The following is a 144179-nucleotide window of genomic DNA, read 5'->3' on the forward strand; positions in this document are numbered from 1 at the left end:
AGCTGCAAGAGCATCTGGAAAACTGTGATAGGTAAAAAATTGTTGTTAAACAAATTGTTAAATACATAAATAAAGATGAAAGTTTGCTTTTCTATGGATCAAACAAACGTCTAGATTAGAGACATTTTGAGATTTTGCTGGTGTGCAGACTTTGAAAAGCATACACACACACACACACACACACACACACAAAAAAGAACAAACAAACAAACAAGAGAGGGCACCTCAGGTCTGCTTCATTATCCGGATGATTCCAGAATAGACGCCACTGATTATTCTGGTTTTAATTTTGATGAAAACACGCCGGGGATTGTTAGTCTGTAATTTGTCTGGGCAGTGGGAGACGTCAGCCTTCACCAAAGATCTCCAGAGTTTCTGCTTCTTGTGTTTGTTGAGTTAATTAAATCAATTGTGGTTTAAGTGGCAAATTGACGTGGACATAATGAAGAGTTACTCCATTCAACTGGCTGCATGAAGAAGTTAAAAGTGTGGTGTTTGTGTGAGTCGTTGTGTGCACGCAGGTGGCAAAACAACAAAACTAAATTGTATATATTAGACTGAGTGAAGCAGCAGAAAACATCATTTGAATAATAGGTGGTTCTGGACATGAATAAGTCATGGAAACAACTGACGTGATGTAACTGACGAGTCCCAAATGGCCGGCTCGGTTTGGGAGCTGCTGTTTTCACAAAAAAAACAAAAAGAAGAAGAAGAGAGGCTTGGACATCTGTCTCCGTTTTATTCCGCTGACTCATTCGCTCGCTCTGAGATATTTCGACTGTCTCATCGCCGCCGTGCTGCACAAAGCACCGCACACATAACAGTGCTCTGGTTCGGGGAGTTACTTCTTTACCGTGCACAAAATGTCTCGGCTGCAAGGAAGCTACAGAGATGAGCTGCAGTGAGAAGTTAATTGTGCAGAATCATCTTAGTGCACAAGCAAAATTTGTGACACATACTACAAAGTGAATCAGGTTTGTATTGTCAGATCAATAAACAGCATTGACTTGTATCCTGACCCTGCACAGAGTCGCCCCCAGAGACTCAACTGTTCTGAGCATCTCCCACACGGCGTGATGTTTCTGTCGACTCACTAGCATTTCATCCAGAGGGAGATGAGCTCTCCTCACACGCAGGGCCAGGGTGTCATCCTGACTGCCCACCGGTGGAGTGTGTGATCTCCTGGGTCACAGCTGAGCAGGCTCCTTCCCACCCAGACACAACTTGAATCACTGCTACGCTGATATGGAATGTCCCAGCCCGCTCCTACCAGCAGGTGATCAGAGAGGTGTCCCCTGTGTGAAGGGGACGAAGACATGCGCTAGTGACGCACGTTGATAACGTTCTGCTGGGAGGTCGGGAGCAGCCGAGGATGTCGACACAAAACAGACCAACAAAGAGGTAACACAACGAGAAACAACACCTTCCTGAGATGGAAAGTACAAATATTTGAACTGCATTTTACCTTTATCTTAGTATTTCCCTTTTACAGTGCATTGTGTTATTTTGTTATCTGTAAATGAATTAAATATATATTTGTGGCTGTGCACACGTCTGCAACACATCAGGTCTGTGTTCATGTGAATATGATGGGGTGGGATGATGAGCACTAAATCATGTGTGTTTGTGTGAGATTGTGTGATAGGATGTTGTAATTAAAAAGCTGCTATAGAAAAAAGATATGATGCATAATGAGTGGTGAGGTTACATGTAACTAGTATCCTCTGTACTGCATCAAAGAAAGTGGAGAATCATTGATCGGATCAGAATCTGAACTAGAATCAGTCTTGGCCTCAGTGCACAGACATCTTGCAGAGTTTCACAGTTCATACTGAGTGAGGTTGACACAATTTCACTCACGGAGCAGCGGGAGAGTGTGAGTTCTGTTACACAACACAGATCAGCCTGTAGCACGACTAAGACCAACAACTCACAGGCAGCACTGCTGATGGTCAGAAAGCATGGACTGTATTTTAAGATGTTTGACATGAGAGCTCCCCAAAAGTGAAGCCACAGCATCTTGATCACCGCCTAGTGGCTAGCTGCAGTATATCCTGCATGTTAGTGGATGGGTCATGGACAAAAAACAAAAAAATCTAAATTTCATGTTAGGTTGTTCTTGTCACACTGTTTGTTCAACTGGTTTTAATGAGTTATCTGATGCTATAAAGACGAGATGACGGATCATGACACTGAATCATATTTGGTCTCAGGCTCCAAAAGACAGCAGCGTTCGTAGGGGGAATATTTTAGCTTCATTACCGAGTATTGGGAAGAGGTGATAATGCATCCACCATATTGTCAGAAGCTCCAGCCAGAGCAAACCCACTGTTCCCAACATCTGTCTGCAACCGTTATCACTCTGCTACAGAGGAAAAAACACCGGCTTGTTTGTATTTATTCCCAAAAAAATCCCCATCATTTTGAAAAGCACTAATCCCAAGATGAAGCAGCAGTGTCCCTGTGAAACAGTGTGAAATAATAACATGTAAAAAGCCTAACGGGAGAAAAAAGCCGCAGGAAATAGGCAGCCAGTGGCAGGTTTATACTCTCAGGCACAGCTGGCAGCTCTTTTTTGATGTGTCACTATATTTAGAGACAAGTGGGCAGCAAACAGCAGCTCATAGTTCTTCAAAGGCCTCAAACTTCCACACTGTGATGCTGCTGAAGATATAGAGCATCACTAAAATAAGCTTCAAAGAAAGAGTTGATTGTAGATGAAGAAATATCTCTTTATGTCAATGAGTCGTTCTGTAAGACACCAGAGGAATAAAAGTTATCTATCAGCTAAAATTTGTATTATAGTATCAATACCCTGAATAAACCACAGATACCTTTTACAAATGAAGTAATGAAATACAATACCAAAAAGATTCTGAAGAATACTGTTTAATTTAGCACTTTAACATTTTGGCTTTCACTTTTTCGCTGTCTCTTGTTTCATTTTGCTGATGGATCTTAAAACATCCATAATATTTTTTACCATCCTTTAACTTGAAATCTTCATCTTTGTCGTCTCTACTCATGTGACCGATTCTAAGATGGGACTAATGCTGCTAATTGGGGGAGACACAGACATGATAACTATAGAGATTTATATATATGTTTACATGTATAAACAATTAATTTGATAATCGTGGACACTGCAACACTGTTTAGCCCTGAAAATCCAAAGTGTGTAGGTTGAATGACAAGATAACTACATGGCCTTTAATTACTTAATTAACTGGTTTTACCTTGAGCTATAGAGGCTAGTGCTAAATAATAATACTAAATATCGACAGGGTCAAAAACATCACAAGGGGTCTTCACCCTTCAATGGATTCTCCTGGATTCCTACTCTTCCTTCTCATGGAGTTTCACGGTCTGCAGCCTCCGGTCCAGACGTGAGTGGTGCACGGATCGATACTCACACTCACTTCTGTAATTCTTTCTTTATAAAACATTGAGGCCGGAGCGGGTCACGTTACCAGAACCATCTGGTTTCCTCCAGAACACAAACAAGTAGGAATATGAGCAGCTGCTCGGTGGGGGGAATCCAGTGAAGCCCCTTCCCTCTCCTCAGTGGACGATGGATGCTGAGTCATTACTACATGTCAGTGACCTTAGATCCCCCCCCACCCACCCACCCACCCAGCCAGCCTCTGCATGTGTGCACTCTGAATCACCTGCTGGTCTCAGGACGACGTGCACATGCATCAACCACTATCAACACAATATAATGAGCACAGACACCGCCTCTGGAGCAGCGAGGCTCCACCTGCACGACGGAGACGTGTGAGCCTCTCGGTGCAGCTCTTCACGGAGGCTCTCCTGCAGCGTCTATTTACATGGATGCCAAAAACTTCAGCTCGCAGCCCCGCGCGGTCACATGTCCTCGGCTCGTTCACATGCATGTCTTTGTTGCATGTCCAGTGACCGTGCACCGACTCAGCATCGATTTTTTCACCACACTCGATGTCTCCAAGACGCGTGCGCACTTCAACATGTAATCAATCACTGATAAACAACGTGTTCGCCGAACCTACCTGCGGTGTCGTTGAGCAGCGCCGCGGAGGAGGAGGAGGAAGCGGAGGAAGAGGAGGCGGAGTGCGAGCAGGAGCTGCTGCGGGGAAGCTGGTCCATGGAACCTGGAGAGGACGCGCCGCGCAGCCGCTGCATCCGCGAAGGATGCTCAGCGTGACCACGTGACTCCGGAGGACAACCTGCCCATGTGAAGTCACTGATGGACAACAACAACAACAACACATCCAACCAGGTGAAGCGTAAGGAGCTGCACAAACACACACACAAGAAATATCAGAAAGGGCTAATTGTACTATGTATATTAATGAGTCACTCAGACAATCAGACTTGATTTAGGACAGTTTTAATGCAAACAATGAAACACAAAGCGATTCACAAAACTGAAATAAACCTGTACACCCCCCCCCCCACACACACACACACACACACACCTATCCACACACAGAGCATAACAATATTAACAGGAACAGAGGAAACGCTACCGTAAATTGCATCAATCTGAAAATGGGAAGATAACAAAGTCACGTAAACAAAGAATGATAAAGGGATGAATATAATATCATAAAATAGTAAAAGAGATGAGAATAAGATATAGATTCAATAATAATAAAAAATATTGTATAAAATATATAATAGTAAAATACTAAGAGAGATTGGAGAAAGTTGATTAAATAAAATATGATCATAATAAATACAATGATGTGAATAACTTGAAATAATCCAAAAATGCCTGTAAAATTACAGATCTTCTTATTTCCCTTTTGTAAATCCACTCCCACATATTCACAACAGAGAACTGTTTAAAGCATTAAACCATAAAACAGTCTCCCTGCTGTTAAATATAACATTGAGATAATCATGGCAAATCAAATATAGTTTAGAGAGACCTCTGTCTCATCTTATGAAGGTGATGAATTGTCTTTAAAGTTCAAAAAAAGGTATGTGACATCTGATACAACTACATTAAACATTGTGTGAGGGTCAGAGAGACACTGGAACATCTTCATCAACAGATCATCAACCATGTTTGAATGTGTGAGGAAAGTGTCTGAACATGAACTTTTCCAGAAGCCGATTCCAACATGTAACAGGAGGAAACAGATGTTGTATCGACTCCACTCACTCTCTCAGTCTCTGCTCAGATCATCAGGCTGTGGTGATGATCTGAACATGCACATGAAGGAGTGCGTCTGTCACAGTGCAATATGGATCCACTCCACTGGAGGGGGCACTAACCTAAAGATTAAGAGTTACTTTTAAACAATGCCCTGAGTCTCATCATTACAAGAAAAGTGGATTAAAAGCTAAAGGGATCTATACTATTTATGTTTTGATCTTTGCCACTATCCTTCCTCCCTGTGGGTCCTGATTAGTTTAACACGTTTCACGACCATAGCAAAAGAGATCATAATTATAAATATATACATATATATATGAATGTATATATACACCTGCATGTGTGTGCCTGTGCATGTCTGTGCATGTGTTTGGGGCTAATAAATGCATCTTAATCTTAACGTTAATCTTAATCTTAAAAAGTACATTTTTTGAGGCCTTGTTTTCAAAGATAAAATGAAACCATTGAAACAGGACGATTTGTGCATTTATGTATTTTCCAATATGCACTATGTATTCTGTCCACTAGAGGGGGCCCTAACTTTAAATATAAAAAAACACATAGGGGAACTTGTGTTTGATTCACAGAATCTTTACATAATTACTAAAAAGTTAATCAAAGGATGCTATAGTATATATGAAAAAACACCATAGGATTTTATAAGATAGTGGTCAAGCTCCCTATTGCATAGAAAACACGTTTTAATGCATACAGGTCTTCAGACAGGAGAAGACTGACTATGTGACAGACTTTATACAGGTGGCAGGAAACCATGTTAATGTTTGAAGATTAAAACTGTTTAAAGCCTGCAACACGTTACAGAGCTGTGTGTAACAGACATTACACACAGCTGGGGGGGGGGGGGGTGGTCATGCAGATGGAACAGTTTCCACTCTCATTGTTTAAATGAAGAAAAGTGAGCTGGGATCTGAATTACTCTGCTCATTTGTGTTCAGGTGACGGAGATAATTTAATTTCCCCTCTCAGTCGGCCCCTGTGCAGGTTAAACCAGGTGAGCAGAACCTGAACATGGTCCCTGAACGCATCACAAGATCAGATCTGTTGCTTAAAAGACAGATCAGCTTTGCAAAAGGATGAATGTGCAAAGAAACAGGTCCGTCTCTTATTGTTACAAACTTCCAGGGGACGCTGCCCTGAGCTCGTCTCCTGATGTGACCTCACAGACACCTCTGCTCTGACAGGATGTTTCTATTGGCTGCGTCACCACCTGACACTTGGGTCTCTCGCGGCCCTCAGGCCCCTTTGTGCCATCTCCCAAACCACATCTTCACGTGCTTCTGCATCTCATCTGCATGAAGCAAAGAGCAGAACCAGGCTAATGTGCTAATGCTAGCATGGTACCTCTTTTAAAAGTAGAAGGAAAACAAATACTTTCCTAGTTATTTAAATGTTACATAACTTAAAATACTCATAATTACATAATAAAGTTTGATGCTTGTGCAGGCTGATTGAATCGAGGCCATTGTATTGTTAATGGCATGGCTCTCTTCTTACTGGTATTAAACCTCATTAAACTGGTCTTTAAATTGGTATTGTTCTTCTCTATTTAGGGTATTAACTCTATCAGGGGGAGAACATGATCAGAACAAAGCACTGAATCTTTCCTTCAGGAGCACATTGCTCAAACATTTAAATAAAGTGCAAGCGGGGATTGGCCGAGTAGAGCGACTCCAGTAGATGTCTGCGCTGGAAAATGGCGTTGAGCGAGGCCAAGGGAGACATTTTGAAAGGAAGTTGGCAGGAGTGTGACGCTGCTGCAGTGCGGATGATGAAAAACATGCCCCTCGGGAGCAGAGCTGAACATCTTAAAGAAACAGTCCGACAGTTGAGATGTGATCTAGAAAGTATGATGATGAAAACAGTGTGAAGAGAGTGTGAGGAACAGACAGAGGATGTTCAGACGTTAGTCAAACAGCAGAGGACTGTGAGAGGTGAAGGGAGGGGAACACTGAGCTCCACACTGAGAGGAGCCCAACAGCAGAGGAGCCATTACACCACTTCTGTGTGGCTGCAGCTCCCACAAAGACACAAAGGGTTTGAAGATTAACAACACAACAACTGGGTCCTGTTGAATACTACGTGCTACCTAAAACACAACCAAACATTTCCCTGAGTCATGAAACAGTTCCACATTTTTTATCCTACGACAATGACGCCCTCGCAAACTAAAGTGACAAAGTGAAACTCTGCTTTAAAATTATGCGTGCAAGGATAACATTGACATTATAACAGCTGAACAGGACTTTTGCATGTAATATTTGCATTGGTCAAAGATTTTAAATATTTTTGTCCCTCTTATCAATGTTATTGCTTGTACAAATATTACTTTCAATTTAAAAGTTGTTTTATATTCCCAGATATGCACAAATATCAAAAGTTAAGAGTTGGGAAAAGGAAAATGTTTTATCAACATATTCTTCAGACGTATTTTGAACATGTGAAGAAAACCTATAAATGTAAAATCACAATATATAAACTTTCCGTTCAATAAAAGAAAGATCCTCCATGGCCTCTGTTTCAACTTTTTTTGGCAAATACATCAAAGCTCGTGAATTTGGATCTTTCAAACTTGTAGGTGCAAGGTCATGAAAACCGCAAAAATAACTTTTCATTCATCAGCCTATCTGACAAAAAAATGTAGTGTGTTCCCGGGGTTGTATTGTGTGTTTTCACAGACGTGACTGAACTCGCCACAACACCTCAACACTCGTTAATTCTTCAGCCGGGATGTGAAACCTGTAAACGTCAAGACCTGATTGGAAGTCATGTACAGTAAAGGCCACTAAATCATGAACATTGCATTAACAGCAAAAGCTTGTTTAAAATAAATGAATAAAACCCTTACTAAGATAAATTACCCTGAAATCACATAAGGAAACACAAAGATTCATCTACAAACACAAAATTAAACTTATTCTTGTATTTTTATTTCACTTATTGATGTAACCAGGCCTTAGCTGCCTTCTCTTAATGTTAGGGTTCAGTTTAAATACTAAATTTGACTTTTTATAATAATTTATATGGTCTTTCAAAGTGCACATTGTATCTTAAAAGTCTCTCTTTAAGGCTGAGACAGAAACATTCTCTTGGACCTTTTGTGTATTTTACGATTGAACTCAAATTGCAGGGCACGTGGATGAGAAATGCCCGATGCCACTTTAAAGTGCCACTCTCTACCCACATGTGAGCCGTGTGTCGAAAGGCGTCTGGTGGATTCTGACAGTTTTTATTGGGATGGCAGCATAAACGCTAACTCCTGCGTAAACACAAACCAAAGGCTTTGTGTTGACAAGAACTGTATAAATAAGGATTTGAATTTCTAGCCTGTCTGCCATCCGCAGAACAGAACAGAAGGGAAGACACATATACTGTTGCTCATGGGCCGCAGTCTGCAGGAAGCAGCGCTGCCAGTGGGATTCATACAACATCCTGCACATGCAGCACACATGCCACTAACCACTGGGGCAGCACATGTCGTGGTTCTGCCTGGGTCCTCTCTGCCTTTTGTTCCATCAACGCCTCCATGAGAATGGGACTCAGCAGTTAAATATCACTTCATAGAGGGCACAGGGATTCAAGCTTCACCGAAGGGGGGGGGGGGGGGGCCTGCACCAGGAAGCAAGCGTCATTAGCTCAGAGCTTCCAGTCGAATGTGGTGAACAGCTCTGAGCACTGAGGTCATTGGATTGGTGTGAAGGCTCCTCCCCCTCGGTCCGTGTCACTTCTTTCATAACTCAAAGTTCACGACTGCATGAGTTTAAAATATGATCTTCATTTTTAAAAACAACATAAAAACCTCGGAATGGTTGGAGCAACAGCATCGAGATATTTTACAGGTTTGATTTATGCAAAGAAATAAAGTTTCTGATGATCACTGAGAAGAAAGAACCAAACACAACAGAGCTCATCAGTTTTAGGGAGAAACCAAAAAAAAAAGGGGGGTATGCCTGTAAAGCGATATTGAAACATGACTCATCTTGAAAAACTAAAGAAATCCCAGTGTTCATTTTGAAGTCATGGGAATATGTAGTACTTTCAGATAATAAGGCAGATGACCCTGGCTTACGCTCTAATTGGATTAGAGGAGCAGTGGACATCTGAAAGGAAAAAGACGGCCTTCAGATATAATGAGACTCACATATCAAACAATTCTGAAGGAGCAAACTGGATTTATGTTTTTTTTTATATGACAAATTATTTGTTAATTAACTAGTTGTGATAATGAACAGTATATTTTGTATCTTGCAGATGATTAAGTATTTTAAATGCAAGATTATTTCATGTGTTTGATTTGACTTTATCACCTTTACTCTGCTACGTTCAGGTTTCAGGTCGAACATGTAACATCCTGTGGCTTTAAGACAACTACCCAACACAACTTTTCTTCATCCTCTGGTTCCAGCTCTTTATTGAAGCAGTGTGGGTTTGATCAATTGTTGGCTGCACATTATGACAGTGGAGGAGGAAACGGCTGATTTACCTTTGCACCAGGGCTCCTCTATACCTCATGTCTTTGTGCTTGTGCATGTATTCATGTAGTGTACATGTGTAGATTACTGCGGGTGTATTGGTACGTGCAGTCTCACGGTGGACGAATCACAACACGTCCAAATCACTGCAGCAGTAGTCGTATCACAATGGAACAGACCGACAATTCATATGTTGGCTTACATAACAACACAAAACACTCTGGATTGTAAATGCAGAAACACAGTTTGCTGTTAGAACCTCAACAGGACCATTGTTCACATGAAGCCAAGCAGGAAGCAAACATTTACATTTAAACACATAAATCTAATTGAGTTGCTCACAAGACAAAACGACCCTGTGAGCTCCACTCAGCACAAGTCGGTACAGGACGCGTGAGGTGCAGTCCGTGAGTTATTGGAGAGGAAACTCAACAAGCTGTCAGAGCCTCGCAGCTGAAGAAGAGACGACAGGAGACACACAGGCCCATCGCTGTGGGCGGAGTCGAGCAGCGCCGCTACCTGTACCGACCGCAACCCGACATGGTTGAATAAATAACTTTTTTGAAGAGCTGCCATTACTCAGCCATCAGCTATTTGTAGCGTTACCTGCCCGGGGGGGTCGGCCTCCCTGCTCCATCACTCAGCTCTGTAGCGAGTCTCTTTCTGCTGTAAGGCCTGTGAACACATTACGGGAGTGTCTGCACAGGCAAACAGAAACTGTTGTCACAGGAGTCCAGGGAGGCTGAGGTGATAACTTTCCTTGCTGCTGCTATTCAGAACAGCTCGTGGTGTTTTTACAACCGGGGTTTTCTTGCAGGCTGTGGCTCAGTGGTGTCAGGTTTCCATTCCATTCTCTCTTATTAGTGACAAATCAGATTTGTTGCCCCTGTTTTTCTCTTGACGGCTCTTTTGTTGTACAATGGAAGCTTCTCTGTGTGAGTTGCCTCACGAGGATTTCCATGGTTCTCTTTCTTTTCCGAGAGGAACTAGACTTCTTCTTCTTTCCTCTTGACTCACAGACCTCAGAGTGATAAATTACCCTGGTACATTCCAGTTTGGGCTGGAGGAGACCCCCACTCACCAGACACACACATGGGTGGTTTACCCATCTGCAGAAGCGACTGGAATATGAGGGCCATGATTTTTCTCCCCCCCCCCTCGGCTGTGGAAAGAAAGGCCTCACACACACACACACACACACACATCATCCTAATAAAGTGTGACATCACCAGAGTACACGCATTTGTTTTATACCCAGTCATTATGCTTGTGTTGTGGACTATAACTTTCTCATAAGAAACTAGGCTCCACTGGAACTTTTCTTTCTTGAAATATGCAATTGCAAATTACAACCATGTATAAAACGCTCACAGACACTTATTCAAAGGTTTTTGGACACAGACGTCGATAGATCGTACGCAGAGACACTTGTCCTTGAACTATGGAGTTCTTTGAAGCTCGTCCTCAGTGAGATGTTAGGAGAGATGGATCCAGTTCATCCCTAAGAAGCCTGGAGGATTTCTGCGTCCGTGTGCAGAATTGTTCCCCAGCTTGTGGTCACACGGGCTCGGATGAAAACTGCTCCTGCTATTTCACCACAGCTTTGAGCAAAACTGTGGTTTAAAATGGACGTGAAAGAATCAAGTAGCTCATACTGCGGAGACGAAATGGAAAGTATGATCACGTAGAAAACCAATACTTGTGGTTTTAGAAGGCTGGTCTCTGGCTATAGCATCTTTTTTTTACATTATAATTCTGCATTGAAGGGCATCAAGCTGCGTCTCCTGGAGATAATCGTGTGATACATGATATTTAGCTGTACTGTGAGTCTGGAACATAATGAAACACAACAGATTAAGATATAAACTCTGCTGTAGGAATGGTTTGAGAACTTTTAATGGATGTGAGTGGAGTCAAATCTAAATTGTGTGACTACCCAGTATGTCCTTTAGCAACTGAAGCTGTAGGTAGTGAGGAATACAACCAGAATGTCTGGAAACACTCATACAACAGGGGGGGGGGGGCTAAGATTATACTAATTCTAGCAGCAAACAGATTCATGAGGTCATAGACGTGGGCAGTGAGTTCATGAGTTGAGCAAAGGTTCAATTATAAACTTTGACGATGTGTGTAGCCTACAACCAATGTCTACAACAAGATGTTCCTCTCCAGTCCATCAGGTGGCAGTAATGCAGAAGACTACACAATAACTACACTAAATGACTACAAAAAAATCCCTGGAAAAGTGCTTGATCAATTAGGGATCTTCAGCACTGCAAGTCCAAAGGTTCCTTTACCTACATGAAGTCATACCCATGTGAACTTTTTGGGGGGTTAAAAGATTTCCCCGGAACTTGTAGAAATGCACAGATAGGGAAAATTGCATAGTGATTTTGATTTGATTTGCTGATATCTGATAGACACTGGTTACTTCAGGGTGAAGAGAACATGCATCTGTTCGATAGCTTTATGAGAACTGCTGAGAAAACGAGGTAACTGCCCGTCTTACGAGTGCCATACTTTCTCTAATCCTCTGGAAGCTTCTCTCATCGTTGAAACTGTTGCTGCATGACTTACTCCATGATGCCTCTGGGACATCTCAATCTGATCATAGAGCATCAGATTGAGCTCAAGTATGTCTTCGTCTCCTCAAGTCCAGTCTGAGCCCCCATCAAACATCAGCGCATGGCCAAGTTCCTGCCAGTTTCCAAACATTTTGACAACAGAGCTCCAAACCCCGGGGCCATGCAAAGAGCTCTAAGACTTTATAAAGCCTCGGCTGGGATCACAAACATTCAAGTCCAGTCCTGCTTCACGGTGAAGGCTTCAAGTGGGATACTTTGGCTGGAAAAGTTAAGGCTTCACATTTTCTGATTTAGCTTTTAAAACATTTATTTTGCTCAAGTAGATGGGTAACGAAAAAACTAAACAAAGTTAACAAATACACAGAGCGATTTTCTGGGGATCATGAAAATCCACATCCAATTTCATGTAACTCGTGCCAGTAGCTCCCAAGACAACTTGTCTTAATGGTCAAGATGCGACGCACTGGTCCTGCTAACTAATGGTCATTTAACATCTATCACCAGCAGGTCAATAGTATGTATTATACTTAAATGGTAAAAGTCTTTATTATGATTAAGCCATAGTAAAGAAAAGTAGGTGAACCAATTTGGATTTACCTGCATTTAGATCTTCATCGAAGTATCAATACGAACCCAATATATGATATATATTGATCATGTTGAATAAATCAGTGGAAATGCAAACTCCTCGGCCGATCACACAAACAAATGATCGAGTTAGTGAACCTGGAGTCCAACCGGAACTAAGAGACTACACCTTTGAGTCCTGTGAGACCAGAATAGAAGTAAGATGGCAGTTGATTCAAGACATTTCCCATTTTCACCCACAGCCACACAATGGATTGATCCTTCAGGGCCTTGGAGCAGATGCTTTTCATGTGATGGTTGCTGTTGATGCTAAAGGTGAAGGGGGGGGGGGGGTCACCAACCAAACAGGCGACAACATGATTCTTCACAAGAATTCCATGGCCTCCATCCAATAGTTGGTTAGGGTGACAGAGGTGGACTGACGCCTGCATGTTTCATTGCAATAAAAGCTTTTAATTGTTTTTGTATTAAAATAAAATCCCACAATTTTTGCACTAACCTTCTCAAAACAAAGGTAGAAAGTTGGATCATTAGTTGCATGTTTAAATCCACATCTGTGTTGAGGAGGAGGCTTGGGAGGAGCTGAGGAGGAGATGTTCTGTGGGCAGCAATGAGTAAAGACCAACTCAGTCTTGTCTGGAGTAAAACTTCAAACTTCACAGTCAGAATTCAAGTGAAGAGTGAATTCAAACTGCTTGGTCCTTGTGAATCTCTGCGGTGGCTGGTCACGTTGAGCAGTCAAAGATTTGGTTGAGCTATTGAGACATTTTCATATTTTCCCCAGTCGCTTGCATCGTCTGAGCAGCCGTGGCCTCATGGGAAATCAGTCAACAGAGGCAAAAAAAACACTAAATGAATGGTTACTTCTCTAACCTCCCACTTGCACCAGAACAATTTCCCTTGAATTTTTGTCTGGTGACGATCAAATGCAGAATTATCTTTTAAAACATTGTGCAAATATAAAAAGAACAATGTCTACAGTGTCACTAACCCTTAGACATTTGAACGTAAGAATGTTTTATCACTTGTTCCAGTGAGATGTGTGAGGTTATATCTCGACCACCAGTTTCCCCTTCTGGTGCCTCTCCACTGCTGCGTCTGGAAAGTAAACAAATGTCTGAGTCCGGCGCTCGGAGGCAGGACTTCCATCCCCCTCAGAGATAGCTGGCCAATGACTCATGCTCAGTGGCCTCAGTCCTCCTCACTTTTTCCACAAGGTGCAAATCATTTCCCCACAACCATGTAAAACCAAATGTACATGTGGTTCGGCATTAGGCCGCTCTGAAAACCTTCACACCACTTATTTGCTCTGGTCGTTCCGGTTCCCTGGTGGTTCCTAGAGGAGACAACCACCGAGTGGCTGAAGGCCTCAAGGAGGAGTGCAAATTCCCAGCTTCCTATTTGCCTTCAGCAGAGTAACAAGTTATATGTGTAGGCAGACATATGTGTTTCTACTGTATTAGGTTTTCTGGAGTGTTCAGGTGACGGACATATCACATGGATTTGTCTACAGAAGAGCTCTCAGCATCCTTATTAGTATCTTCTACGCGAATGGCAATGCTTTTTCATCCTGAGGTATTTATGTTCCTTACAAACGTCACCAACACACTTACTTGCTGGCGGTGAATCCTCCAGGGGCTCATTTAGACGATTAGCTTGGAGGCTGGCTCACAGCCCCCTCTGCAGAATGTCGGGAGAGTATCTGGAGTTCAGCGCATGTCTGGAAGCAACACTAAAGGCTGCAGGTTCGGTTCCTTGCAAACTGTCCTGCCACCTTTCAGAGGAAATCCCTGAGTTTACCTGCTCTCTGCCTGTGAGACTGTGAGACTTTGATTGATGACTGTTGTGTTGTGGCTTTCTCACTTCATTTGTCTCCGACATTCCTCCTGGGTGTTCGGTTTTAGAGGTTTGTGGAGACTTGTTCCAACAGCTCCTGGACCGTCTCCTATTTAAGAGCATTCATTACCAATATAAAGTCAGCACCACTGTTCGAAGGAGAAACGAACAGTGGAAGGTAAATAGACACAAGACACTGGGCTTTTTCAGACAGTTCACAAATCTGCAGGAAGAGGTTAACAATGCTGCCCACTCTCTCAAAAGCTCCTCTTCTCTAAATGTCACTGCTTTCTTTTTAAATGGAAAGAAAAGGCTTTACCTGTTGCTCCATTTGTTCAAAACAACAGTTTAATGAGATGATTTTACAGGGAAAATGTGACAAGACTCATAACAGGTGAGAGCCCAAATACAGACATCACACGGTGAACGTTTCCCGGCTCCGGTTGCACAGGTATCCGGCCAAGTAGGGTATCCCCGATGTCCTCCTCCCTCGCCAGGAGTTTCAGCTCCTCTTAAAGGAATCCTGAGGAGTTCCCAGGCCGGATGGGAAATGTAATCCCTGCAGGGATCTTCTCCAGGTTGAGCCTGCACAGTTAAAACCTCCTACGTCCAACTGCCCCAGGAGGACTCCTGATTTAAAACCCCAAACCACCTCAATTGTCCTCTTCTGATTAATGTCTGAACTCCTCACCCCGTCTTCAAGGCTGAGCCCAGTCACCTGAGGGGGGGAACGGCTGCTGGTATTCACGTGGAAGATGCTGGTGGACTCACAGAAGAACTGAAGAGAGCAAAGGAAAACAAAGTAAACACACAAGTAGCATTAATCAAGGTGCGGTAAGGCAGAGAAAGACAGGAAGTGAAGTGATCTGAAATTATTAACAACAATAATTATCAAAGTAAAGCAGGAAATAAACTCAAATAGTGCAGAAACAGATAAAAGACTAAAGCAAGGAAAACAACAAGGCCAAAGTCTGTTAACACAATATGAGTCCTTCAAAAGATCCACAAAAACAAACCAAAAGTCCAGAACACCAGCATATCACTTTCACTCTTAGAAACTACATTTCCAGACATCAGTAGAAGTAAGTAAAACTTGTTTACTGACTACATGCCAATTGTCTAACACCAGAATACAGACGTACAGTAAGCTGCTAGCTGGTGAGTATTCAGTAGAGTCAGAACATTCCCTCAAATAAAGCTAAAAAGTTATTTATTCGATGGTTCAAAACAGAAATGTTGATGTTGTGCTACATGTCTCTGATGTGAATTCCTTAGGACGATAATTCTGCCGTCCCAAAGTGAGTTGTCTACTGTATAATATCTAGATGATAGTGAATAAATCCTCTCTATGGAACATGTGTCATGGCAGAGGATTCCTTCGGTCTGTGTTCTCGTTCTCTTGAGGATTAAACAGGAAGTGGGAGGAAACAGTTAATTTCTCTTTGGGGTATAGTACGCTGACCCGGGGTCGGCTGCAGCGCACGGTGTTCACATGTTGGCCCTAGAGGAGGGGCCCCCGGTGTAGGTTACTAAGTTTCCTGCATTTACACTCGAAGGAAATGTGCTACATGCTAAGAACAACAAACCCCCCCAGGCCAGAAGACTTGTGGATTAGATGATCAAAGAAGCACTTGAGGGTGAGAAGAGTTTAATCCTCACTTACAGGACCTCGCAGGCATCGGTTAAACCAAACGGGGGGGGGGGGGGGGGGGGGGGGGGTGAATAGTAAAAAAACCTGCAATGCAAACATTCATAGTGTTTTTACATGAGAGCAGTCATGTAACTTTGCTAATACATTATTTATTCAGCCCTGGTGGCTCATTATTCCCAATTAAAAACACTGTCCGAGTCTGTTGATTGATTCAATAAGTATATTTTCTAATTTCTAGTTTCACCCGAACAAATCTACCATTGTACATTTTGTACATTTGATGCAATTCCCTTTAAGGAAAATACATTTTCTTGTTTAAAGTTGTCTCCTGTCATTAACTTTATTGTATTGGCCTCAGAAGTCTTCTGGGTTAGAGGGGGGGTGGGGGTTGGGGCGAGATGACTTTTGCAGATGAGCCAGGATCGTGAAAATACATGTTGGGAGGAAGGGGGGAGTCATCCCAGCCGTGGCAGCGGTGGATCCAGGCGTCAGTATGAGCAGGAGACATCACGGGGGGGGGGGGTCTTCTCTCCTGGAGCTGCTTCAGTTTCACTTGGATTCATGTCAAACTGCCACCGTGTGGATCCCAATGCAAAACAAAAGCCTCAAAGTCAAAATACAAACTCATGGAAAATAAACTGTTTTCACAATTTAACTGTGTCTTTGTTTTGCAAACAGAAAAAAAGTAATTAATGTTTTTATCTGCTCAATTTAAAAACACATCTGTTTACAGCCGCCCCCTAAAACACAGCAGCTCGGCTCAGATGTCCAAGACACACAGGTTTCCAGATAGATTTGATTTGATCAGATTCCTCCAATCACATCCATCGTGGTTCATGGCTCAGCTCCAACCTCCATTTTGAATTGTAATACACAGGAATGTACCATTAAGTCTGCCAATAACTTTCCTCTTGAACTTCTCAAACACACATTATTTATACTTTTGTGGTCAGAGCTTCCAGACTCTGGAAAAGTCTGCATGAAGCAATAACTATAACCAATCCAGATTTTTTTATATTATTATTTATAGAGCATTTTTGCACCTTTACTAGACAGCCGTCAGAGCGAGAGATGACAGGACCTGGGGCAGGAAGATGGGGGGATTACATCGCCACACACAAACTGGGAATATAAGGGGCGGGCTGAGAGGAACTGGTTCTTACAACATGTGACCGAACCACGTCAGTAACCAACAGGGACACTGGAAGGTGTGGGGAGAAGCTTGTCATCCCAGAGAAGGAGGGCTGTGATATTTGAATATGGGTATAACAGCATGGACACACTCTCCTGTAAGACTTTGAGCTCATGTTGCTTGAATTACAAGCGACAGAAATAGTTGTGGATTCACTGGATCCTGTCTCACCTCTGCACAGCTGGCCACTCCTGATGTCCAGTGGGTGGGAACCCTGGACTGGAAGCTGGAGAGTCACCGGACACACTGGTTCTTCTTTCTACACTGTTAATGGTCTTTCTGTTGACCACCAGGACTCTTTCAACATTTCCCCTTTAAATCTCCCTTGAATCCTCCCTTTACAAAATGTATTTTAATGTTTTCACAAATTATTGTTATAAATAAAGTTGGTATAGATAAGATTGTTATTGTGCAGCTGAACGTCATCTAGGTTTCTTTTCATCTCTGACAGGATCATAAACTATATATATATATAAATATACAACACAGAGGTCTGCATTTTACAATGGGCCTCATGTGCGTCCCATCTGCTCCACATTCTTCCTGTCCGGTCCAATAGCAACGTTTACACGACAGCAACAAGAGTAGAAGTCTGTGGATTCAAATGGGATCTTTGAAAAAGTCCAGGTTGAAATGATACCAGTTCCTGGTAATGGGCAGATAGTGAGCTGCTGGTGTGGGAGCTCCGTCTGCAGAGGCTGTGTATCGTGATATTTGTCAAGCGTAGCCTTGGTGACTTAGACAATGTTAATTATTTCCATTCTGTGGTGGAATCCAAAGCCAGAGTTACAGTAGATTGTGTCAGAGAAGCCTCCTTGTCGTCTACGTCTATCACAACACCATCAGATCCATGTGCACCGAGCACGTCAGACCACAAAGTACTGATGACACATATCAAGGTGTTTCAAGTATTAGTGGAGGAGAATGTGTGACGTGTTAAAGCAAATTCATAGAAACGAGGGCTTGGGTTGGCAGTCCTGGGAAACCACCACTCTGCAGACGCTCCTCCTCCTCCTCCTCCTCCTCCTCATTACAAGGAAATAAAAACTCATACCAGGAGGAGTTCATTAGTCAGGGAGGAGACGCTGGAGTGAAATGGAGGATGAAGCCAGTTATTGTCATCTACTTCCTTCTACTGGAGCCTCGTCCAAAATTGTTGGTTTAAGATGTAACCAGTAAACAGTACTGGTATGCAAATCTCTACTTGACTACATTTCATACAAATGTGTGTGAATCAAACCATTATTTTAAGTTCATATACAAAGTTTTGTGCCGTCACTCTGGCTAAAGCATTTAACTTGAATAAAACCAAGGGAACTGGGATCCTTGTTGTGCAGAGTTACATCTGGGTTGAGAGAAACACAAATATCTGCTCTACAACAGGCGTCAGGTTACAGGGCAGCAGGTGGCTCCCGCTTCAAGTCTCAGGGAATAAAGCCTGAGTCAACACAACTCAGACTTCAGAAATATCAAGTCACACTTACCTGCAAGTGACAGAAACACAAAGGAGAAACAAAACATGGAGATTTCAACGGCAGTCGACAAAATGTGTTGAGACATATTTTCACCTATCAGATACATGAAGTATCAGTCCTCCTCTAACTAAGCTTTTAGTTTCAAACCAATGATACAAGAAACTTGAAGAAATTGTTATTAATATGAGTGAAAACAACAAAATGAATGAGCTGAATGAAAATGAATAAATCAGTACACAAGTTTACTGTTTGAGTGTGTGTCTTTTATCTACAGCAACAAAAAGTTGTGCTAAAGGAGTCATGGCACAAAACAAACAACAACTGATGACTGCAGCAGATAATCAGTTTATGCTTGACTGATGTAAACTTTGTAGTCTGCTGTGTCCCCTGCATTATGCACGTTTTATTTTATGTTTTATTTTACCACACACACACAGTATTTAGTTAACCTTGTACTAATCAGAAGTAGAATGGATATAGCAACTCAACTGTAACCTCAAACCCGGTACATTATAGTATTCACTGGGATAAATCAGTTATTTTTCCATGCTCTGTGTGGAAATACACATTATTCATAACCTTGACCTGATATTCTGCAGCCTCTCCAGCCTGCACTGTTTCATTCAGTCCGAACACAAGAGGAGAGAAGTCACGATCTTAAGGCAGGAAGCGGATTATGATCTCCAAAATCTGAAAAAGTAATAATCCTTCTTTTTCATGTTACTGTTCGTGGTGACAGGATAATGACAGCACCTGACATTTGTTCATAACTTCGACCTTTTATGTAAAAAGAAACCGGACTTTGTAGATTGATGCCTGTTGGACGGGAAGCGGATCACACAAGGAGCACGTTGCAACATGCCAGCAAAACTTTCATGGTTTAAAAATATATAACATAAGTACCTGCAGGTTGGGTTTGAGGCAAGTATTATAAATAAACCCAATGTTCATACCCGCTACTATTTATATATGACTTTACAATATACAGCGTAATAATGGCAAGAAAAGGACACAACCTTCAAGTGGAATAGTTAGAATATCATGTTTCTTCTTCACGTGATAATAATCCACTGAGAAATCCAAGAACTTTGCAGCAAAGCGTCAATTCTGATGGTTAATTAGAATATTCACCTTTTTCTGGTTTTGCTTTCAGAGGTGAAATCGATATAAAAGGAGCTTTGTCAGTAGGTTCAATATGGAAGAGTTAGTTTTCCAGTTTCTTATTTACAAACTCTCTGGCGTCTCTGTTTGCTTCAGCACGCTGCCGAGTGTCACTTAGTGGATGTTCATTCCTTCAACTCAAATCACAAATGGCGTCGAGTCGGCCCGGATAGACGATGCCACCGAGCCGACCAATCACAGCTGGATGCAGCTTAATGTTGTTTACTTTAGAAGAAATCACTTGCACAGTAATCTTCTTTTGAGCCCACAGGGGACTGGCCATGATTTACAAGAACCGATTCCCAGAGCACCTACTCTCCCACCGTTTTTGGGCGAACGCTCTGCGACCGGCGGTGACAGCTCGGCCCTGATGTTTCCTCTACCCGTCGGTTCTCAGAGAAAATACAACTGATGCTTCTTGTGAGTCCTGAAGCGGAGGGAGCTTCAATTGGCCGACCTGCGGAGGGGCAGGGCCGGCCAGAAAACAGCTGTCGTTCTCATTAGCCCTCCTCTAGGCTCTTAAACACCTCCCCCATCTCCCCCCCAGCCCCTCTTTCTATACACACACACGCACAAACACACACCCTGTCTGATTGAAAGTCAATCACCTGATGCTTTTAGCGCCTTGTGAACACGACACACAGCTGTTTCCTGTCGTACAGTCCAAAGTGTGACGCGAAGCTTGGGTGAGAAACTTTGGTGTCATTTCAAAAAGTGGAATGTGTTTCATTCAGACTTGTGACTTTGATTCATTGTAATTTACATCTAAAAATAAGATGGAGCCGATACTATGACATGACTTTGTGGCTTCTATAAGTTTTCAAAGTCAAAATCTTTTATTTGTGTAGATGGTAACATCATGTTTGTGTTCAGAGCCCATTCTTCCGAACCAGGATTCATCATATTTGGATGAGACGGTGACAAATTGTCCATCAGATCAGACCCACCATTCAGCTGTTATTTCTCCATGTTTCTAATTTTGCCAAAGATGAATTGGTGTCAATTCCTCATAAAGCAGTTTCTCTATGAGAGAACACAGAGTCAAGATGTGCATTAAATCTGATAAAGGACTTTAAAACCTTGTTGGTGCGTCACAATGAAAGTTTGGGCTATTCTTGGTTTGGTGTCATCAGACGTAGTGGCTCAGTGGCTGGAGTCCATGTTCTCTACATGTCAAGAGGTGCTGACCTCAGATCTGTCTCTAAATTTACATTCTCAGGGATGACCACCTACGACCAGGACCACCCATGGTGACTCGCAGTTCTCAGTTTGCCTCTTATCTCTCTTTCTCTTGTCGTCACTCAGGACAGTTTTAATTTAAAAATGATTTCCTCGGATTCTACAAGCCAACGAGAAATCTCGTGTGCTCCATTTCCCAAACTGCAAATTTCTCATCTCAAAAACAATAGAGTGATAAAACTCTATTCTTGCTTTAATTGCCCGGTCTCGTCTTTCTGCTCTTCTCGCTCGGTGTCCCACAGACGGCAGTAAAACAGCCTTTTTATGATCTCACTTAGCAACCACTTCTGAAGAGAGGCAGAGAAATCAGGGACATCTCGGGACAAGCAAAGTCATGTTGTCTTTCTTCTTCTTCTTCTTCTTCCTCCGTCCTTATCTCTCCACCGGCATCTTTTCACGTCCTGTGGCTCCGAGGGTTTAAGACGGATCACGTTTTGAAAGGAAGCGACACGAGACTCGAAGGAATCACTGGAAACTATGAGAAAACTTGTGAACATGGGTGTAGTTCTCCCACAGCCTCAAAGCCTGTGAGAGGATGGTTATGGGAGAGGGCTGACAAAAGAGGGGAGGGATGGATGGTGGGTGTGTGTGTGTGGGGGGGGGAGGAAAATTAGGCCCGCCAGCATTCTTCTCATTTAAAGCTGTAACTACACAAAAAAAAAAAGAAGGCACTCACTGCAGTCGGGGCTGGGTCTGCTCGCTGCTTACAAGGAGAGGCACTCTGGTCCTCATGGTGGTGCAGTGATAACCTGGGCACCTTTTCTATTTTTTTTTGGGGAGCTTTTTTCTTTGCACACACACGGGACGGCTCATGTCTTTCTTCTAGACACGATGAGCTCTGTGCGTTTAAGGACTTTCCTTTTTCTGGTGGTCTCCGTAGCCCAGGTTTTGATCGTTACATGTCAAGACGCGGACAGTGGTAAGTGGAACCCCCCCCCCCCCCCCCCCCCCCGACCCCGATTCTTCTCTGCTGTTCGGTTCTCAATGTGCGAAGTTGGCTGAAACCTCAATCGTTGTCTTGTTGTGTGAAGAAGTTGTGTTTTTAGTTGGAGCAGCTTCTTTATTGTCTCTGTGGTTTAAAGCGACTCCTCAAAGTGTGGTTTTTAATGCTAAAGGAAAAAGTAACTTCGGATAAGTCTTATTCTGTTAATTTCCTACCCTGTGTATTGGTTTTATTTTGCCAAACTTAATTCTGCTGGTTCATGACGACCTTATTGTCCAATGCCTTGTTCTCTACTGGACGGCAGTGAATTCATGTAGAAACAATGGAGAACATGAGAAGTTGCATCTCTATTGTCGGGGGTTGTAGACGAACCCTACTTGGTCATTGAAGAGCAGTTTACAGTAGAAGAAGAAGAAGATGAGAGAAGCTCGGCTGTGGTTATCCACGATTTGGTGGACATCTGTCAGTGATCACAGGTGATGTCACCGTCTGGCACAGAGAAGGGGGGGAAACGAGCACCTTTGTGGTTTTTACACGAGCTCCAGCCCTTTGGAAACATTCATGAAGTGTTACCCCCCCACCCCACCTCCCCCACCCCTCCTCCGCATTCGCTCTACATTGTACATCTGCTAAAAGAATTTGAGCCGCGGAGCTCGAGCGCCTCTGAGGGAACACAGCCTGGGCGCTAATGCAGGGCAGATGTGAGGAGACATGAGATGCTGTTGGACGCTCTGAGTTCCTGAGAGCGCCCTGAAGTCCTCAGCTGGAAACACGGAGCTCTGGAAACTCACCTCAGTGTTCTTGTTTTACTTGAACTGTGCTTTTCTTTTCCCTCCTCTGGAGTGTTTGATGTCCTGTGTCGTCACAGGGACGGTGTTGTTTCTACATGTATGATGTCATGGCCCACACTGAGCACTGGGGAGTTTAATGGACTGGGGCCCCTGATGGAGTTCGACGTTGAGCAGTGCAGCACAGACAGAGCTGTTTATTATTTTTAAGATATTTCTCCCCTCTGGATAATTTAACTTCTTTCTTTATTTCATTTACTCAAATGAGGTGGCTTTAATCTCTATGTTCAACGTGCAGAGAAGGTTGGGGGATAGAGGGGACCGGATATAGCACCACCTTGTGGCGAATGAAGCACAGAGCCCATAATGTGTCTCAAACTGTGCTGAAGAAATTATTCAACTCTACTATTGTTGCTCCCATTTGAAGAAACACTGATTTAAACCTATTTAACATTTCCTGGAATCAAGCTGCAACTCCACGGACCTCCACATCATTCTGCTGCTCTGACATGAGGCGGGGGGGAATTAACTCATGCTGGTGTTGAGTAGAACAAGAGTTGTTAGAGGCTGAGTTTAAAACTGCTCCTCCGCCCTTGTTGGGAAACCGTCTGAGTCCATGTTTGTTCAGGAGAAGCAGCGCAATGATCCTGCTTCTTTCCATGGAACAGTGGTGGCTGAGGTGATTGCATCTCCCCCGAATACAAACAGTGGAAAGTTGGTGGATTTTGTTGAGTCAGGGAAAATGTGGTTCACCAGAGTTTCTCTAGACAATGTTCTTGTGTGTGTGTGTGAGTGTGTGTGTGTGTGTGTGTGTGTGTGTGTGTGTGACTGGAATGGTGTTTGATGTGCAGACTTCTGGGCATTTGACACCACAACTTTTTAGCCATCGGTGTAGTTGTGTGAATAGAATGGATCCTGAACCCCCCAGAATAACCAGTAAAACTCAGAACACTTACAGTTTGATGAACACTGACCCTGAGCTACAATTACCAGTTGAGCGCCATTTTACTTTTTACAGGCAACTCGAATGGACTATTGCTGAAGAAAAGTCTTAATCCAAAATGTTTCAGTTTGATCCTAAATGGAAAAGGTCTCTGCTGAGGTCACTGGGACCATTGGACAGATTTCTGAGGGCTTTGGAATTCGAAATAAATCAAATCAGAAACATGTTTAAAGCAAATGTTGCAAATGTCTGCTCAATGCAATGATCCGGGTCTGGATGGAAGCCACATGCCTGCACATGTGCACAAAGTTCCCTCGCAGAAGAACTCAAGTTGGCAAATGAGATCAAGCAGCAGACGTTAAAGCTCACAATTGGAAAATGGTGACGCCAGCACAGATTATGGGATAAATACACAGTTCAGCCCCTCGAACAAAACCTGCAGCTCCGGTACACTGGAAGAAGCTGAGGTGTGGAGTGAGGGGTCGGGATATGAACATGGAAAAAGTCAAAAAAAAGTTAGCAATAGGGAACTGACGCCAATAACATGAAAATTCGACTCTATGCCCAGAGTTTAAACACAGATTCAGGCCTGAGTGTGTGTCTGTGTGTCTGTGTGTCTGTGTGTGTGTGTGTGTGTGTGTGTGTGTGTTTAAACATTAATCCTCCATAGCTGTAAAACATCTTCAAAGATGCCTCTTAGTGCCGGACATCAAAGCCACCAGACGCTCAGTCTCTGTGAAACCAGCAGCTCACTGGGATTCGTTGGCAGAGTTACACTGGTCCCAATGGTCACAGGGTTTATTTGATAGCCATCGCAAATCTACTGGTGCAAAGTTCTCTCTCACCGAGAGAAAAAAGAATCCAAATCAACCAAAGCTACGCTAGCTCACTCTGTCTCTCTCCTAAATTGCTTCCAGTTGTTGTTGCCACATCACTGACAGAGAAACAAATGGTCTGTTTTCTACCGAAGCCCAAACGTCCAAACATGTGAATTCAACCAGGTCCACAGACGGCTCTGATGGGAAACACATGCTGCATTTTTCAGCTATGACTTGATTACACGCCTCTTTCCCTGCACGGTTAAAAAAGTAGGTCGTGCTCACGGGATCACACTCGGTCCTGGACTCTGAGTTCGACCCAGATCCTCTCAGTGGTCTGATGTGTAGTGTCTGGACCTGGGACGTCCCGGTGCCACAGGGGACTGGAGCTGATAGATTTGTTTTTAAATGCAGCTGGTGTGAGGACTGCTCCATGGGAACCACTTATAAACCAAATTATTGCAGTCAGCAAATGGAGGTGCGGGGTGAGGGTGGGGGTGTGGGGGGGGGGGGTGGTGGGATGACTTCCAGATGTTAGAACAGTTGCTTTGGCAGTATTTGGAAAATATATTGAGAAAAACATAAAATAAAAGCTTTAGCCTTCAGGATAATTGGGAGGGAAGGAAGGCTGATGTAAGACATAACATGTCCATATTCGTTCCAGGGGACTGGAGCATGGATCCATGTGGTTCTCACTGGCTCTAGGTTCTTCCTCAACAGCCTGAGAGCAGACAGCCCCCCATCCTGAACACCTCCACAGGTTCAAGTTAAAGTAACTATTTGTTCCGAAGCCGTGCAATTAGGGCTCCTCCTGTCAGGTTTCCCAGTGCTTGATTGGCACTTCCCCACCGGTCTTCCCCTGTGATCCTCTCGGCCGTGTCCATGTGGGAGGATGACAGGAGGATGACAGGAGGATGACAGGAGGATGACAGGGCCACGTAAACGCACGAGTGGCCGGGTTTCCCAGCCGCTGTAATTGTCTTAATTTCATTCTGACTGAAAAAGTGCCAGCGCTCCCACTGCGACGTTTTGTAATCGAGTAGATTAAACTAATTCCAGTTGATTTAGAGTTAAATGTGTTGAGTCCCATTTATGCTGAGACGAACAAAGTTAAAAATGTCCCACACACATCCAATTTAGTTGTCAGCAGGAGAAACTGGGCCTGAGAAGGGAGTGGAACATTTTTTACAATCTGAAAAGAACTTTATTGACAGCCGCAGGGACATTGCTTTGTTACAGCTGCACAACACACAGGCAGGAAAAAGGAAGTTAATACTCGTAAAGATGTAAATACTACTACAACAAAATACTTAAAGCTGCACAATAAGAATATAACATACACATGTGCACAGGGTTGCAGGGTCCCCCAGTATCCAGGTGGATGATGTCACATGTATTACAGATGCAGCTCAGCCAATCAGGTTCATGTCTGAGCTGCAGAGACGTCCCATCTTGTCCGTCTGGAAGCAGGGGATGGTCACTTGTAGCCATGTCTCCCTGATGTCCCTCTGTCTCCTCACTCCGGCTCCTGCATCATCCATCTTATTGTCCGGCGATCTCAGGTTTCACATGATGACAGAGAAGTGATGCACGACTGTCCATCCTTCTGTTTTCCTTCTTCTTCGCTTCATTCCTCCTCCTCCTCCTGGACTCTCGGCTCTAGGGTCGCCCAGGGAAAATAAAGCTGATGACATCATCGGGGTTATATTACAGACTCAAGTCAGCGTATATCATAAAAGTGCTGTTGGAGTCTGTCTAGTCATCCCTAAACTCACTGATGGTTTCTTGTCATCGGACGAAGGCTCACATGATTCCTCTTAACTATTAAAAAGTAATATTGTCCATCCCTGAGTGCCAGGAAAGCAAACACGACTGTCATCATGTGCCTGCTTCTGACGAGTCGGCCATCATGAAGCTTCGCCTGAACTCTGAGTGTTTGTGCAGCTGCTTGTAGTTTCTGTCCTGGTTGACTTTTGGCCTCTGGAGCTTTTCTGCAGGTTGGCAGGTCTGAGTCTTATGTGGCACCAGCTCCGCACATGATCCCAGCCCCCCCCCCGGTGACAGTTTCAACGAGCGCTGTGATTGTTTTCAAATCGTCCAATTTCACGAGACGTGGTAACGAGGTTAGGATCAGATAACGATTCAGTAAATTAGATTACACTGGCTGCTGAGTGGATTTTCAAATGAAGCAAAGAAGAGTTCTATCATCAGTAATTAAAAATGACTCCATTACAGATCATAGGTACGAGTGACCTCTACATTTTTAGACACAGCATTGTTCTTGGTGTATCACCTCATAAACCCTGTGACAACACCGTGTGTCCGACCCTCAGACACCTACTTGTCTCCACACCACAGTTTGGTGACCGGCGGCCATAATTGCATGTTGGGCTGCAGCCTAAATTCTACGTTGTGGACTCGGTCGTTGAGTATTACGACTTGTGAGGGTGAACCGGCGGAGCTGCATGGGTGTTGGTGGGTGAGCGGGGGTTAGCAATGTGGTGCCAGATTATGTTTAGGCCCTTAACAACTTGTTGGACAGCTGATTGACTTAACAGGGAAATGCCTTAAGTGCAGCAAAGGACCTTGAGCTACGTCTTGAATGCAGGTGGTCCTCCTGCTCACAGTAATCAGATTACTGCAGTGTGTTGCGTGGCATGTTCTTATATTTGTCTGGGACTTTTGGAAAGGTTTTTGTTTATGTGCTGAATATCCCTGAAGCCAGTAGAATGGAATAAAAGTCTGGAAGCGGTGAATGTACCAAGGTCTCCCATAGAACATGGATGTTCACCAGGAGGCTCATGTTCAGGGGGAAAAATATTAGGCCGAGAGGAGACGCCAGGAGACGCAGAGCTGGCGTCTCCACTCTGCATCACTGCCAACATCTCAGCAGCGAGGATGATGTTTCTAGAAATGTCTTCTCCGATCCCACTCATCGGGTTCGCAAGGCCGATACGTGCATGAGCTCGAGAAGCAGAGAAATCACATGTGATCAATGAGCTGAGGAGATTCTAGATATCAAACAGACTTTTGTTTAATTGGATCATCGTCTGTTAAATGAAAATGGCCGTCATGAGCATTAACATCCCGTTGGAAAGTCAGTTATTCTGTGAATTTCCTTGCAACACAATGTGAGTCTGTGCTGCCCCGTTCACTCACTGTTCCCACAAAACAGACACTTCTCACATTCGACCAATGACATGTGGAAACGTCTGCTTGTAGCCGGTGACTCACGGCTGCCATTCGACCTCCATGATGTCACCCAGTGGATGAACGGCTGCTGCAGCAGAGAAGAGTTTCTGACCGAGCCCGACTTAGGGAGAACGATTTGGAATCAAGCTTTAGTTGGAATTCAAGCGTCTGCACTTCTCCGACCTCTCATTGTTTGTACATTGTGTAAAGTTCTAAAAACATTTCAACCGAGAGAGCAACAAATCCAGATTCCAGCCTTTGAAACTATCCAAACGCAGGATTTCAACTCAAAACACTCATTAAACATACTTCAGAATAAAAGCAGAGCCCCATTCGTTTACATAAGGAAAAAGCTTCCGGCAGAATAACCGTGTATTACTGTTCATATCAGGCTTCATTTCCACGTCAGGTTTACTCAGCTTTACACTGTGGTGTGCAACATGCCAGTCTTTATTTACCTGGGCTAAGTTACAGCTCTAAGTACAGGCTGGGAGTCTTGATTTCTATTTAACCTTCTCCTCTTCTTGTTTGGAGCCACTGATGTGACCTGGTGCTAGCTCTTAACACACAAGACTGGAAAGGAGAAACATATGATCCTGTTTTTTTAACTACTGGTTTGAGGGATGAAGATGAAGGAGAAGCAGATGAAGATCAGAGGAGGAGGAGCACAGGGTGTGAGAGAAAAGAGGAGGAGGAGGAGGAAGAGGAGAAGGAGGAGGAGAGGAGTCACAGCAGGAACGGTGGATAAGAGTTGGAAAAAATAAAAGTGAGAATTTGAAAGGGAGTGGAAGAAGTGAGGGAAGCCCACGGGGCACATTGGTACATTTCTATCAGGGGAAATATCCCCTCACTCTGTGCACGGCAGCACACTGGTCCCACTCCAGCACAGGAAGTCATGTCAAAGTGGAATTTCCTCTGATGGAGTGCATGTTTTGGCTCTGCAGCTCGCTGTTATCCAAAAGATAAGACACACACCAAATCAAAACATAGGACCAAAGCATTATTTGATGTTTTTCTCGCCTTTGGTGCAGCCACAGAATTAAGAAAACTCTCAGGCGTTGGTATTTCAGTGTAGAAACACATTTGCTTCTCTTCAGTGTTGAAAACAAGTGAGACTGCCTCTCTCTCCTTTCGGGTAGAGGACGTCTCTGAGGCTCTCACAGCTGCTGATGACATGTTGAATAAAGAATGCAGCTGTTGCTGATAGAAAGGAGGAGTCAAGGGGAAACAAACTGCGACACATCTGCAAGAAATAACCCCCCCGCTTGGACTTTATAAGAATGCTCTCAGCTACAGTTGTGTTTCACTGATTTCCTGCCATTGAGTCAAGTTGTGGGTTGGACTATATTCTCCTCATTAGAGCCTGAACGGTACTGGATGTTTGGGCAGATGTGAGACAGATATGATCTGATTAGACAACAACAAAGTGTGTGTGTGTGTGTGTGTGTGTGTGTGTGTGTGTTTGTGTGTGTGTGTGTGTGTGTGTGTGTGTGTGTGTGTGTGTGTGTGTGTGTTTGTGTGTGTTTGTGTGTACATATGTTAATATTCTGGTCTGAAGTTACCCTGGGAAAACCAATTCATTTGATCATATATTCGTTTTTATAATATTTCTATTTTTAAACTTCCAACTTCTTTGGCTGCATGTAAAACAATATAAGTCCAATATCGAGCTGCAAACGTCTCATTAGAGAAATCTGGGTCTGTCTGTAAGTGTGTGTCTGCGTGTGTGTGTGTCTATCCGTGTGTGTGTGTGAGAGAGAGAGAGACACTTTGAAGTAGATTTTATTACAATTAACTTTGGACGTTATTTAGTTCATAACATGAAGCTTAATTAAGTAATATGTCGTTTCATGGGCGGATCTGTGGCCCAGACACACTTTAACAGTGTCTTCTGAGGAGACGTTTATTTGAGACACACCTAAATTGAAGGCAGCTGCATCCCGGCCTTTACGATGAAGACTTTGGTGATCCAAACTTGAAGGAATAAAATCTCTGCAGCAAAACTCAGAAAGTGATCAACTGAGGATTAGGCCAGTAAAATGTGCTCTTAATGTGACGGGGTACTGTCTGGGTTAATAATATGGGCTTTATACTGAGACCTTTATCCTTAGGAAAGATAAAGGTACTTTTCTCCTGCAACATGGACTTAATTTGTAGTTTTTACTTTGTTTGTCACAGATGTTGTTACCACAGTTAAGTTGCTGTTTGGATTGTGTGGATTTTACTGATATCAACATTATTTGAGAGATTTAAAATAAAACAAAAGGATGAGAAATGTGTATCTTTGCTAAGTTTTAATATATTATATAAACATATATAAACAACTGTGATATAAAGCACGTTCTGAGCAAATGTAAATTTGTCACTGCTCTCTAGTGGACAGTTTATGTAATGGAGAACCAGTTTCTAAACTACCTGAACTATCTTTGTACATCATGGGCATTAAAATGCAGCAATTTCTTTTAAAGTTAAGACAATATCACTTGATTATCTAATAATTAATCTGCAATCAGTGATTTTCAGAGGGTCAAATCTGGTTCACTTCTTATCCAGGCCCGACTGACCCAACAAGACTGAACAGAGCACGACCTCTGACCTCATCCCCTCGGTCTCTGTCCCCGGCTTTTACAAAATGCAGGTTGCAGAAAACTTCAATGACTTTCATTTCGCATTTAAAGGGAAAGTGATATATTCTTGTGTCCCCTGAGGCGTCAGGCCTGACTGATGTCACCACAGGGGGCCACACAGGCAGTGTCGACTTTCAGGCCCTACCCCCTGCTCACATATCGGCAGTGTTCACCCCAGACAATATTAATAGCCTCTGTTTGGCTTCAGATACGAGTGAGTCATGCAGAGTCCTCAGTGCTTTGTACCTGCAGCGAGAGTCACTGGAAACCACCCGAGCGTCTTTTCCTCATGTTTTTGGTCGAGCTCAGTAATAATGAATAACCCTGGCGAGTGGGAGACGAGCTGATGTGGTTCACCTGGAGTTAAGTCATGGTTTCCATCGTACAGATGATACTGGGCTCGCTCCAAATCAAGCAAACATCTGCCCAGACACGTTTTTCTCTTCACAGATTCGCTCTCTGCTCACAGAAGCGTCTCTACAACGTGAGCTCTGTGTTTCAGCTTCAGGACGGCAACACAGCTGCATTTCACTAAATCACTTTTCAAACATGAAAGTGTGTTGGACGAACCGATGGGTTTGTTTTCTGCTTTGGAAAAGTTCTGCAGGATGTTGTGGCGCCGAGCCCCTGAATCTACTCCCTCACCTGTTTTTATTCCTTCAAACCTCTTTTGATGAAGAGGTTGTGAAATGTCATGTTGAATAAATCTATTATTTTAATTAAAGGTTTTATGAACATGATTGAATGGACCTGTGGAGGAGCTATTACCCTTGACAGAATAGGAGAACTGGCTAAATCTCAGCAACGTAAAGCTCATGGCCTGGTAATGTGCTGTCCAGTTGAAAGTGTAAATATTTATGGGAAACACCCTCTTCCTGATGTGGGTTTCAGAGAACACAGCGTACGTCGGTGTCATGGCCGAGCAGCTGCATCATCTCCCCGAGCCTTTAAAATAACAAAAGAGAGGCAGAGACATAATTGCTGTTGATCGTGTACAAGCACACGAGACGAGGAAAAGCAGAAAGGAGAACAAGGAAGGGAGGAGCGAGAGGAGCGAGAGGAGCGTGAGGGCGAAGTCACGAAGGGTGGCCGCGTGCTTTGATAGGGATCAGGACAAAGGAAGGAGGATGGAAGGAGCTTTGACGAGGATATGAGAAGACACAACGTGAAAGGAAAAAGTGGGATCTAGAAAGAAGTGCCCCGGGCCCCATCTGGTTTGAGGAGCGGGTTGCAGTATCCTTAAACTGCTGTAGCAACGCAGGTCAGACAAAATGTGGAGGCAATAAATCTCCTGCCTCTGGGGCTTTCTCTCCTCGCCACCGATAGGACGCCTCGTAAAACCAGTCCGAGACCTTCCCCACCTCAGGAATGACAGTGGCTGAACATGTGCCGTCCATTCTTTGACTTGTACGGGTCAGCGAGTCAGTGGTTAGGCATATTCCAAAAGCTTTAAACTGGGACCATATGCTGAGTGTGTGGTGTTGTGTTGTGTTGTGTGTAGTTTGGTGCACGAAAGTGTGTTTGTCAGACGAGTGTGATGCTGATTTACAGACAGTAAAAAAAGCCACACAACCCTGCTCTGAGGAAACGATGATGACTTTGTGTTGATGCAACAACCTTCATCATCAAGCGTCTGTGATTATGCTCGTGTTCCCCCACATGATCACAGAGAGACGGTGGGATGAATGGGAGACAGTGGTGGTGTGTGTGTGTGTGGGGGGGGGGCAATCTAAAAGGCAAAAAGATGAGTTCAGCAATAAATGATTACATTTTCTACCTTAGATTGGAAAGTTAGTGGAACTTTATTAGCTGTCTTGTGGGTTTTATTTTAACAGAAAGCGTCCCTGCTCCTCTGGATGATCCACAGAAAACACTTTCTTAGGATTTTCTGATTCTATAGAATTATTTTAATTCCTTTCTGACCTTACACCATGAATGGGAAAGCTTCCCCCTGCCCTCTAAGCTTGATTAAAACCCTTTTAATTACAGATTTGTTGTAAATTAATTCCATTTTTTTAACAATTAACCTTTTTCAATGTATAATGGTATAGATAAATGTGTCTGTTGCAGCAGCAGAGTCAGATTCTAAGTGAAACACACTAATGCTTGTGCGGAATCTCTCCTTCGTTGTTTTCCAATGGAGCAGCTCGAACACATTGTGCTGGGAGACACTTTGCCTCCCAGTTCCTCTGTGAACACAGGATCCACAGTTTATCTTTCACATCTGGCCGTGCGCTCTGTTGATGTCGAACCCCAGGGAGCTCTGACCCCTTGTATACGTTAGCGCTCTGCTCTGGTAAACTGGAACATCTGACGTCACCCATTTTCCTTTACTGCATACCTGCTGTTACATGAACCAGCCATTAAAACAGGTTTACATTTGATTATGTGCAGTGATTCTTTTTGTGGTAACACCACCTTCTCCTGTGATGACAGTCAGGTTCCAGCCCTGTTCACATCTGGTGAAGTGTGTTTCTTTTATTTAGCTTGATCGATGTCATCAATCATTCAGATTTTATTTGAATGGCCCAAATTACAGTTTGTCTCAAAGGGCCTGTGAACGGGATCCATCCTGAGCTGATGTGAAAAGCACATGTTTGACCAGGAACTCATAAACAGAGAGTTCACCTGCTTTGTGTCGGCTGTGTTGGAAAATCAAACTGGTTTTGTGATGATATAAACATCGGTGTTTACAGTCCAAGTGAATTGTGATACAATCTTGAGATGAGCTTTGTGTCTTTGCCGTCAGATTTCCGCTCCGATCCAGAAAACTAAATAAATCCAAGGAGCTTGTGTGTTGTCGCAGAGTAACATGAACATAACTGAGTATAAGACAAGTCAGAAGAATATTCCTCATGAAGACAGATCCTGTTCTGTGTCTCAATGGTTTCATGCCTGTAAGGGTCGAGGCTGCCCTGGTGTTGAACTTTGACCCCCACCTCGGTGACAGCCTGAGGCAGAACCAACCAGGGTCAAGCTTTTGGCATTTATACCAGAGACCTCCTTCTCTGTGCAGTAGGTCACGTTTCCATTGCAACAGCATATGTTTTTCTATTTCACACAATCCTCCCCGGGCTGATCATGTGATGGGAACAGATCATAACTGTGGTTTAATCTGGAGATGTGAAAACGCCTCGACATGCAATCAGAGAGCTGCTTATTCAGTTCAACTTTTCCTGGCCTGAGCCCCCCCCTCCCCCTCCCTGGAGATACTGAGCTGTGTAAGTGGCAGCCGAGGTGAAGAACGTGTTCAAACTGGATCTCTCTGTCTGATTTCAAGCCCTGTCAACATAGAGCAGCGGATCCTGCACGCTGCAGAGCATCGAACAGACAGGGAGTTTTATTCTGACATATTGAGATCCTCACTGCAGACAGGGCCAGCAGGGGGCGGCGGCTAACACAAGGGAGGCGACTCCCCTTTTGAAGGAGGACGCCGTGTTGACGTGTTGAGCCCGGGAGGGGACCGTCCTCACTGTTTCAACTCAGGCTCATAGGCGAAGGGTGATGTTTGTGGCGTGGCCGGTTTATGGAGGACTTCATTATGAGAAGCAGCTGCAGAGTCCCCCCCCACCCCCCCACCCCTCAGCAGCTGTAACTCGTCTGGACAAGGACTCAGGCCGCGCTCCTCACGCCATGAACCGTGTTGTGGTGGCCAGTTGCCCTCAGTGAAATGAAGAGATGGACTCACAGTGATCTCGATGGCCACTATCTTTTCTGAATATGAGTCAGATGGAGGCTGTGGGTTTTGGGCTCGCACAGGAAATGAGAGATCCAGTTTAAAATGACTCATTGTTTCCATAAGGTCATTTTCTAACCCCCCCCCCCCCCCCCGACTTCTGGCTGCAATTGATTCCCCCCAAAACGCTCTGTGAGTATTTCCATATTAGTCAAGGAAAATCCATAAACTACCCACTTTTCTTTTTTACCTCCTCACATCTGCCAACTACATCACATCTGTGGCAACGTCCCCCCCTCCCCCCCCCCCCCCCCCCCCCCCCCCCCAAACCTCGGTTGAGTTCCTGATGACCTCAGAGAGGAGGCTGGCTTCTCCGTTATCTGTCTGATGAAGTGATCGGTGCAGAGCAGACACATGAGTCATGTCGAGGAGCTGCAGACTCTGGTTTAAAACCAGGAGAGGAAACCGTCTGCCCACTAAGCTGACTGGTGGAAACTCAAGCAGACGGGGGGGGGGGGCTTTTCGCCGCTGTCACGATTTGAACTGTGGCTCTTATGGTGTCTGTGGAAAAGTGTGAGGCCTGCGATGAATTAGCCCGAGAGGAGAGGAAAGAGTGAGCGTCCCTCTCCTCCAGCCCCTCGAGGCTTGCGGTGGGGTTTTTAAGGCTGCTCCGGGAAGAAAGAAAAAACACTTACTTCTCTTACAGTAAATTTCAAACACTCGCAACAAATCCCTTAAAAATCCATTAAGGGATAAAATGGCCCTGCAGCCAAAGAGGTGCGAAGTGTTGAGGAGTGTGAAGTTTTGGCAAAATGGCCTCACAAATCACAAATTACCAAGAGTTCAGGTTCTGATCTTAAAAGAAAAGGCCACAACTCAGTCAATCGGTAGTTTGACAGACAGGAAACTTCCCGGCTGGAATATGTCGTTTTTTAAAAAGTCGTAAAACATTTTGTGGCCGACAGAACAAGAGCGACTGAGACACCTCCAGGTTGATCTTCTGAAGTACACACAGCTGAAGGATGATGAAGAGCCTGTGTTGTGGGTCCAGGGCGATTTACAGTCACAGCATCAACTCTGTGTGAATGTTGCTTTGTTTTTTTATCGTTTATAATGAGAGTCCAAACTGAGGCCAGATAAAATCACACCAGGAAGCTTTGAACTTCAATATGTGGAGGTTTTTGTTTTTTATGTTAATTTGATGAAAATTGTCTGTTGATTAGGAAACAGGATATTTAAACGACTTACTTCTCAAGTTGAGAGATTTTAGAATTAACTAATAATGATGTGAAAAAGAAATGTGGTTTGTGGGTTTGACCTCAATAGTCGAACATTTTTGTGGGATCAGATGTAATTAGCGTAAAGTGTCTGATCACATGATGCAAATTTAGAAACCCACACATAGTGCTCTGTATGAGATTAGTATAGTATTTGCTAAATGTTTCAGTTATGTTTCATGAACACTTGTTTGTGTTTCCTAAGTCGCCTTTGTCGAGTTGTGTACGTGTGTATCTTCCACATCTCTCACAGACAAGTTCCCTGAGAGACGATCAATCAAGAGCATCAACATTCATGATCAATATGCATCTTAAAGTTTATGTCACAGGTTAAAGCTACTTTCTGTCCCATCTAAATGAAACATGTCGTCTTTTTGCACGAGGCCTCACTATAAGCAGACTGAGGTGAGTGAGGTTTCCACCACAGGTTGGAGTCTGTGTTCTCCTCAATGCAGCTTCTCTGTGGATGAAACCCACTTCTATGACCCATCAGCTGTGAGGTTCCGCTCTGCAGCTTCTGGTTTGGTGGCTGGACACCAACCTGCCTCACCTGTCTGAAGCTCGGAGCTGCCACCTGCTGTTTGCAATGGGAACAGGTGAAGGCCTCGGAGCCTCCTGTCTGCAGATGTGACAGATGTGAGCTCGGATCCTGTTTAGAGTCAGACAGTTTGTCACATTGAGGGTGCACAGTTGATTTTAAACACAACCTGGTGAATGAGGTGTCTGGGAGAGACAGTCGGTGGTTGCAGGGTTTTGTCTTTTGAACACGTGTCAAGTTCTTTGGAGACGCTGCCTCTGGAGGAGATGATCTCATGTTTAACCACTGGAGACTTACAGTGAATTCCAGATCTGGATCATCTCAGTCTTTGTGCAGAAAATCTCTCTCTGAAAAGCACGGTGCACTCAGAATATAGATGTTGTATACAGCATCATATTTATCTTATAAAACCCTGCAGTGTTAACACAGAGGACAGTGACTCAGTGATGGTTCCCTCGAGGCAGCTGCTGGGAGGAGGATTAAATAGTTTAATTTCCCAGAGGCTGTAGGGACATGTTAGTTCAGGCATCAGCCCCTGAACAGAGAGCAGAGCTGCTTCACTCTTTGTTTATCTTTTTAAAGGATTCAGACACGTATGGTTTATTCTCTGCATGTGGACACTCGGACCAAAGGCACATGTCTCAGTTCATGTCCTGGTTTATTGGTTTAAGCCTTAAAAGGATCATAATTGAAAACAGGTTTTCTCGGTTGCTTTTAATTAACTGACACAAATCTGATAAACTAAAAGAGAGTGTCCCCCCCCCCCCCCCCTGTCTGTTCCAGGAGATGACCTGAGCTGCACGGCCGACGGCCAGGTGTACACCAACAGGGACATCTGGAAGCCCGAGCCATGCCGGATCTGTGTGTGCGACAGCGGCCAGGTCCTGTGCGATGAGATCCAGTGCGATGACGTGACCAACTGTGACAAGGTGGCGATCCCGGACGGCGAGTGCTGCCCGGTGTGTCAGACCGACTCAGCCGGCGGAGGCGGAGGGACCGGGGGAGGCGGCGGAGGCGGCTCTGTCGGTGGGTGAGCAGTCGCCCCCTGTGGTTATTCCTCAACTGAAGGAAACAAGCACTGTCTGTTCAAGGGAAGGGATTCTACTTGTAGAGGGGAGGTCACAAAGTTTAAAACTTTAAAATTAGTAAAGCAATAATAAAAAGTAACAGCATCCTGACCCTGAGGGAAGCGTTTGATTGGTTTTCAAGGACTGGATCAGAACCAGTGAACAACTTTCGGTCCATTATCAGGCCGCTGCCCTCACCCGCTCAGAATGAGTGACATCAGATCGATGGTGTTAATGTACTGGTTAGCCTTTGTTTACCTTGTCTGACCTGCTTACTGATTCTCTCTGTAACTGGGTCACTTCAGTCACGATGTAGATGTGGTTGAATGAATAATGAGATTTATTTTGTTGCTTTTCCCTTAATGCAGGTGGAGACCGGGTCTATAAGGTTGGTCACAGCTTCATCACTTTTTGAACAATTCTAGAGACGTTAGTACATCTGTGTGACGTAAGTTTTAAAAAGGTTTCATCATTTCTGTTCTTCTTCTGCTTATTCAGGGTCAGAAGGGTGAACCCGGAGATGTCCCACTTGTGAGTGTTTGTTAACTCTTAACCTTTTACACAGGCTTTCTCATCAATCTCTTAACCAATCAAAATGCAGCATCTAACTGTTTTCTTTTCTTTTATAATTGCCTGCAGGTCACTGGTATCAGAGGTCGTCCTGGAGCGATGGTGAGACTCCTCAAAGCTTGAGAATGTCTCTCGGGTTTTGCATGTGAAGGCTCAACTACCTGAGTAGACACTAGATGGCATGAGAGGACAGTTACCTCCTGCAGAACTTCACCTTAAAAGGAAAAAAAGTCACTGTTGACATTGTTGTGATATGTGATCATTTTGTCTTCTTCTTGATTCACCACAGGGACCTCCCGGCTCTCCAGGAGACAGAGGACAACGAGGGAACAAAGGACGGCCTGTATGTCCTCTACTGTCCACAGAACATAACGTCACAGATTATATAGCTTTCAAATTGTATTTATGCCTTTCTTTGAAGGGATATATAACAGTACAGAATATAATATAATATATTTTAACATACAATACATTATAATATAATACATGCAATGTTATATTTTAGAGAGTGGGATTGTTAGCAGGTTAAATGAAGAGTCTTGTCCCTAAAGTCCATCTGAGTCTCCCTTCATGAGTCTCAGTCCCTCACACGACATCTGGCCCCCGATCACACTGAGGTCATGAGAAGGACTCGCTTTTAACTCAAAGTGAAAATAAATACACTGCTCTATTAAAAAAAGGGGTTGTTTTCAGCTCAAGGGCAAAAGACCAAGAGTCAGACTGTATTGTAAAGTGGAAAGTTTGATGTATTATGTGCTTACCAAGCAGAAGTGTAGCAGGGTGATGAATGAACGGGCCCCTCCGGACTCCCATTCCGGTTGAGGTCGGCGGTTTAGGTTGATTTATTGTTTCATAACCAACGGTTTCCTTCCTGCACGGCTACAGAAATTAATCTGCATCATTTCTGTCAAACTGGATCCATGCTGCATCACAACCAAAAGCAAAAATCAAATAATATAACTGAACACAATAAAATAGGTTGTTTTTTCATAGCCACACAATAATAATGTGAGACTGAGAGAGGCCGAGCAACAAAACAAGTGACTCAGCAGTGATTGGGTCTTTTCTGCTCCACAGGGCCTTCGGGGTTCTGCGGGTTACGATGGAGAGCCAGGTGTGCCTGGTAATCCTGGTGAAGCTGGACCTCCAGGACCGCCCTCGCACCCGGGAGTGAGTCCAGCAGGCAGCACACACGTGTTCATCCACGGTTCATGCATGTGTCGGCATTCAGACTTATTGTTCCCACCACAGAATGAAATATATGAAGTCTATACACATTATTAAATGCTCATAGGATGTCAGCAGCCACCACTGTGCATGTCGGGATGTTAAAACCTGTTTATGCAGAGAACAGGCACAATACACACCTGATGATTAATTCTGCAAACTTACATTGTTTGGTTTACATCATTTACTCCCACTTGCCTCACTTGTCTCACTTGTAAAAGGCAAATTCATTGTGATTAAATCCAGCAAAGCTAAGATGAAGTGTGTGTGCTCCACCTGCAGGGTCTGGGAGCCCAGATGGCCTCCGGGTTCGATGGGAAGTCGGCTCCCCAGGGCATGATGACCGGCTCCAGGGTAAGAAGACGTCAGCGTCCCATGAGCCAGCCTCGTCTGTCTGTGTTTTATAATCCGCTTATCCAGAAAAAAGGAGACATCTTTTTTAATCTATAGCTGTGTTTCGGAAAAACTGATTTTTCTCTCTGTGTGGAGCTTTGGCAGAGAACGGTTACAGACTGGTAATTAAGAACAGCCCAATGGGACAGTGTCACATGTGTGCACTGGCTGCCAGTACCTTTTTAATCTGCTTTTAACCAGGGAGAGGGGGGGGGGGGGGGGGGGGGGGTTCAATATGTTTTTTTAGATTGTTAAATCATTTTACGATTTCACATTTCTACTTTTACTTGATGTAGTGATTTAGACTTGAGGAATTTCTCAATTACTTGAATGTTTCTGTAAAACAGTCACTGACAAAACTTCAGATAACCTGTCAGTCCATTTGCTAAACTCATTGAATCCTAGATTTCCCATGATGCATTTCTCTGTTCGACCATCCCTGTCCACTAAAGCCATGCTCTCTTTTCTATCATCTATAATAACATCATTAGGAGAGATGTCTCCAGAGCTGCATAAAACTTATAATACAACATTGTACAGCTTTTTGTTGAACTTGCTTTGAACACTTGAACACTTGCATATTGGGTTGATTTCCAACATGTAGCTTGTTGGAGTAAAACCTCTGCTTAATATACAGTATATACCTTATATATAAACTTATACATACACAATCCTCCTCCAGATTTCTGGATCTAGAAGTGATTGATGTCATAGAACATTATCCTTGATAACTTCTAAATGCTTCATGTTGCGGAATGATAAATGTTGTCGTGCGCAATAATTTAAGAGCTTGTATAGATTGAACTTAATTTAATAATTTAAACTGATGTCTGTGGAAGAACATAAACCATATTTGTTTTTGTTTTATAGCTTGTCAGACTTATCAACATATCGAACAATATCTCAGCTCACAAGGCCGAGTGCAGAACTTATTCCCAAAAATGGGATAATGCCCATTTGTCTGTGTTTACATGAATAATATATTAGTGTAAAACAACTAATCATTTACAGTTAAACAATTTTGTCTCAATTAATATTATTCATAAAATGTTTTATCAGCTGCAACAGCATAATAAAATATCTACATTGTAAACTGACCAAACCCATCGAGCGACCGCTAATACACATTCACACAGCTTTTCAATCCATGTCCCTTGTTTAACTGAAACACCATGAAGGCGAGTGGAGTGGAGTAGATGTGTGTGTCTGTATTTACATGTGCACACACGTTTGTTGTGGAAGTTTGAATCCTGTGCATTGTTTGATTTCTCATGGTGTTGGTTTCAGGGAGAAGCCGGAGCACGAGGACCTGCTGGACCCAACGGAACACCTGTAAGTCCATAAGACCTTCTACACATATAGATTGATGCTGCACGATAACCCCTGATCATACTTCAGTGCTGATTCGACCCCTGTTTATATTTGAATGCTTTATTCTTGTAGGGTCATGCTGGACCACAGGGGCCTCCTGGAGAAGTTGGAGATCCAGGACACATGGTACAACATAAGTCTTCTTGTGATTTGCGTGATTTAAATCATTCATGTGAATGTTAGTAACTTTGTTGTTGTTTCTCAGGGTCCAGCTGGTCAAAGGGGACCTGAGGGCCCTCCAGGGAAACCAGGTGAAGATGTAAGTATGACATGGGAAACTAAACCATATTCCTTCCTTCATTAAACAAACCAATTCATATTCCCCACAGTTTGAAAGAGCTGCATTTATAACAGTTTATAAAGCTGCTTGAGTCACAAACAGGAATTGAGCGTTGATGTAACTACGCCTTTAAATCCCAACACTTTCCATGGATCCATTTCATGCTTTGTCTTTCATGGGTTAGTGAATGAGAATAAAAGACTTCACATCTGTGACAGTGTTGTAAAAACTTTGCAATGAAAGGGTTTGGTTTCCACAAGAGGTCAGTAATTGAGCCTGTGTTTCCAAAGCAAACACAAGCAGAGGCAGATTGCATTAAGAACGATGCAGACAAAACCCATTTGCAGTATAAAGCTCCAGTTCCACACATCCTGGATTCCCAGTGCATTATGTAGTAAAAACACTTTTTCACTAACATTAAACCGGAGAGAATAAATATAACGTGTGTTTCACTGACTTTCATTACAATCTGGTTAATTTCCTTACACAGGGAGAAGCTGGCAAATCAGGAAATTCTGGAGAAATGGGATTCCCCGGATCAGCAGTAAGCTTCTCCACCACATGCATCATGCAACGGTTGTAAACTCCTGTTTCTGGTCTATGAAGGATTCTCTGGATAAAACTGATAATGGTTTTCATGTGCACACATTGTAGGGCGCCAGAGGATTTCCTGGTACTCCAGGGCCTCCTGGACTGAAGGGTCACAAAGTGAGTACAAGCTGTCCAGCACATTTCTTATGAAACAAGCATGAAAGGTACATGTAATTGATTTTGTCTCATTAAACACAACAATGACATTTGTCCTCCTTGTCCCCAGGGTCACGGTGGAATTATTGGCCAAAAAGGTGAAACTGGAACTGTTGGATCGAAGGTAACAGTCTGTCTCTTTGATTGATGGGTTGAATGATTGACTGTTTAGTTGTATGATCTAAATTATGTTGTGTAATTGTGCTGCAACCCCAACAATCTGATGTCTCTGGTTTTCTAGGGGGCCACTGGACCCTCTGGTCCAATGGGAGGACCTGGACCCATGGTAAGTTATAGTTTGAGAGTTGAAGTTTTCAGTTGCTCGCAGTTTACCTTCTGCTCTTATCTCGAATGAGACAAGGTTGTATCCAAAAACTAAACACGAAAAAGACTCTGAACCTACTCACCTTAAACATAAGCTATGATTGATCACTGTGCGTTTGTGTGTCTGTGTCACTACAGGGTCCTGCTGGGATGCCGGGAGAGAGAGGGCGCTCTGGACCAGGCGGCATCGCTGTAAGATGATATCACAGTGTTACTTCTTTCTCTTTAACGGCTCTAATATCCATGTTGTTGTCCAGTATTGTCTCTTTGTCGAGCTCGTCCCTCACAGGGTGTCTGTCCAACATCTCAGTGATTCATGCATCCAAGTGAACAGTCTTTGTCTTCTAGGGTAAACGTGGGCCTCCTGGTAACATTGGAAAAATCGGTCCGATGGTAAGACAGTGTTCACACTGTTGCAGATTGAGGTTATACTAAAGCATGACATCATCATCAGACTTTTTGGTTCTTTATTAAACTCTGGTTTTCACTTCTGTTTATTTTCCAGGGTCCCTTGGGTCTCAGTGGCCCCCCTGGATATCCAGGAACCCCAGGAATGAAGGCAAGTACACAGAAAGCTCTCGTCCTTCATCTGCAGTGAACACTCAGTGCTCTCCTTTAATTATTAGACGATTAACATCGAACATTCTTAAATGTTTAACTTATTATTGAAAGCATTATAAAGACTGTAGGCGATATATTCAAAGCCAGACGTGTAATTGTGATACTTGATTTCTTTCCGTAGGGACAACCTGGTCCCACAGGAGTCCGAGGTCCTGAGGGCCCACAGGGACAGAGAGGAGAGACAGGTCATCTGGGTAGAGCTGGACCAGTCGGCATGGGGGTAAATCTCTTGCTCTACTTACACTGACACATCACATACAGTAAGATCGTAAGGATGTTTTTAGATTGCTGATTAGAAACATCACTGTAACTAGTGCTTTGAATTGATGATCTAATCAAAGAACTTCTGTTTCTCCAAGGGACCCGTGGGAACAGACGGTGGCCCCGGTGCCAAAGGACCAGTGGTATGTAAACAGTCACTTAAATCACAGTGTGTATATTTACATGGAGGTCACATGCAACACGACTGAATGACTGATTGCTCTTCACAGGGAAATATTGGTCCACAAGGTAATGGCGGCCATCTTGGACCTGCTGGCCCACCAGGACCTCAGGGAAGCACCGGTCAGCCTGGTATCAAAGGACAACTGGTAATGTGGATTTTAGTTTTGAAAATGTTGAAAGTTCTGGTCACTGTAGTTTTTTTTTTATCCAGACTAAACATTTTGTAATGATTGTATTTCAGGGAGATGTTGGTGTTGGAGGATTCAAAGGAGAAGCTGGACCCAAAGGAGAATCTGTAAGTTTCGAATCTGTCTGCAGAACAGATTTCTATATTTTGCTATTCAAGACATTAAGAATAATTTTAATGAGTTAAATATACTAGTAAAAGTCAGACTAGTTAACTTTTGACAGCGACAATGCAAGATAAGGAAGTCTTGGTTTCATGTGTACTCTGGTCTTGTGTGTCATGTTTCTAGGGTCCGCCAGGCTCCCAGGGTGTGATCGGACCTCAGGGTGAGGAAGGAAAGCGAGGACAACGTGGAGATGCCGGGTCTGTCGGCCCTGCCGGTCCTGTTGGCGAGAGGGTGAGTCAGCGTCTTGACTCCTAATGTTACAGTGACAGAGCTGCACTTCGGGTCAGGGGTCATTGGGAGGTGGGGGGGGACAGTAATCTGGCAAACAGTGGAAGGTGAATTAGTGTGGGACATTGGAAATCATACCACTTATAAGGGGGGGGGTATATTGACTCATGGATAATGGAAAACATGGTGGATAACACACTCACTTTCCTGCAAGGAGGTCCCGGGTTAGAATCCCGGGCAGCTGTGGCCTTGCACTGCGAAGTTTGCGTGTGTATGTCTTTGTGTAGATTCCTCCTGGAGCTCTGGCTTCTTTCCACAGTCCAGAAATTAGCCTGACTGGAGAGTCTGAATCTCCCATAGACGAGCGACTGCCCTCACAATTACCAGAATGAAAAAATACATATGAACGATGGTTTTCCAAGACACATTTGGTCTTATGGGTCTAGATGCAGCTTCTCTACTTAGGGAACAATGTGTTCTTTACTTCAGTGATCCTATTAAACACAGTTGTGACCAGCTTTCTTTGTGACTGTGATGCAGTGTGTAACTGGTTGACTTGTTCCGTAGGGAGGTCCTGGTAACAGAGGATTCCCCGGTGCTGATGGGCTCCCAGGACCTAAGGTACAATCTATTTTACACCTCCTGTTTCCATTGGTTGGTTTACTGCAGTATAACACACATGTAAATACTAACATCAGTGTGGATTAATCATCATTATATTTTTTTCTGAAGGGTGCTGTAGGAGATCGTGGCACATCTGGACCCCCAGGACCCAAGGCCTCCGTAGGAGACCCTGGTCGTACAGGAGAACCTGGTCTGCCAGGAGCAAGGGTAACACTGGAGCTTGAGATTTTGCCTTTGAGCTGGACCATCTGTTCATCCATGATTTCTGTCTCCACAACATTCTTGAGTTACATATTTGATCTTTGTTTCCAAAGGGTCTTACCGGCACTCCTGGAGTCCAGGGGGCAGAGGGCAAGCCAGGACCACTGGTAGGTCGCAGTGCTCAATAACAAACGAGTCATTGGACATTGTGTAAAATGTGTTATAATAATTATAATCTATCCAAGTTAGCTTGAAGGTGACAAATTCAGTGCAGTCACAGTGATGTTTGCTTCTGTCTTAGGGAGCCGCAGGTGAGGATGGTCGTCCCGGCCCTGCAGGGTCCATTGGAAACCGAGGCCCAGCAGGAACTATGGGAGTTCCAGGCCCTAAGGGTTTCAATGTAAGGCTGCTGGGTCACTCAACACTTCACATCAACAGTCTGATCAGTCACGTCATCGTCCTTATTCTGAAATATGTTTTACTTTGAAAGGGTGATCCAGGAAAGACAGGTGAACAGGGATCTGCTGGAGTGTCCGGGCAAAGAGTGAGTATTGTGCCTCACTTTAATATACTCCATAAGGACAATTATAGATCCGTCACTAGTGAGTAGATCAGGAAATCTGTTGATATGTATCTGCTGCTGACATGTCAAGTCAATTGAACTGGTTTTGATAAATGTGCATTTATAACATCTCTGTTACTTTGTTTTCAGGGTCCTCCAGGAAAAGATGGAGAAGTTGGCCCTGCTGGTCCCCCCGGGCCGGCTGTAAGTGTTTGCTCTCTCTTTCAGATCGATTGTATGTTTATATCCCTGCTTTAAAAAACATTAACTGTGACATTAATGTCTTTTCTCACAGGGTGTTGCAGGAGAAAGAGGAGAGCAAGGACCTCCAGGTGTGAATGGATTCCAGGTATGAGATTGAATATTTTTAGGGATGAAATATAAGAAGCCTGCAGACATCAGACTCTGCTGCAGACGTGCTCCTATGGCCCTGGTTAAATGTTCCTTTGTGTTCTTCAGGGTCTGCCTGGAAACCAAGGCCCTCCTGGAGAATCTGGGAAACCAGGCGATGAAGTAAGTGTAACAGAAGCTTTCGATCCTGCTTTAAGCATTATCACACATCATTGCATTAACACATTAATGGTGTTTAGTGTCACAACCCATGTTTAATCATTAAAAGTGACACAATGACTGAGATAATACGAATGTTTGTGATTTTCAGGGTATTCCTGGAGAGCTCGGCTCTGTGGGTCAAACTGGACCAAGGGTGAGTGACTTCCTTCAATCTGAGTTAATCAGAAATTCACAGACTCTGAACTTTCTGAGACTGATGATATTTAATTATCCAGGGGGAGAGAGGAATTCCTGGTGAGAGAGGAGACCTGGGGCCGAATGGTCTGCAGGGACCTAAAGGAATCCCTGGTGCACCCGGTCCAGACGGACCAAAGGTACCGTTGCAGCAGAAAAACCATTGACGGATAAAAAAACATAACAAAACAAAAACTAAACCTCAACCTTTGGTATTTCTCTTTGAAGGGAAGCCCTGGTCCTGCTGGTGCACTCGGTGATGTGGGTCCTCCAGGTCTGCAGGGGATGCCAGGAGAGAGAGGCATCTCTGGCCCTTCAGGACCTAAAGGGGACAGAGTAAGTTTGTCTTTATGTTATGACTCACAACGTTTGTTTCATGGCATTTACTCCAAATAACAGCAAAAATGTACCTTGAAGTTAAAATTCTTATTTTTCTGTCTGTATAGGGAGCAATTGGCGAGAAAGGATCAGAGGGCACACCTGGAAATGACGGAGCAAGAGTAAGGAACACATCTTTCACTCAAACACACACAGTCGCAGCTCAACCAACAAACACACAAGTTCAGTATACATCTGTAAGGCTGAAAGAAATCTGCAACGGATGATGTATCAGTGCAAACCTGAGACTTGTCTCAGCTTGTTCAAAGAGATGTGTCAGCACAGGCTCCTGGTAACAGCGATGAGCCACATGTCCAACCACATTTCTGTTCTGTCAACAGGGGACCCCAGGTCCTGTCGGCCCCGTAGGATCTTCAGGACCAAGTGGTGAGAAGGTACAGTTCTCTTTCGTTTATTCACATCACAATGACTCTTTAGTTTATAGCTGCAGGAAGTGAAATTGTTTTTAGGAAACGGTACAGACTCAAAAAGTGATCTTAGAAACTATTGTTAATAAAACTGTGACATCTTTGCAGGGCGAGCCTGGACCCAAAGGACCAGCTGGACCTCCAGGATCCAGAGGAGTGCCTGTGAGTTGACCGGTCCTCTGTCTTCAACTCGTACTTCATGTCTGGTTTGGTCTTGTTTATTGTTCTGCAGTATATGTAAATAAATATATTTACACATCTCCTACTACAGGGATCCAGAGGTGACCCCGGCCCGATTGGAGCTGTTGGTTTTGCTGGAACTCCTGTAAGTAGCTGAAAACCCTCCTCACATAGTAGACATTAGTTTAGTCACTTTTTTATTGTTACATAACCCTTTACACTTTACAGGGTCCTGATGGTCAACCTGGAGTCAAGGGAGAGTTTGGAGAGCCAGGCCAGAAAGGAGATGCTGGATCATCAGGACCTCAAGGCTTGTCCGGAGCTCACGGACCTCCTGTGAGTTCAAAATATAAAGACAACACATGGAGAATGCTGTCAGCTGATTGATTTAAAAGCAGAGCATGATATGTTAGACCTTGTGATAGTTTTCATGATTTCCATACATAAATAAATAGATAAGTGCTTCTCTAATCACGTGCTGTTGTTTCAGGGTCCACTTGGTGTTGCTGGACTGAAGGGTGGCAGAGGAACACAGGGCGCACCAGTAAGATCAATTCATAATTAGTATTATGCATATACTTATTATTTGAATGATGTCCAACAGAAGCTGTTCCTCTCTGTTATCAAAGTCATGAAGCAGCATCTGAGCAGCTTGTGTCATTTCTCAGGGTCCCACTGGTTTCCCTGGATCTGCAGGAAGAGTCGGACCACCAGGCCCAACTGTAAGTTCTCACTGTCACTGAAAACACAAGCAGGGAACCAGGAGGAATTTATTTATTATATAAACTATAATATGATTGTAGCAGATCCAGTAGCTGATCTCAAATCTGAGTTTGATCAAACTGCTCAAAACAATAATAGATATTTGTCCACTGCACTTAAACTTTAAGTGATGTAAAACCTTGGGTGGAAGTAGATTGTCAGTATAATATGTAGGATATGAAAGAGGAGCTCCTGATGAAATGACTTATAAATACACTGAATACAATAAGGACACACACACAATGATGGGTTGAATTATAAACTTTAATTATAAACTGTACAAAAGTAGACAGATACATTACAGGAGTCAATAGGACTCGTCTCACACTACAGGTGTTCCACAAACAATAGACTCAATTGACCAATAGGAAAAAGCCTTATTGAAGTGTGCACGTTCTGCTGCATGTCATGTTACATGTTGGATCCTGGTCTTTAAGAGAAGTGGGCCTCTTCATAACATCTGTGACGCATTAGCATGATGCTTCTCATTCCTCAGCTCCTCACATTCCAACACACACAGCGACAGACTGTTTAGTCAAAGCTCAGAGTAATCACAAAGAAGAACTCATGATAAGACAAAGAAGATTTCTGAAAACAACAAAAAACAAATAAATAGTTATAAACTGTAGCTACCTTCAAGCACAGAGTTATCAGTTGTTATGTGTCTTTGTGCTGAATGCGATGTGACTGACTCCTGCCAGGGTCCACTTGGAGAACCAGGACCCCTCGGGCCTCCAGGAAAGGAGGGACCTCATGGAATTCGTGGAGACAACGGATCCCCTGGAAGACAAGGAGAGCGAGGTCCAGCGGGACCAACTGGCAGCCTAGGAGACAAAGGGGACTCCGGAGAGGACGGACCCACGGTAAACCCAATGAGACATACAAATAGTTGTAGAGTAAAAGGCCTTTTTATTGATCCCAGCACGCGGGTTTAATTTGAATTGCCTGAAGATTTATCGATTGCTCCTAAACACAAATTCATTTTAGAAAGTAGAATGGCACAAGTAGAGTGGAGTGAACATCTCCGCCTGCCTGGCTCTTATCACAGATAGATGAGTAAATAAATTTCCCAATTTAAAAAGTGATGAATGATGAAGTAAAGTTTTCTCCCACGTCTCATCCCTCCATCATGTTTGGTGTTGGAATGTTTGAATGATGCCCAACAGTCTCCTTGTGAAACCACATGTAAATCCTCTATGTCCACATATTTCTACAACCTGTAGTTTTTGCGTGATACTGCCAGTAGGTGTGTGTTTAATCTAAATTATTCTGTGTGATGATCTTGTCTCCAGGGTCCTGATGGTCCTCCTGGTCCAGCTGGAACCACAGGGCAGAGAGGCATTGTGGGTCTCCCTGGTCAGAGAGGAGAGCGAGGGATGCCCGGCCTTCCAGGACCAGGGGTCTGTATCAGCATCTGTCTTCAAGTCGTTCACAAGAGTTTCCTTTAAGGGCTGCGTCATGACATCCCTGTTTGTTTTCCTCAGGGTCCACCAGGGAAACAAGGATCCACAGGATCATCTGGAGAGAAAGGTCCCTCAGGTCCAGTTGGTTCTCCTGGTGCTAATGGACCACGTGGTGATCCAGGTCCTGATGTAAGTTTCAAATCTGCTTTGGTCATAAGTGAAAAAGTGTTTTCTCTCGTGTTGTCACATGTCTCATGGTGTTTCTGTGTGTTCTTCAGGGCCCTGCAGGATCTGATGGTCCACCAGGCAAGGAAGGCAGTCTCGGACAAAGAGTAAGAGACAAGTAAAATTGTGCACTACGTGCTGTTTTGTGTATTTCAAGTGAATAACGGTTGTTGTTTCTCTAGGGAGGCCGAGGAGATTCTGGTCCAGAGGGTATGGCCGGTGCACAGGGACTCCCTGGCACCCCAGGTCCTGTGGGTTCCCCGGGTGACGCTGGAAGACGAGGAGACGCTGTAAGTGGACGTTTTTTCCACCTGTGTGTTAGTGAGCTTGTGTCTCTGCACATCAACAGGAGAGTAATACAAGATTAACGCACATGAATACGTTCCTGTTTCCAGCCCTGGAGGCTTTTTGGATCCTGACTGGTCTTAATCTGAAGTGTTAGGAATGATGTGTTTTGGTATAATGAGGCGTTGGAGTTCCTCGGTGCTGGCAGAGCTCTGTGCTCCCTGAGGGTCTGATCATGATCTCACTCATTTGCAGGGCTCGAGAGGACCTGTTGGTCCACCTGGCTCCGCTGGAAGGAGAGGATTAGTGGTGAGTGTCCAATATCCGACTTATAACATCTTGACATTCTGTGAAATATGATCACGGCAACAGAGACGATCTACTCTAGATGCTTTGTATATGTAAATGATTAACAGCTGATAGAACCAAAAGGAAAACCTCCCTGTTTCAAATATCACAGATGTCACATCTTTCCTCATTCAGGGACCACAAGGACCAAGAGGAGATAACGGGGACCTGGGCGATCACGGAGAGAGAGGACAGAAGGGACATCGTGGATTCACTGGCCTACAGGGTCTCCCCGGACCTCCGGTGAGTCCGAGTGATGCTCAGTAGTGAGAGCCTGCTGTCAGGGAGCTTGTGGTTGATTTAAAGGCACCTCCTCACTTCTAGTTCCCCCTGGCTCTATTTTTCACACAAAAGCACCAATGGAGGAACAGGAACTGACTGAAACACCAGGAAATGTCAAATCTGCTGTAATGATTCTCTCTCTCAAACTAGAAAGCAGTTGTTTGTCACTTCTTCCCATAACCTGGTCTTTTGTTCTAAAAAATAAATCTGAACAGTGGAAACAAATATGAGCTGACTAAAAAAAAACTATAGAATGACTTACTGTTGTATTTACAGGAGGAAAGAGATTAAAGAGCATTTATTTCTTTAAAGGGAACGACGGGTGAACAAGGAACTTCAGGAATCGTTGGACCAAGCGGCTCCAGGGTAAATTTCATCTTCTGTAATATTATGATTTATAATAATAAAATGTAATCATGTCTTAGTTTCAGGACAACATTCTGAACACGGTTTTATCTGCCATGCGTCTCAGGGGCCTCCTGGACCTATTGGACCTCCAGGAAAGGAAGGATACCTCGGACAGTCGGGGCCCATGGGACCTCCTGGAACTCGTGGACTCGGTGGAGAAATCGGACCAGAGGTATCGTCTCATTATTCAGTACACAGAGGAACGTATTCATATATGTACAGTGTGTTGACTCAGCAAACCTGGTGAAACACAGAAACACTGCGTGAGGTAGAAACAAACAAAAGGCTGAACATGCTTTAAACAGCTGTATTAGTGTTGTTAGACACAGAACTGACTCTCTAAATCCACAGGGCCCTCCAGGAGAGGACGGACCCCCAGGTCCCCCAGGTCCCCCAGGACCTCCCACGGCTGCACTGGACGAACTCTTCGGCCCTCAGGATTATGATTTCGACGCTCCTCCTCCTCCTCCTGAGTTCACCCAGGACGAGGCTCTGCCCAACAACAACTCCACAGGCTCCGTGGTCGTGGACCCCAGCGTCCAGGCCACGCTGAAGGCCCTCAGCAGCCAGATCGACAACATGAAGAGCCCGGACGGCAGCAGGAAGCATCCAGCCAGGACCTGTGATGACCTGAAGAGGTGCTACCCCATGAAGAAGAGTGGTGAGTGGCGGCGACCATCTTGTTTACAGGACTGACGTACTCACACAGGATGTTTCACAGGATGTGGAATATCAAATTTCAACCTATCCCTCTGTCCTTTTCAGTCTATATTTTCTTGTACAGTTATTTTTCATCTCCATCTTCTCTGTGTTTCTTTCTTACATAATAAATCTTGTCCAGGCACAAGCCAGCATGTGATATCACTGCTTTATTTGACCACAGCAGCTGTAGATTGAATCAGTGGAGAGTCTCACCGCCTCCTGATTGTTTTCTCATGTAGGTGAGTTCTGGGTGGATCCAAACCAAGGCAGTGCAGAGGACGCCATCAAAGTGCACTGCAACATGGACACCGGAGAGACCTGCATCTCCGCCAACCCGGAGAGCATTCCTCGTAAATCGTGGTGGAGCACTTCCAGGAACAAGCCTGTGTGGTTCGGAGCCGACATCAACAGAGGAACTCATGTAAGCTCTCGTATCTCTGATGGTGTGAGCCGGGCTGTGAGCAGCACACACACAGGAAGCTGAACTTACTGACTTTACTGTTGTGTTTGTTTCTCCAGTTCACATACGGCAACAAAGAACAGGCGGCAAACTCTGTCAGAGTTCAGATGACCTTCATCCGCCTCCTCTCCAAGGAAGCCTCCCAGACCATCACCTACCACTGCAAGAACTCCGTGGGCTACAAGGACGAGAAGACGGGCAACCTGAAGAAGGCTGTGATCCTCAAGGGCTCCAACGACCTGGAGCTCAAAGCCGAGGGAAACAACCGCTTCAGATACACGGTGGTGCAGGACTCCTGCTCTGTAAGTTCCCACCGCTCAGACAGGGCTTTGCTCCTTTTTCATGTTCCTTCATTATTCAATCTATATCTTTATGTTACTCTTATTTTCAAATAAGCCTATGAAACTACCAGATATTTGTCGATAGAGCATTAGAGATGTGATTTAAGTTTTCAGTCAGCTAAGTGTTTCACAAACCTTGACTAACAGCGTAGAGAGATGGACAACATAACAGCTCGGCAACAGTGAAGCCAAAGACTTCTTGATTGCCTCCTGGTGGCTGACTTGAGTATAGATCATAAATCTCTCCTCCAAATTAAAAGTCAAATTACACTTCAAATAATGTTTTGACTCAAAAATGGCCACTTATCACACCCAATTTTGACAAAACATTAATTTTTACAGCAAATAAAGTTTTATTTAGTTGAAAAATGGGTTGAAATATTATGATTGACAGCTGAGATTGACCTTAATAATGAATTTAATCCGTCATTTGCTACTGAACAAACTCTGCTTCCAAATGATCCTTTCATATCTGGGATATTTTGGCTATATTTCTGGATTCAGTGAAGAAGTAGAGATGCGTCGTTTATCTTTATAAATAGTTTTCCTGCTCTCAGCAGTGAAGGTCACAGATAGAAAAGTCTGTGTGACACAGTTTTCCTTGAGGACCCAGATGTTTTTCTTTGAAGTGAGTGATTCAAGCATAACTGAAACAAGAGGAAATATTAAATACAATAATATGTAATATATCTTAATAATTCTGAAGTAAAACGTATGATAAAACAAATTCCTGTTACAATATGTCTGTGTTGAGCTGACAGCTTGTTGTGCTGCCCCCTAGTGGCCAGGAAGCTAATTCATTCAGACACTTTTAGACACAGTTGTGCTACATTAATGAGATTTTTCAGGCAGGAGGACTTAATATAAATAAATTATATGAGTCTGTCCACGTTAATGAAGGGCCATCAATCACCCAGTGCCTCAGAATGTACTGGTTTTTAGATTTTGCCTGTGGTCAACTGGTCCAGATGAGATTAACCTGTGTAGTTCACCAAAGAAAGACGCTGACCCAGTATCTGTTTGTCTCCTCTCCACAGCAAGCGACCGGCAACTGGGGCAAGACGGTGTTTGAGTACAGGACACAGAAAACAGCAAGACTTCCTATTGTGGATCTCGCCCCTGTGGACATTGGTGGCTCGGATCAGGAGTTCGGCATCGACATCGGGCCCGTGTGCTTCTTGTAAGAACGACAGCTGGGAGGCGTGGAGGACAATCCTGAGACTATTGAACTGACCGCATGACGCGTTCAGCCACGTTGTACATACAAGTACTGAGAACTTCTCCGGCCCTGCGGCAAAGATATTTATTGTGCCTTTTCGACCCGGTTCAAGACATCGACGAGTTGTAAGTTAGAAGAATGTTTTTGGAATTTACATAAAAAACCTTTTTTGGGGTAAAAATCTGAATCATTCCTCTTTCTTCTTGTGTATGTTTGACTTCAAAGCTTTGGTCACTGTGGTCTCGTTTGGTACAAAGATCTTTAACCCCCTAGGATTTTATTTCACAAATCCACTTCGCCAAAGAGGCATGAATATAGAAGCTTTAACATGTTTTATAGAAACTGCTGTTTACAGGCCCAGAAACCCCCCCTAATTCACTCCCCAACAAATTTTCTTAACGGATTTGTTTCTCTCTCTCTCTCTCTTTCTCAATGTTTTCATTGTCTGAATATTGAAACTCGATTGTGGTGCTATTGAGGAAACGAATACAGCTGAGGACGAGTTCAGCAGCTCCGGTATTTTCCTCGAGACAGTTGTGATGGAGCCGTGTCTGTATCCAGTTGTTTTAGACTCTGTACCGATCACGTAGAAAAACACTCAAGACACATCAAGACTGTCCATTTCCTCAGTGTTAGCTACCTCGTCACCGAAACTGAGAAAAAACGATGACACTATGTGTATTATTATTATTTTCTTTTGATTTCCACCGGTGCTGTTGTGTAAGTAGTGTGATCTTTGTGCTCTTCTCCTGGCTACGTGGCGCAGGGCAGGGTTTTTTGGGGGGGAAGCCAATAAAGACCTTTCTGTCGAAGATGGAGAGATGAATGAGGTTGTCGTGTGACTGGTGTGTGGTAATTTGTGACACTTTTTCTTTCCCCTTCAACTTTAATATCGTTCAGTATAAGGTAGCACAGAAAATAACCCTATTTTTATGCATGTCGGTTCCCCCTTTGCAGTATCCTGGACTTATATGCTCTTTTTTTATAATCGGTTTTGTAGAATAAGGCGGCTGTGTGTGCCTGTTTGCTTTGTATTTCTTGCTATGCAACAAATTAAACACAATGCTTGTAAATCCCCCCCAAGCTCTTGTCACGTTACTTCAGGTGCAGTCAGGTCCTTCGACTTTGTTATTTTGCACAAAGACTCGATTTTAGACAGATTTCTGTTCAGCAAATGTATCAAAGTCAAAAACAGTTGTTTCTAATGTAAGAGCTTTGTTTTCAAGTAATTCCATTGTGACGGTTCATGTTTAAGTATATTTATTCTAGATTAGAACACTTAGCGAGGCAGAGCCCACCAGGGGGAGGAAGAGGAGGGAGACTTCCACACCGGAGGCAGATGCATTTCTCCCTTTGAAAAAATAAATATTGAAAATAATTTCTCTCTGCCTATTCTTGTTTGAGGAGAGTTTATCTGGTCCTTTAAATCAAACGTTGTGCCATCGGCCTCGGGAGGGTTTGAAAACAAGCTCTGTGAAGCCAGTGGAACTCTTATTGAGATGATTAGACTGAACCGAAGTGTATTAGGGTTAAATGCTAACGTGTTGATGTTTAATGTTTTATTTCCTTGTTCACCACAGTAGTGTATTAGGTAAGCATGCTAATGGGAAATCCATATCTTATGCTGATCCGTCTTGAGTTCTTTAATGAAAAGCACCATTCACACCCATATATCTTCACCAATTAACCTAAAACCAGTATGGATGTTTTTGGACCATTGGAGAAACAGGAAGAGTGCAGCAGAACCAGGATTCAAACCTTGTTCTGTGAGGCCACAGTGCTAATCACTGCACCACCGTGCCATCTCCGCGAGAGTCCGATGATTAAAATTCTGAATTTCAAACAAACAAACAAACAAAAGCTGAATTAAGTCAAATAATCGTTTGAAAAGACATAATGTTTTCAGTAAGATTTTCTTTAATAAGTGTAACAGCAAAGTCAATGCAACCAAAAGTAAAATCATGGGAATAGAACTGCATGGATGGACAGTCTGTCCAAAAAAGTGCCTTCTGGTGCAAGAGAAGAGAGGAGAGTAAAAAATGACGATGCGTAAATATGGAACTGACGTCTCATACTTACAAAAAACACAACAAACAAACAAAAAAACAGCAACAATGAAAATATCCTGAAATATCAAAACCAAAATGTGGGAATGTCAGTAAGCAACATACATGTACAACTGGATTAATGAGCTACATCATGTGTAAATGAACAGTATGTGATGTTAAGGGCGGGAGGAAGGTTTTAAAGATACAGGTTCCATTTATTTAATTCTTGCCAGCTTGTGTTCGGCGTACAAACAGGAATGTGTCACAAATACACAGTTCAAATGGTGCATACACACAAAATGGTCTCATATGAAAATCCTGCCACGGAGCGTACCATTCAACATGTTCCACTATTTACATCTCTCATTGCCTTGTGCAATCAAAGGTACTCAAAACGACTCCTTCCTCTTTTATTCTTCATACAAAAATAGTTCTTTTCTATAATGGAGCTAAGTTCACCTTGATATATCGAAAAAAAACAATCTAAATGCAAATGCATATAAACCTCCAGATGAAAAGTGTGACATCTCGCCCCGGCCGTGGAGTGGCACTCGGCACTTCTTCATACAAACGAGTTCAAAGCACGTGGCGGCGGCGAGGAGGAGGAGGAGGAGGAGCGTCTTCCAGGCATCAGCAGCGGCTGTCCAGCGGGTCCAGGGAGAACACGGCGCCCTCCAGGGTCAGTCCCATTTTGAACCCCTCCTGGAAGACAAGTCAGTCAACAGCTGTGAGAGACGCGGCGGCCGCCAGCACCGACGTGAGGAGACTGAGACTGAGCCGTGAGAACAAAGTGTCTAAAAGCTCTGAGAGGTTAAGAGAAGGATGAGAAGTTCAATGTGCACTTTATTCACACACATAAACTCGAGCACAAAGCAACAGGACAAGAGTTTCTATGACAGCAAAAACAAAAACATGCTTTTATCAACACAATGAAATGTGTTTTCTCACATTAGTTCATAAAACACAGACTCAAAAGAAGCTCATCCACTGCAGAGCAAGACGGATGATGAAGGACACAACCACACGTGCACTGTGCACATGGGAACATGCATGCAAAGACAGAGTCGCAACACAAAGCAAACACACACACACACACACAGAGCAAAGAGTACAAACCATCTCTGACGCTGCGAGCATAAGAGGACGAGAGATAAGAGATGAAGATGTTAATAACAGTCCAGGAGAGAAGGAAGGAAAAGTTTGCACCGGAAAGGAAACAAAGTGGGAATCGGAGCAGCAGCACCTCCTACTGGCCACACACAGATCGACCTCAGCTGCTCCGAGTGTCTTTACTAAATGTCCTGTCTCCTGTCTCCTGTCTCCTGAGACGTCTTGAAACAGACCAGTCAGGTTTAACCCACTAACGTCAGAGTGGGAGGATTGAACATGATGTTTTTAGGGTTGAACATTTTTTATTTTTGTTCTTGTGCATGAATCAAGATTTATCTGTGAAGCTTTGCTCGTGTAAACCACTCTTTATACTTTGATGAGACTCAAGTCTCTTTCCAGCATCTCTCCACGTCCTCAGTGCAATAACAACTTCCTAAAATGAAACTATCATCCCATCCACTAACATGGAGGACGTGAGGTTTAGGATTTATGCTGCACCTGGCCACCAGGGGATGATCGAGACACTTTGGCTTCAGTTTCAGGGACACAGGGAAATCTGTCAGCTCCACTTCCTACCTCCCGGCAGCAGGGGGGGTGAGGGAGCTGCTGCTGCGTCTGAAGAGCCACATTTGATCTTCTGCTCACGTTGAAGGAAACAGAGTTTAATAAACACTCCACTGCTCTCTGAATAAATCTTAATAAAGTGGAGGCACTTCATTAACCAACTAATGTGCTCTTTTTTAATAATCTGAGCAGGAATATAGGATTTAATAGTTACTCTTTCACTTCTGTTTTAAGCACCACAGTTTGAAAACCATGATCTATTTCAAAATTAGTTATTTCAGTAGAAGGGGAACTGCTTGCTTGCAGTTCACAGGTCACACAGGGAGGTGGCGCTCTCTGCTGTTGGAGAACTCAGAGGCTTCGTTCATAATAAACAAGAGGAAATGTCTGATTCTTCAAAGTGAGGACAGTGATAACAAGAGAGGACAGGAGACACTCACCTGCATCTCATCCAGCTTCGACTGGATGTCCGGGGGGAAGTCGGCCGAGCCGCAGGTGAACGGATCGAAAGGCTCTGAACCAAACAAGTCCTTCCCTGCAAACACACACACACAGCACACACACAGGTGGCTCAGTCTGCACAGGAAACACTCTGACAAGCCAGAGAACTGATTAGAACATGTCAGAGAGGTGTCACTCACTTATATCTGGTGGCAATGTGGTCGGCGGTGGTGGCGGGCAGCCGTTACTGGCCACTATGGGCACCAGCGGTGTCACAGGGGAGAAGGGAACCATGTCGAAGACGTCTGTGGACGTCTGTGGTTTTATGGAGATACTGCCTCCCTGTATTTAAGGAGGAATGATCTTACTTGTACGACAAAATACACAAACACAAACTCCAAAGATATAGGAACAGCAGAAAATGCTAAATAAACTAAAACAAGAAATCAGACAGAGGTGAAAGATAACAAAGCAGCAGAGCACAGAGCACAGAGCAGAGAGGAAGAGAAAGCGTAGGAAGTTTACGCGAGGCCGCGGGATGCTGCATCCCTCAGCAGGCTTAGGAGGAAGAGGAGCAGGTTTGGCAGGCGGAGGAGTTAGTAGCCCGCTGGACAAGTTGGACTCCGGCGAGCTCATAGGGGTGAGAGTGACAGAGGAGATTTCCAGACAGGACAGGGACTTGATGCTGTGACACCAGAAGAGAGACGAGGGCCTCTGCAGCATGTACGCTTCGTTGGAGGCGTTAATGTGCAGCGGCTGGGAGGAAAAGAGAAGAGGTCGCAGAGAGAGACGCAGTTATTCAGTGTGTGTGTGTGTGGCCTCATCAGACCAATCAGGTGTGAGATTACTTCGCCTCAGACTCGGCTCGGACCCCCCCGTGGAGTCCCTGCAGGTGGGTCGTTCCAAACCTGAGCCTGAGGCGCAGCGTCCAATCAGAGGAGCAACATCAGCCCGACCGGCCGTCCTCTAAAACACTTTGGAAACTTGCATAGTCCCGTTTTGTTAACTTTTTATAATTAAAGTTGGTCGTGTGGGTTTAGCTGACGGGGAACATTAAGAATAAATTGACAGATTAGAGGTGAAGCTGTGGTTTACACTGCAGACTGTGGAGCCATGGACACAAGCCACTGTGCTGCCTAATGTCTCTAATGTCAGCTCATATTAACCAGGTCGGTGCTTTTATGAATCTTATGCTACAGTTACCTCACACTTTAGCCTTTACAGTACCACCCTCCCTCTATCTTCACCTGACCTGGGCTCGTGCTAATATTTAAGAACCACATTTTGTCCAGTGTCTGAACTGAAGAGGCTGTTGTGTCCTCACCGGTGGAGAATGAGTGATCATCAGCTGCTCTTCAAGATCCTGAAGCTGCTGCTTGAGCTCAGAGTTTTCTGATTCCAGTTCCTGAATCTACAAATGAGACAGGAGCAGTCAAGCTGGTTTAGTGGAAGGACAAAGTCACGTGACACCTGACATCGAAACATCTGTAATATCTGATCTTTGTGTCGGGATTGGATTAAAAGTGTTTTCATTATATAGACAATATTTAATTTGATAATGTTTCAAATGATCATGATCTTTATCTTTCTGATAAATGTTGCAAATAGCTAAAACGATTTTAGAAAGTATTCTTCAAATGAACCTTTAAGTACAGAGCACTTCACACTGGTGTTTAAATACAACATCACTAATGCAGAGTCATACAGATCTCTTAAAAAGTAGCTCTGTCTTAGGGTAGAGCTAATGGGGATCCTTCTAAATAAACAAATAAATAAACAAATTAATAAACAACCATTTAAATAGAACCCACTGCAGTGTATCAGCAGGATGCACATTACACTCTGACTCTCTATCAACAGAACATTAATGTTCATTACTGGAACTTTCCAGTCGACACAGCGTGACGTCCACAACCGCATGATTAAAAACAATTAATTCAAACAAGCTGTGTAAATTCATAAAGACATCGACGTGTCAGCTTGATGGTTCAGGTCCATTTAAGTCTATGTGAGAACAAAACAAGCTGAGCCACCGGGATGTGACCTGATGGGAGACGTACTCGTTTCTGAAGGGTCCCGATCTGTTTCCTGGTTTCCACGTCTTTGCCTCCAGACTCCAGGAACTTCTTGTAGGCCAAGTCAAAGGCCTGGCCGATGGTTAGGGTGATCTCCTCTGCCTGCAGCGGGACGGGGACAAAGACTGTGAGGACGTCCCTGCAGCTTACTCACACACATCACCAATAGAGAGAGAGAGAAACTCGAGATTTGAAATACAACACATACGCCAGGGATTCTTCAATCTGTGGTTAAAGAGACGAGGAAACACTTACACACTTTTCACTGTCAAACACGAAGCAGAGGTGTTTGTTGGACTCGGAGTCTTTGCAGATGAAAGTGAATATTCTTTTGTCTGTCTTGTCGTCTGCACAGAAGGATATCCGGTGGAGCTGACAGTTGTGCTGCACATCCTGGGAAACAAAAGCAATATGTTTACTATCGACAGGTTTCAAAGAATCAATGCACCAATCGAGCACTAACACTGAATTATTACTTGGACTCACTTTTGTCTTGAGATCTAGTATTTTCACACCATAAATGGAAATCTGCAATTCCACCTTGGGAGTCTTCTGTCCCTCCGACTTCTTGATGTGCCTCTGAAACTGCACACAAGACAAATTCAAAATGTGAACAAGCTGAAACCACAACACATCAAACAGCTGTTATGATCAACAACCAGAAACCAATCACTTATTTAAACATTCGGCAGACACGGAAAATAATCAGCACTGATCCCGAGTCAGCCTTCTGGCCGAGAAATCCAGGATTCACTGACAGTTTAGCTCAGTTTGAGTCACCACCGACTCCCAGAAAGTTTTTGAGGCTTTCTTAATGAGCTGCTTGATTTATTTGCATGTTAGCTGCTGGCTGGGTATCAGACACAGGTTTGTTTTCCACAGACAACATTTGAAAATAATTGCTAACGAGAGTTTTGAGACCATAAAACCAAAAGCAATTAACAAGACGAAGGAAAAAACTGTTCAATAGTTAAACTGTGATGAAACTGTGTTTAGGAAAAAGTTAATCATCAAGGTGAAGTGTTCTGCAGAAGTCGCCAGAAGAAATCCATCTAATGGGTCACTCGCTCTTTTAAGCACATTTTAAGTCTTTCCCAGTTTGGTTGCCAAATGGTTCTAAAGGCCAAATGCAGCTGGCAGCGGGTTCCGCTCAATGGCCAATGACATTGTCTGTTAGAGGGGGAGGGAGCTCTTTTGCATCTGAGCCCACAGCAAGCTGATGACAGCTTACCATTATGTAGGATTTGATCGTATACATTCAGATAAATCTTCATGAAGCCTTCAAATTTAAAAACCATCAAACCTGCAGCTCTACTTTCTCTTTTTCAGTTTGAGAGGAGACACAGTGTGTTCATGGGAGCGTGTGCCAAATAGATGAAGCAGCAGTTTAACCGTCTGCACTCTCTCACTTTCGGCTTGTGGTGAAACGATATGTTCAGCTGCAATCGAGCCCTTGTGCGACCTGGAGTTCAGCCTCAGTGAATTGAAGAAGACCTTTGAATTGAAGAAGACCTTTACTCTTCTCCGGGCCCTGCAGATGTAAACATGCACAGAACTGCAGAGGAAAGACGGGATGACCAGCAGGGACACACGTCTTCTATCTTTCTGAGGCTGTCTCTCAATTCTTATTTTTAAAACAGATTTTTTTCCCCCTCCACATGAAACCGAGCTCGTCCAGATTCTCAGAGTAACCTTGGTCTCCAAACAGGCTCTCAGGATCAGATGTAAAGTAACAATAGAGGAGTGGGTTTGGGAAAACAAGGCTCCCCTACAAGTGGCCTCACAGATTCTACACTTGGCAGGAGGAGGCTGAGGCGGGGGGGGTTCTTGGTCCCAGCAGTTCCCATGCTTACAGACTAACACTGTTAGTTTAACTTTATCTTACTGATGTTGAGTGGTCTGTGTCCTGAAAGGAACTCGGGCAAAGTTAAAAGAAACCGAATCCTAATTACATCGGGGAATTTCCCTCAATGACAAAAAAGAGTTCAGTCATCGGAGTCAAACTGATGGACTGAGCAGATTCTTCGGGTATTTTCCCGGTTTGTGGAAACTCAGATACTCAGTTCAGGAAAGTTCTGTCCTTATTGAAGAAAACTAACATTTTAACACGTTTAACATGTTGTTAAATCCATAAAAAACCAACCTCCATCATAGTTTGGCTTCATTTCTGTACAGCAGGGGGAAGTGGACACTGGTCTGTACTGTCCTTTCTACACGTGTTCAGTTCCTTTCAGCTTGTTGCTTTGGTTTTAGATCCTCCAGCTTTGATTCACTTCAGCAAATTTAAGCTGTAGCATCTGATCAGATGAATTCTGACAGTGAAAATTAAAATACCTGCACTGAAGGGGTTGATTGAGAACCCCAGGGTCATTATATCAAGAATATGCTGAAGGATGATTCATGCTCGGGATCTTTTAACAACAGGTTTCAAAGGCAGTTACAGTTCTGTATCTCTTCCTTCACACCTGAGGGAAGTCTACACGGCGAGGTGCTGTGCTTATCGAGCCGTTAAAAGCATCCGCACTGGGGAGCTGGAAAACTCCAAGGGCACCTTGATGGTGTGAGGGGGAGGTGACAAACGCCCCCCCCCCCCCCCCCTTCTGAAAAACAATGGGTCTGTGCTTTGGGCTGCAGTTTATCCGGAGGACAGAATTTACCTTGAGCTTTCTGACCGCATCCTTCACAACTTCTGTGCCTTTCGGGGCTTCAACCTCTGTGTTTCCAAGGAACTGGAGAGAGAAGAGAGAGAGACTCAACATTAGAGAGATGGCAGGAGAAAAAACGAAATGTGGAAAGAACGAAAAGAAAGGACACAAATATACTGCGGAAAAGTCCTTGACCTGTAGCAACGAAAATATCATCAACAATAAGACGCGCCTTCTTTATATTATCACAACACACACAGACACACACAGACACACAAAGAGAGAAACGCACACTGAGGTGCAGCACTTCCGCTGTTCTCCAACAGATGGAGCTATTAACCTTTGTGCCTGAACATGGTGCGTTCCATCTGGCAGGCACAGCATCAATTGTTGCTGTTACAAACACACACTCACACACACCGACACAGACACACACACACAGACACAGCATGCTCCAGTGCCTCCTGAGCTTAATGTGTGGAGCCGGTTCCAATATCAGACTTCATAAACACTGGCGTCGGCCCCTCAAAGGTTGAGGAAAACAAAATAACGATGTCTCCCAGCGGCTCGGAGCAAACAGGCGCAGACACACAGGGATTGTCTTCACAGCAGAATAAAATGTGTGTGAGGCTTTCCATGACTCGGCTCTGCTAATGTCCATTGGACTGGTGCAGACTGCTATCTTTATGCTGCAGGTGGGTTGATGCTGTGGTTTATTTATTTAGTCTTGTTGCTTCTGTTACCTACAACTAATTGAATCAGTTATTCACATTTTTTTTTGCTGACGCCTGGCGGCAATAATAAAAAAGAAAGGGGGATTAAGCTTCAGAATTATGTAACTAATTAAACCTGCAGTATTTGTTGGTGTATTTGTTCTGGGTCTACAATGTCTAAATCCAGGGAGACAGCAGCACAGTGTCACCTATCAATGCAGCCGGAAAAACAGATTGCAGCTTAATACACAAAAAAGTGTCAGCACTCACACACACACACACACACACACACACACACTCCTGTAGGACAAATGTCCTCCACACAGACGGGACAATGTGAGAGCGACACTGACAGACGCCCAGAATGGAGTGGAGAGAAAGCAGTTCTTCCTGACCAGTGCATTCTGGGGATTCACAAGGCAGGCCGAGCCCGGAGACTCATCCATCAACCGGTGCACGGGGCGGAAAGAAACACGAACCCCCCCCCCCCCCACACACTTATTCCCTACGGTGAGGATTCACACCTCAGCTGTGCAATCTCAAGCAACAATATTACACAAAATGTCCAGGGACAAAACATAGATGTCAAAATGCTCACTGGGACCAGAGATGAGTTGAAAACACAGCTCCACCCGATCTGTGTCGTGTTCAGCCGAAGTGGGTGTGACATGATTGTTGATGTCAGATCTCAAAAAGCTCAGATATTCACCTCCTGCAACAGTGGAACACGTAAAGACGTCTCGGAAAGAGACGGGCTCCAGGAGTAGGTGATAGTCCCTGAAGGCACCACAAGAGACAATATTGATATTGAAGTGGTGGGTGGTGCTGCTGGGTTTATTGACATGTGGCTCCTTCAGTGTCCATAAGGGAGAAAATGATTTTCTTGAGATTTTCAGCTCTTGCTTGATAGATTTTTCATATTGAGTTCATTGAGTTTGCAGTTCAAGAAGATGTTTCTACAAGTCTTAATAAGAAAGAAGCCGTCCCTTCGAGGTAACGTCTCTTCAATTCATCAAGTGCATCTCTACTCCCTCTGTTATCAACACAGAACTACATGTTTCTCTCCTGGAAACGTCTCTGGGAATTACTGAGAAAGGACAGACCTGTAAAAGGATGGGGGGGGGGGGGGGGGGGGTCATGTGCTTCCCCCTTTTCTCCTCCTCCTCTTCCTCACTCGTTTTCTCCCTCTCATGTGAATGTGATGACATAAGGCAGGCTGTGGGAGCAGGAGCTATCTCACTGCTCGGTTGGTCCAGATCTTCTCATAATTATTTTAATCGTTTCATTTCATTCCTTGAGCACACATGTCAATCACTCCGTTCTAGCTGCAGCTTCTTTGGTGCGAGGATTTCTTTAAGTTCTGAGAGTCGATCGAATACTTTCAACTTCCCGGAAAAGTTTAATAAGACATTGTTCATGTCTTTCTTAAACTTTACTAACAACAAAGAATAATTAAGCTATTAATTGACTATTCAGAAATGAAACGAGCTATTAATTGCAGCCCTAAAATTGCAGCCCTAAAACCATTCACATTTTAACTCCTATCATTAAAGTCTAAATGGTGTTAGAAGTAAAGTGCAACTCCAAAAATACATTGTATATAAAATGAAATGCCCACAGAATATTACTTTTAACTGTAGATTGTAACGGCCAAAAAGAGTTCCACCTCAGGTCCATCATAGTATCTGTGAGGTAGGCTGCGGGGGGGGGGAGCAGCCTGACAGACCTTAGCTCAGAAACATGCTGGTCTGTGTTTTGTAAGAGGCCAGTGTTCCCAGTCAGAACGCAGTGTGCCATTTCACTCAAAGTTCAACTTCTTGCATCAGGGGTTCTGGCTTTTCGACAGACGCATGAGTCACTTCACGTAAACAACACACCCAGCCCCCCCCCTCCATCGACTGACACACTCATTAAAAAACTAAAACAAAACAGGAAGGCTGAAACACAGAGCGACTCTTTCAAATTAAAGTTTGACGAGATTCTCTCCCCCCCCCATCGCAGCACCGAGGGAAAACAGCTGCTCTGGAAGAGGAATGAGAGCAAATCCACTTTTTGACAAATCATACTTGCAGTGTGGTGGAAAGAAAATCCAAATGATCATTGCTGAGTGTGTGTGCATGTGCGTGACTGCCTATGTGTGTGTGTGTGTGTGTGTGTTTGTGTGTGTGTTTTACATGGGGTATAAAACGGGTTAAGGATGATGAGCTTCATTCTACGTCGACTGTAACTCTGCAGCTCAAACTTTACGCAGCTTCAACCTGAGACGATAAATCCACGGACAGGCAAACTCATTTAGCCGGACATTATCAACACAATGTGAGCTGCTGTCCTCAGTGACAGGCCTGGTTGTGTCAGGAGAAATGCATCAGGCAACACGTCTCAGTTTGACAGGTCTGAATAAAGACGGCAAACACAACAAATGGTGGAAGCTACACTTCATCATGCCACGTCTACACTCCTGTGAATACAAATCCCCTTCCACACAACCATTGTCTTATAAAATATCTCCTTCCAGACGAGAACACTTCTACAAACACACAAAAAGACAAAACAAGTTCCCAAACAAGTTCACACAGAAACCAGTATTTCTGAAATCTGCACTTTAAAAAAGCGATGGTAAAAATCCAAAACTTGCATTAATGTGGACAGGATGTTTCTCTGTCCTCTTCAATGTAAAAGCCTCTAATCATTGCTTAAAGTATAACACCCCCCCCCCCCCCCCATGCCTTTATTCTAATTGATTATAATACAGTTGAAGTGCCCATCAAGGAGCCAGTCCCACAGTGACACGTACCTTGACATTGTAGGGTATGTAATGCTTGGCCAGTGCGTCCGGGGTGTGCATCCAGGATTTATCTGAAACGACACAACAAGCTCTCTCAGTCTCGTTCATTAAATCACAGTCTGCTGTACAAGAAGGTGGATTCTCACACAAGTGACAGAAGGTGTGAGGACGAATATCACACAACAAACACACAAAGCAGGGGCTGAACCAACATTTTTTAAAGCGGAGAGTTTTCTGTTTCAGTTGGTGCTTCTCTTCTTTCCCCTGGAAGTTGCCCAGTATGGCCACAATCCACCACAGCAGATTTGTTGGTGAGGAATCAGCTCTACTGGAACAGTTTTTGGATTTAAATATGTTGCTAATAGAATATTCTATTTTGCATGCTACAAAACATGGTCTGATTATGATGCCAAGTAGGTAACTGTTGTGTGTCCGTGTTGCAAAATGCTGTGAAAACTCCATAGATCAGCTTATAATGTGACTGAGGTCAAAATACTCCACATGTCTTTGATTATTGTTTATTCCGAGTATTCAGGGTTGAGCTAATCAGAAAATGCTGTTTACAGGAGTGTCTTATTGGAACTGTTGTGTTGATGTGTTTACTGATGGTGCCCAGGAAACAGACACACACTTTGTTTTTCTCTTTCTCTTGAAAGCACATTCAGGATCCCCTTAGTTACCAGAGTGAGTGAAGGTTTGTTCGCTCTGGAGCCGTTTCCAAGCTGCTCCGTCTCATTTTGCACTTTAACTGAATAAAGAACTTCTTGATATTCACATGAGGTCTAAGAATTAAAACAAATTTCGTTCTTTCTATAAACAAACAAAACACATGAGTCTTTTTTTGTGGCTTTCCAAGTCAACTTAAGTTCCAGGGTAGCATGGATTTCCTTCTTTAAATAAGAGTGTTTCACAAACCAGTGTGACCAGTGTGACTTGTGACACATCCTCACACAGAGCTAATGAGCGACTTGCCCTGCAGACGCTCTGTGAGGATTAAACCGAGGCTCAGGGATCATCACAGGTCACTGATGAAACAATTCAAACTGTCCCCTTCTGCCATTCTCAACATTTCCTAATCATCTGCTGATTAGAGATCCTTCTCATTGTTTCATTTCCCCCACCCCCCCCTCCACCACCCCTGCTAATGAATGTTGTGACAGAAGAGGCATGACTGTGACCTTGGGGGCGCTCCATTACCGTGGGGTGATTGTGTTAATCAAGAATTTGCAAGGTGGAAATTGGTGTGAATCAAATGTATGACGTCCGTTACAAAAGTCTGTGATCGCTTTGTTTTCATTATTGTTGTTGACTAAGCGGCTTGATGAATTCTAAGTCTATTGTAATGAGAGTTAAATCAGTGGCCCACATTTGATATTTTGGATTGCTCATGTTTGCTGATCGTATAATTTCCAAGACAAAAGGGACATTTCTAACTTGTAAAGGAGATTGTGTTTTATTTTTCAAAAAATCTTTCTGATGGCAACAAATATAGATGGAAAACAACAACTAACCCACACAGAGTATCACAGTCTGTGAAGTTAGTTTCACTGCTCAGACTCTGCAGTGTGAAGCTCCTCTTCTTAACTCGTCCTCCTCCTAAGCGTCCCTAACAGCTGTGTGCAATGAGATTATCCCCCCCGCTCGTACCTGGCGAAGGCCTCCTTCCAAAGTGCAATCAATTTCCTAGCGGGACTCTTCAGTGACAGATGATAGAGGGATGATGTATCTCCTCCTCCCGTGCTCGGCTGAGGAGGTTAGGAAACTGTAAATTCCAGGAAAGAGTACGGAGGAGAGTGGTGAGGGAACTGCAGGGACTTTTTTTCAAAGGGGGGGGGGGGGGGGGGGGGGTTGTCTTCTTTCCAAGTCACTTGCTGCATAAAATGGCAACCAGGAGAACCCAGCAGCAGTAGGAAGAGTCCTTCTTTTTGGTGTCCAGCTTGCCACAGAGGAAGATGAAGTGCCGGGGCTCACAGGAGAGGTCGTGGTGTCTGAAGGTCGCTCTGTGAGGCTCAGTTGTCAGATGCTGAGAGGAGATCGGAGAAGAACTCACAGAAAAGTGCCGATTCATCACTGTCACACTGTGGTGAACTTTCTCTCTGGAGACGAGAGGCTGCATCACTTCTCTCTCTCTCTCTCGACTCGGATTCGCTCTCCTGCAGAACCCGTTGGGATTTGTGAAAGGATAAAGGGGTCACAAGTCCGTCGTGCATGTTACACTCGAGTAACTAGTTCCATTAGCAACAGATGTCCTCATGTTACTTCATGCTGGGAAATCACACAGTCAGGTTATTATGACCATATTCAAATTACTGTTCGCAGATCGGCTCTGACGACAAACGAATCCCCACTTCCACCTGACGGAATTATTCTCTTTAATTTATTCTGTAATCCACGCATCACTACTATGCTCATCTTGCTTGAACTACTGAACTACGCTGCCCCCTTATGATTCCTCACAGTACTGCTCCCTTTCGTCAGTTTAGTTGGATATCGTGAGCTCAGAGAGGACGTGCATGAATACGGATGAAATTAAGACACAGACTTCTCTTACCACAGAGGAATGAAACAAGCTTTTGTCACATGGGAGGAAGAGATTCCTGCACACTGTGGACTGACTGGTGTTTGATCTATTAGACCTTTATCACAAACGATCTCTTCTTATCTCCGACCTAACAGCAGCAATTGGTTTATCTCACATCTCTTTATCTCATGTTTTACTGTGAATCCAGGCGTTGGTAAGATAGTGTTCACCTCAATGAGATGTGCTTCCAAAGATAACAAAAAACACGTTTCTAAAGTCCTCCACTTGAAAAACCTTTTACTCTAAACTGTACATGTATGAGCTCAAGGAAGAGATTTGACTGAAATGGAACTAATTGGCTTAACGAGCACAGCTCAGATACTCTGCAGGACACCAAGTAACTTTGCTCTCAGAGTTTTGCCGAAGTTCAGGCGGGTGATATCCTTCAGGAGATCATCAAAAGTCTATTATCCATTTAAGAGCTGTCTCCTCACAATGGATTAAAAGTTATCATTAATATTTCTAACTTGTATAACTGATGGAAACAAAAGGAACTCTACCTCCTCTGTGTAAAACCTCCCATCTACACATATTCTTTAGTGTTGGTCTCTCGCCTCTTTAACATTCACTGGGCTTAGCTCTTAACTTCTACAGCTTTCGAATGCACAGTGTTTCCAATGCGTCCACAGGAAGTGGGCAGGCAACAGCCTGATTCACTGCAGCGCTCAATCACTGACAGGCTGACATCTTGCTGGGTTTGCACTGTTCTCCATCATGCAGGGGTACAACCTCCCTGCAGCGGGGAGCTCCACCACGCTGCTGAGGCCCAGTAGGTTGTGTTCTTACATTAAAGATAAAGCACCTCACCCTGTATGACTGCTCTAGGTCCTGACTTTGTGTATGAAGCAAACGTAGAAGTGCAAAACAGAAATATTGACAGTATCTCCTTTGAGGAAATCTTTGTAGAACCTTAATGCAGTAACAGAGGTTTAAAAATGTACTTCTCATAGCAGTGTTTATGTACTGCATGTATCTATATTGTAAAGTTTTGATATGAAACCACGTCTCCGTTCTGCTTGAAAGGTGCATTAAGAGTTTGTTCAATTTAAAAAAACAAAACAACATCCAGTGCTGAGAATATTGCTGGTAGAAATAAATCTGGGAGCCATTCCAGACGGATTATCCAGAGAAGGAAATGCTTATGGATCATATGTCTCGTCAGATGGCTTTATGAAGCAGCTAGGGGGGGGGGGGGGGGGGGGGATCAGGCTCATACAGCACCAGACTTCACCTCAGTGTCGCTTCACATGGAAATCAGACACGCACAAGTTTAACTTAGGGCAGCATTTATACTTGGTATTTATATTTTCCCAGGTATTCAGTAAGCATGGCCACGGGGAAATTAAAGCCCTGTGTATACCCCCCCCCCATCTAATTTTCTTTATGAATGCTTTGTTGACTCCATCATAATGATGAATAGAGGACCTCTTACCTTAGTAACAATAAAAAACGCTGCGTAACAATGACGTGAATATCTAAGTTCTGACGCCTGTGTGAGGACTCTCCACCGAACCATGTTGGTTGGTTTAATTTCATCAGCGATCATTTACACCATGCAGGGGGGGGGGGGGCTTTATTCATATTGAGGGCCTTTTCAATTTAGGGCCATAATAAATCCCACTAACGTCTCTAATGTGTTGTCTGGAGCTGCTTCTCTTTGGCTTCTTCTCCAAAGTTTTCTTATTTAGCTCAAAGTTACATCAGCTCCTAACGAGATGGATGTCATTGCATTCAGCCCTTCAAAATAAAGTTCAGGCTTTTCTTTTTAAATAAACGTTTTTCTAACATTATTGATCCGTCACTTCGTCAGTCAATTTCAATTACACCTTGCACAGTACTCTTCAGTCATAGTGGGTACAAAATATGCATGTATGGATTTCACCAGGAGAGAAGGTCCATGTGATTATTTATAGAGCTGATCGGTCAACGCTACAACAAGAATATGAAAAAAACATTGCTCTGGTTGGGGAGACAATTTAAAGCTTTATCGATCAGAAGATTATTCCCATATATCCCATAATGAGTGACACCATGAAGATATCAGAAAATGCTGTCATGAATAGTTTTAAAAATGCATTCTTCACGGTTATCTCTGCATCACATAAGACTATACACACGACCCAAGGCTTATATAGATCAGAAAATGAATTATGATCATGTAAATTATGTCATCGTCATATCACTATAAAATCTGAAATTGACATCATAAAATGAAATAAAACATTATCTTAAGCAACCAATGAAATTAGATCTACATCAGTGTAGATGAAATGATTGAGGTGTGTACACAGGGTTTGCTTCGCTCCTCAGATTCCTTTCATATAAATCTATATTTTACAACTCTGTTACTTATAACAAGGTCCCCCCCAGCCCCCCCCCACCCCCGTCAGAGTCAAACTACTCAATGCACGTCACGTCCAAAAGCGTCGGGCAATAAACATGGGAGATAAAAATGATCAAGATCCCTGCTGGCATTACCTGCTGCACGTGATCAGGTCCAAAAACACAGCCAGACGCAGAGATAAAGGAGGGGGGGGGGGGAGTAAATCAGTGGAGTGGATCTGATGCCGGTGCCAGCCTTCATCACTCTCAGCCAAAAAGCAGTAGCAGCAGCAGCAAGGTGCACAGAAACACACATTAATAAAACGTGTTGGACATTTATGTACATGTGGGCCTGTCTGCTCTGAAGGCTTTTCCACTTCAACTCCTACCAGAGGAGACGAGCTTGACTCTAGTGTGAAACCATTGGCGATTAAACCTTGTGAGAGGTCGTGAGAGACGCGGAGTGCAGTGGGAATGAGAATCCACAATGACACAGAAATGGATTTGTTGCATGGGTTAGGGTTACACAAATCTCTGTCCAGAGGAGGAGCAAATGCATCATCTCATCTTCCTCATCACTGGATTTTCATTATGAAACACGTTGAGATTCCAGCTCATTCAAACACCACCTTAAACCACCATGTGATCAATCTTTGAAGGATAAACATCCATCACCAGTTTGCTCAGCCACAGGACAAACTGGGACGATCAAAGAAATGCCTGGAAGCAGAATAGACTCCAGGTTCCAGGTCTTTCTGTAGGTCGTGGTTCGTGCTCTGAAAGAAGAGAAAGGTCTCATCTCTCAGAGCGGGGAAAGCTTTCACTACACTTCCTGTCAGGAACCTTTTGGCTTCACTCACTACAGATTGATTTTGAACAAACGTTGCAGGAATTAAATCAAGAGAGAAGCTTAAAGGTTAAGCATATGTTGGTGTCCAGAGGTATTAGCACATTGCAGAGGCCGGGGAACGTCTGTCCTTCTCTTAGAGAATACGGATTTAAAACACTATCTTGACGGATGGATGACTGGAAGCACGCTGAACAGCTTCCGACAAGTGCAAAGACCTGGCAGTGCATGATCGACCTGTCTGGGATTCACAGTAATAGAATCCCAGGTAGAAAAGGGGAGGAATGGATCTGTATTTCTATCACAGGCATTCAAACAGAAGTGGAATGTGAGCAGAATGCCTGCCCCGCCTGATTACATCTTTAAAATGGAGGACCCGATGTGAAGGAGTGAATTATAACACCCCAAATATCATTACATCCTGGTGCACCACCTGGGGCCCTGGACACTTTCCCCAACACTGTCCACTGCCTCTCCAGGAGGGTTGATTCCCACCAGAGGGAGTGGGACAGATGGTGGTAAACACATCAAACTGTTTCGCAAACCACACTCCCAAATATCCCCCCCACGCTCTACGTTTGGCCAGGGTCACCTCAAGACACAAATGTTGCACAACCCCCCCCCCCCCCCTCTGTTGGCTGAGGCCAGGGCTTGGTAGATTGTTTGTTTTTGTGTTGTTATTACCGTTTGTATTTGTGCATTAACAGCTTTGTGGAATGAATAAAGTCTGGACCGGTTTATTCCAGCCTCGGCCGGTCATCCAGACTTTTTGAAGTTGCATCGTGCCTGATTTTTTTAATCAGATGAAATAATAAACACATCACTCAGGATGTCACTTTCAAGTTTTTTAGACTTCACAGTCCTGCAGATTTAATGAGCTGCACAGGGCAGAAAGTTGAGAAAACGTTGAAAACCCAAAACTTTGATTGACAAATGAGTAACTGGATCTTAATGAAGTCGAAACGGGAACAGTCAGGGTTTGATCCAGAAAGAAATCCTTATTATTTCAGAGGAGAAACATTGGAAACGAGAAGAAGCTGAGGATGTCTCAGCCTCAACCGAACCCAGCAGAGAAACAGAGGCATCCGACAGAGCGGCTCTGTGTTCAGCTGGAGGAGTTATTTTCTGCTCACCTTTTTTCCTGTTGAAGGCGCGGTTCATAGTGGAAAAATGTGCGTCTCTGAGTTCCCTCTTGGGTTACTGCCAGTACTCCACCTGGAAAAGCAGCAGGAAGAAGGGGTTTTAAAAAATGGCTTTGACCTTAAGAAAAGACTACCAAACAAAGTCTGACGTGTTCTTGTTGGGGGGGGGGGGGGGCAACGTTGAGCTGTCCGAACATCCCCGGCCTCCTCATCTCTGGAGTCGGGGCTCGTGACCTTGTAGAGCTGATAATAAACAACTCGCTGCCCTTTCCTGTTTTAAAGCACTGGACCTGCCTGAGACTGGTGATTTCTATCAAAGAGAAGTAATAACGCTGCACAGTAAAAATCTAATATTGTTTCCCATCCTCTTTTTACAGTCTGTTGCCTCATGTTCTAATCTTTATACAATCCACCTAAACACATTCAGCTCCACACCCAGAACTGGAATCCAATATCATCTTTATGAGCTAATGACGAGAGATGCTCAACTTCTAATCGTCTTTAGATTCATGAGGAATAAAATTGTCTCACAAAAACAACCACAGGACAACATGTTGAAAAGGTCTGATGTTTTAAAAATATATACATGGATCTGCAGAAGTTATAACTAATAACGAAAGCTTAAATATACTTTGGGGTGAGTCAGAAGATTCATGTAATTCATGGACTCTGGTGGAAAGCATCTTATCTTTTAACGTGGCTGCTCGGTACGGACGGTTCAATGTTAAGTCCAAAGTGAAAACTGTCAAGAGGGATTAACATAAACCACAGATGCAACTAAGCGACAGGTTGTTGCTGAATGCCAACATTTTAAAAGTTGTTGACATAACAAACAATCTGTGTTGTCCTTTGCGTACAGAATTTGAACTGTCTCCCTCGGGAAGGAGTTTTAAACTGCCACGAGCTTCCAAAAGAACTCAGACCTTTTTTTATTAGTGATCTAATTTGTTGTTTTTCATGTGAAGCCAAAGACAATTGTGTGAATAGTTTAACCCGACCTGAACCAAACAGCAGCAGTACTGTGCATCATCACACCACTCTCACACAGCCAGGATGAGGTCAGTGATAGACGTGGTGCTCAGTGTTTCTCTCTCTGAGTCTACCTGTACAGTAGCAGCTCTGCATCTCAGAAAAAAAAAAAGCAATTTCTTTTTACAAATGCAAAATGTCTGCCTCCTGCAGCGTGTATAAAGATGTGACTCCCTGCTTTGACTGTTTTCAGGATTTTGCTTCAGGTCCTCATGAGAGCTTGGCACTTCCGTGGACCTGAAGGACAGAGTGTCCAGGGCGAGGGATCTGTCAGCGAGCTCCACGATCAATATCCTCTCTGCTCTGTTACTGTGGGGAAAAAAATATGCACGACATGCTCCACAACAGCTACTTCAATCTGAGCCCTTTGCAAACAACTGAAGACTGCACGGGCAATTTAGGAAATGAATTGCATTTTTCAATATATCAAGAAAATGTCACTCTGCATTTTCAGTGAATGAAAAAAACAATCCCAATAATGTCAGAGAACCAAATTGACAAATGTTGAATCCTCCAAAACAAGTTTTTCATTTTCATGGCATAACAATGTGTAGAACTGAAATATGTCTGCAGAACTGACACTGCTGGTTTTCATAGAGCTTCACAGAAAGGCCAACAGGGATCTGGATTGGCTCAACACATTCAGACCTGATTCAGACACACATGTAGATCATTAGACCTCACCCCCAAAACAAGCTGTGGACCTGAATGGATCAGAATCATACTGAGTTAAGAACAAAGGGTTTGAGAGAGTAGAAATATGAGTCATCTCATTTCTGAGCTTTAAAGTCTAGCCCACATCGTCTCACATCAGAAAACACATTTTTCTCTAGTTATGATCTGACGCACCAAGTGATCATATCTCAGATCTATTCAGCTATCACAGATATTGATATGTTGTATGTTGCATTGAGGCAAGACAATTGTAGCAGCCCGACTCCAGTGGGTCAGAAGATGATCTCTCCTGTGGATAAACTCAAACAGGGACATCTACTTCATTAAAGTATGCCACCATTGTTCATTTGAATTACTTGTGCTAATTGATTCTGATATGTTATTTATATTCTTTGTATGATATCAGACTAGTATACAGCCTAGTTGATCACAGCCCCTTGTCCCTTTGTGAACCTGTAAGTAATACAACCACATCATTAAAGGTTCCTGTTGATGACCTCAGATGCTTTAACCTTGTAAGCATATTGTATCCCAGCCAACGTCTGTATTTAGTTTTTAGTGATGTTATAGATGGAAATGTATTGATTTCAATTTATTGTACAGAAAAATGATGTCCATCATGTTCCAGTAAATGGTTTAAATGCTCTTTGATCCCTCTATTTAAAGCTGGATCCTCCCCTTCAAACCACATAAACAAGCAAATCTAACTCAATATATGCAGGACAACTTTGTATTTAATTAATGTTCATGTTTATTGGAGCTGCAATAAAAACATTATGACTTAATCATCAAATCGATTTGTCTTATTTGGATATAATCACTTTAAAAAAAGAGACCCCAGGTTTATTTTTCCTCTTCTCAAAATGAGTTCCTGCTTCGTATCGTCCAATGAATGATGCCGTTCAGACAATAAGCTTCTATGTGTCTCAGGCAACATCGTCCAATCGTCCCCTCGGGGCTGAGAAATAAAACACAAAGTTAAGTATGAGAAAACAAATTGATCACTGTGGCACCGGAGGTTAATGGGTCATTAGATTTGACTGAGTAGCAGGACGCTGCCAGTACCAAGTGATAGATTCAGGCTATTGAGTCAGATCCATTAGAGCTGGGCGGAGCTGATGATGAACAAACCATCCTTAAAGCTAGACCTCGGACACAGCTCCAATTATTTCTTAATTTGGATAAAACTGTCTCGGTAATGATTTTTAAAAGTCTTCTTAGACTGAGGAATGAAAAGTAATGAGCCTGGTTTTCTCCTGATGCTCAGAATTGAGGCCAAACAGTTCAATCTTGATTTCATCAGACCGGAGAATCGTGTTAATCCCGGTCTGAGGGTCCTTCAGGCTCTTTCTTGAGTCTCCCCCCGATGAGGAGCTCCTCTCCGGCCACTCGGCCACGAAGCCGACAGATTGCTAATTAGGTTCTTGGTCACCTCCTTTCTCCTCTGATTGAAGTTTGGAAAGGTGGACATCGATAAGAAGAGTCTTGGTTGTTCCACGTAACAAATGAGGATATTACTGTGGAATATTTAACCTCATAACCTCACCAGGTCCTGTTCAGACCTGGTCCTCTATATGCAAATTATCACAACTGGCATTTGTGTTTGTTATGATGTTGTTTTTCTCCAGTTTAAGTTTATAGATCAATAAATCAAATTTTATTTGTATATTAAGATGTGTGTGTCATTGTGATAAAGAGATTTAGAGAGTCAGAATGGCTAAAAGTGTTATCATTATGTGATAGTCAGTGTTTATAATCGTGGTGGGGACTACAAATATTTCATCATATTGACTCTTACAAGTGTAAAAATATGTTTAAACTGTGTTAGATCAGGGGACCTCTTTTTGTAAAGTGTCAATATCAATATTTCAGTATTACTTGTTAATACATTGGTATGTCTATAGTTGTGTTTTCACATAAAGATTATAGGATATTGAATATGGACTGAAGAGGGGAAAGTGACTTTAAATGACCACCATCATCATCAGGCTGCAACAGAAGTAAATGTGAAAAAGAAAATGGAGTGAATACATTTTGAATGCTCTGTCATAAAGCTCAAACTAGTATGGCATGAAGCTGAGGGAAAAAGTAGTTTGCAGATACAAATACAATGTAAGTGGGTTTCTACTGTAAGGGGATATTTTCCTGTAGCTCGGGCCCTGGAATGGGCAGCGGCGGATTTTAAATGGAACAAGCTTCAGGGTGGAGACTGGGACATTCCTCAGTCTGCCAAATCCTAGTATCTCTGCTTCTGGGAAAATTGGGTTCCTGATGTACAGGTCCAACGTGCGGCTGATAAAAAGCATCTCACAGGCAGAGGGACAAGGACAGTATTGTTTACATTTCACCAAATACAGCTGGAGAGGATTCTGCACATCTCAGCACCAAAGTACTCTGAAGTATCTACACTGACAAAATTAAGAAGCTGGCAGTGACGGCCTTGGTTCTTAATTACAGCTTTTTTTTTTTTTTTTTTGAGAAGCAGCTTTTTGGATTTAAGTGGCTTCATCCTCAAAGTAAGTTTGACATATTTTTGTTGCGAGGAGCCACATCGTTATGAAAACACAACGTCCCCTTTAATAGTTTGTGGTGTTTTTATGGTTTTTATGTGTTGTGTCATTTTGTTCTCACAGATCTAGAGATGGAGGACAGTGTGTATCTTCTGTGACATGAGATATAGAAAAAGGATCTCGACAGCCTCTCTTCATTTCAATTATGAACAAAAACAAACAAATATTTAAAAAACAGACGCAGCCCACCAGGGGTGTGGTGCACCTGAGGAATGCAGCCTATTTAAAACAGAGGAGAAATATGAAATATGCTTCCACTGGAACTGCATACCAGTGATTCTAAAAAGCACCATGAGGGAAGTTTGACACTCAGCATCTTCAGATTAAAACAGGCACAGACCTGGAATCTGATCTCCAAAACAGATGATAAAAGACCCTGATTGGCTCCTGTCCTAATCCTATTGGGTACTTCTCTAAAAATCCCAATTAAGAGCTTTTAAGTTCAGCCAGGACTCACAACATGCAGTAAAGTCAGGCCACACACTTGTTTGTGGGAGACTGTGATATAACTCGGTGCCATGCCTAACACCTGACCGTGATGTCACTCACTTGTGAGACAGCCCCAGTGTTCAGCCTGTTTTAATAGCTTCCTGTCTGGTGATTCAACAGCACCCCCCTTGGGAGAAGCATCGACCCCCAGACACACACACACACACACACTCACACACACACACACACACATATACACACAGACACACAAAGTAACTTAACACTGAGCTGCAAACTTCCTCAGTCTCTTTCAGTGTTTACTCGCTGCAGTGGGAGCAGCAGGTTAGATCCGCTCGGTTCCAAACAGAGTCCTCACCGGGCTCACAGTACACTCAGCAGACCCAACAGCACATTTATGCTCCATCATTATGAATAATGCAACTTTATGAGGTCCAATAACCAAAGTAAACAGACACTAAAAACTCTACAAACCCCAATTAAGCGATAATTAAAACCCACATCAAACAGCTACAGTATATTAACGTCTAACATGAGACAGAAAACACACAAACTCATTTAAAACCACACAAGAAAACTTGAAATATATCTTAAGAATTCACACACACTTAACAGTCCTAACTAATCAGCAGTTTTCTCTCTCTTAAGCTTTTATGATATATAAAATAAGTAAAACATACAAGCCGTCTCTACATTTACCAACTTCCTCTACAAAAGATGATCCAAAAGGCAAAGCAATCCCAAAGCCCAGAGTCAGAACAACTCACCTTCAGTGACTCAAACAATTGGAATTTGGGAAAGAAACTTTCTGGAAGTGAGCGCGACCTACTTTGACCCTGTGAAGTCGACTCTTCAGCCCAATGCAAACATCTAACAAAGAGAACCAATCCAAATCCAGAAGGTTGAGCGAGGTTAACGTTTAAAAAGCCTGATTTAGAGAAAGAAAGAAGTTAATATCCCATTTACAAATGCCTTTCAGCCACACACTAATCTGACCCATATGCACTGAAAAGGCAGCAGGCTGTTAACATGGGACAGACGCACTCCAACATAATGCCTCAGAAAGGAAAATCAACAAAGATCCTTTGTCTGCTTCACGTTTGCTCTCCCCGGCTCTGGAATCTTGCTGGATAAGCGCAACACACAAAACACATCGCAAACTATACAATCTGTTTGTGGATTTTTCGTCCCAGAATTCCTCGGCCGACTCGACCGTGGTGTCCTGGTGTGTAATCTAAAAGCCAGGGGCTCTCTCTCTCTCTCTCTCTGCTCAGCCTGGCACTGAAAACCTCCGTGGATCAAATGCAGCTCCCTGACGTTCTTTAAATGGAAAAGCACCGCTCGCCCTTTTTAGAGGGAGAAGTAAGAAAGACACATAAAACGATCCGTGGAGAGAAACATGCAAAGGACAACAGAGCTGAGATAAAAGCTACTTACTCGCCTTCCAACTGGGGAGGAATGGAGAGGAGGAAGTTCCAGCAGATCCTAATAGTTTTCAGCTGTGGGCCAGATGCTGGTTCACTGAGGACTGCAGCAAGCAGAGATGATGGGGTCTGCAAACTCAACGAGAAGCGCTCGCCTCGACACATGATACTTGACATTCAAAGCCAACCTCCTCCGCCCACAGTTTGTCTAAAATGGATTCTTTTGGAGTTCTGCATGAGCAAAAAAAAAAAAAAAGAAGAAAAGTAAAGAGAGACCCCGTTTGGCCAGGAGCTGTTTCCCCTGCGATGCACCGCCACATACCAGAGGCCACCTATAAAGCCAACAGGCCAGAGGTTGAAGTCTGAAGACCCGGTTCCCGCTGCGTGAGATTCTTGATCACAAAAAACATGGGCTGGCCCAAAGCCTCAGCACAACAGGCAAAGTAAGACAACACTGCTTCTCAGTGAGATTATATCAATTAAATACTATAAGGAGTTTTTCTTCTGTACTCCAGAAAGTGTCCTGAGAGTTGAGAGAAAATTCTTACAGTACAGTTTTCCATTCGCCCATTCACACCCGTTCATACAGAGCATCTGAATCCATCATCCCTCAGGAACCGCTGGTGCTTCGGTTAGTGGACAACCCGCTGTACCCCCTGAGCCACAGCCTCCCCGGTGCGTACCACTTTAAAATCTGTCACTTGATTGTCCTTCCTATCACACAGGTGAACGGTCAAAGAGAGGATCAGAGGACAAACACCCGAGAGCCTGATGTCCCCCATGGACAACTTCATGCAAAGCTTCTGTCCCTCGGGTCTGATCAGGAAACCGTCTGTCTGACTCCTTCACAGACGTTCGAGTGTCTCTCAGGGAAGAACAACTGCTTCAGGATCTGACCACTTCTCAAGAGTTAAGAAGACATTCTTGAAAGTTGAACGCCAAGGTTGTGAAAGAGGTCTAAAACAAAATCAAGACCACAAACAGGTTTCCAGCAGGTCACTCAGAGTACGGAGGGGCATTCCTTCTTCTGCTTATTCAGCTTGGTCGGGCTGGAGGTGGTGGAGGAGGTGATGTGGTGGAGCTGGTGGAGGTGTGTTCTTGCTGGCCAGCAGAATTTTGGATTTGTGCCTCAGAGGCCATTTAAAACAGGGCGGCTCACAGGATCCGGGCTGTTCACACTTTATTTGTCTAGAGTTTTTTCTTTGCGCGGCCCCTGTATCATTTCATGTTTTGCGTCTTGTATGAACAGCTGTGGTGAGGCAGAGGAAGTGGCTGGACCAGACACTTTCTAGCCCTTCATGCTACACACACACACACACACACACACACACACACACACACAAAGACGGGAAAATGGGTAAAAGTTGTAATCAATGACTTGTGTGCTACATTCTTTCTTATTTGTCCGCGTATACACATTTTAATTTATACGTGTTAGTTGCCTCTTACTTGTCCAATCTCCGAGAAGCAACACAACATTCAAAGCTGCGGAAAACAGACACAACAACTCCAACGCAACTAGGTCAACATTTGAAAACAATATCAATGAGTCATCTGTTCATACTTTGTTTAATAACCAAGCTACGGCAACTTCTCCCCACGTATTTCAGCATTAAAATGTATGGGGAGAGAAATCAAGTTGGACAAACCAAATAACAAATAAGCAGAGGAACCAAAGCATCTCCATCCCACCAGCAACTCTTTCTCTCTGTGGTTTACAGATTTACACAAGTTCAGAGTCCAATTATCTCTTCTTTCAGTCGGGAAATGTGTGTGTGTGTGTGTGTGTGTGTGTGTGTGTGTGTGTGTGTGGGAGTGGGGGCGTGGGTGGAGAGGCAGGAATGTGCATCTCAATGAGAAGCATCTCAGAGGATTCTCACTCAGATTTGCAGCCTCGACATGATTTGTGTTTCATCCCAGCAGTAATGTGTTGCTCTACCTGCGATGTTAGTTCCTGCAGACACTGAGCCAACAGTGATGAGGACTAGAGCCAAGAGAGCAAGGGATAAATTCCAGTGGCTGCTGCTGCTCTACATTACAACACAACACAACCCAGGCAAAGTGTTGTGTGAGGTGATCTACACACGGTCTACTTTTATCATGGATCCAGCACTTCTTCAAAATTAATTTGATTCAGACTCAAAAGCTTCAGAGGAGTCGTCCTCTGACATCAATCAGCCGCTCTCTCTTTGTAATGAGAAACAACAACAACACACTGTAATCCCCCCCCCCCCCCCCCCCCCTGAACGAACGTTGTCACAAAGCTCTTTTGTTCAATCATTCTGAAAAACCCATGGGGAGTTCAAAGTCAAATATTAATAGCAGGGTTTGTGACTAACTGCAACACAAACACAGAGTAACGTGAAGGAGAAGATATTAAAACCAGTCTGAAGCTATTATGAGTTTTATCGGCTCCGAAGCAGTTTGGGTATTAATGGATCATTTAAAAATGATAACATGGCGACACACAAGGGATCACTAAAAGTACTGTAACACAACAATTCATTGGTCTCACTTTTGTCAGTATTTTGAATATGTCAGGCTGCATCAACACAACTACTATTTCGTTTTATAACACATCCCTGTTGTTAGGTTTACACGTCTCTGCTTTCCAGTGTCTAATCAGGAGAAGTTTTATATCCCTGTTGTAGTTTGAAAACTCCTTGATGTTGTATGAACAGGCAGAAACAGAAACGTCCTCCATGGTCTCTTCCTGATTGGTTGTAATCAGTCACTACCCGACTACCTGCAGTGGAGGTACAGGCCCCCCCCCCGCCCCCCCCACCACCACCACCACCAACAATAGTCTGTCCGAGACAGGAAACCCCTGCTGTTTCTCATCACTGTGTTTTCTGTATGTGTAAGCCACATATAGCAGTAGACAATCTGTGTCCTGTTTACACACATGCCTGACATACGTGAGTAGACACATGATTTTTAAAAAGCCACTGAAAAAATTGTAACATGGATTTTTTGCCTCAATCCATCGACAAGTTCCTGATCCATTCCAATAAAAGCCTGAACTTTCAACCTGCTCTTGTCACTAGAAATAAAGGAGACAAGCACTTCACTCAGCTCCATGAATGTCACATTAGATCAAGTCCCACTCTCAATAATTCTAAATCTAATTTTAAGTTTTTTTAATCTTTCTTTGAATTAAACCTGATTTTGAAGATTGAAGGTTCTTTCTATTTCATCCAATCTGTTGTTTTTCATTTGCAAATGACTCTAAAGCACTTTGGCTCAAATCCTGATGTTTTCAATGTGCTGTTTAAATAAATCAAACCTGACTGGACTATTAAAATGTAAACAGAGTTGCCTATAAAGTCCTACAGGAAAAAGTCAAGTTAATAAAGGATGAATGTATAATAGGTTTCCCTCTCATACTATGTGCAGTCACCCTCAGGCTCCGTGGAAGTATTTGAGTTCACTAACTTTACTGTAGTAAATAACATTCATCATTTGTTATTACACTCATCTCATCTCGGCCGCCTGCTGCCGACGGCTTTATGGGCAAACGGCAAACGAGCAACATTACCTCTCTGCAGAACATAACTTCTCACATGAGCAGTTTGATAACTTAATGTGGCTTAATCTCACGGTGCAGCGAGAGATGCAGACAATCCTCAAAGCTGCGTTTGGCTTTCAGCCTGAGAGAGGCAAAGAAAATACCTCAAATTATCAAATTATATTTCAGTAGCTCAGTTTGCTTTACTTTTGTTTCTTTTTCAAAGTGTTTGTCATGTTCACACAAGCACAGAGGGGTGGGGTGTGTGTGTGTGTGTGTGTGTGTGTGTGTGTGTGTGTGTGTGTGGGTGGGGGGGGTAGGAAGTGACAGCTTCTACCCAGTGTTTCCAATTAATTATCCAGACTGTGGTGACCTACCGTATTCTAATTTGTCCTGCCAAAGTTATTCAGAAACACTGTTGTCTCCTTCACATACTTCCCAGAATGCATTGTATTCGGGTTAAATTCCCCCAGAATCTTTCTTTTGACATGACGGAGGCTGTTGTCGTTTTTTTATTCAAGATGTCAAAGGATCAACTCTTTGATTACAAGTTGTGCAAACCACAAAAATAATAAGATGTCCATGACCCGTCTAACAACAAACTTTTAATTATTTAAAAAATATATATATAACGACAGGAAGCCATTTCTAGTGACCTCTATGGTAATGACAACATTTATTTGTGATTTAAATTAAAGACTAAATTTGGGCAATATATATATGGAGCTTATCAAACTGTTCAATCAGTTATTTGATGCTATGAAACCTGTTTACCTTTATACAGTCCATGATTATAGAATATTGTCATGTAAGCTTTGCAGGTGACCATCACTAAACCTCCTTCGTATTCAGCACCTGAGAAAACTTTACTACTCATTATATAGAACTCTTCTCCTTGGAATGTTCCGGTCCTTTCCACACACAGCTGCTTCAGGTGGTCACTGGTTCGAACCCAGAAACCCACTAAAACACAACAAAAGACTGTACTGAATTTAATGCGAGAGAACACCCCCAATTATATCCAGAAAAACAAAGTCTAAAAAACAACAAATGTTTCTGCATCACATGAACCCTCAGCTGGTAGCTCACTGAACAGACTCCAGACCATAATTATGAACCAGGCCGGAGCTCAAATGTGCTAAAAAAGGATTTTATGTGGGCTGCAGACCGACGTGGGCACCAGGGAGCTGTCAGTCCAAACACTTGCATTGGTAAAGTTTTATACTGAAATTTGAGTTAAAACTAAACACATGTTAAATCTAAATACTCAGCATTCAGTCTTACTTGATTGAATGAAATGTTTTACAGTATGTGTTTGTATAACTGTAAACTCTGTCCTGAGCAGTGAGTCGTTAGCACAAACATTCACTTCAGGATAAGTTACACATCACACACCTGATAAATGTACCTCACCGAGATGTGCGGCAGGAAACTCAATAGGTCCTGAACCAGTGCTTTTTGCTGGTTCTACAATTGGAGGTTAATTAGAATAGACCGGCCGTCCAGTATCATGAAGAACAAGGTTAAAGCAGAGGAGGTCTCTTCTGCTAATGTTCCAGCTCGATAGGTCAGGTTACGTTTGCTGTTATGCTTTAATATAACATAAATTAATAAATTAACTTTGATTCCACTGGGTTCTGACTTCACGTGTTTCACCTGCAGCCGGTACAAGATGACCTCCACTGACTCGTGTCACATGTTTAGCATTTCATTTGGTTTCTAACCGGATTTATTCTGTATCATTAGTGACAGAGATGTGAAACCTTGTAAGACATACTGAACACTGTTTCTTTTATGAAGAGTCATGTCCAGTGCAGTGTCCCATATGGAGGATTGTTTCCCCATCATTTGGAATTTCAGACCTGACTGGTCAATTGTTAACCACCAGTTCGGCTGTGACTCCTGGTTTTATGACGTGTGTATGTCCTTTGTGTGTTTTCCCCTTGTTCTGTGTCGGTCTGTCCCTCTCTCCCATGTGTGTGTCCTGGGCGTGGCGAGGACTCCTCCCTCCACCTGATTCATCCTCATCATCCTCCGCCTGCCTTCCTACCTGTTCACTCTTCAGCACTTCACCAAGGACACTATCTCCATACTCTCCACGTGGTCATCGTCTCAGCGTCATTCCAGTAATATTTCCTGAACTGTACTAAATAAAAAACTTTTTCTGAATGTATATTAGTGTCTGTTTTTGCGTCAAACCAAAACAAAAGTGAAACTAGTCATTTCCACTGGGCTGTACACTTCCACAAACCAGTCTAGTGGTGGTTCACATCCAGACTCTCATGCAGTTAAGTATAGTGACCCTTGACCTTTCTAATCAGTTCATCCTTTGACAACGTTTGTGCCAAATCTGAAGAAAATGTTCACAACAACAGGACAGATGGAGAGGCGTGAATCATAAATCATAATCCTCCCCAAACATTGCAAAGTGTGAAGCAATAACAATTTCCAGAGAATTCAAAAACCAAAAAAAAAACTGCTCTCAATAATTCATGCGTCACTGTGCAAGAGGAGCTGCAGTCCACATAACGAGATATCACCAAATGAAGCCATTAGAGGTTAATGAGTTGTTCCTAATATGCCTTAATTGGATCACTGCTTTCTCTAACTGTGTCATCCCATGATGATAAATGATTATTGAGGATGGCAAGTAATGGGGGGGAGAAAATAGGGAACACAGTAAAAAGGCTTTTAGTGAGACCAGACCATCATTTGGCACTGGCAGAGAATCACCTGAATGCAACACACTTAAATAATAACAGAACCTGTTGCTCTGACGTCTGTGATGTTTCACAGGGAAACAAAAAGTTATGACCCAGAGTGTGGAAGCTGTTTCAATTCAGACGTGAGGCAGTATCACATCTTTCTCCTTCAAGCGTTTGAAGACTGCAGAACTCATGAAGAAAACATCTTGCTAGTTTGATATTTTCCAAAGAAAGATCTGGAGGATTAAAAAGTAAAGTTTCTGTCAGTTCTGACTCCAACAACACATTGAATCATGTGAATATTGTTTAGTAGCCCCACCCCACAAAATTGCAACGCGACCCATTCATATTTTTCCCATCAAAACTGTTTACACGAGAATGTGCTGTTTTATTTGAAAGTCACAACATGAAGTGGTGCTTTAAGAGGTCTCGTTAAGTTAAATGGAGCTTTTTAAAACATTCACATTAAATAAAATAAAATCATAAATGTAAACATAAGGTTTGTGGTCAGCTCATTACAACAGAACAAGTAAAAGGAACTTCCTCCAGTGAGCCTCTCCTTCCCCTCCTGTTGGAGTACTTCCCCCTGAGGACCACTAGGGCCTGGCTCCTTCCAGCGCTTCTTCCCTCACTGAACCTCATCTGCACAAGCCAGTTCCCTCAGTGGATTTAATGGAGCGCCTGGTTATAAAATGCACTCGCTCTGTCTCCACAAATAGTCTCAAAATGCGATTAAATGGTCGCAGTGTGAAGCTCAGGGTTCGGAGCTGTAAGTCAGTGTTTATTTATCGGAGCTTTGCTATTAGCAGAAACAGTCTAGATGTGACATCCTTTTAAAAAAGAACATGCTCAGTGAACGAGTGTAAAGTGGTGTGTTCATTCACCAAGGGATCCCCGAGCTGAATGAGTACAACATCGGTTAATGGATCACCTTCCTGTCTAATGGAAGCAGGAGCAGCCACCTGAGAGCTGGTCCTCACACCGACAGGGAGAGTCCCAGGCTGCAGCTGCACAGAGCCGTTCAGTGGAAAACTCTCATGCTGTTTATTAGGAAGTGTTGTTTTAACACACTCCTCCCTCCCCCCCAAAAAACCAAAGGCCATGAGTTAGCATTTCTGTAGTCAGCTTTAGAGGTAATGGTGAAACTCGTCCTTTCCCTCTGATTCCAGACGTTATGCTTCACTAAGCAAACCACATCCTGACCTCATCTCTGGAAGCAGCTGAGCGAGCAGAGCATATCTGAAAGGGGCTGCCCCTCCACAGTGTCTGGATGGAGATCGAACCCGTCTGTCGAGGGCCTTCGTCTGAGGCCATGATGAATGGACCCGTACGCTGCTTCTCATGCAGCTGCAGGTTCACCATCCTCCAGCTGATTCTCTCCCCTCTCATCTCACCTTTCATACACCATGTTTGACTTCTCATGACTATTTAAAGCACATTAGAGTTCACTTGGTAAACAAGGTCATTTTGAGGGAAAAATCTCGATAGAATATTGCAGCATGGAGCCGTTACACTTGAAATGGCCCGAGGATTGTGGTTTTGTTTCATACAGAATGAAAACAGCAACTGATGTGACACACTCATAAATCTAAAAGACGGATTACACTGGACCACTTATGACCCAAATCTACCTCAATAATTTACTTCTAATCTACACCCCTGTTCCTGCGTGATAAGACATCGCCCAGCCTCCACACAAAGTCGTTCACACACGGCCATATTTTACTGTCAGCCACTGTTTTCAATGTGCTGACCACATTAGGGGAGTCTGGCAAACTCTACTCTCAAGTTATACATGAAAATACTTTTCAGGCTCACTCAAGCTGTCTATGAGGAGAAGACAAGGCACTCAGCATCAGCCCAGAGGTCATCAGAAGCTCAGAGAGGGAGAACACCATAAGAGACACTTCTGCAAACTGTCCTCCTTTAAACTCTAAACAAGGTGCTGCTGCAGAAGAAAAACCTATTCATGAGCTGGGTGAGAAAGTGTTTGATCAGATTTTCTATAACGCAGCCGTTCTGAATAAAAGAAAAATCTCAAAGGTTCAACTTGGCATGACACGCTCCTCTCCTCTGTGTCACCTCTCGATCCCGACTGTGCCTCGGTATCAACGCCTCACATTGAAGAAGACGCAGGAGGCTGTTTTCAGGTTGAAGGAACAAAGTGTGAGGCTCATCACTTATTTACTAATCAAGTGCTCATTGCAAATGTACAAAGATTCTGCATCATAACTTTGTCTATGTGCATCAGGTCATCAGCTTGTCACTTTTGAATGAATAATATTTTGTGTATGTCCTGTAAATATATTACCATTAATACAAAAATTGGGTTGGTTAGCAATTAACCTTAAAAATACCAGATTGAAATCTTGTTAATAAATTACCATTAACTACCAGGGAGAACTAAAGAACATTCATATTTCTGTTCTGGATCCAGTGACAGGAACAATTCCACCGGACAATAGCATGAGAATGATCACAACAATTTCTCACACAGTTCTGAAGTGAGGCAGATGGAGACTTACTGTTACTGTGGACTCTTGATGTTCAGGTTTCTTTGTGGTGCCTCACACATCTAAAGGCTGATGGGTGTTCAGTGGTGCTGCATCTTCTGCAGACAGGAGGAGACAAGAGACAACTAATTAAATATACAGTTTTGAAATAGAGAAACAACGTCGGTGAAACTTCTGGAGGGATTACATTAAATCTGTGTTGTTATTTCACTTTTAACAAGGTATTTATTAATTAGATTGTGTGTAAAAAGGGGAATTTGTTATTTAAAACTCAATTTTTTAATTTAATTGACAAATAGAGGAAGTGCAAGAATGATGAGAGCCAATGAACATCTCACATCAATCCTGTAAACTCCATTATAAAGCACCAACGAGTACGGATCAGACGGCCCAAGGTACAAATGACAGGGGACACAGAGCAGGTCTGCATGAATAAGAACATAAATTACATTCATAAAAACACAGAGAACATGTTTGACCACAGTTATTATTTTGAGTGTGTGCTTGAAGACGGGGGTGCTGACTCAGCACTTTCCGCTGGTGGGCACAGAAGAAATGTTTTTTGTTCAGGCACCATAAACTTTACCTTCTGTCCAAGATAATAAAGATTTTTTCATTTAGGATAATGAATTTACAGCACAGTGTCAGCGATGGAGATTTGTGAGCTCTCAGTGTTTATTAATGGTTTATAAAAAAAATAAAACATTGATCGATCACTCTCAAAAATGGCAACTTGAAAGAACAAAATAAAACTCTGAAATGCTTCCCTTGCAAATCTGAAATCAGAAGCCATGACACCACCGGGACAATTCCCCAGAGTGATATATTCTGTGTCTCCAGTCCTCCTACATAACCTTAACGTCTTTGAGTATGTCCAAGTTCACATGAGTTATATTTATAAAAGAACACAGTCTTCTTAAGATTAAACTTGGTTGTTTATGCACTTCACGAATAAACAGCAGAAGTTTTGTAACTCTGCAGATCTGTGGAGTTATAAGAAACGGCCCCCACAGATCTAAAGGGCAGCTGAGTGATTAGGTTCAGGAGTATTTGTTCTGGTTTTTCCTCCCTGTGCACAGTGCTGCTGAATTCTATTACCGAGATTTTGAGTTCATGGTATTTATTGCTTTGCTCTGCGAGTTCACGATCCTGTTGCTGTGGAATGAATCAGACATCGGATCCAGAGGAAGAAAAACAGCTTGTTACCACCGACAGTGAAAAGATGCAGTTTAGTCCAAAACCTGCGTATATACAGTATGTGGAACAAGGGATTTGTATGAACTGTTTAATTAAACTCAGCTTACTTTTTATTAAATATATATCCTTTATTTTGTGGCCTTTAGTTAGATAGACATAGGGAAGGAGAGGCAGGGAAATGGGTCAGAGAGAGAAACATGCATCAGACAATCTGAGGATATGCTGCCTGAAGCATATGTCACTATGTGGTAGGATATACTCCATAATCATTTGGCTATTGCATCGCCCCCATACTGAACCTACTTTTATACAAAACAAATCTGACAAGATAGAAAATCTCCAATAACTTCCAGTTGAGCAAATATGCAAAATGTATTTTTCTACAGTGTTTCCCTCTGTGTTCAAGCGGAAGCATTTTTCCATCCCTCAGTCTTAACGACCAGTGGAATGTTTTCCAGAGTCAATCATCTCAAATGGAACAACGGTCAAAAGTAAAATGTTTAGGTCATTTAAAGCTGAAAATGATGTTCATTACATTGAAGGTGATGAACAATGGAAGTATATGAAGCCTTGAAAGTTAATGCAAACAATTCCAACCGGCCTTGCCCACTTTTGTTAATGACTCTGACAGTGTTGGACCATTGTGTGTTTTTACCATAGACTTTAAATCCTCCCACTATTCAAGAAGAAATCCAACATATATCTGGATATGAGCACAGTCATCGTGTGCATTAGGAACCACAGTGTGTGTACGACTTGTCAGACTGGAAGTGGAGCAAACAGGCTAATCAACAAAACAGATAGTTGCTGGAGAAAATAGGATTATGATCCAAAAGTAGGGTTATATAAATTATGTCTAATACCAATATAGCAAATCTATTACAGTGCATGACGTCAAGTATTTTCAGGCCAAGAAACGTGAGTATGTATAATAACGTGAAAAAATTATTCTCAGTAAAAAAACAGCTTGATAAGTATCTCGTTTTTGTCCCTCTGGGCTCTGATCCGTGCGTTTGGTGATAACGAGACATCGTGATGAGGGCAGCAGCACAGATCCAGTTCACATGAGGCTAGAAGGGGTAGATAAGAGAAGGGGGGGGGGGGGGGGGGCTTCGGTCAATCTCACTTCCTGAGGTGCAGACCTCCTCCTGCACCGGGCAGACGTCAGGATGTGTGTTCAAAAGGCTTCAAGCTGCAGCGATCTGACCTGAACTCAGACACGAGTCACTGTCAGAACTCTGCAGCTTCGGAACACGTGAGGAAATGTTGTTGATCAGAAATAACGGGGCACAGATTTTCGTGACTCTTCCCAAAGAGCTCATCCTTCATGGCACATTTGTGCTCTCACAGCACTAAAGGACAAAGGGGGAAAAGATTATGACTGTGTTCTTTAAATAAGACCCCCATGAAACATAAAGTGATTCAAGTGCCGCTTTAGATGGAATCTCATAATGGAAATGTCAACCTTATTATAACTTTAATTTAAAAACTTTGACTACGAGATCACTGATAATTCGGGTAATGGAAAAGTCCATTTTTACAACCTGGATCTTATTTCTGTAAACTGGGCCATGACTCATTTTTGGTTATGATAGGATTTAATTTATGGGGTTTTAAGGCTGAGATCTGGGCACAAGGTGACGACTGAGGGTAGACACTCCCAGGTTGACTCTAGTTTTTTTGCTTTTCAAATTGGTGTCATAAATAATAAAGTAAAAAAACTCCAGAAATGATGACAAGAGCTGTCTGAGTGGTCAAGGTTTTGTTTTGATGCAACACCCATATACTTCCATATCAGTATCTGTTCTGCAGCTTTCAAACATGCCCAAGATCTTAAGTTGCTCTGAGGGAAAAGGTTCATGTCCGAACTGTAACGACCTGTTTGAACTGGGGGACTAGACCCAATCCCAGTTTAACCTTGGATGAGAGGCAGGGTACAGCCTGGACCAGTCTCCAGTCCATCATAGGCCCAACATACAGAGACAAACAGGCTTTGACTCTCACATCTATGGTTTATTTAGAGCCTGGGTACCTGAAGAAAACCCACAAGCAGCACAGGGAGGTCATGTAAACTCCACACAGAAAGACCCCCCCCCCCCCCCCAGTGCTTAACACTGAACCATCATGCTTGAACCAGTTCTACAGTTGAGAAGGCAAAGTAGCAAACAAAGGTTGCTCTACAACGACAACAAACCTACAAGCTGAAGGGTAGGCTGTCCACCCATTTATATTTGATTGTCACCTGTTAATTACTGCTCTGTTGTTCTAAACTATCTCCCTCACGCTTATGTCTCCCCACCTTAACATCTGAGGAATAAACTGGGAGGCAAAATATTCCAAGAAAAATGGAAAACTTCAGAAATGAGACGAAGGAGGTAAAGAAAAATATATCACAAAGGAGGAGAACATTGAAGAGTAGTTCCAAAATGAAATGTGCAAGAGGCTCGAACACTATTTACGCTCCCGTCAAACACTGGATCCCGGGAACACCAGAGATACACACACACACACACACACACACACACGAGAGAATGTTGAAGTGAGGCAGCTTACAAGGGCTTTAATGTACAACCTGACCCAGTTAAAAGACTAACTGATATTCCATGTCAGCTCCAGTCAAGCCAGGTTGAACTTTAATTCCATCCGAGGGGGAGCAGACTCAATCAGGTTCTCTGCCGGAAAGCACACAGTCAGACGGCTGGCTGGGGGGGGGGGGGGGGTTGTATTATTGATGAAACGTTTCTCAGTGCACCGACTGGATTTGAAATAAATATTGAAGAACTCAGCATCTCTGGTTCCGCTTAGCCGAGCAACGTAGTGTGTGAACTTTGTGTTTTTTTCTAAATGTGTAAGTGAATTCCAGTGTTTCCTCTTAAGTTTTCAGGGATGTGAAAAGATGATAAACGGCCTCGGCTGAGCAGCTAGAGGAAAGCAGATTCTCTCCCAACTACAGACCATGTAACAAAAAGGGCTGTCTCACCTATACAATGAGGATTCTTCGGTTAATTTATCAATGTCCCACCTTTGCATACATATATTGAGCTAAATAAATAATAGAAAATTATATATTTATCGACAGACACAGGGTGAGACCTCAGCTCAGCAAACACAGATATAAGACCAAACATAAAGCCTGGTGGTCTGATTAATAATTTGCTTGCTGCTCTTATTCATCCATTATCCTTTTTCCTTGAGACAGCCTCCTTCTGAGAATATTCATGGCGGTGGTGGTGAATAGAGAGTCAAAGACCTTCAACACCCAAATGTCTGGAGACTATAAATGTTTTTACCAGCCTTGATGGAGCTCAGGCAAAACATGGTCAGTGAGGACGAGCGATGAACAACAACTTCTCCTGCCAACCTCTCGAGGATATGTGCAATCAAATCCTGAAGGGGGTTTATCATTTACCAGTTCTTTGAAAAGCATCACCGCCAGGTTCTGCAGCTTTTAAATTCACTGAAATAGGTTTAACTGTGTGTTCATTGACAGCTGCCTACCTCGTTGGCAAAGAAGCAGAGTCGACTGGAGTTTTGTAGGTGGCATTGAGAATGTGCTCATTGTCTCTCTATGCCAGAGTTAAAACAAACAATAAAAGAAAACGCAAATGGCCACAAACATGAGCCAAAGCATGTGTGGGTACAGGTAAGCCTAGAAAAACAATACAACTCTGAAATCAGCATAATCCTTCGATCAACTCAGAAAATACTGATTCCTCCCAGCCACCACTCCTGCTAACAACAAGTCACTCTCATCATCAGAATGGTCCCAATACTCTGAAGCCTTTCTCAGGCATGAACATGTGTCTACACAAAGGGGGGGTTCAGATCAAAGCACGCTGACACTTAACAGATTTCCTTATCAACTATTGTTACTTTAATTCTGTTTTTCTATTATTGCTGTAACAAGTGAATTTCCCCATTGTGTGGATAAATAAAGAAATCTAAGAATCTCGTTGTGTTTACAAGTTGACATCTTTTGCTGTTGTCTTTAGATTTATGGTTCCTCTGAGATATTTGCATTATTTGGAAACATCATAAACACACAAACTTGCGGTGAATTCTCATTCCAACATTATGCAGCAACTGATGGACATTCTCATACAGCAGCCCCTCTGGATGGTTAAAGGAGATTATCCGGAGTTTGGAGCATGTGTGAGAGCAGCTTAAAAACCAAAATGCTCAGGGAATCAATTGAGTCCCAGGAAAAGTCTGAAACCGACAGATAATTCTGAACCTTAAGCAACTCCTGAGGGTGATGAGATGTGTGTTACATATATTATGAGTATCGACGGTCTCCAATGTGAGCAGCACAAACTGTTTTCCTAAAAGAAATGTATTACTTTTGGTTTGTGGTATGTTTTCGTTGCATTTCATTGTTTAATTGGCCCCAAAAGACGAGAGCACAGTCTTAAAACAGTTTCTTACTTCAGCAAAAATGTTCTACTTCAGTGCAGTTTAGCTCGTTTTCTTTTGGTCACAATCACAAACAAACTGCAGTTAACACTAAACAGACAGAAAGTGGTACACCTGGCCTGCTGTTACACTTTGTCTATCTTTAAGTCAGAGTGTGTCTGCACCCTGGGGCGCAGTTGCAAATCCGGCACCGCAGGGGTTCCACTCCGCTCATCCGTGCTTCCAGCAGAGAGCGTCTCGAAAACTCTCTCATCTCAACTCACACACAGTCCTTAGTGGCGCTCTGCAACAACTCCAAGCCTCACAAATGTGTTTTCAAATGTATGGGTAAGACATAACAGGTGTTTCTCCTCTTGAGCATAAATCGAATCGATATAAATGGACTGGTCCAGATAATAGAAAACACCTGTCAGTAGAAAGGTAGTACAGTTCCTACAGCCCGACAAACTGCTGCCTCCACGATGACCATGAAGCTGAATCAATGCTTAACATTACTACTGTCATGACGGAGGATTTACTGCAGTTTTAGCAGTAGGAGTTTATATATATATACCATATAGAAATAGATTCATTATTTTCCTTTCAATTAAAAGCTTCAAGGAATCAAATCAGCGCCATAGACATGTCAGAGAGGTGAGAAATGCCCTTTGGTGAGTGAATGGGCCCCGTGTCACCGAGAGGGGAAGCTGCAGCTCATCCAGCCTCATCCTTCAGTCACAAGACTTTCACTTGGACTCTTATCGAGGGTTAAACTCAGCTGTGCCTTTTTCCTCCGAAGGTGTCGAACCCTATTCTGGGCAAAGGGTTACCTTTCAATCTGTTGACCTTTGTCAGCATCACAGCGGCCGTGATGTGTTGACAGCCGACTTCACTTTTGATTTTGAATTTGACAGGGACGTGTGGGATGAGTGGTTGGAGCCACCGTGATGGCGAATCATCAGTTTTCATTATGTCTATTGTCGCCTGTGGAAGCGGGCACGGGACGCTGTAAAACTGTGTTACTCTCTAAGGACACACAACAATGAGACAAAACTCATCTCATCTGACTGAACCTTGGCTGAGAAGTTGCTCTAAGTGAAGTTACACGTATATGTGGCACTTTGCAGTTTGGCTCTTTCAAAGCCAATGTACTTTGGTGATTCTGGCCATTTTGAGTTTCTACCCTCACGGCTGAATGCACTTATTGGAAGTCAGCTAAATGATTTTTTAATGTTATGTAATGTAAAGATGCGTTAGGCTGAGCAATATGGCTTGACCTCATTATCCCCACATTGAGGACCGAGTTGGAAACTGCTGCAATTACTTTTAATTACTTTTAAATACTTGCTTAATGTTGCTGGATGAAGTCATTGACTGAGTAGCAAACTCCTGATGTTAATGCGACTGGGTTTCAGCCCTTTTATCTACTTGCATCTTTCCTCCTCTCTGTGCTCACAGATACATCATATCAATGCAGACGATATCCCAATAAAGCTTTTCTCATGTACATGTTGTTTCTCATTCTGTTGTCAGACAAATAAACTCCAAAAGACGACATGTTAACAATTCACTACAATGTCATATCCTATATCTGCTGCTGTGTACGTCCTTAAACTCTGATCTTACAACCACGACCCTGTTCAACAGCGACTTATCCAAGGTGAGGCTTGAAGATGCATAATTTCTATATATGTTTTGTTCTGGTAGTGAACCTATCATGTATTGATTACACTTAATAGTACACAATAACACTTACATTACACTTAATACCACACAGAAAATATAGTTTTTTTGGAGTATGAGAAATTCACAATAAGTAAATTCACAATAGGAAAAAAAACTCTTCTCAGAGGGTTCACAGAACTTGATATCATTTGAATTATTCACTGTAGATAAAACATACATTTCAATATATTTCCTCTCAGTTCTACATGTTGGACTGATGAACTGAACTTCACTGGAGTGGATTCCACTCACACAAAGAAGGACAGACCTCATGCCAACTTGAAAGTTCATTGCATGTTTGGGCCAGTGGCCAAAGCAATCTCCCCGGGGACTATCCCTCTCTGTCAGTGGACAGAGTAGCTGTGACAGGAAATGGCCATGAGGGTAACTAAGCAAGCGGAACACAACTTCAGAATTCTGGATTTAGACGTTCGAACCAAAAGTCAGGATTCCTCATTTCTTATAGAGCTCAGACTCTATGAGGCAGAATAACAGCAAGTGAAAAATATGTCTTTATGTGGAACCATTACGCCCCAACCTAGAAACAAACTGTTATCTCTTACATTATCATAATTAATCAATTATAACATAATATTCATCCCACTGCTGATAATCTTGCCACAGTATTACAACAACAACTGTATGAGCAGAAATTAACTCTTTATATAAACATATTTCTTTGCCCTTTTACAAAGTCTAACCTCCGTGCTGGGCTTTCCAGGTGAGCAACTTTTTGAATGTACATATCGATCACTGTCAGCGCAGCACAGCCGACAGTGTGTATGTGGGTGTGGGGGGGCTCACACTGTGGAATTTACAAGACAAGAGGTTATAATAAAAGCAGCATTACTTCTTCAGGGCAGACTGCGCTCTACAGTATTGGAAAGTGATGAGATGGACCACCTGGATTGAGACTGGTTTATAGGCTAATACCCGTCCAATCAAAGACGTTATAGAAATGGAAGAGTTGTCACTGTCTCCTTGTTTTCCACAGCTGAAGAATAACGGAACAACATTTGTTGCTGAGCCATATACTGCGTAAAGACGTGTGATTTACTTTCTCAACACAATGACTTAACTGGAGGCTCGGGGCAACGTGGCCTTCATTTCCCAAACGTGTAGGACTTAATACCAGGATATTTCACTGCCCCTGATATCCCATAATCCACTGTGGGCAGGTAACTTGTTTAGGGGAATGATGAGACTTTATCGTTTCTCTAAACAAAATAACATCAATACTGTTTTTTATTTGGCTTGTTCCTCTGAGTCTGTCCTGGGGTGGAAAAAATATTTACTGTCCATGTTGTGATGCATTTTAGGCTAAAACATTAAAATTTTACAGATTCATTAATTGATATAAAGTTTACTGACAACTACTCTTTGTATATATTCTCAGAGAAAATATCAAATATTATCTTCCAAAAGAATATTAACAGATAAGACAATAAAAGCAACAAAAAGCAAAGTGAATAGTTTTGGATTTTAGACTATTGGGTTGACAAAACAATCTGAAGTTAGAGGTGTTTTTATCGTTTCTGGGAAATGCTTTGGGCAAATAATCAGCAAATTTATTAGACAATGGTTATCAGATGCAATTTTGTATTTTGGTTCATTCAAAACACAAAAAGTTAAAGGGATCCTACCAACACAGAGGAGAATACATTTTGTCTTTGAGAACAAAAGTTCAGCTGCGGTGGATTTACTACTTCAAAGCATCCATCCATTATCTATACCTCTTATCCTCCGAGGGTCACAGGGGCCTAGAGCCAATCTCAGCTGACCTTGGGCTACAACCCTAATGGGTCGGCACTCTATCACAGGACTGACATCCATGCTCACAGTCACTATTATTTCAGAGTCAAAAAGATCAGAATGCTCAACATATTCATGTAAAAATAAAGATTTAACACACAGCTGGGGGATAAGCGTTTGGTGTCCATCTCGATGGTAAGAGACCTGCAGCTGGTGAGGAACAGACTCTGGAGCACTGGTCTGTATTACGGGTTAGCCTTTAGCCTTTAGCCTTTAGCCTTTAGCCTTTAGCCTTTGGCCAAGTGCGTAGCCCGGCTTGCTTCTTCCCCCGTTTCCTCTCCCTTCGCCTAAACATTGTCTTTCCTGCCAATTTCCCTCCCGATTGTTTCATTTGCTGTTGTAAGTCATAAAGAGGCAGCAACATTTAAACAAGGCCATTTCATAACCAGTTAACATCTCCCAGTGGGGTCTTTTATTGAACGTCTGTCTGTGTGCTGTGCAATGAAGCCATGGACAGCAGGCACAGGGAGAACATGCCCATGAGTCGGCCGGGGGGGGGGGGGGGGGGGGGGGATTAAACCCAGACAGTTCTTGGTGTGAGATGACACTGCTAACCGCTGCCCCCCCGTGCCCCCTTCAACACATGGCTCAATATTTTCACCAAGTTTCTGGACGAACCTATCAATCAGTCATCAGTGGAAAGCTAATGTTCTCTTTCCAATACAGCCGTGAGTGATTGTCATCAATATTTAATTGCCTTAAATGTTTCTTCTGACAAAGGAAGTCAGCAGCTCATTTACTGGAAATGGATTTTCAGAGTTCCAATCCCGCACTGCAGAGAAACTCTCATTAAACCCAGTTCACCGTCTGGGAGTCAGAAAACCAGCCAGCTTCTGATTTCTGATAACAAACAACAAAGCTAATATTCAAATTCATTTTCAAGTTACCGAATATGACTCAGTCAGCAAATATGCTGCGACAAATTATATTTACGTGATGGATGTCAAATGAAATAACAACCGCATCCGTTCAGAGTCAATTACATGCGAGTACAGGTATATTACCAGCAGGGACACCGGGGTTAGGAATGAGGAGAGCGGCTCATTTATTCACAGGCTTAAGGAGGGAAGCCGGGGCTGAGCTTCTCGGAGAGGCCGCGGGGCTGGACGGGCAAACAGGGAAAGTGATTAGCATCCATCACTGCCTGTTCCTCTCTGACAGGGGGGGGGGGGGGGGGGGGGGGGGGGGGGGCATTAGGGGGCGAAATAGCAAAGTGTGGCAGAAGAAAAGGAGCCGGCGAGGGAAGAGGACAAGCCCGGTCCCTGCTGGTAACGAATGACAAAGTTGGGACATCGGCTTTTAAAGGTCAAGATGAGGTTTGGGAAAATGTGTGCTTTGAGAAAACGACAGTGACGACTGAATGCCCATTGTGATGATGCATTAGTAAAACCTGTACAATGCACACAACAGGTAGAATATCAATACATAATATAATAAACTGTCACGCAGATATAGTCTGTGGGGCATTCCCACAACTTAGCACATCGGATTCAAACAGACAGACTTCCAGCAGCACCCACAGCAGATTTATCAAAGAATATGCCAAAGCAAACGTCGGGTAATTTAACTTAAAAGACTTCAGAGCAGAACCAAGCCCTCACATTTTGAATGTAGAATCACTCCTTTGGTCAAACCACTGTGACCAAAACCCCACGACTCAGTGTCTGAAACGTCTGACGTCCAATTTACCAAATGACAGGGAAAGTTTGAAAGTAGCGTTTGGTTTGTTTAATGAATAAAGAATCGAGAACTTGTCGGCATGACCGTCTGTGGTGAGCGGACAAAGCAGAAGGAGCTCCATTTGTTATCGCTGCATTTCCTGTCTTCCCTTGAACCCACGACTCTGACACAAGCAAAATTTAAAAAGTTTCCAACTTCGAATTTTAATTTTGGCTAAAATACCACATTTCTCCTAAAACTTTTTTCAGCCACCTTCATAAAACCAACTGCAACAAATATCTTTATGCTTCATGTGGTGTTTTTCTCTCATAGTCAGACATTTATATGAATCTGCAGAGAGAATGTTTTGGTTTATTTTGTATTAGCTGAGTCCAAACAGTGTGGCCTATGATTTACTCTAACGTTATACAACATTATGTTCTCCCTCAGTAGAGAGCAGACCGCTGCTGAGAGTCTCCTTGACACAGCAGATTTTGTTTTTCTCAAGATTCATGAATTATTATCTAAAAATACGAAGAAGGTTTAAGAAAGTGAAAAAAATGCAAAAACTTTCTCTCTTTCCATCCCTAAAAGCAATCTGACTTTATCATAGTGATGTATATCAGACTAATAGAACACATTTTATCATTTGTGCTAAAGACTCTTCAGACAGTTAATCAGGGAGCCTAAATTTTATTATTAGGCCACATGTAAAAGTGAATTTCCCAACCAAAATGTTCTGTAGACATCCAGAGTATTAGAATCTGCTGCGGTGTAGCGGGTGCCATGTTTTCCATTTATTAATAAGACGGTGGCATCTCATTTGTCCCGACACAATGATCTCAATTTCTTTACACGTCTAATAGCATAATAGATCATTAACGCAACGTGTGTGCAGTGCTCTTCTACCAGCTGTCTCTCTCTCCCTCCCTCTTTCCCTATCGTTGGATCCTCACGTTACGAAATAACGTTCTGATGGGAAACCAGTAGCTCCTTGCATTCCACTGGATGTTTCTCTGACATGTACCACACACTATGTCCACTCCCGGATGATCTCAGCTCCTGTGGCATCGGGCCCCTCCGGGTCTGCAGCTCGGCCCCGGCACAGAGAGCCGACACCGGACGGCTGTCAGCGCTGCAATTACACACTGGTTTCCTCACTGGCCTCCTCCTCCTATTTTTTTTTTTTTTTGCCTTACTGCCAGACAAGCTTTCTAAACAACCTCCAACCAAGCTGCTGAGCTGAGATAAAGCAAAGACACAACAAAGCAGGGGAGAGAAAATAATCTACATTTACCACCTCAGGAATTCTGATGAGTTTTATTTTTTTAAGTATTGATTTTTATAAAAAATGTGTCTGCCCGTCATCTTGATTTATATGTACATGCCTTTTGCGATTGAACATTTAAATGCCACTAACAAGGTAATATGAGGCCCTATTGAAATTGTAGTTTCATTTTGGTTTTACTGATAAATAATTTTACAGCGTTGTTAAATATAAAGTTTGTATTCATACTATCAATAAATCTAGTCACTATGTAATGGTGGAGGTGTCGCTTACAGACGGAGAACTATATGAGCCCGGCTCTATAGAGCCTTGAAGCTCATTGTTTAAATTGTAGAGCCCACAACCTTCAGTTCACAGCAACCAGACACATTTAAGAAACTAGCTGGTGGACACACAGAAGCACTAACAGCTTAAGATTGATAGAAACAATGGTGGAGACCCCGAAACAAGGGATAATATCTATATGCATTGATTTAAGGAAAGTCACAGTCAAAGTTTCAGCGAACATTTAACTTTAAATCACGTACGTCATGGATTTATATACATTTTGTTTTTGTTAAAGTAAAAACTGGCATTAACACAAGTGGATGGAAACAACACTCGATGTCTGTCATTCTTTACCAAACGGTGCCGTCCCCTCTGGGATTGTTATTCAATTACTGTGATTCCCATTGGCTGGAGGGAAGACGAGCTGGAAAGTGGACAGAACGTCAGATGCATGGGAAGTGGCTCTGGGTGCACGCCAGATTGAGTTCAGCAAATGAAAACAAGTGGTGTCTGGTTGGATTTCATCTAAAAAATACTGGATAAATGGCAAAACTGAAGAAGCGTGTTCCAGAGACTTGTGTGTGTCTGTGTGTGTGTGTGTGACACAAACAACAGTAGTAGTAAATGTATGCACAAGGAGATGGAGCTGTAATGAGCCCAAATAAATCTCATTATTTTTAATGTGAATGATTTTTTATAGGGGAAGCTTCCCGGCTGATAGTGTGGAAGTAAATAAATAATGCACTTGAGAAGTATAAGTATTTCCTCCAGACTCCCGCCCTGGCCAAACATCCACGACACATAAATAGCCGTCAGGCCTGTGAGGATGAGATACGCCGTCTACTCAGAGAATGAACAGAGGAACCAGTCTCCAATCTAAAGTGCTAAACAATACCAATAAAAAACACATCACTCTGCCAACTCATTACCAGCAGGAGGATAATGGTGGATTCCCAAAGAAATGCCAGCTGCAAAGCACTGAGGCTTGCCCCTTGAAATAATGAAATCATCAAGGAATAAAAAAAAGCCATATTTTTTTCCTTTTTGCAATGAGATGACTTCTGGAGTTAGCTGGGGAAGCCGTACAAAGCCTAATTGAATCACCAGTGTTAGTGTGTCTGCCTGTCCAATGTGCTCAGAGCCATCACATCTGAATGATGTTCGTCAGCTGCACGAACGCTGAGCAGAATCTGTGATGTAAGATGAAATGTGGATATCAAGAGCCTTCGCAGTGCACAGTGCGTTTCAATTACAGACAAAGAGCAATACATGGAGGAGCCTAGATGAGGGTTATTTCTGAAACCCAGACTCCATGTTCTCCTCCATATGTGTCAGTATATTATGCATCATCTGCTTTTCACCTACAACTCTTCATCTAACCAGCTCACTAGTGGCTGTGTCTTGTGTCTAAAACTGTCCTTATGATACAAGAGACAGCAGAAGATCTATGTCAACTACTTATATACCTTCAAATCTCATTAAATAATATTGTACATGTCCATAAAAATATATCTGTGACCAGAGAGTGAAACAGAAAACAGTTATGTTGTAGTGTGTTGCATGAAGGTGAGAACACAACCTCTGCAAAGAAAAACAACCACAAAAAGCACACAATTAAAAACAAAGCAATCTTCATAAAAACAAAATGTACAATTGTATGCCTCTGCATCGTGGCCAGATGGTAATATCTCTGGAACATTGTCAAGGATCCTTCCACAAACATTCACTTGGACTTAAGCATAGCCATAGGTCAAAGGTCACGTTGGCCTTCGAAACATGATTACTTGAATGTGGTCTCAGGACTGCTTCAGGAAATATCTTCAATTTTTCATCAGTTGTCACATGGACTCAGAGATGAAGTGATAACATTTCAGTGAGCAAAGGTCACAGTGACTTTAAATGAATATGGAAAAGAACTGTGGGAAATATGAAGACCAACACTGTACTGGTTGTCAAAAGGATACAACCACAGTGCAGTATACAGGAATCCCACTACCACCACTGCTGCCATCATCTATATTAAAACTATGCAACTGGTACTGCCCACATGTCCAGTCCAGTCCTGCATATGTTCCCTAATTCCATATTCACATGAGGAACTCAGTAACACAAACTAAACCTTGAATCCCCCCGCTTGTCAGTGGATGTCTCACAGTTGGGTCGTTCCATGTCAAACTTACTAGCCCTCAGTAGAGTGCACAGCCCGGGCAAACAGTTCCCTCTGCCACAGTTAAATCTACTTGACCCAGATCTTTAGTGGGATCTGCACCAAATTGCACATGCTTATAAATATCATTCCTTTAAACATTTTTTTAATCAAGAGCGATTAATTATTCTCTGAGAAAAAGAGGGAATTTCAGCCGCAAAGTTAAAGAAACCAAAAAATAAGTGACCCTCAGTTTCACAGAGTTTCACTGTAATCAGTCCAATAGTTTGTACACAACAAAAAACAAGCTGAGAGGGATGTGAACCCCTTGGCAGAGGTAACCAACTAAACACATTTGATTTCCTTATTTATCATATATTAATATCGCAAACCAAACTAAAACCCATCATCTTACCCGAGTAGTAGTGTGCACAATGTTTTGCTTGTATCTTCTTTAGTTTCTTGAGACAAGGAGATTTTTAAAAAGCGGTTGTGATGCTAACAAACGGGTTTTGCTGATGAATCAGAAAGTTCCTCAGGTCATTACGTTTTTAAGTTTCCAGGGATTGTTCTCCATTATAATGTACCTTTAATGTCTTTGTCAAATTATAGCTATCTGAAAGCTGATTTAAAAACTATTTCATGCTCTGGAGTCCACCATATCTTCACCCTGATCCTCAGATCTTAAAGGTGTTTTAATATAATAGTCATGTTATAATACTTTCTTAGGAACTTCTTCATTCAGAGTTATGAGGAAACAGCATTTTAATTAGAAAATGTACAAATAATCACATAAGACCCTTAAACCAAGATGTCAGACATGGCGTTCATTGGTTTTGTCCGACTTTGTTTAGCAGTTACTTGATTTGAACTAAGAATATTTCACTGATTGGTTTTCATTGAGCATTTAATATTTTTGCTGCATTTTATCTGTTGATGTGACACAGAATCACCCGGTTGTCCTTCAGATGCTTTGTGCAGCTGTTCTGTTTTTTAATTGGATTTCCAAAGACTTTCTTGGAAATGCATTCTATATGAGCCACTAGGTTTTTTTCCATTGGATGTTCGAGCGGGGGGGGGGATTGAGGCTTTCATGTCTGAGTGGATAATTGAATCTGCACGACACTGTGAGGAAGCCACGAGTTGAATGAGCTGCTAAAGGGTCCTGATCGTACACTGAGGAAAAGGAATTCAAATGTACCACCGAACGAACAATATGCATCACAGCCTATAGAATGACACTGGAAGTATTTCAGATTATTAACGGACGGTTAAAGGGAAGTTTAACAGCTTTGATTTGCACTTCAAATTAAAGGTCATCTCCTTTAAAACGTGTTAGAGCTCACTGGTGTGATAAAGGACAGAGATGCAAAATGTCAGAATGGGCAGCTGATTTAGGATTCACTCCGTGCCTGCTGACTCCGTTCATAGTGACCATCACTATTAAATGTTGGTAGCCAAGAGGGCGAAATTGCAAGAAGCCATGTGTCCCATCCCATTGGCTCGTCCCCTACACAGGCAGACACGTGTCATCAGGAAATTGCATTGCATAGAGACTTTCATTAATCAAAACGCACAGCAACCCTATGTGTCCAATCTATGACAAGCAATGAGGGAATAAAGAAAATGTATAATTAAATGAATAATCTGAAACTGTACAACTAAGCTAGAAAGTATGACATAGACAGAAACAGCAGCCAGCATGTCGGGCTGCTCAGGAAGCCGTAGACCAGATCAAACCAAATTAGTGGCAGGGATTTGTCTGGAATCAGAAGAAGTCTGAAGTCCCATTTTGAAAGCAATAACGTAATGAGGCTGATGGGAGCTTTCTTCTCAAACGCTCGCCGGCTCATTTCTCTCCATCGCTGCCTTCCCTCGACTGAGCCGTGATTTACTTACATCCTGGCATCCCCCGCAGACTGTCCGAGACGTTTCCTCCAAATGTCAATTGGCAACAGATGGTTATGAATACAGAAAAATGTTTTATACTGCATATATGCACCTTCTCTTGTCCACCTTTTCAAAATAAGGTTTAACGGGCTGTGGTTACAGGTTACAGACAAATAGGAGCAAATCTTAAATGTGGAGCTGAGAGGCAACAAGTATAATACAAGTTTCACACCGACACAGTTCTGGCATCAAACCCGCGGCCTTTAGAGCACCCATAAATGTGTTGGTGATGTAGTGAAGCACATCAGTGTCACGTTGCTATCTTGAGAACTGGTCTGAAGTCAGAATGTCCCAGTTGTGAATACATTTGCTGTGCAGCCATAGCTCCCGACACGGAGGCGAAGATAACGTCTGCTAATAAGAATTAAAAGATTAACTTTCAAACTTAATCTAATTAAGCTTTGATTACAGGACCATTCGGGTTTCACGCCACATTACACACAGAACATATTGTTTATGAATTGTGGTAAAGGCTTTGACACATCATCATTATCATAATATATCATTATTACAATTCTGTTTGTTCCCCAGAATATGTCAACTTTATCAATATGTACAGTTTACGGAGAATGGACGAATGAGACGGATCATTGGAACCACAGTCAGAGGCCATGAGGAAACTGAACTGCACAGAAAGTTATGAATTCTGATCCTGTTTAGACTCCAAAAAGATGGGTCATTTATCATGCTGAAGGTTGTCATTACTACTTTGCTTCAGGCACTTGTTTAAAAGTTTATTTACCCTTGACTTATTAGGCTTTTTAAGCAGCTACTGTACAATGTTCAAATGTGTTTTATGTTACATGATTCTTTTAAATCACCCTCATCACGTCTTCTACTGACATATCAAGGTCCACGTAAAACCCAACTGTTTTCATGTGTAAATGTTTTCAGAAACAGTTTGTTATAAACCAAGAAGAAGAAGAAAAAGAAAAAGAAGAAGAAGAAGAAGGAACGTTGTCACTACCACTACCACTACTACTTTGACTTATGTATGACTCAAGTTTGGATTGGTCGATTTCTGACGTAAAAACACCTCAGAAACCTACGACTAGACAAAACGACACCATAAACATTTGACCTCACTGGGTCTAAAAAGGAAGAAAACTGATGAAAGAAGTATCTTATATCTTATATATGTCTACAGACCAGGGTAACAACACCTTCATGTTGCATGTATGGTCAAACCCATGCCCAGAAACACACATACATCCAGTCTACTATTCAACTGTAGATCCTTATGTTATTTTGTATTGCTGGATTTCAGTGTTCAATGTCCATACTAACCTAAAATCTTCATGTTGGGAAATATTATAATTCTAAGTGTCCCTATGAACAGAGTCAACACTGGGAGAGAGAGGAGGGAGATGCTGGCCTGACCTGTCTTGTGTGCTGTCATTAATGTGTTGTGATGTGACATTGTAAATTATAGACTTGTTCATCACTGCATGAAAGATGTTGTGTAATATCAGCAGCAAGCAAGTATTCTGTCTGTGAACGCATCCTGGATCCATGTTATTATGTGAGACTGGGTATATTTATATATATATATATAAAACTCTTCAAAATCCGTCACAGTGTAAAATCATGCACAGCCCTAATTTCTGCTGCCGGCACGAACATTATAATTTTCCGCTCAAACATCAAAGCTCTGACAGTAAATTATACCTTTTCAGTGTCTAGGACTTTAAATATTATAATCTATTTCTTTCCTCTTTGTGGATCTTAATAAACTTACAGAGTGACACATCTTTGGAACCCAACAAATGCATTAGCACTTGAAAGGAGCCTCGGGTTAACGAGAGAACACCAGACTCATCCAAGACAAAAGGACAAAGAAGAAACAGGACACGATTCTGAACAGGCAGCAGCATGGACGGACCCAGAGCTCCCTCAGCCGTCTCATTTGTCAATGCCTGTGATTAATGGAGATGTTATGAAAACGGCTGAGTAGATTAATTCAATCCCAGAGATGGTGACACTGGAGGCTCTGACATTTCTGAGTGTCAGCACCTTCACCCAGCGAGACACAAATATAAACTGCTGTGGATTTGTCCTATAAGGAGGATTTTGTTTTGACAAGGACTTGATTAGGTTCAAAAACCAGTGATGTGCAATGAAGAGCAACAGCTCAGTGGTCCCAGTGGATGGAAGATGGCTTCTGATGGTGCACGAGGCTGAATTCACCTCTGCCTTCCAACAGCTACGTGTGGAAAGGACTTTTCATATGAGACAGTGAGGAATCGAGAGCGAGGGCCGATAGTAATGATGCAATCAGTCACTGTGGGATAGTGCACTGCTACATGAAGTGTCTGCTGAGCCTAGTGAGTGCATGCAGGACTGGTAAAATACGAGTGCTGTCGAAAATACAGTAGCACAGAAAGAGACTTAGAAATACAAACAAATTTAAAATAAAATAACATAGATCAACATGTCCTTCAGGGTGGTCCGGTCCGTCTGCCTGTCAGGTCACAGTCAGGGTGAAGGAAGCTGCTGTAAACCATCAAGTTACCTGGTGACTGTCAAGACAAGAAGAGCAGATATCTGCCCATTTAAAGGACAAATGGACAATTACTTGTTAAAGTTAAAGACGAGCCAGTGTGCCTTGTTTTCTGAGGATATATTTCCACCAATAGAAAAGGTCAAAGTCGAGTCTCGTTACTGTTTGAAGCTTAATTGGATGAATTACAAAGACAGATGTTCTTAGATAAAATGAACATTCTACGTTGGGTTGTTTGTTCAACAATTAGCTTTCACAGGACACGATCCAACTGAGATCATGTTAAACAAGTACGTTGTGTAGTGCAGCAGCTGATTGATAAGGGACACAACACCAAAAAACAACAGACATAACAAATACTGACCAACAAGATGTGTTTGTGCATGAACTCACTGCAGATTTGGAAAAGAGGCCGGGCGGACTATCTGTGTAGAGCAGGTCACTACTAAGGTGAATATTTATTTGTGAAAGTTGTTTTGGCTAAAATCAGCTGCGATTAGCATCATTATCCAAACTACCATTTGACATCAGACGACTCACCAAAGAAAAACAGATCCAGCCATGACCTCGGAGATTGTAGTGTTATATAATATATATGCTGACTCGTTTATTATGGCCTCTGAAGGATGCTGTGAGAATGTATATTCATATGGATTAGGTTCCCCACCTGTGGAGGAGCCTAAGCTTTGTCAGAGACAGCTTCCCTGTTGTCATCTTTAAGCTTAAACTGTTATTACAAAAATCCAACACACATAACAGATACTTCTGTTGGGCTATTCTAAATATTATATATACATATTTGATATACACCGTGCAAACCAAACAGTGACAAATAATAATTCACTTCACAGTGATTGTTCAATAAATACATTCTGATTCTCACAGACAGACAAAGACGAGCAGCAAACCCTCGAGTATTTTTTTTCATTTCTGTGTCAGAAAATGACTGAAACAATTAATCAATTATCAGAGCAGGAGCAGATTTCCACTAATCATTTCTCCTCTGACTATTAATGATATCAGGCTTCAAGGAGGCCCAGTGTCACACAGTTTGATCCTCTCATAGTAACAACACTGATAACAAGACATGTCAGGAGAAGTCAGCGGGTGACTGATTGTGCCCCCCCCCCCCCCCCCCCCCCCCCCCCACACACACACACACACTTTCACCCGCCCATTTCCTCGCTGATCTTCGGCTGCACGTCTCTTAATGCCAGTGTCTCTGCCAGGGTTCCACATACTGATATTGAACCCACTGTTACATTTCACTTTCTATCAAAACCCTCTCTTCTCAGGCTTGAGTATGAAAACACAAAACATACCTATTGTACACCTAATATTCATACAAAGAAATTAACCTTGTGCTGAACATGAGACAGTTTGCATCAAATAAATATCTTTTGTTCTATTGAATAACTCAAAAAACGCAGAAATGTCAAATAACTGCATGTGAATTAAGGGCATTTTGCATTTGTCTTACTGTCTATCTTATGTGCACTTGAATTAAAACATGTTTGTGTCAAGCTCCAGCTCATTAGAAGCAAAAGGTGGCATCTCTCTTGGGGCCCAGACTTCTCCAGCTGAATAAAGACTATTGTTTAATTTATGTGACCTTCATGAGATGCTTCTTAATTACAGATCTCCATGACCACATTGGTTCAGTGCTGTAAAGCGGCGAGAGACCCTGAAAGCCGTCCCCTTGAATTTCAGTTAATAGAAGCCTACAGGCTAATTCATGCAGATTTTTCACAGCATAAACTATATGAGCCACTTGGAGAACAGCTATTCAGCTACTGCCTCTAGTGGCTGGAAACGACATAATCCACAGATCGTCCACTGGACGTTACATCATCAACCAGTTCAGAGACTGACTACTGGTAAACTGCAAATGTGTCTAAAAACAGCTGACTCCAACTGGTTTACTCAATCCCTCTGTTTCACAACCCGAGGGAATCTGTGACTCCTCTAACCGAGAAAAGGAGAACTGGGGAAAAACAGAACCTGAAGTGACAGATGCTTCCCAGTCCTCAAAGCACTGGCTCGTGCATCCTTTAGAGAAGTTTCCAAAAAACCACACAGCACACAAGTTGCATCGCTGACACCAGGTTGAAGCCTCTGTTTCTCCAATTACACAGACAATACATCATGACACGTGAAGATGAGAAACGAAGAATCACAGACCGAGCACACAGAGCGTTTCACCGAGTAAATAATACAAGGGATGCTCTCCTGCAGCCTTGCCCTACATGCGCAGGGACACACGCGTGCATGCATGTATGCATGATCCATATGGAATCTGCACACGGTCACAGCACACATGAGCCAAAGTGTAGAAAAACAAGAGCCTCGGGAGATGTGTCCTGTTTGGTGTCAGAGCAGAACAGATGTGACTCCGGATCGGACACATTGGGAGACTTTCTGCAGGAGTGGTTTTAGATTTAATGACTCTTCCAAGGACCTTTTACAAGTGGAGAAAAAAACAACCCACCTCATGCATTTTCATTATTTACATGCTCTGCTTGAGGGAACAACAACAAACACGTCTCCGAATTAAAGATGTCGTGATATTCTAACGGAACGCATGAGGAAACTTTCCACGCACCCCCCCCCCCCCCCCCCCCCCGGCGGAGTGAGGGTCCGACACGTGAGGAGCACCGTTATTCCTCCATCATTAGCGACTGCCCAGTGACAAGGGGGTCAGAGTGAGGGGGGGGGGAGGATGACGCACACGGACCCATGTATCCCTCCATTGTTTTGTTGTGTGCTAACTTTAAAGTGTCGCCTGGTGGAAGATGTGTGTCCCTCCGGGGACAGGAGCCGGACTCGTCGCGGTAGCTCGGTCCACCTTGCGCGGACTTGCAACAACTAAAGTTTCCCGTTAGATCCGGAGTGGGAACACAACAGCAGCGGCGGCAGGAACACAACGCAGGATTCGAACTAAAGTCCCAAACACACAAACACGCAAACACACAAACACGCAAACAGCAGCAGCAGCAGCAGCGGAGGAGGAGGTGCACAGCTAACTCCGTGTAGCAGCAGCGGAGGAATCTCAGGAGTCACAGAAAGACACGGAGCAGGGAGAGGTTTACTTTACTCACTCTGAGGGAAGAAGATGATGAAGAAGATGATGAAGAAGAAGAGGAAGAAGAACAAGAAGTCCGACCAGTCCCGAAGAGGAAGAAGAGAAAAAAGCTCCACAGTCCGAGCTCCACATCCAGCGGCTCGCTCCCTCTCCTCTTCCTCCTCCTCCTCCTCCTCCTCCTCAGACTCTCGGGCTCAGCCGCGGCGGCGACTCGGTGACTTCTCTGACGTCACCGGGCTCTGTGGTCTCCACTGGAATAATACATGAGAGAGGAGAGGAGGGGGGGGGGGGGAGCAAACCATCAACCACCACCACCATTCTCATCATCATCAGAAAAGAAAGATTCATTGCTGCAGCTCATGCCTTGCTCAAGGGCTTTTAGTGTGGTTAAGTTAAGTTTTTTTTGGTAGGTGCTCACATCTGGGGAATTCAATACAAAAATAGTGACACAAACAACCAGGTTTTGTAGCTTAAAGGTTCAGGGTGTAGGATTTAGCGACATCTAGTGGTGAAGCGTCGTACTGCAGCTGAACACCCCTCACCTCACCCTCCCCCTCCAAACATGATAGAGAACCTGTGGATGAACTTCAGTTGTTATAAAAACTCAAACGTGTGTTGAGTTTGGGCTTCTACAAGAAACATGGCTGCCTCCTTTTTTAAATACCATGTTTGATATCTAGAGTTATGGGTTGAATACAAGGCCATGTGTGGATTCCTGTTTGTTGCATACTTCTTTCTTTCTTTAAATGTCCTACAAGGAACTTTTCATTTTCATTGTCTTCTAACAATATCACAACTGATTTCACAAAAGTGTTAAATACATTTATCGTGGTACAAGAGATCCACACTTCCCCCTCCTCTTGTGGCCGAATGGAATACCCCACCTGAGACAATACCAAGTCACTCAAAGTGCAGGGGCTTAAAGTTGGCTGGAACATCAAACCACAATAACACACAGCTGTTTGCAGGGTGCATGGGGTAATGCAGAGAGATTCTCATTCTTATCTCATCCATCTTGTTTGTTGGAGTTGGCGAGGACCAGACCAGGGGTCGCTGGTCTGTACGGGGTGACCTTCAGCCTGGCCTGGCTCGCTTCCCCCTCTTCTCTCTCCTCTTCCTCCTCCTGAACAGAGGCTTCTCCAGCTCGACTGGCGTAGAGCCTTCCTCTGACTTTGTGGGTAATCTGTCCCAGTGACAGACTTTGTGAATAGTTTCAAGATAAATCAAATGTTCTCCCTCATCGTCTTGTTTGGTGTTGTAGGTCATAAAGAGGCAGTGATAGAAGACCATTACATAACCAGTTCAAATCTCATTGTGGGGGCTTACTGGTGGCTACAGTGGCCCTCTGGGTCCTGAGGATGTCAGAGGGCTTGGTTTGTGTGTGTCTGCCCATGACCAATCAATTGAATTCACCACAAGTGGACACCAGTCAAGGTCTTGAAACATCTGACATCATTAGACACCTGAGCTGAGTTTGAAGAATCTGAATACTTATGTCAATGTGGTTTTTCAGATTATCCATTTGCAAAAACAACGTGCTGTGGTCTTGAGAAAAGCAAAATGTCAGCTTCTTGCAAGGATCAGTAACACGTTGCATTGTATTGAAACACAATAAAATATAACCATAACTAAAAAATATAAATCCCTAGGATATAAATCCCTTTTATCCAAAACAGAATCCAAATAGGTCAGTCCCTGCGTCCACGATAACAGAATCCAGCCTCTTGTTTAAAGCATTTAAAAGAGAATTACTTTTATTGTTTGTCGTAGAAGCTTTGGATATCTCTCACAGGATTATAGCACCCCCCCACACACACACCACCACCACCACCACCACCCATCTACAGCTGGAGTTTGCTAAAAAAATGCATAAAGAAAATCAGCCCCTGTCACAGTCTTTAAATTCCCTCCAGCTGATCAGCTTCAGAGACACTTTCTTGATGACACTGCACAATCCCTTCCAGATTGAACCCTTTCTTTTTCCCAGTGATGAATGCCCTCTGATGGATTTCAGTGTCAGTGATTATAAATAATATGAATATCTGAATATTACCTAACAACATCCTCAGTGTTACATTCATATTTGCTTTGTTAACGTGACATCACCAGACATATTCACGTTTCAAATGTTTCAGGGAACGTGTTAACTCTTGTTCTTAGTGGAAACTTAAACATTTCCTCAGTATAAATGGTCGAGGTGGGTTTTGGCAATAAAAGTTCTGATTGAAAAAAAGTGTTATGATATTTTGTGGCCTATCTTTCCTATTGTCAGAAAAAGAAGAGCTAATTTACTTCCACCACGGGCTCTGTGGATAATTTAGAGTCGTCCTTTTCAAAAGAGCCAACATTTTATTAATCCAACTATTGCACTGTTTCATCCTGTTTGAGTGATATTGTGTAAAAACTCCTAGGCTCTGTGGGAAATTGCAGACTTCTCCTTCTGGCTCCTCGTATCTCTTTTATATATTTTTTCAAAATAAATTGCCTGAAAACAGAACATGGGACCAAACTAAATCAGGCACAGACAGAAAAATAGCGACTGCTGAGGGAACCAAACAAATCTTTATAAAGCAGAAAACTAAAAGACTGATAGCAGTGAATTGGAAGGATGAGGTTGTGGCTGCAGATTGAGGCTGTGGCTTGTCTATGGTTTGTCTGATGCCAAACATGATCCATGCATTCCTTTTATCTATTCATCTATGGGTTAAATGCCTTAAAATCATATATAACATTATTCATCTTAAGTTCTACACCCACATCTCACAAGCCACACATACTCATATGTTTCCTTTATTTATGAATCCAGTTTTAATTTGTGCTGTTGTATTCTTTTCTTCTTTTATACGCATCTGCATTTAGGTAAATTATACAGCCCTTTGTCTTTATTTGCTGGTCTTTATAAAAAGAAGTTTCTCTGCAGTTAGCTCAGCTGGTGCACGGAGCCTTGCACATTATGCATCCGCCTCCCGAGCACAGCCTCAGGAGGCGGAGAAGGAAGGAGCAGCACCACCGAGTGCTGCTGCCCCTGTCGCTGTCAGGCTGCTGGCACAGAGCTGCAGGTGTCCCTCTTTCTGTCCCTCTCTCCTCCCCCTCTCTCTCTCTCTCTTTGGTGCTTAAACTGGCTCTCAGGGAGATTTGGGGAAAGAATCAATATAACAGCTTTAGTGACTTTGCCTCAAACCATCGAGCTCAGTACGACCTCGCCAAGTTTAGAACGAGAGAAATGAAAGTCAGGCAAGTAAAAATAACCAATTCTTCAACTCCATCCATGTCGAGGGTTCAGGCCCATTCATTTCATTCTAAACACAAGTAAACAACAAGGTTTGGAGACTTGACACCAGGGTGCTGTTTCTCTTTTGTGGGATTTTGAGCTGTGACAAAAGAGGTTGAATTTGAAAAGGTTACACAAAGTTTATGATAAAGGTCAAGATAATATTTTCACATTCATACAATGTTTTTCTTCCTGTTACAAAGTGCTTCACAAGGAGGAACTTACACCAGGAAGGGAGATAACACCAGAATGGAACATGAGCAGAGAAAATATAAAACGTTTTAATATGTAAAGTCTTATAAGTAGGATTAAACATTATCATGTAAATAAGCACAAATGTCAACCATTTGTAAAAGCTTTAATAAAAAGAAAAGTTTAAAGAAGGGATTAAAAGAAGCTCGAGATTAATAATAACAATAATGTGGGGGCTCTGATTGCAAAAGCTCAGTCTCCCTTTGTTCCAAGGTCGAGAGGCCACAGACCTGGTCCATAAACCTGAAAGATATTTGGGAACAAGGCTATTTTGAGGCTTTAAAAGTGAGCAATAAAGTTTGAGAATAAATATGGAATATATCAGGGATCCAATGGAGGGAGGGAAACCTCTGTGTCCCAGTGATAAACAGGACAGCAGCATTTTGTATTAGCTGAGAGACAGTGGAGGGAGCTCTGGCTGAATCCTGAGTACATTAGTGTAATCAAGATCGAGATGATATGAAAGCATGTCACTTCAGCAAGTAACTGATAAGAATGACTTCCATTTTGGAGATTGCTTCGAGGTGGGAGGAGCAAGATTGTCTGAGCAACGTTCTATAAACGGAGGAAGTCGGCCTGATGTTGACATGATGCTGATGATGACGGAAGATTCACATAAACAATCCAATCAACAGCTAGTCCCATGAGTTCAACCCTTGTTGTTTCATAGGCTACATAGTTTTCCATTGATTCTCCAGCCCAATAAGAAATGTCAAGGACGAGTCAGTTGCAGTGAAGTGATTCTATTTGTGTGTCAGTGTGGAAATGTGGAAGAAAGGTGAACACAACACAGATAAATAATATATAAATAATGCTTTCAGGATATGTTGCATGTTATGTCTGCACATTTTAAGAGGGTCTGCATATTATGTTCTGTTATGGTTAGAGTTAGATTTAATGCTTCCACTGTTTGCTCTATAGTGAACCTTCACATTGTGTCTAACAGTGTGATCCTGTACACAAACCCCTGAACCAGCTAAATACCCAGATATTGCTTATTCTGTAAGTACATTTCTAATCCAGTTTATTTAGATTGGGTTAACGGTGGTTGTGCTTGTGGCCACATGTTTATACTGATGAAGAGAAAACCTGTACTGCATTCGATTTCCCCACAGTTCTTTTTGTGTGGGAGCTTCTTTATCCAAACAGCTCCCTGCTTTACAGACACTGTCTCCTCCGTGCGCCGACGCCTGCTGATTCTAACTGGGAGCCGAACTCGTCTCCTTTTAGAGATTCGCTCCATCTCCCCCCTGATCATTAATTCTTATATACACTCAGATATGGGACTGTATTTTTTTATCCATTTGCTCTGAAACTCCTGCTTTGTGCCTCGGCGGCTTGTTTGAGACCTATTTCATCCCATTATTTCCAATTTCATTTTCAGTCCCTAACACGGGCGCTGCTTTGAAAACACCCGTCGCCTGCAGACCAGGTTCATCCCCTTCCATCTGCTGATATGAGGCTGCACATTAAGACACACATCAACAAATCCATCATTGTTGCAGCTCATCAGCGCAGCCACCATCGCAAAGATTAATGTAAAAAAAAAAAAAGGGTGCGCTAGCAGAGAGTTACCATGCTCTTCCTCACAACGCTCCCCAAGCAGAGACGATAAGAGCATCATTGTCTCTTTCTGGAATTAAACCGAGAAACTGAGGCAGATAATTGGCAATATCCACGTTATCAGCCACAGTTTGAGTTTCCCTTCCTCTAACTAGTCTGCACGCAGGTTCTATTTCTGCCTCTTCAGTTCTGTCTCTTTGTAGAGGGATCATTCTTTTGTTTGCTATGTTCCTATATTGCTTGGATCCTTAAGCTTAAGTGCTTCCTTTGGAGAGACACTTCCCCCATTATTATATAGTGGAGAGAGAAGTGAAATAGATGCAAAAGAAAAAAACAAATGAGAAATGGAAATATAAGGTAATAATGCGCAAAATGTAGAAAACAAAAACTATACAGTGTATTTTTGTTCCGAGGTGAACATATATATATCGAGTCAACGTTTCATTTTATGCGCCGGCTTATTTCAAAATTCAGCCGCCCTGTGATCTGCCGCGGCAGTAATTGGATTCGAAATCCATGCAGCAGCTTTGTGAGGCAGGTTTTGTTTTAAAAGTCGAGCATTAAAACCGTGTGTGTATCCAATCTCAGCAGCAGATGAGAGCCCTGATGTCACATGAAGGAGCCATTAGGGAGCTGCCTTCACCCGCTTTGTATTGGCAGTAACAGAAAATTCACCATGACTGCATGCAGTGTCACGCCTAACTCACATCAGTCCTCCTCCCTCACTCGGTGTGCAGGATGCTGGCAGGGGGGGGGGGTCACCGAAACAGGAGCAAGCTCCCAATGAGGTCATTTTTTAAACATGTCTCTAGATGTAAAATGAGACCGCTGCAAGAAATGTAAGTGCACCATTATCGGGATTTATTTCACGCTCTCTTGCAAAGACGCAGCTGCTTCACCTTGAGTTTGAAATTTGCTGACCCGAGTTATTTAACCAGATCTGGTGATATCTCTCAAAAAGAGCAGAACAAGTGCAGAGCCCGGTGGTGAGATCCTAAAAGCTTCACGAGGTAAAAGGAACGACCACTCGTGAATCATTGAAGGATGTAGAGTTAAAGAGCGGCGGCAGAATGAAACACTGAGGAGATCTGGTGGAAGCAAAGACGCCAGAATCCGGCAGCATCTGGACACAACTCATCCTCAGACTCGGCTCAGCCGGGGAGCTTCTCGCATTTGGGTCACAATCAATCCCACCGACGTGTGGCTTTGTGATATAATGCTGTCATGTGTCATCATCATTACCGGGCTGTTTTCACTTCTGTTTGTGCGACTGACTCTAACCGAAAATGTCATTTTTCCCTTTCCATCAAAAAAGACAGAATCTGACAAAAAAAAGAGGAAGCGAAGGCGCGAGGGCGGCTGCACGAGTCCCGGAAAGAAGAATGAGCATAAAATTGTTAACTGGCCTCAGGAAGGAGAAATGGACTCGTTTTCTGATCCATCTCACATCTAAACATGGAGGAGCAGCTTTAAGTCCCTGTGCAGCACTGGGAGCAAGTGCCTGGTGTTCACAGGAATAACCCGTCCATTGCAATTTTAAAAACCCTGTTGAAAAACCTGATTCATTCTGATTTATTTTATCATTTTGCCTTTTTGCCTTCCAATTTATTTGTAGATTTTGATTATGCCTTTTTATTTCTCTAAATGCTTTGACCTCTTTTGTTATACTGTAAACATGATTGTGTTATAATGTAAGTTTATATAAAATGTCTTTTTTTATTATGTCCCTGTACATATACCATGTCTCTACCTCTTTGTATGGAAGATACTTTATAAATGACATGGCCTTGCCTAAAATAAATCATGTTCATGCTTTTGAATAGCAGCTTACCTTAGTTACTCATTGTGGCCATGGTAGTCTAAGTTTTATGGTGGATGCTCATATTGTAACTGTAACTACACAAGATGAAGTGAGGTTGCTGTTGCAGTTGAATAAAAATACTTTTCTTTTATATACTCACTGAATTGAAGTGATTCAGATTTCCAAGTGTCCCTGGATCTTTACAACAGCATCGCAGAGACATGACTCATTTGCACCACTTAGTTTTCATCAGCAGGAACCCATATGAAAGGAAAGTGCCGGTGTATTCTGTGGGGGTCCGTCCGAGGTTTGAATGCTCAGTCAATATTACAAACCATTATTATGGTGTGTAAATAGGCCCCATCTCTCTCTCTCTCTCTCTATCTCTCTCTCTCATTGTCCCTGTTCACTCCAAGAACAAGTGATTGCTGTGGCCTCGTGGGAATCCTCAATATGAATACTGGTGTTCATATTGTGATAGTTATGCTAAACATTTCTAAGCTCAGGAAGCAGAAGGAAACTCACACAGTGAACTACTCAGCCAGTGTGATTGCCTCTCAGCGTCTGTGTTGAATGTGCTGGTGCTGACGTCCTTCGGTTGATTTCACACTGAGGACAAAGGATATTTTCAAACCTTCATACCTTAGAAGTGATGCTATCATCTGATTGGCCTAAGCAGCCATTGCTGTATGGAGTCATATGTTTCTGATAGCCCTGTTCTGCCGGTTTGGAATGGGCTTCTCTGTCGTGTTCATTCTCCAGAGCTTCTTCAGAATAATTCTTTGTCATCAGAGAAAATGCTGCATATACAATAGATGCATTGTTTGAATTTAAAACTCTATTGTAAACCTCTTTGTGAAAAATTACTGTTTAGCGTTAGTGAGTCCTCCTCAAACAGTTCTACAATATACTCCCACTTTTTGTATTCTTTGTGTGCTGGAAGTTGTGTGCAGAGCTTTTTTTATAAACAAAATAATCTATAATGAAAATCAAGTTCGATATCATTTGGTTCATCCCACCTGGTTTATCTGCAATGAAGATTTTATAATCGAATACCAGTCGGCTGTTTCGGGAGATCTGTTTAGAAAATGACTCTTCAGACCTGAGTTCACGACCTTTAAACAACAACAAACATTGTGCTTTTACTTTGACACTTTTACTTTGAATCGCACTGGATTTACATTCCAGATGCCAAGTATGAGACCGATTAGATGAACGATTTCCACATCCAGACGTTTGTGGACTCACACACTGGCTAATAATCTAAAAAGGAACCTTTACTCTTATTGACTCCTAACGATCTCACAGATAATTACTTAATTGCTCTCACTGTACATTCTCATGTTTTATTAAGAGACAGAAACAACCAGCCAATTAAAATACAGTCAAACACACAAAAAGGAGCCTTTTGGAACTGGGCATGAAAGCTTTGAGTGTGAATTCAGCCTCAGGCAAGTCGGCCCCAGTGGGCAGATACAACTACATCAAATCTCCATTACTGAGCTGAGCCGTCTGTGTGTTTCAGACATTATTACCCTCATTACCGTGATCCTCGGCGGAACACAAAGAAGAAAGGACTGGACCTGAGGTAATAGCCACAGACTATTACCTCGTGAGACGTGGGAAACTCGCACTGCACCCGAAAACAGAAAGAGTCTGTAGGCTTCAATTTGAAATCACGAGCGGCGATGCCCCACTCCAGTCTGCTGTAGTTAAACCTCACCTTGTTAGCTTTTGTTTCAGAGGATATCAGACAGGCAGACAGGCTGTGCTTATCTCTCTATTGCACCCACTGTCCCTTTCTGTCTCTCTAAAGAAAAGACGTGCCCGTGTTTTCCTGCTTTCTTTCATATGGACGTGCTCAGTTTCTCTTTAGACGACAGATTACCTCATTCATATAGAGGTCATCAATTTTACATATTTCACAAACCCCATCAATCAAATAACGAGAGACTGAGGCAACCCCCCCTTTAATCTTACGTGACCCTGTTTAAAAACTTTGCCAATTAGTGCTCTTGTTCTACGAGGCCTGTGGGGCCTGTTAACTCCCACAGCAACTTTACACCAGTCTCCATCAGCCAGTAGGACCATCATGGGGATGAAAGCCCTGAGTGTAATAATTAAATCTCACATCATGTCAGACATCACAGCAGAGATTGAAAACAGATTAACTTCCTCACGCATGCAAAACAAAAGACATTGAAATCAATATGAAAACAACACAAATTCAGTTCTATAAGAATGAATAAGCAGTAAGTCCCAGTACAATGATATCAACTAGTAAAAGTATGTAAGCTTTGATTTTAAGGGGGCTACTGACTCCGCCTACAGCATTTCCTCAGGCACATGGGCACATACGTTCACTGGCTTTGAGACTTAATGTTTATTCCTTCACATAAAAATGCAAAACACACGTTGTGTCCTTTTTAATTATTGCATAAATCCCTTATAGTGTTTCATCTATTCACGTCTAATCTATTCACGTTCACCACAGAGAGAATTCCATAGGACATACCCAAAATATCATAAATAGTTGAGCGCCAACAAAGCCGCCGCTGAACACTGTGCACGTCTCCAAATTCCTCTCTCTCTCTCTCTCTCTCTCTCTCTCTCTCTCTCTCTCTCTCTTTTATCGTATTATGATAACAGGATGTTCTTCCAATTGTGTGCAGCAGATTTCAGCCGTTTGGCGAGCGCCTGCTGAATCAGGTGTTCTGGCGAGAGATGCACCTCGGCTCAAAGCAGGCGAGTTGCCTTTGGAGGAGCTGGATTAGAGCCGTGGATTAGAGGGGCTCACTGTCATCTCTGCTTCAGTGCCTGTCCCGGGTTCTGTTCTCGATCCTGACGGCAGCGGATTCGAGTCCTCGCAGCTCGGTGTGACCACGCCACGCCGTTCTATTGTGGGACTCAAACAATCCGGCTGCGTCGGCAAACCTGAGAAAAGAAAAAAATATGTTTTGAGAAACCTTTGTCTTTGTGCAGGAACTATTCTTTGGAGAAATATGGTGTAAAAATAAACGAAAAGCAGAAGGGAGGAAATGTGCTTATAACTGAAAAACCTGCAGCGTCAAGTGAAAACAATCAAATCCCTGTCGTGAAACAGTTTTTCTCTGGTGTCTACTACATCAGCTCTGACCTTGAGGTTCCTTCTCTTGACCTTTCAAGGTGTGACAAGCGTTTGCTGTTGTCAGATTAAATGAATTCAACATTTATAATTATTCACATTGACTAAGCTTATCTCCTCCTGGCTTTAGTTCCATACCTGCTGCATTCTTAAGATCGAGAGAAACATGAAAAAAGCTCAAATCACCACCTGTTCCCACCTCCTCCGTGTTAGTGGGTGGGACATCGGCCAAACTATAAGAATGCATCTATACGTCAAAGAAATGCTTCTCAAAGTTGCTTTCTTCATTTTAGCAAGGCCTAGTTCTTATCCCACATACATCATGATTAACAGATGAGACTGACTTGTGATTGTTCGAGCACGAGGCTCCATCCTCCAATAGCTGCTGCGTACTCTGGACAACTGGATTAGATAAGTGTCACCAACTGGAAAAAGGAAAAGGTCAGACATGCATTTATTTCTCTGGTCTTGACGAGTGCAATGTACTGAATAGTGGCAACAGTCAAAGCTGCTCAGATGCAAGAGATGTGAAACCATAACTCCAACTGGTACTGGCCTGTTACTTTCAGGTCAGTGAATGGAGCTGTGCTGGTTATTTAGATCTTGGTTGGTGCTGTAAGAAATGAATATGTCAATTTCCAAAGTGGATTTATATCTCAGTCCTGGGTAAGATGCTTGTCACAGCCTGTCCCTTTGACTCAGCAGTGAACTATGTTATGTCCTTTTATTCTCAGTGAGTTGGTGAAACTCATGGTTCATGGCTGCAGGATGATAACTGTTGTGGCCGCTCTCAGAGGTTTCAAAATAAAACGCTGCTCCGGGCCTTTCAGAGGTTCAAAGTAACTTTGAGCACAACAGAGCAGACTCTTAATTAAGTGAGCAGAACCCTTGTGACAGTGTTCATTTTGGTTTTGTATGATGGAGTTTCATGGATTTAATGTCTTTTAAACACGAGACTGTACAGCTGCGTGTCAGGGGCCTGTGTCAGCATTTGCCTTTTCTTGCTGTAATATGAAAAATGTATAGGATGAAAAAGCTGATCCTTCTCTACCTCTCTTGAGTTGATCTGATATGTAATGTTCCTCCACTGTTTTATACAGATCGTTTCAGAGGATGAAGAACTCCAGTGTGATCCCCCTGGAGGCCATCATGGTTCATTGCCTCACGACAGGCTCGGAGATACCAGGGCACTGCTCAGTCGTTCAATGTCCATCTTTGACATTACTTGTTATGTAAATAGTTATTTTAACTTTGACTTCTCTCGGTGAACTGAATCATCTGAACCGTATGAATGTGTTTCAGCTCGGCTTGATTCCACTAACGAGGTCATATGTGGAGTCCAGAGGTTGATTCCCAGTCTCACATCCACTGGTCAGACCTTTAGGTCTGCTTTGTTTCAGCTCAGCTGCTGCAGCTCGTTGTTGATGTGACAAGGCCAAAGACTTGCTTTGAAATCAAATGACTGCATCCAAGCAGAGATATATTATTCAGGAGCATCAACACTGATTCATTATCCAGGTCTGCAACAACAGGATGTAGAGAAACAGAGGATCAAAGGCCACAGAGAGACGACTTTTCATATGGGTATGGTGAGTGGCTGCTACACACTCAGGGTGTGTGTGTGTGTGTGTGTGTGTGTGTGTGTGTGTGTGTGTGTGTGTGTGTATGTGTGTGTGTGTGTGTGCTCACTACAGGCTCCTGCATGGTTTATTTCTGCCCTGGAAGAAATAAACCATGAATAAAAAATGAGAGTATGGAGTTTACAGGCAACCACAGAATCAAAGATTTAAGATGCAACATTCAGCAGCTCAGTTCATCACTGAGGAGACGTTAATATACGACACGTGTAAGTGGTTGTGCACCATCCATCATCCTTCATCCATCCAACCATATAGATGTACTGCTTCTTCTGTGAGGGCAGGGGCAGGTCACCAGTCCATCACATGCAAACTCCATGTGGTGACATGGACAGTCCCTGGCTCTTTTGAAAGGCCACAGTGCTGACCGCTGCACCACCGTGCCACAGTGTGTGTCTGTGTACAGTGTGTGAAGGACTTCTTTTGAAGCTTTCACTGAGGTGAGTCTTCTAGAGGGAACTTACACAGTGTCAGCAGTTCATGATACTGTGGAGACGTTTGTATAGAAATGATACAGAATCTGACGTCCGGTCTAAAATAATGTCGATGTGTCGTTTATAGATTTTCATTATTTAATACAATATCAGCAATGTTCCTTTTTGTAAAGGCAGCCTAAGACATTGTGTTTGACTGATGGCAGCAGGCAGGCTGCCCAGCACTGTGGGGAACAAGAGACAGTAAACTAACTCAGTGAGGATATGTCACTGGTGGCCAGTTTACTGCTGTTTAGGAGTGAGGAGCACACCAGCACCTCCCCACACCTAAGTGACAGTTACAGATTAGTTCACATCCTCTTCACTGTGCCGCTGCAGAGCAGATACTTAGCCGACTCACCTGCACACTGACATCATCCTCCACTTCTCTTCCCAAATGAGGATCTGTTTCCCCACTTCTCCAACGAGCTGAGGTGCAGGAGGACAAGATAGATTTATGGTTAGATACCGAGGAGACTCTAATAGGAGGGTTAATGTCGGTTGTTGTACAGAATCTATGTCTCTTGTGGTTCTGTAGCAGGTCTCTGTCTGGGACCAGTGGGACCAGTGCGACCAGCCTCTGCCCATGAGGGAGCACCAGGGTTAACACTTTCTGCATGTTTTGAACGGCTGTATCCAGATTTGGTCTCCAACAGTGAGGTAACAGGAAGTCCAGCCACCCAGGTACAGAAGGAAGAGTCCATAAAAGCACGACTTTGGAAGTAAACTGTAGAACATGATTTCACAAACCCCATCAATCTTCCTGAGAGTCTTGTGTTTGGCCAAGGATCAAATCTTTAACACAAAATTAACACACTATATATAAATATGAATACGATGCATTATTGTGCAGCATTTGCTCTAATACATCATTCACACAGGGTCAAAGCTTTCGAGAACAATTTGTGTTTCAGTGTCTTGCCAAAGGGCACATTGGTCGAGGTTTTGGGGCGACTGGGTTCTAGCTGTCGACCCTGATCAAGTAGTATGAAGTACAAACAAGTAGTATGAAGTACTACTTGATCAGGGAGAAGTAGAAGTATGTACTCAAACATTTTATCTGAGTTAAAGTACAAACAAATAATAGGATTTACTCTAAGTACTGGATTAATTTTATACTTCAGTAAAGTTTAGTACTTGCGTCTCAATAAAATGAAAGTATTAAAGGTGTAAAAATACTTGTTGAGTGTAGCCTTTTCCCTAATGTAACAGTCTACTCCAAATCAATGTCAGTTGTTAATTCACTAGTGAAGCTGGGGCTGCAGGAGGTGATATGATACCTGCCCGTTCTGATGGGATGAGTGAATCTATTCCCCACTTATTGATTACTTTCACAAATATCAATTTAAAAATGTAGTGGAGGAAGTACAGATATTTGCTGATAGATGTAGTGAAGTAAAAGTGAGAGGTACCTGGAAATAATCGTCTTCATTTTTCATCTATCTGAACTTTACAGTAATGTGATGAAGTACATTTAAACATCTTGTACATGATATTCAAAAGGTCACTTCTCTGGATGAACTCAAAGCGATTAATCACCAGACTCTGCTGCTCCTCTCTGTTTTATAGGGAACCATTATGGGATGTGTTCGCTCACTGTTTAGGTTCTTTGGTCCATAACTTGTTTCTTCAGTCTCAGGGATAAAACCTGCAGCCAGACATAAACTCAGTGAACAGCAGCCGGCTAACACCAGCATGCCGATAAACACAGTTAGTGACCAATCAGTGAACACAGTGGAGCGTTGTACATTTCTACGGATCCAATACCAGTGAAAAATAAAACTTCTACTTGATTAAGCAGCTAAAGAGCCAGACATGTTTTCTCTTTGGACATTATATCAAGTTCTGATGTATTCTCATCAACAGAGCTAAAGAAAGTTGAATGCTAATACTGGAGGTACATTTTTATATATTTCATGAATATTTTATATTGTGGTCCTGTTCTCTCCAGGGCAAATTTTGGCTTTATTTAACCTTAATTAAAAAGTAATAACCTTATTGTGTTAAAAAGTCACGCAACACCGGCAGCAGCGCCAGGCAGACACACAACCTGACAACGCCCTGGAGATTCAATTCCTCATTTACACTCTGAGCTGAGAGGACATAACACCGGCCATGTTCAATGTCGTGACAGTGGGTTGCAGTCACATAACAGGATGTGTTAGGATAATACAAATATTATTGTGTTCCTTTGAATTAGACATGCAACTTGTGTGTGTGCGTGCATTTGTGTTACCATCGTCAGACCTTTCTCAGTATAAACACTGCCTATGTCTGGACTGGTACACCTCATGGGGACCAAAGCTCAAACATAATTTCAGATGTTCTGTAAAGTTTGTGATGAGATGAGATGTGTGGTTTAGTTAAAGTCGGAGTTAGGCAATAATTAAGATGGAGGATAAGGTTTTGGTTAAGTCGACGTTTAATGGAATTAAATGCAAAGTGCTAGTGTGTGTATGTGTGTGTGTGTGTGTGTGTGTGTGTGTGTGTGTGTGTGAGTGTGTGATTGTAAAAGCTGCTGAATTTACTCATGCACATAATGGTGACAATTTGCTTCAGGCAAAAGTATTAATTAACTTGTTTTCTGAGTGGGTAAGACGGTGTCAGCTAGTGTGACACAGGTATAAGTGTATGTGTGTTTGTGCTGGTGGTGTGTACATGTTTATGCTGCGAATGAATGTGTGTGTGTGTATGTGTGTGAGTGGCCGGGAGGCTGACAGGAGCCCTAATTCTCTCTTACTGGTGGCCAATGACCAAATGTGTTCACCACTCCAGATTGCGCCCACAAGCCCAGAACAGGCGGAGCTGGAAATCCCATTAAAAGTGGGTCAGCTGATAAGAGAGCAGAACACATGGCGCTCCGAGTGATTCCTAATTTCACACCTCGACATTTCTCCGTGTTTGTGGCGAGCATGGCGGTGCAGTGGTGGAAAGTCAGGAGGAGCGCACACACAACGCAACACAAGTCCTACGTAGTTAAAAAGCAAAGTGCATGTGTTGAAACTCCAAAACAGTCCACAAAAAATGAAACTCTGCAAATATTCCACCTCCTATACACCCAGTGATGTTTCAGGCAAAGCGGGAGCCGATTGTTTTGTTCCTCAGTCGTTCTCAACAAACTTCCCAGACTGAACTTTCCACAAATAGCTTCCTGGCGAGCTGATTCCGCCTTTTGGCTCCAGGTCCTATGGAAAAGCTGCAAGTTGGATAATCTTTGCTTTGAATTAATTATTTTGTGTTCTTGCTTCCTTGTCACAGTTTATCGATTCGTCAGCTGGAAATTCAACTTGTGTGTTTTCCACATTCTGTTTACTCTGGTTTATGGGAAATTATAGATTCAAAATCGATCACACCTACAGTAACAGCATGTGGCATGTAAACAATATGTAGTAGTGCTGCAGCGTTGTGACCATTGAGAAAGAAAAGAGAACCAGGTCATAAAATATCTCTATTGTGTTAAAATATTGCAAATTTACGTGATGGGATTGAAAATGTGCTGAGGGCCGTAGGTCTCTCATGTTGAAATATGTGTTTCATCACAACGAGGGGCGGTTTAGACTTAATTTTGACGTTGCAGTTTCATCATAGAAATGGTGCAACATCTGGAAAACAGACTTTGACAAGGCTGAAAGGGATAGTTCACAGAAAAATGAAAATTCACTCATTTTCTACTCCGGATTTTGCTGATGGAGATTCGGGTGATGTGTTTGAGTCCGTAAAACACTTCTGGAGTTTCAGGGGGAAACAGCGTTGCAGCCCAATACAACACAATTGGAGTAGATGGCGACCACTTCCTCAAACGTAAAGAAAACAACCACACAAGCGGCGACATTCATATTTAGATGGAAACATTATAATTTAAACCAAGTTCTTCACCTAAATGTCCTCTGATGTCATCATCCTGCAGTTAACAGTGAACTATCCCTTTAAACAACATCTGAGATAACAAACTTCACGACAACACCCTCTAGTAAGAGTCACGATAAGTAAACAAAGCAGCAGAAAAGAGAAGTCGAGGATCTATCGTGGGGAAGAGAACACGCCCCTCTCGTCGGTTACGTAACTTTCCTCGTGACGGTTCAGGGGGAGATGATGAACTGTGCTAAAACAAAAAAACACAATACCTTTTCAGACTTCAATCAGGAGGGAGGGAGGGAGGGGGGGGGCATGCTGTACAGATAAGGATGTCATGGGGAGCCTTTAAAGGGTGAATTATGGCTCATCTGTCAGCAGTGAAATTGTTTTCCAGCACATTATCTGGAGCCGCTATCTGGACCCTCGCGGTCCGGGGATGCACAGCTGGTGGTGCCGGTGCTCGCCGCAGGCCGGCAGGAACTCATCACTCAGCGCAGACATCGATTTCCCTCCTGCCTTCAAAGACGCGAGAGAGAAAAATCAAAACAAAAACAGAACCACCGCCGGTCTTGATACGCTGCACCATCAGGCTGCTCCTGTTTGCTTTGAACGAATGTTTCTTCAGCTCGATTGTGCAAATAGTGCAATCAAGTCCTGTTAATAAAAAGCTGGTAGCTCGTAGTGAAGGTAAAGAACCGACATGGAGCCAACTGTCAGAATGCATCCCAGTTTAATCAATCAGAACCTGAACAGAATTCTAAAGGAGCCGTACGAGGGCTCCTTGAGGAGCTGTAATATTTTAGTGTGGCCTCTCACCAGGCGAGAGGCAGCGTGGTCTCACATTAGTGAACATTAACACCATCAGCAGCACGGTTTTACAGCAGCGCGCCAGCAGATTGGCTCATTAAGAGTAATCACACCGTGTATAAGATTTCATCGGAAAAGAAATTTGCACTTCGACCGTTAAGACTCCCTCTGGGAGGAAAGTGCCTTAAAAACACAGAGAGGATTCCAACAGGCAAACGTTTAGAGTCGGACCTGTTGCTTCAGACAAAGTGAGTTTACTGCATTATACTGCTCAGCCACACATTATTCTTTCACATATGTTTATTGGGAAACCAATCACATAACAGAGAAATTAACAGTCGACAGGTATGTTTCCTTTGTTTTTACAGAAGGTGAAGTAAACAAGCAATGCTCAGCCACACATTATCGACTGTAACAGTATATGTTAGTATATATAAATATAGAAACCTGCCTGTTTGGAATGTGATGTTCTCTTGTTCTTTGTTTATTTTTGCATAAATTGCATTTTGGCTATATCTGAGTTGTTAAGCATTTAAAACAATATTCCGGCCCGAAGTTCACAAATTAAAAAATATAAATTATTGCTCAACTGTCCACTGTATTATTGGTAAGTATTTGTTTGTTGAAAAGATTGATAATAGGACAGGGACCAATCAGATTGCAGCTGTAGGCCAGTGCCCCCCTGGCCCCACCCCTGGATCCGCTCCTGTCCTGCCCCTCACCCAGTGTGTAAGCCTTTCAATTCAGTGAGCATGTATGACACAAGTGTGCTGTAGCATAATTGTCTGGTTGTGTGACGCACATGTATAATCACATTTAATTAGGACATTTACCACTCTCTTAGAATAGAGAGGGAGAGCACAGTGGATGTTGTCTTTTATTTCCTGGGTTGAAAACTGTTAAATGCTTTTGTGAAGGACAAAAGAAACCAGCCGCTGTGTTGGCTACACAAAGCACTGGACAGTTTATAGCTCTGTTATAGTGACAGCCTCCTGACAGCTCATCAGACTGGAGGAGGACCAGTGCTGGAATCCCTCGCAGCAATATCACCCTGGCTTGCAGAAACTCCTCTTTGGGGAAATGAAATGACAATCCAGCGGGTGAGGAATGCGTCTGCAGATATTTATCAACATGTATCCTCACCCAGGCTTTTTCAACCCCCCCCTCGATGGCTGCTCTTGTTCTAAATGCCAAAAAATGAAAACAGAAAATGGTGAACAAACAGACACACAGAAGACGGCCTGTGATTCGTCCTCGTGGGTTTGGCCCTGTGCTTACCCCGAGTCCGAATGCATTTAGAAGTTCTTTCATCAGGGGGTAAGACTGAGATGAGAAGCAGTGGTCGATGGCTGCCCCCTGTGGTAAAGTGCTAAGTGGAGCCTCTGCGGCGGCTATGGAGGTATATCACCACGGCTATCTAATTTCCCGGCTCCACTCCGGGGACCAACAACGGCAATTTTCTGCTCTATCAACACTTCCTTTGCTTTTCAATGTGCTGAGACCACATCCTTTGGCCCAGGTGTCACAGAGCGTGTTAGCTGCAGCGACAGGCAGACAGAGGGCCTTTGAAAGACGGAGAGAGGCCGAGGACGACAAAAGAGAAATAAAACAATCGTGCAGAACAACCGGTAGGGGCGGGGGGGAACTGCTGTCGATCAAGAGGCCACGCAAGAACGTTTAATGAATCTTGGCAGTCCACCAGGCAAGCATGTCCCCAGTGGAGCAGCCCCCCTAAACAAACCCAAGAGTTGTGACTTGTTCATTTCCTCCTCTGTAAAGCCAAACGGCCTCAGCGAAGGGCCCGGGCTTTGAGGCCAACACGTGAATGGAGCATTGAGGGGCTCCGGCATGGAGCAGCAATCAGCCCCTCTCCACGCCTCAAGTGAGAAGCACAGTGCTTATTATCAGTGTTCATGGCCGGAAATGATACACAGTGCAGGCATTCTGAGCCGGGGCCGCGGTGGGAAGCCTCTCATTAGGAGGCCGACGTGGAGGAGGGTTTCATCTCGTGGCCTCGCAGGGCGTGATGAATGTGATTCACGATGCACTCGTGATAATCCTTTTATTATCACACCTTTCGATTAAATCTCAGTTCAGCTCCATCAAACAAGATCTCCACATCCATTATGAATTCTTCCTGTGCAGCTTAAGTCGGACAATCTGTTTAAGTGCAGATGTAAGTCTGGTGGCAGCTGCATATATTTTTCATTTTCGTTTAAATAAGTATCACACAATAAATCTTGATATGCATTGTTCATCAGTGTCACACACATCAATCAGCCTCACTGTTACAGTGTCACATTGTGTCCAGAGCTGAATGTTATATTTTCTCCTGTTTTAAGAACATTTGCTAAAAGGCTTCACGCATTTGAAATATTCAAAATTTGGACTCGAACAAAACATGTGCATGTTGCAATGTAATGAAAGCCAATCAACATTTAGAATGAATCTCACTGGAGAGAAATCCTGGCACCAACTGGGCTAACAGGTCATCAAACTGGCCACTGGTCAATCATCCAGAGCTGCGTCTTGTGGATGGTCACAGGTCACTTCAGCCAGTTGTCGTCTCCTCAACTCCAGAAGAGAGAAGTTGAATATTTGCAAATTGTCTTTGCTCACATCTCATACACTTCCTCACACCTGTTGCACAACATAGAAATCAGCTTTCTGTTGGGAGGGAATGCAGTAACAGAGAGTTTTAATGTTTTTTTTTGATTGATTTGTTATTTAATGGTAAATGTCAAATATGCACATTAATGGTTAAAATTATTCGATTTGATAAATCTAATACTTTGTGCAGGTTATAAAGGAAAACAATGTTCTACCTGTTTCTTACAACTAATTAGCTAATACCTGTCAGAACAGCTCCTTCTAAAGCCATGGGGAATAGTACAGTATAAACTACACTGCAGTGCAATGAACCTGACATCATTCTTAATAAATATATATATATGGTGCCAGACACCCTGGCTCCCAGCAGCCCACATGCAGAGCCGACTGACACCTCCCCACTGTGCCAGAGCATCTGTTAAGATCTCCATGCCAAGTGCTGTTCTCCTCCTCTCCCCCCTGCATCTCTATCTCGCCCTGGGCAGAAGGTGTTTGCTGGCGTGAGAGAGGGAGTGCTGCGACATCTCCTACTGTTTATCTCTTTGACAAGGATGCATTATGTCCTGAGCTGAAGAGTGGGCATGGACAGCCTCCCCGTGAATCCTCCGGGGGGCAGACCTCTGGTTCCAGACACTTTCTTTTGAGGGAATGAAGTCGACTTTGTTGTTGCAGACAAGCTTGAGACAGCAAAGAGGATTAATGATAAATCAATGGAACAAGTCACACAGCCAATAAATATATTCCTGGAGGATCCGAGGTTCTATTCACTATCAAACACAAATAAGTGTGTTTTGTATGTTTTAATTGACAGATTTTAGGAGTGTGTTAATGTACAGAGAAGCTGAATGAAACTGAGTGTGTGATCCTCCTAAACACATCAGGATTGAATAATTGAACTATGAGACTCTAGTGGATCCTACACAATTCCTCTTTTCTTTTCAACAAACACACACACACACACACACACACACACAGACATACTGCAGATTGCAGATGCCCAACAAAATCCAGCAGGAGTAGAATTGAAAACCTGGCAGGAGGTAAAACTGCAGGAAACAGACAAAGTGGTTTCAAAGAAAAGCAGATTTAAATGACTTTTCAAACTAAAATATAGGGATTATCATGCAAAAGAAAATTGCTAGCCTGCTACATTCGGGGTCTCTCTCCCAGCTTGACGGGGATTCAGGGTGATTCTCATAACCCTCTCATAAAGTGTGGATCTGACAAATCTGTATTATCGAGGGTTGTACAGCCCGAACACTTGGCCCCTCCCCTTTCATCCCACAAAGTATCAGGTCAGCATTCCCCTACACCTGAACCCGTCAAACGGAGGGGAGGGGCTAGTGGGTGAAATGGGATTGGACCTAAACACACCTGTTGCAGCTCATGCAAATTTGACCTTTTGTGTGTACTGTAATTTAGCAAATAGACGCCTCGTGTCCTTCATCTTGACCTTAATCTGCTTTCACATCTGTCGCTTTTGAAGGTCAAACTGTTGGGAAAGGAGGGAGGGGAGAGCGAGAGAGAGAGTGGGAGAGGGAGAGAGATAGAGAGAGAGACAGAGAGAGACAGAGAGAGACAGAGAGAGAGAGAGAGAGAGAGAGTAAAGGGGGATGCTTGTTTCACCAATTAAGCCTCAAATCGTTCATCACGCCTCATGAATTTAAAGGAGCGAGACCCGAGGAAATTAATGAGTATGATGATCAATCAAACGGGAGCAGTGAACTTTTACACAGAGGCTCCACAGCTTCAGTCTGGTGCCTCATGCACGAGGGTTGATGGTTCAAATCCAGAGCTTCCAGGTGAGACGGAGCCAGAGGACGTCTGTGTTTCACTGAAAATGTATTTATTCTACTCTATGTTTTATTTTTGATGTTTCTGAAAGTTGCTGGAATGAGATATGTCCTCCAGGATGTGATCATCCTACAATATTTATCTGCAATGAATATTTAGTATTTATTGTTTTTGATAAAACGAAATTGAATTGGCTTTTATAACTTCTGTATTGTGTTTTACTCCTAATATTTTGTCATACATTACATGTTGGCTATTTCAGACTGTTAACAATCAACACAATCTTCAGACACAAGTTCACAACATTTCAAAACAAAATATCTGTATTACACTTAGTATGAGGCATTGCAGAAACAAAAATAATGTTGTGCTTTTACTTTGAAGACAAATGGGAAACAAACAGGAAAAGATTCTGTGAATGTCATTACCATGACGGCTACTGGGTGTCAGTCCATCAGTGTCTGATACTGTGAACTAAAAATAATATCAGAATCATAGAGTTGATTCTGACCAACAGACAGACAGACACATTTGGGCAATTATACCCGTAGAAGTAGTATTAAGTAAAAGGCATGTCATACTAGATTAGTAATACAAAGTAATACAAGTAATTCCAAACACTCTTAAAATAAAACACACTGCAGCAGTGCCTGAGGCTCAGCTTGTAGGAGAGACGGGTGATTAACTCCTGGAGCGGTGGAAGAACTCGTGAACTTTTAAATCACGCTTGGTTAAAACCATCTGACGTGTGACGTGTTCACATCCTCCAGCGCTCAACCAGTCGCACACTGAGTCGACAAATCGCTTCTGGGCGCAGAGTAAAAGTTTCCCGAGGTCAAAGCACTTGACAGGATGCACTGACGAGTGTGGAGGAGCCGGGGACAAGCAATTTGGACTCGAACCGACACCTATCACTTCTCTGCCGATTCTCTAAATTACCTTTGAGAAGGAAGCGGGACGGGAAGTGAGACGCGTCCTTGAGGAGACAGGGACGGGATCAGGTGCAGGAGAGGGATTCTAACACCGGAGTACAGTGAGACCCGACCCGGGGTTCAACAATCAGCCGACCTTGTAAAGCTCACTGTGGCATGGCAGCATGTGAAGTGCATAAAGTCTATAATTGGAAATGAATGTAGCAGCAGGGCCTCGAGCGCTGAGGCTGGAAATCAAAGAGGCTTCTCCAGGGACACTGGCTGCTGTTAATTTATGTCCACATCTATTACCAGCTTACTCAGTACAGAAGAATTAGTCTTATGGAGAGCAGAGGGATATATTAAAATCAAACCTGACTGGTACTCATCGTTGAATCATGAGGTCGCCACATGATGCCTGGACAAGCAGAAGAAACCACAGACTGGAGACCAGCGAGGGGGAGGAGATCTCATGGATCAGGGATGGTTGACAGCCACAGAAACTGATTTGACTCGTACATTTTGCTGATGTGGTTATTATAGATCAAGCTCTGTTCCCAGGAGTCTGCAGCCCAGCTCCATATTTTCACTCGGCTTTAATCATGTTGTTATTGAGCGAACTGTTAAAGGGAAACTCAGCTTGAGCACAGAACGCTCCCACATGTGCTCCTGCATGTGGAGAGAAGCCCGAACTTAACATGTGACTTCCAGTGCCCACGAGTTTTAGAAAAACTTGGTGTATGATGTGTGTAGAAGGAGACAACTTACTTATATACAGTTAAGGAAAACTTTCTTTAATAATAATAATAACAATATAACTTAATTAACTCAGTAAGGTTCAGTGAGGCTGTGCTTTTCATTTTGTTTTTGTTCGAGTTCTCTCCTTTTTTTTTATCTCCTTTGTTCTGCTGCCCGGCTGCTGTTTGTCTGGTAAAATAACAATTGAGTCTGATTGGATGAGATATTTAGATTTTGATGTGAAAGTTGTTGTTGAAGCTCTAACCTTGTTCAGAATTAGTCATTATTTTGACACTGGTAATATAATATTTCATTAATATTCATGTTCACATGATGCAGAGCATAGTCTTGCTACATCCACCTCTCCATTGATTTACCATGCTAACATATACCATTAAGTTGTTGTCTTTCTAATTTAGCTTTTTATTTTTCCATATTTGTTTATGACAGTTGCGGCTTTCAGACAAAAACAACTATGAGAAAAACAAACTGAGATAGAAACTAAGAGGCAAATCTGTGTTTGACCTGATTGTTTACATCGGCACACAACACTTCATTATCTCCTTTACATAAGGATAAAACAACATGGGGGCTCATTTCTTATATGACTTACAAGGTTTACGAAATATTATAAAGTATAAGTACCTACAGCTGTAAGAGGAGTATTTCACCTGTAACCAATCCTGTAATAAGCCTCATTTCATTCAAATTAAGCTTTTCAAGTTTTAATATGTCGACAGTTCAACACGTATTTCATAACGTAGACAAATTATATTGAAAACTACACCAACAGCCACGTTTTCAATATGTTTTTAGGGAAGCATTAGTTAAAATGTAAATGTGGTTTATAGACCAAAACACTATGTGGAGGCAGGCTGGCAGATCAGAAGCCTGTTGTTATTATCTCAGCAGCACGCTGACATTTGAATGTGCCTTCTCTCGGTTTTCAATGAATTACGAGGAAGAGGAAAGAAAACACAACAAATCAAAGAGTCGGGGCTCAGCAGCAATAACATTGATGTCACTGCTGGAGCGCTGGGGGGGGAACTGGCTTCGTCGGCTCCCAGGTGCTCATCCACAGACGTGGGCTCTTCAGGGAGGAAGGAGACCATCCTCCACACAGAGCACGTTGTGGTGTGTTCACTGTCGGCTGTGCAAACCCCTGGAAGCCACGCATCAGGTCAAAGCTGACTCCCACTTATTTATTTTCCCCATTAACACTTATTTGATTTGTTTGCACTAAACCTGGTGAGACAGGACTGGAGAATAAAAACACAACGTCTGGTTGTATAACTGTATAACAACAACTGGAAGAAGGAGGCCGGAGACAGTGAGCTGCTGTTCTCCTGCTCCCATTAACCAAATCACATCAAAGTTCAAGCTGCAAGATGCAGTTTCTTTTTTTAACATCACAGAACAAAAACAGAAGAAACAAAGGAAACACTGATCAAAAGAGCCCCCCCCCCCACACACACACACACACACACACCCTTCCCCTTCATGCAGCTGCTGCCATGACAATAAACATACAGAGAGAAATAAGGAAAAGGTCTCATAGGGACGTCCTCGGGGGGGACGGAGGTGTTTGATACTGAACGTATACGAACACAAATTTAAAAGTAAAAAAATCGCACAACGGTCAGAGGCAGTAGTGAGGGTAGCAGTGTTTAATGAGAGGAGGACACACAACTAAAAACATGGCTATGATAGTTTATAAAATACATGTTGAGACCAATGAATGCTGTAAAATGTCTTTACCCCAAGTGGACGCCTGCTATAGAAGCATCTCAATGTCTGCAGCTACAACCACCAGTCATTTCACACTATCTCCCCCCGTTATTCAGGGACTTTTATATAATTGCACTAAGTTTAATTCATATCCTATTAGTTTATGTTATTTTACAGATGTTCAAGTTTAAATTTGTGTATTTCCAGTCCCAAATACATTTTGAAATCCATTTTCTCCACCATTTACTGTCACCTGCTTCATTGCAGAGGATCTGTGGCTGTTTCCAAAGGTTTGAGTATTGATGGATATAACAGTATAACAGATATGACAGTGATTCAAATGAATAACAAAACTGAGCGAGGGGAGCATCACGGTGATTAAACCACAGATCCTTCATTGTGTAAATCTGCTAATACCTGCAGCTTTTGGTTTTGCACAAACATCTGATTGGATTTCCACAAATATTTAGGTTTAAGAACTCGACACGGAAGATTTAAGATCGTGACACCGGGCGTATCGATCTGATTTTAAAATAACTTACGTGTTCAGGGGACTGAACTCTATGAGTTTGTGCAATTTGTCACAGCATTGATTGAATTAAAGGGGATGGTCGGGTCATGGCAGTGGCAATGTGTGTGTGTGAGTGTGTGTGTGTGAGTGTGTGTGTGTGTGTGTTTGTGTGTGGTAAGTGGCAATCGAGCCTTCATCCTGTTCCCAATCATCCCGGGAAAGGCCACCTGGAGCTCATCCAGCAATCAACACTGCTCTATAAAGCCCCCCCCCCCCGACTCATCACTGCATCCGCTCACCGGAACGTTCCCGTCAGCGCTGAGGTGACAAAACCAAAAGTGGCCGAAGACACACAACTGTCTGAGCAGGTGACACGTGAATACAACACTGCTGACACAACAATGACCAGGAACAATAAAGATACGTCGCAAGGGTTTAAGCAACAGTTATATAAACAAAGATGATAGCTTCATTTTCTAGACAACACACACACACACACACACACACGCACACACACACAAACACACACAGACTGGAGTCATACATATGGAACAGTCCATCCATGCATACAGATAGGGTTCTTCCCTCCAGTGGAGTTCAGGGTGGTGCTGTAGATATAGGAAATCGATACCAGTGAGACGCCACCTTGTGCTGATGCGTTGGAATTTAACCTTCTATTTACATAAGAAATAAAAAAGTATGGATTTCTACGTGAATTTCTCATTGTTTTAGTTTTCGATGACCAAGCAGTAACTGTTTGTCATTTTATTTGTGAGGCACAAGGCATGAAATAGAGGTAATTAACATTTTATCAACAATAAATACCACAACAAACATGTGTCTCTGTTTATCTGCTGCTTCTCCTCAGAGAGGATTTAAGAAACTTCAGATGTGAGAGCAACTTGGCCTCTCTTTAAAAATGAAAGGAAAAGGCCATTGCAAATATGGCGTGACCCGTGAGATTTACATAATGAGAAGAGAATCCTTTCAACTGTCGCCATCAGCAATCATGAGAGTGGCAGCCAGCCACACGACTGGACACAGATGTTAAACAGTTCCGGCATCTGGCGGCCAAATCCAACACTCAGTTCAACACTCAAGGCAACAAAGACGCTTCATTTTGTGTAGACGCTGTCATGTGGTGTCGCAACATGTGTGTGATATTAAGACACATGCGAGTCCAGATTTCTCCATCGCGGCAGCTCAAGGTCAATGAGCTCCAGAGAGAAACCTCCCATTGATTGAGGAGATGGAAAAAACGGTTTGTTTGCCAAGAACAAACTGTTCTGGGAACCAAAAGCTTTACCGGATGGAAGCTGGTGTTTCTCGAATGAAGACCTGCATCTTTGAGGGGAGGTAAAGAAAAACATCTTCACACTGGAAACCCTGATTTTCATAAATGAATGTAAATTGAAAATATTCCATTACCCAGGACCTGACAGATACTGGTGGATGGAAAACAGGCGGGTGGACGATGGAATGTCTGGAGGCGAGGACGATCTGAAGGTCACTGTAAGTGGTTGTGAAATACTTACTGAAGGGATTTACAATTAAACTACCCAGCGGATCATTGGAAGTCGGCATAAGGACGACCGACCAGGTAAGACATGGTAATAAGAGGATCTGTGTGTGTGTGTGGCTAAATAGAAATGATAGAGGATATGAAATATTAAAGTTATTCCCTTTTCACCCTGGATTACATGCAGCTTATGTTTTTTTTTTATCAGCACTGAAAATGAAATCCGGTTCCACAGTGAACAGCTCGTTCAAAGAAGCAGGAGGAAGAGTTTTCTACTCTGAAACTTTTCTTTGAATAAAATACTCAACTGGAGAGCAGTAATACTTCAGTATTTTGTTAATATTGTCACTTGTTTGCTGATGAGGACCATGTGATTTGGTTAGAAAGCTGCAGGACATGCAGGTAAGTGGACTGTTTTCACAATAGACTGGAAATTATCGACCTGACAGATCCCCAAAAGCCGAAAGAACTTGATCACCACCTGGTGGCTGGCTGCAGTATAGTTCATAAACCCCGCCTCCTCCATGTTAGTGGATGGGACATGAACAAAGTACAGGTTAAATGTATTTTTCGCTCAGATAGTTTTTTTGTTATATTAGGTTTTAACTACTTATTTCATCATCTGTATAAAAACATTTTGCATGTGTTGTGTATTCGTTAGAGTAAAACATGTTGACATATGCTTAGAACATAATAATAGGCTTACATTTATGGTGTTTGCCCTTTGGACACTCAGACATTCTCAGAGAGTCCACCAGGTTTTTGTCTTATTTACTTTACCTATTTGGGGACGACCTTTGATCTAGGGAACCATCTCTGACCAGTTAACAGATGGGCTCAGAAGGAATGTTCTTGACCAGTGTGTCTTCGTGTTCAGACACAAAAACGTGTCCTTATTTAGTCAGAAATCCCATGTGGGATGTGTTTTACCCAGAAGTCATGGGTGGAACCAAAATCCCTATATAACTGTGTGTAAGACCCCAGCACGTCAGACTTTCACTATTGGCTGTGTGTCTCCGGGTATCTAGATGCCCGTCCCGACCTGTAATTTCTTGTAATAAACCTTGTTACACTGAAACTACTGGGTCCTCGGAATCCTTCCTTCATCATCAACAACTTCTACAACATCATCGACCTCTCGGCTGCATCAAATATACGATACATGTGAACATAAATAATCTTTCAGGTGATTGATAAGACTTTGTGTATGAATGATGACAGAGATGAGTTATTTGTTTGTTTAACTACCTTCCTCTGTTTTAGTTTGTTTTATAAGTCACATGTTTGGGTTTGATGTTAAACTGCTGGTTCTGTTATAATGAATTCTGTTTTAAAAATCACGTCCATCACGGTTCCAAGGAAAGATGAATCAGTTTAATGAAATACGTGCGATTAGTGTCTTTAGTCTCGTTATCTGTGACTCATCATGAAGCAGCAGGGAGACGACCTCACAGCAGCTCCTCCTGCTCATGTGTTCATCAAGTGCATTATCTGGGATTCTGATAAAAAAAAAGCCATTGCACAAGTGGGACTGTGGTCATCGGTTTGCCCGTGTCTCATCTGCATTCAGTCACGTGCCTCTCACTGGAATCTCACAGGAAGTCTGACTCACGTCGTGGTCACTGGTTTTGAAATAACCAGTGTGTTGGTGGGGCCACAGCTGCAGGCGGAAGCTGGAGGACTCAACACAGGTCAGAAAGAGAGGCAGAGGAAGATCATCTGGAGAAACCTCTCAGAGACTGGATGTGATTCTGGTCTGGAAAGAATCCAAACGTCAAACTGTCCCTTTTGTCTCTCAGCTCTTCAAACCGAGACGTTACAACTTCAAATATGAACTTTAATGAAAGGAAATGAAGCCAATCCCCAACAAACAAGTCACAACACTAACCTTCACCATTTATCAACTGTAACCGAATCTTAATCTTAACCTCAGAACATGTCTTCACCTTTAAATTGGATAATTAACGTTATGTTGGTCTGATTTTTATCCCAACAAGGAAGACAAGTCCTCATAATGTGTCTGTGGAAACAGATTCAGGTCTTAAAACACAAGTAACTCTTGAACAACACACATAATTGTATTATTCAATAGTGAGAGACACACTTTCTTCATGTAAGAAGAATAAAATGTATAATTATGATTATATAACATCTAAAGAGAGATGAACTGCTGACTTGAAAACATGTGCATACACTCTCTGCAAGGACAACCTGAAAACATCTTGTTAAGGTTTGTTGAACATTTCCTGTGATGGTGGTCTGAGCTGTGGAACCATCAAAGCTCTGAAGCTCCACAGCTTTGTGTTCCTGCTGTCAACTAATTCATTTCCCTTGATTATATAACTGTTCTCCAATATTCAAGGATTATCCTGATTGGGTTTCATTCTGTTGCTTTGTGTGTTCAGATGATTATGTCCAATTCCAATTTTTCAGATTCCTTTTCATGTGATAATAATCACATTCTTTTCTAGCTCTCAGCCAATTGTTGTAGATGCAAAAGTTAAACAAAACATCAAAACACAGTGTTTACACCAAACTGTGGTAGACTAATGCATAGTTTCATTATTTCCAAGTCAATTTCAGCATTTTGCTGGGGATAAGATTCCATCCAGTCATCTCAGAGTCACACATTATGTTGTCATCACCAGAGTTATGGTTGTGAGACGGGAGCTGTAAACCACGACCATCATTTAGAAAAGTTTCCAGGAATCAGTGACACAGCAACGGAGAGTAAACTTTGGTTAAAAGCAAAAGTTTCACACGTAAGACAAAGTCCTCACAACACGATGCACTCGACCCTGAACATATTCCTCATGGAACCATTGGGCTGTTCCTGTGTTTATAGTTTCAACGTGCTGTCAAACACTTTAATTACACACTGCCCCACAAAATGCTCCATCAGTTGTGTCTCAGCATCTGTCTGGAGTGATGTCAGAGGCAGCGGCGGAGGGGGAGCTGGTGTGGGAGGTGCTGGGAGGTCAACACAGAGGCACTGGGAGGTCAACACAGAGGCACTGGGAGGTCAACACAGAGGCTCTGGGAGGTTAACACAGAGGCACTGGGAGATCAACACGGAGGCACTGGCCCCACGTTCATCACTGAAAGGTCAGGCAGGGAAAAGGCAACGCACGGCAAAGTACTACTGTCCGGACTTCATGTGATCTTAATATCCACGAACCTGAAGAGCAGCATCAGTGGCAAAATGCAGTCGCTGTGATGAACCATGTGACGCTGCGGATTCATCAGTCTGTTCATTAACCTGATTTACGGTGATGATCTGTGAGTCTGTTTAATAACATCGCAGATTATTTATGTTTGTATAAATCTCCTCACGACTCTGTTGTTTATTCCAAAGTTAAAAAACGACCCTGTTCATCTTTTCACATCGAGAAGTTTGGTCCACTTGAGGGAACGGCCGGGTTCGCGGTCGGATATTAAAGATGTCAGAGAGGACTTTCAGTTTTCTATAATTTACCCTGGTCTTGAATTATTTACGCCCGTCATGCACCTTGAACATCTTTCCTGCACGGACTGGAAAATACACTTTCCCAGTGGGAGTTTTCCACTGGTGCGTACGTTGTCCATTAAGTGCTGCTGCTGCTCAACAACATGAGCTAAAGTTGAGTGTGAAGTTGTATTTAGTTTTTTTTCTTTAAATGTAAAGAATGTGTAGACTTTGTGTATTTCTCCTCTTCTGTTTGTGTTTTTGTGTGTTTGAGTTGTTGGGTTCCACTGCCTTCCTTTACAAACAGAATCTTTAAATCAAATCAAAGACTTTCCTGTTTGTGTTTCATCTGCACGTGGGTCCTCACCTGTTCCCTGGGGGGGGGGGGGGGTTCTGTTGGTGGATGAACTGTAGCCGCACACTTAATCTTCATGGTTTGATTTATGAACAGTAGGGTTCGGCAAAACAGATTTCAGGTCAGCTGAACCGAGTTGTTTGCACTCAAGCTCCTGCATGTGTTCGGTGGAAGGTGGACCCTCAGTGGAGCTGAGGTGTCCCTCAGTCAATGTTTGCAATAAGATGTAAAAAGTTTGTAAACACACAAGACAACTGTAAACTGTGTAATACAGTCGACCACGGGGCCAGATGTCAACTTTTCTTTTTCTCATTGTTCTTTTCAAAGAAAGAAAACTGCCGGTGACATTGAAGTGATTCGTGAAAATTGAAGTTCACTTAATTGTCGAGCACAGAAATCCGATGACTTCAGTTAGTTGTTGTTTCACCGTGACCCAGATCCTTCTCTAACCTCGACCAGGCGATCTGATTAATGGCTGGTTTACACCGCGAAGCCAAACAACCTCTTTTGTTATTAACGTTTCCGGCCTTGTTGTTCCAGACTGTAACGGGCTTCAGCGATTTGTGTTAATCCGTCGGAGGCTTTTGGAAATTCTTTGATAGATTTAGAGACCGGTCAGTGGCACACGAGGTCAAAGTCTCTCCACAAGTCAGTCGGCACCTTGCAGAAGAATAAAGCCTTTCAAGAAGTGTGTGGAGAGGAAATGTTCATAATACTGAAAGAGCCATATGGCTGTTTAATATCTACCATCGGTTTAGAGCTTTTACAAAACATCGACCAGTTTGGAAAGTTGAAGCTAAAACAGCGAGTACAAAGAAAAACACCTTCTGTCGAAGAGTAAAAACAAGATCTGATTGACAAGGGAAATGGTTCCACTGGGAAACGGAGCAGATGCACTGATCAAGTCCCGGAATAAGAAAGAAGAAAAAACTTCTCCCTGCAAAAAAAATAACTTCACAGCTCAGTGCGGCTTCATCGAGAAGTAAAGCCGGGGTGGAGCCTCCGAGAGGAGTGCGAGCTGTTACAACCCAGATCCCTCTGACACCTCCTCCCTCTGTGTAGATTGAAGTCTACAGCTGTGTAGTGAAGAGCCGACAGGGAGATTTGTATTCGTCAGGCGTGTCTTTCCTATTGTTTTAAAATGTCACTGTGTGAGAGAGTGTGATCAAGGCTCCCTGACGATGTTGGCATAAGGTTGACAAATCTGTATCTGTCGGCGCGGGAGGTGAAAAGGAGATGTCTGTATTCCAAGCTCATATATATAAATATATATACAGATGTTTGTGGAATTCAAAGACAAACATCTGTTAAACGCAAATGTTGTGGATCGTTAATCTTGTCTTTTGCTCACCCTTGCCAGATGTGTATTCTGCAGTGTCAGTTTAATATGAATAGAAATGGAATGAAAAGGTGTCCAGCTTTCTGCAGGAGACAGTGGGGACTCTGCAGTGTGTCTTCTGTCTTGTGTCTGTAGAGGAGAACGTGTCTTCTCATACATCCTCGGCTAAATTATTGCAGTGGACGGCAACTTGGTCAAATTGTGGGTCAAAAATCACCACCGTTATTTGAGATTTTCTATTTCATGATATCTGACCTGTGCAAATCTCTGTTAAGGTGGCTTTAACAAATTCACTTCCTGTTTGGCAACTTCTTTTCAAAGTAAAAGCACAACGCTTGTTCTGTCGCTGCAGAGCTTTTTGTTTCTGGAAAGTTTTGAAGTTGGGTCGGACGTATGGGAAAATAACAGCAGGGAATCATTCAAACATTTATATAAACCACATACAAAACATTCACCTTACAATCCTCCCTGCAGATACACCAGGTAGGATGAAGTTTAACTCTACACCATAGACTGTGTATTGAACTCCTTGAGGAGGACTCACTAATGAAAACACTGCACTAGTATCTTCTAATTCACATCACTTTCAATTTGTTCTCGAGAATGTTAGACCTCTTTGTAAGTGTAACACCCGTAATCCATCCAGGGAGTGAGTCAGGGTTGTGCTGCATCCAGATCGGACTCAAACTGCCGGAGAAGACGAAGTGCTCAGTGTTTCACGGATAAATAAATAAATTGAACAAATGCCAATTCCCTCCAAGTTGCTTTCACACAAACAAACAAGCAAGAGGCTTCTCTAATCACTGTGGACGGATGATACCGTCTCTCTAACTGCCCGGTCGTCTCTGTGTGTGTCTGTCTGTGTTTGTGTCTGTAGACAACTGCTGTGTGTCTGTTTCGATCGGTCTTGTGTTAACTTCGCTGTCTCAGGTTTTGTTTTTCTGTTTAAAAAAAAGAGAAAGTAACAGAGCTGGAGATAAATCGGTCACTATCACTGAAGAAGACGTCACACAGGAGGCCCAGGTGTCAGGTGAGACATCTCATTCAGGGAGACAAATGGATTCCCACTACGTGTCTCCTTTGAGTTCACAACTCAGGATCTTTGATCAGCTCAAGGACAAATGCTGGAACAAAGTGTGAGTTCACCAGGAACTGAATCAGAAAATTACTCTGGTGCTATTTCCAGTTAAAGTCCTGTTATCTCTACAGAATCAAATAACCAACGTCCTTCAGAGAACCTGTAACTTTAACTGCCAGAAGCTGATTGTGCACTTCATTTGTGTACTTGATATTTTAAAACCACTTTTATTTATTGACGGATTTATGCTCAGGTGTTTCCTGGACACAGGAGCAGAGACAGGAGAAAGTTGAAGATATTGTAGATCTTGAAAAATAATAAAGCTTCACCCAGACATGAGTAGAACATGTAAACGGGACACAGATAAAGTCTGAGATCTGAACCCTGAACCCACTGAACTCCATAGTTTTGATGGATTCTTGGAGTATCGACCCTTTTGGGCGATATCCATCTGATTGACTTCCATCTTACAGTTTTCTTGTTTCAATCTCTACGGGTTCTAGTGCTGATACCTCTTGGCACTAATGAAGCTGCTGGGATGTTTCCAGTTTCCAATTTGGGAAGTCGTTCTTCTGGTGTGTGTGTATAGCGTGTATACTAGTTTTGAACTCACTACATGGTAACAACATGGACACCTCAGCTCAGACACAACCATCCTCTTTCAGCCCCCCCCCCCCCCCCCATCCCTTAGAGAGCTGCGTGTGCACACCCTATAGTTAATGTTGCTAACTCATTTATTAGTACATGTAGGCCAGGGCGGCATAAATAGGAACAGGAAGATCTCTCTCTCTCTCTCTCTCTCTCTCTCTCTCTCTCTCTCTCTCTCTCTCTCTCTCTCTCTCAGGAGGCAGATGGATTCAGTCTAAACTTGGTTTGAGACAAAAGTCAAGCAGGAAGTAATTAGTGTTTGTTCAGTTGATAATGGCTCATGTAAGAGGGGATTTGTGTTGTTGTGTTGTGTTTCTGTGTTGGTGTGTGAAGTGTTTTGTTTACTGCAGAGCAACAGAAATCACCAGGTCCACTTTAAACAGCCCAGGATCCAGAGGGAGGGGGGTGCATATTCTCTGGTGTGCTCTGTTTGCATCCAGTGCCATTGTTCTGTGCCTTTTCACAAACTGGTGGTGTCTGTGGTCTGTACTTTCAGAACAGGGTTGCATGGAGGTTATCTCCTCCCCTGCAGTGGACTGGTATCTTGGTGTTTTGCTGACTGGCCGTAGTGGGAGTGGATTTAACCTCAGCAGCAACGGAATTGTGTACGGTCTGCTACACGCCTGCACAGAGCTGGTCACCGGCTCACCACATGTTGGATGATTCATTTAATTTGTGCAGGATGACAAAGCTCACACCTCAAAAGCATTAAGCACTTGATTAATTTGCACAACTCTCCCTGAACCACAATTGTGGACGTGTTTCTTGTGATGCAATGAAAACTAAAGAGGAGAACAAGCCTCAGCCTCTCATCCACAGGCTGGAGAAGGTTTAAAGCCCTAATCCTCCGGCTCTCTTCCTGCTGCTCAGTGCTGCTGATGTGTATGAGGGACCGGGCCCCTGAGAATCTTATTACCCCCACTGTCACTTCCCTCAGGTGGAGTGAGTAACTACGCCACACAATCTGACACAGCACAATCCGTCGCCGCCGATTACAACCGGGCAGATTTGGAAATTGGTTCCTCGGCTCAGGTTCGCAGCCGCTCTCGCTCTAATTGAGTTACAGGACGGGGCGTCGGCTTCCTGCCTCGCGGCGCCGCTGATTCCCAACCTCATCAGCTTGTTCGACTGGAAACTTTCCTCCTACGACACGTCTGACAGCCAGAGAGACGTGTGGGTGAGGTGGTGGACACGTCCAGCCCAGGTAATATATGAG

General features: G+C 43.0%; 2 protein-coding genes across 6 annotated transcripts; one reads left to right on the forward strand and one right to left on the reverse strand.

Annotated features, from left to right (window-relative positions):
* Positions 1–22037: 22037 nt before the first annotated feature.
* On the forward strand, positions 22038–54419 carry col5a2a (collagen, type V, alpha 2a). The gene is made up of 54 exons (XM_062402692.1): positions 22038–22279; positions 36946–37188; positions 37598–37617; positions 37728–37760; positions 37869–37901; positions 38089–38142; positions 38877–38969; positions 39309–39380; positions 40707–40751; positions 40863–40916; positions 40996–41049; positions 41561–41614; positions 41725–41778; positions 41888–41941; positions 42059–42103; positions 42280–42333; positions 42490–42534; positions 42647–42700; positions 42884–42982; positions 43122–43166; positions 43254–43352; positions 43448–43501; positions 43683–43790; positions 44355–44408; positions 44520–44618; positions 44726–44779; positions 44914–45012; positions 45103–45156; positions 45325–45378; positions 45470–45523; positions 45634–45687; positions 45836–45880; positions 45963–46061; positions 46150–46257; positions 46368–46421; positions 46641–46694; positions 46836–46889; positions 46999–47052; positions 47136–47243; positions 47398–47451; positions 47576–47629; positions 48371–48532; positions 48962–49069; positions 49154–49261; positions 49351–49404; positions 49480–49587; positions 49838–49891; positions 50066–50173; positions 50525–50578; positions 50685–50792; positions 50972–51281; positions 51562–51743; positions 51842–52084; positions 53161–54419. The coding sequence occupies exons 1-54, from the start codon at positions 22192–22194 to the stop codon at positions 53305–53307; spliced, it is 4506 nt and encodes a 1501-aa protein (XP_062258676.1). The 5' UTR covers positions 22038–22191; the 3' UTR covers positions 53308–54419.
* An 820-nt stretch (positions 54420–55239) lies between these two features.
* Positions 55240–109676, reverse strand: LOC133967661 (PTB domain-containing engulfment adapter protein 1). Of its 5 annotated transcripts, XM_062403250.1 has the most exons (14): positions 109521–109676; positions 87499–87584; positions 72607–72688; positions 65733–65794; positions 62238–62309; positions 60067–60165; positions 59836–59973; positions 59566–59682; positions 58830–58916; positions 58031–58261; positions 57706–57847; positions 57505–57599; positions 56507–56517; positions 55240–56092 (listed from the first exon to the last, which is right to left on the reverse strand). In XM_062403250.1, exons 3-14 carry the CDS (start codon positions 72632–72634, stop codon positions 56071–56073), a joined length of 1104 nt encoding a protein of 367 aa, XP_062259234.1. In that variant the 5' UTR covers positions 72635–72688; positions 87499–87584; positions 109521–109676; the 3' UTR covers positions 55240–56070. The 5 variants fall into 5 exon arrangements, with proteins under 5 accessions (XP_062259234.1, XP_062259236.1, XP_062259232.1 ...); XM_062403252.1 differs by lacking the exon at positions 58031–58261; XM_062403248.1 differs by lacking the exon at positions 56507–56517.
* Positions 109677–144179: the final 34503 nt, after the last annotated feature.

This window comes from Platichthys flesus, chromosome 13 (assembly GCF_949316205.1).
Source record: "Platichthys flesus chromosome 13, fPlaFle2.1, whole genome shotgun sequence".
Classification (NCBI taxonomy): Eukaryota; Metazoa; Chordata; class Actinopteri; order Pleuronectiformes; family Pleuronectidae; genus Platichthys; species Platichthys flesus.

Excerpts from the sequence above, each read along its gene's own strand:
- col5a2a (XM_062402692.1), top strand. The coding sequence starts at position 22,192 with ATGAGCTCTGTGCGTTTAAGGACTTTCCTTTTTCTGGTGGTCTCCGTA. Across the intron at positions 37,761-37,868 it reads AACCCGGAGATGTCCCACTT|GTCACTGGTATCAGAGGTCG; the intron begins GTGAGTGTTTGT and ends AATTGCCTGCAG. Across the intron at positions 43,167-43,253 it reads CCGGTGCCAAAGGACCAGTG|GGAAATATTGGTCCACAAGG; the intron begins GTATGTAAACAG and ends TGCTCTTCACAG.
- LOC133967661 (XM_062403248.1), bottom strand. The coding sequence starts at position 72,634 with ATGAACCGCGCCTTCAACAGGAAAAAAG. Across the intron at positions 58,917-59,565 it reads TCGGGACCCTTCAGAAACGA|ATTCAGGAACTGGAATCAGA; the intron begins GTACGTCTCCCA and ends TCTCATTTGTAG. Across the intron at positions 56,093-57,504 it reads CGAAGCTGGATGAGATGCAG|GAGGGGTTCAAAATGGGACT; the intron begins GTGAGTGTCTCC and ends CTTGTCTTCCAG.